Raw genomic sequence first — 144179 nt, 5'->3', positions numbered from 1 at the left:
GAACTTGCACATAGGCAGTTCATTATTTCCATCCTCATCCCCAGCCATTTCTTTATTTTATGTGTTCACTTATTTTATTTATTAATCAAATTTATATAGCTGCCTTTCTCTATAACCCTATAACAAATTCTGGGTTGTGCACAAAAATCAGACAAAAACAACAAATGTAAAAAGAAGAGTATAAAACATAAAGATTCATATGAATACATATCATAAAAATCAAAGATACAAATCATATGGCAAGAGAGGACAGAAATGGCCACCTCAACAATGTAGCCATCTAAGTAAGTCTCTGGTTGCCTGGGAACCCCAAGGTTTGATAACATAGACAAGTTTTGAGGGATTCTTGGAATATCAAAAGAAGTATCAAACAATATCTTTGCTGTTATACTGAGCTCTTCCACTTTCAAGCCCTATTCATAGTCACTCATGCCCTAATCATTGACTACTGCAATGCACTCTACATTGGACTGTCCCTGAAAAGTATCCAGAAGCTTCCATTGATTTAAAATTTGTCATCCCATGTGGTTTTGTGCAAGTCCTAAGAGGTCTATAAGGGGCGTGCATAAGAGCACAAACGTGCCTACCGTTCCTGTCCTATTGTTTCCTTTCATTATATCCAATTAATATAGTTATTACATACTTATGCTCATATATATGCTTACATATTATATAGTTATTTTCATGCTTATGCGTATATATACTGTTGTGACAAATAAATAAAATAAAATAAAGTCTAGATTTGCACACATGTCACCTCTCTTCCAGGAGTGTCATTGATTGTTGATTTGCTTCTGGGTCCAATTCAAGGTGCTAGTGTCACCTTTAAAGCCCAACATGAACCTGGGACCAGATTATTTGAAGAACCATACATTTCCAATTATGTCTCCCTGATCCACCAGAGCAGGAGGCAGGGATGTTAGGGGCCCCTTCTTCTAAGGAAGCCCATCTAGTGGGACCAAGAAGAAAGGCCTTCTCCATGGTAGCACCCTCTCTCTGGAACATCATTCCTGTAGAAGTAAGATTGGGGCTCAAACTTGACACTCTTTTAAAAGGTTCTGAAAAGATGGTTTTGCAGTGGGCCTGGGGCCTCAGGGAGACATTAAGCCCATCAAGTGTTGGTTTGGTTGGTTTGATTGTTTTGTCATGGGGCAGGGGTTTATTACATTTTGCATGAGGTTTTATTTCTGGAAGCCTCTCAAACTTCCCATAAGTGAGTTGGATGGCCATATAAATTTGCTTAATAAAAAAAAAAATAGTCAATTTGATTTATGTGTATTCCATCTGAAATATGCAGTGTTTTAGTTGATCAAAGAATATGTTGGCAATGAAGAAAGCATCACATTGGCAGAAAATGATAAGAAGGTTCTGTATTCTAGGCCATATGCATTTCAGCTACATTTTTCCTTATTATTTCCAATTTCCAATCCCCCAAGCACCAGCAACACATCTTGCTTGCATATTCTGTTCATTTTAGATTGACCATAAAACTCATCAACTTCCTCTCCCTTCTTTTATGTACGGAGCATAAAGTGCTCCAATAACAGTCACGTTAGAGTAAGTCTAATTGATACCATTGACTGTATTATGTTCAAGTACATTTTTTGCTATATCCTATCAAAGCAACATCTTTCCTTCTTTGGTTTGTTATAACCTGGTCAGTAAGACCTGTTGAGAAGGTGCTCAGTTCAAGTCCCCTTCACTGTGCTGATGCCTAAAATGTCAAGGTGTAGTTGATTCATTTCATCTTTCACTTTATTGACCTTTCCTGTATGTTCCCATATGCTTCTTATGTTTCAGGTTCCCAGTGTAATTTTATCTTTGCAACATCTTTTCCTGAATGGCAGTGTGAAGGAGTGAGGTTGGGGTTGTTGTCTGTGCTTTTTAAAAATCAGTTGCTGCCATGCAGAAACAATTCCCACACCTATTTCCCTCATACATTCAGCCATTACCAAAGATCTTTACTCATAGGCCTCCAAGATGGTGTTCCAACTCCCTGGCTAATTGAGCTTCACCCTGAACAGGTTGACGTCCAGAGGCAACCACACCCCACCCAGTCTTTTGAGTTTACAAGAGCAAACGGTAAGACAGAGTGGGAAGGGAAGGGAGGTGTGGCAGGAAAAGTGATGAGCAAATAGCCTAAAGACAGTCTCCAACTTAGGACCAACCGCGTAGGGGCTGTTCAAAGCTACAATGGATCCCCTCAAAAGGTTCTTATAACCAGTTCTGAACTTCTGATGGCTGCCTCGCCACATGGTCACATGACTGCATTTCAGATGCTCAGTAACCAGCCCACATTTATGGCTGCTTACAGCATTTCATGGTCATATGACCACAATTTACAACATTTTTGCCTTTACTTCCATTTTTGGCAAAAAAATGACCATTTCATGGTCACTGACCACAGTTTACAACGTTTTTGCCTTTACTTCTCATTTTTGGCAAAAATATCCTATAAAGAACAATGGATTCGCTTAACGACCACCACATCAAGATCATAAAACAGATTCATCACGAGTCACCTGCTTTACAACCATCAGGACTTATTTCCATCATGGACAGGCTTCATTACAATCATAAGTCGAAGACTACCTATAGAGATGAAAAACGGAGGTAATGTTCAAAGGTTGGCAGCTATTTCAATCATTCAAGTGCCAGGATCACATTCTGTTCTCCAGTATTCAAACTATTGTTTATGTTTTCCAAAATTCATCCCTGATGCTTTCATTATAATATACACTGGGGTGTGAAATGAAACTATCATCAGTTTGCAGATTTCATCTTTCATATACACCCACAACAACTTACAGTAGATTGTAACAATTAATAGCTGCTGACATTTAATCCTTTCAGAATTAAAGGATTACATATTTATTTCCCTGTGTGTATTTGTCAGATCTATTCCAAAAGATCACACCATTCTTATCTACTACAGTCTTCTTTCAATATCTACTACTTTCTTTCATTAATTACTTCACGGAACTTTCTATTTACTCATCTTGGGTTCCCAATCAGGTAATCTTTATGCCATAGATGCATCCATAAATATTGATTTCTGCTGGCCATTATGGCTTTAGTCGATCAAAGCTTTCACATAATGGTTTTCAGAAAGATAGAAGAGCAGTAGACTAGAATAACATCCTCAGACAAATCCAAGGAACATGTAGCAGTCACTGCTAATGGTAAGGACAGTATCTGTCATTTTTAGTAATGTTTGATCCAATATGTGAAAAGGACAACTAAAGCCCAGTTTTACTCAAGGACATTCATGCTATTATATATAAGATAATATTGCTAACCTAGAGACAACCTTGCAAGCCAGCATACTGTTGCCCACATCTCAACAATTTATACAAGCATGTATTATAATGACACACATTTGGGATCCCACCAACCACCTAATGTTATAAAGAATGGGCCACATGGATGCAACTGGATCAGTTCATTCTCAGTTCCATCTAGAATTAATGATGGATGACCAATTCAACCTACTGGAGTATATTACTGTAAATACATCTTAACTTTTTGATGTATATTAATTGGTACTGAAATTACCTGTTATGTGTATGTGTGTGCGCATGTTCATGACAACAATCACCTTAAAAATATAACATGATGTATGCTAGATCAGACCAAAGGTTCATTCTGTTTCCCACAATGGTCAATAAATTTATACTAAGGAAGCTAGCAATATCCCATTCTGGTGGTTGTTATCCCAAATTGGTACTGAGAAGCAATTACCTGACTGACACTGTCCTTACCATCAGTAGTGAGTGTTGGATATCACTTGGCATAACATGTAATAACTGAATCAGTTCTGGAAATGGGACAATGATGCAGGTATTAGAGGATAATATTAGGACTGATTTCTTTACCAAGGAGAAATCAGTGCTAAGAAAGACACAGGCTTAAGACCATGCATTTATATTTTCTGATCAAAAGTATAACCTGTGTAATTTGGAAGAGGTAGGTTTAAGCGACAGGGAGAAAACAGATCTACTTAACTCATTTTTTGCATCTGTCTTTACGCAAAAGGAAAAAACAATCCAACCTATCAAAAACAGCACCACAAAAAATAGATTAGGAACACAAGTTAAAATAGGGGGGGAAATGGTAAGTGAACACCTGTCTACCCTAGACAAGTTCAAATCACCAGGACCGGATGGATTGCACCCCAAGGTTCTGAAGAAACTGGCACACGAGATCTCAGAATCACTGAACTATATCTTTCAAAGATCTGGGAGCACAGGGGAACTGCCAGAGGACTGGAAAAGAGCTGATGTAGTTCCCATCTTCAAAAAAGGAAGAAAAAAAAACAGATCCAGGAAACTACAGACCTATCAGCCTGACCTCAATACCGGGGAAGATTCTGGAAAAGATAATCAAGCAATGAATCATTGAACACCTAGAAGCAAACAAAGTAATGACCAAAAGCCAACATGGGCTTGTCAAAAACAGATCATTCCAGACTAATCTCATTGCATTGTTTGACAAAATGACAAAATTAGTGGACCAGAGGAATGCTGTCGATATAATTTATTTGGACTTCAGTAAAGCATTTGATAAAGTAGACCATAACCTACTACTAGACAAAGAAGAAAAATGTTGGTTAGACAGCACCACCACCAGATGGATTCGTAACTGGCTGACCAACTACACTCAATGTGTAGTTCTCAATGGAACTACATCCACATGGAGAGAAGTATGCAGTGGAGTACCCCAAGGCTCTGTTTTAGGCCCAGTACTCTTCAACATCTTCATCAATGACTTGGACAAGGGGATAGATGGGAAACTCATCAAATTTGCAGATGACACCAAGCTGGCAGGAATGGCCAACACTCCAGAAGATAGGCTCAAGATACAGAAGGATCTTGACAGACTTGAACATTGGGCGCTATCTAAAAAAATGAAATTCAACAGTGAAAAAAGTAAGGTTCTACATTTAGGCAAAAAACAAAACAAAATGCACAGGTACCGTATATGTGGTACCTTGCTCAATAGTAGTACCTGTGAGAGGGATCTTGGAGTCCTAGTGGACAACCATTTAGATATGAGCCAGCAGTGTGCAGCAGCTGCCAAAAAAGCCAACACAGTTCTGGGCTGCATAAACAGAGGGATAGAATCAAGATCACGTGAAGTGTTAATACCACTTTATAATGCCTTGGTAAGGCCACACTTGGAATATTGCATTCAGTTTTGGTTGCCACGATGTAAAAAAGATATTGAGACTCCAGAAAGAGTGCAGAGAAGAGCAACAAAGATGATTAGAGGACTGGAGACTAAAACATATGAAGAATGGTTGCAGGAACTCGGTATGTCTAGTTTAATGAAAAGAAGGACTAGGGGAGACATGATAGCTGTGTTCCAATATCTCAGGGGTTGCCCCAAAGAAGAAGGAGTCAAGCTATTCTCCAAAGCACCTGAAGGCAGGACAAGAAGCAATGGGTGGAAACTAATCAAGGAGAGAAGCAACTTAGAACTAAGGAGACATTTCCTGACAGTTAGAACAATCAACAAGTAGAACAACTTGCCTCCAGAAGTTGTGAATGCTCCAACACTGGAAATTTTTAAGAAAATACTGGATAGCCATTTGTCTGAAATGGTATAGGGTTTCCTGCCTGGACAGGGGATTGGACTAGAAGACCTCCAAGGTCCCTTCCAACTCTGTTATTATGTTATGTTATTATGTTATGTTAATTGATATAGTTTTCCCCACCCACGCTTGATCATGACTTGCCTCTTTGGTGTATTGTAGAATTTAAGATCTGTAAATGGAAGCAAACCTTTGGGTTATGTTATTTGTTCTGGTGCTTCGGCTATATTATGAGCTAAGAGAATAGAGAGAGGCAGCAGGCAGGCAAAAATCACCTTTGACTTCCTATCAGCAGCAGCTGCCATTCCCAGGGGCTTTGTTGGAATAATTCCTGCTGGTGGAGGGGGTGTAAATAAGCATTTCTCAGAGCCTGCAGTAGCTAGACTGTCATTCCCCAAGTTTCATAGGGCCTTGATCTGCCAACAATCCTAAGGGAAGGATCCTTATGCGTTTTATTTGGATGTTGTTACAAACTTTATGTTACTCACAAGCCACCTTGGAAAGGATTGCATTGCAATAAATAAAAATAATGGTTCAATGGCTTTTTTTTTTAATCCTCTCTTTAAATAGATGGGGATAGAAAGACAGCCTTTCACTCACAAATCTGAGCTCGTCCCAGCATAGCAAAACTATCACTTATCACACTGCTATTACCCCTGCTAATAGCTACGCATCAAGGCCTCAACGTTTCACCACCATCCTCCTCCTTTCAATGTGTTCCTAATGAACAGCAAGGAAACAGTTCGACAAGGGCAGCCATAAAATTAGTGATGTGGTAAAGTTCATGGCTCTGCTCATAAATTTCATTTTCAAAGAGGCGAAGCGTGAGATGAGAGGCCATAAAAGTAGAGAGTCAAAGCTTGCATTTGATTGAGGTTTCATCTTTGTTCAGAAGCACAGGCTGATTCTGTCCACTGGGCAGTTGCCATGGGGATATAACAACAAAAGAGAGTGCAAATATGTGAGTCCCTACCTTGGCACAGTTAAGGGAGCAGGATGCTTGATCGTGTTCTATCCATCATAGCCATATGCGGGAGCCCAGGTTTTTGTTTTATTTATATGTTCATTCACATCAGTGATATAAAAATGGAAAAGTTCCTCTTCGAAGTGAACGCTGCCTTGGGCTGTTAGTTAAAAAGACAATCAATAAACACTAATAGTTCAAGTATCGTAGCTAACAATGCCTTGTTGAGGCAAGTTATAGGAAACTGAACTATTGAAACATAACTGAGTTCTTTCGTCCCAAGCCATCTGGCCTAGATATAATGTGGAATTTATGGGGCTGCCATGGGAATAGAGTACTATGCCTACTGAGACTGCTACTTGGCTTCAAGAAAGCAAAGATATTCACAGTTCATCTATTTAATCTATGTAAATTTTACTTTAAACCCACCTTTTAATGTAAAAATGATAATAGTGCCAGTGCTTCTTTACTTTTAGATAAATCTTAAATGAGGCAATAGAACTGGGGTTTAATCAATATGAAATGGTTACTATCTGTTCAGATTGGAAACTAAATGTCTGCATCCCTTGGACACCTCTAAATTCAGTTTTCCTCTTGTGCACAATGACATTTTCTAGACAAGTGAGCCTAGAAAAATTAAACTAAACCCAAAGTTAGTATCTTTGTTTGGTAAAGAATGGATTACAGAGATAGAAAGATATTTTCTGAAACAATTTTATTTTACCCAACTGCAGAATAAAGCTCTTCCTTTGTAAGAAAATGTAATTTTCCCCAAAAGAATTACATGCAACTCAAAAGCTTGTACTATTATTTTAACTTAACCTGTTTGTAAAACGTACATCCTATTCAGATTTTATTTTTTTTATATCATTTCCCTGCACAACGTAGGATTTGATTATAAAGAAAAACCCTTTCAAAATAATTCTGTTTGCCTCTTTAAACACATAGAAATAATGTTTTTGCTTGCCTATCTTAAGTGTTTATTCCAAAAACTGAGTTATGCCTGACTCACGTCAACTGATCTGCATCATTTGAAAAGACAGTATCTGGAAGCAAAGAAATACATAGGAGTATGAAAATGGTAGGAAAATTAAAAAGTTGCAAAATACTGTACAGTACATACTTACATATTCATATACAGATACAGGATCTGTAAAACTGGTATTATGTGCTCCCAATGATAACAACGAGAAATTATGTGGCCTAGTGCATTTTAGACTAATTATGGTGTCCAAGTAATTGCAATAGGCAGCCCCAAGTAGGGTGCATTACAATAGTCTAATCAGGTGTTGGTAAGGTAGGTTGTCCTGCCCTTCGTAGGGTCACAACAGATGTACTACGGTAACAAGGCCCCATAAATATAACTAGTATCTGCTGTTCCAGAAGGACTCCTAAATTTCAAACCTAATACTTTCACATCAAAAAACAATTCTGATAGAGACTGGTTTGATTCCAATTCACTCAATCCAATGATTTTCTTTTGCACTGATCACCTAGTTATAACAGGAATATTTGTTGGTTTACTTGTTACAGTTTCAATGAAACTAATAAAGGATCAGATTAAAATTGTGGCAGGAAAACAGTTTACTGACAAAATAAGAAATATACAACAAAAAAATATAAAGGAAACCCACAGATTGCAGTCTTCCATATTATTGGTTGGGAGAATTCATTTGAAGTGATCATTGGCTAATAAGCACTCTATCACCATTAATTTATGAATATTTATGAATATTCCATCAACCATTTAGAGCCATTAAGTGAATGGATAGTTTCAGAATAAATGAAAATGCTTGCAAGCAGCAAGGAAAGTTGATGAAAGGAAAATATTCAGCGGAAGAGTTTTCTTTACAGTACTAATGTTTGAGAGAGTAAATGGGGGTGTATGAAAGATACTGCAGAAACTATGAATATTATTAAAGTATTCCCTACAAAAATCACGCCTACATTTATAGATCCCTCACAATACTCTTCTAATCCCATGGCAGTGAAATATTAATAGACATAAATTTTCTTGAATTCAACAATGTATCTAACAGTGACCTCAACAAAATAAAAACCATATCACACAATATAATTCTAACAGAAAGAATTACATAGTTGGAAGGGACCTTGGTCATCGGGAGATAGGGCGGTATATAAATATGATTAAATAAATAAATAAATAAATCTACTCCAACCTCATGCTCAAGCAGGAGACCCTTTATCATTTCAGACAACTGGTTGTCCAATCTCTTCTTCAAAACCTCCAGTGTTGAAGCACCCACAAATTCTGGAGGTAAATTGTTCCACTGATTAATTGTTTTAATTGTCAGGAAATTTCTCCTTATTTCTAGGTTGGTTCTCTCCTTGATTAGTTTCTATCCATTGTTTCTTATTCTGTCTTCAAGAGGTTTGGAGAATAGGTTGACTTCCCGCTTCTTTGTGGCAGCCCCTTAGATTCATATTCATATATACTGTATACGTTATCAGAGTGACAGTAATGTTTGCAAAGTTCTTCTTTAATGTATTAATATACACATAGGAGAATGAGCCTTATGCTGAGCCAAATCCTTGATCTACCTGGCTTGCATTATCGACACAGAAATGTATAACTTGAAGTCCCAAAGCTGCAAGTAGCCCTTGAAAGTTTTCATTCAACAGCACAGCCTATCTAAAAGATACGTTAAATCATAATTTGTGACATTACTATTCCTAAATACATGGAAGGTAGTTACAATGATGTCATGTTATTAATTAACAGTAACAGAGTTGGAAGGGACCTTGGAGGTCATCTAGTCCAACCCCCTGCTGACACAGGAGACCTGTATTAGGGATTCAAACCGCCGAACTGCCGACCTTTCTGATCAACAAGCTCAGAGTCTTAGCTGCTGAGCCTAGTCAGGCTATGAATTAAATAAACTATATCCATTCAAATTTAAAGGAGTTGCCTTCCATCCCCAACTTTGCGCTGATCTATCTTCTTTGGGAAGTGGATCCTGAATGCCACTTCTTTGAACTTGAATAGAATTGCAATGATAAAGAGGGACGGACAGCAGTTCTCATGAATTTCAAGCCCGAAACATTTGCAGTCAGTCCTACCATGGACTGACCTTGAGATCTTCTGCATGCGGAGGATGTGCTGTACGACTGACCTGTGGCCCCTTCATAGTATGTGCAGGTTCTAGTGGTTCACTATATATTAGATATGCTTCATGCTCAATTCCCTGGGAAGCTTTTTAGAGTGAATTGTTTTACTATTTTGGCCTGTTTAATAGCAGCTGGTTTCTGCCTGTCATCTGTTATCTCATTAAAATACACAATATTTTCTTTTAGTGAATTCAGACCAAAACACAAGAGGGAAGAAAACAGTGGCTATTGCTGGATTTGATACCTATGTACTTGATCATATTTGCTCTCAAACTGTCTAATCAAACAGTCCAAACACCAGATCCATTTTGTTATTTCACTCTCTTAGAGGTGGCAATATTGGTGGTGGAATGTGTTTGTGTCTCTATTTTCCAGCTGATATAAATTATTTGGCTTGGCTGTGAGTATTCAGAAGGTTGCCAATAAAACCCTTTATTCAGCATCATAAGAAACAAAACATTACGAGGAGCAATGAATTAGTAACATGTGTGTGTGTGTGTGTGTGTGTGTGTGTGTGTGTGTGTGTGTTGTAAACTCTGGAATGAACATTATAACAAAAAATATCAATTAAGGTTCAGAAAAAAATGTTTAATGTATTTATTACATTTCTTCTTTTTTTTCATTAGGCCCATGCAATCATATACTGTATTTTTCAGACTATTAGACGCACCTAAATTTAGAAGAGGAAATCAACAACAAAAAAGTTTTTGACCTCCACAGGCCCCATTTTGGGGCCTTTTTTTGGGCCCACTTTCAAGGCTTTTTGGCCCATTTTCTAGGCTTGTTTCAGCCCATTTTTAAGGCTTTTTTCAGCCTGTTTTCTGGCTATTTTTGAGGCTTTTTTTCAAGTCATATTTTCTGAAAAATTGGCTGAAAAAAGCCTTGAAAATGGGCCAAAAAAAGCCCTGAAAACAGGCTGAAAAAAGCCCTGAAAAGGGTGTGTGTGGAGGTGGCCAGTGGGAGGTGGAGCTTTGGCAATATTTGGTCTATAAGATGCACAACATTTTCACCCCTTTTGAGAGACAAAAAAGTGCATCTTATAGTCCAAAAAATACAATATATTTTCCATTCAATAAGATCTGCATTTCAGAAACTGCATTTCAGAAATATTAATACTTTTCAGATATGTTAAAGTTCCTACTCTTTTTGTATCGTCATTTTGTGAATTCAGCACATAATGATTCAGTCCCAACACAAATTCCCTTCCAATGTAAATGCAGACGTAAATCTGCAGATGTAAAATGCTCTTGCCTCAAAAGACTAAGGAAAGAAAGGGATACTCCATCTCACATTTATTCTAAGTACAACTGATATACTTTGCAATTTTAAGAAATATTTGAGTTTACCTTCTTAAATCTGCTTGGCTCCATGAGGTGTGTCTGCACCATGAGGTAAACCCAAATTATGAATATAATTTTGCAACCTAGAAAACATCTCCGCCCCTCAAAAAAATCCTAATCCTAAAGTGACAGGATGAAAGCTAACTGTTGAAAAAGACTTAGATGTATGCTCATACATGTTGCTTTACAGTGAAATGTATGCTCCATATATAAAGCAAGATAGAAGAACAACTTTGTCTCATTCTGCATGGTTCAGCAGTTGTTATTCCACTGAAAACATTACATTACAAGGTATCCTGGTTTCTGATCCTGTATGTGAGCTTTAACTACTGAAAGTAGATATTTAATGCTATATTTATCAAGTCTATTTCGTTTGGGATATTTTTATTCTTAGTAAAAACTTATTATATTTATGAGCCTTCTTTGACAGATCAAATCAATAAGTCAGGAAAAAGAAAATGAGATTATGTAATTTTGAAAGGAGATTTATAGGCAAAAACAAAACCAAAGTTCATTCCTGTTTATCTACAAGCCTTTCCTATTGTTAGCTGTATTTCTACTAATCGGTTCTATTTCTAATAAGGATGATGAAACATCAATAGCCATTGACTAAACTTAAAAACCTGTGCATAACAATAAATGCAAATAATCAACACTATAACTGAGTAAAAACTATTTATTTGTAGTATGAAGACCATTATTGTTTTGTACCTTCAGTGTTCATGTATTTTGAATATTATATGATTAAGGTTAAAATATATATAACTGACACACCTCAGTAGGGATCAGTGGAGATAATACCATGCTTTTGCTAGTTTCACTGAGGTTGCTGTCCATGGTGCTAGTTCTGTTGCAGTTATCCACTCTTTCAGGTGTGACTTGAACTGCACATGGCACGCATTTATCTTTATAGTAAGGTATCGAAAATAGCTTCCAGTGGTGTTCAACAGTAATAAATGTGACCCAATATATTATGATGTTCAGTCTATGGCTTAGAATTGCCCCCCCCTCCCCAGTTCCTTCCAACTGAATTTTCCTTGCATTGGCACTGAGTCCTTTGTACTGTTGGAGCTTAGATTGTTCAGCAGGTATACATAAGGTGTGATAAAATATTTAAAAATCAAACTATGTCAATAGAGAAGCAGGGAATTTATATAGCATTCTCTTACATAGACATTCTCTCTGGTATATCATTTATTGGCAATCCAGTTCAACACAGCTTCCCATTTGGGAAGCACAATAAGCATATCCTGATGATCATAGATACCACAAAGGAAGAGTGTGTTGGTGGTTCCATCCTTCTTTATTTTTAAAGCACATGCCCACACACTCTTTATATATTGTATTGTAGCTGTCCTTTGGAGGAGTGATCAGAGTGATGAATGAGAAGCAGTTTGACAAATAGATTTTGAAAGGGCATTTCGATCAGGACTAGGCTGGTACACTCCCATGTCTTAAGAGCAGTGAAGACTTGCACAATGAAGGGCTTTTAAGAATGACAGGGCCAGTTTAGTAAATTCAGTGTATTATAGGCAGCTGGAGTGAAGCTAATATGATCAGTGTAGCTAAAACTAGAGCGTGAACATGCTGCTTGTTTCTGAACAAAGTGAGAGTAAAAGGGCCTGCTGAGTGAAATTACAATAATCGAGCCAAATGTTGTGGCCATGTGGATTTATGCCATTTTTACAAGGTCACCACAATATTCTGTAAATAAGGACAAAGCCCATGCAAAGATCAGACAAGCAAGTGAGTTGGTATGTTTTCCTTTATCTCAATGAGTTATATGGACAAAAGGGAAGAAAGTATTTCCAAAAGTCTCATGATACTGGTTTGTAAATTCGTCTCTCTAGCAACATTGCATTTATGCCAATCAAACCAAACACTCTATGGAGGTTTGTGTGTACATCTACGTGTACGGTTGGATCTCCAGATGTGTCTTTCCTAATTCCAAATGCATGACCAAATCTCAGGACAATAAAATCTATAACCAATAATATCTAGAGACTCAACATAAAAACTAGCTTAAAGTGATTAAGTGTGAAAAGGATATTTGCTTCTATAAGCATAATTATACCTGTATATCTTCTTTTACTTATCAATAGGGTTTAGTTGGAGGAAAATTATTCATATGGCACTAATTGTAGTTGTCATCTTTTGTACATATAATGAAATCAAAGACATACTATCAGTTCACTTCATTGGTATCTCTTCCTTTAAAATACATTGTGTTGATGGTATAAATTCATCCTGTGCAGAAAGTATGTTGAAAAGCTGCTATTATTAGTAGAAACACACAAGAAAATGTGGTGCTGTGATGGTTAAGCCATACAAAACATGTTATCTCTCTTTGCCTCACTTTTTCTACTCTAAAAATAACAATTGCTGGGAAAACTTCTGAGTGTGACTTCTGAGATGGTGTGCTACTCTGTTTAGCTTCCTTCCTTCTTCCTTACAGCTGACATTGAGCATTGGAAGAAATGGGCCACAAAAAATGACATGCCAAAGGGAAGCAAGTTTAAGTCAATATGATGTAGGAGTTAGGTTACTGAACTCAGCTAATGGACTGGCACTGAGAAAATCAGTCCCCATTTAATTAAGGAGTTCATAGATATCCTATCACTTAATCCAACATATCCCATAACACTGTTGCTTTGAGAATTAAATGGAAATTTTCCTGTATACTGCAATGAATTTCCCAAGCGAAAGTGTACATATATTTTATAATAAACAAAATGGTCAGGAAAGGAAAATGTAATGCCTACTTCGGGTTTGCTAAGTGGTAGTGTACTGTGATAAAGTAGTTATCCATAGGGGGCCAAAAGATAAAATCACTACAGAAAAGCTTACTGGTTTCACTAAAAGTACTACGACCACATTTTCTTCAACTGTAATTATTGAAAAGGCTCAATTTAAGGTATACTAAGGATATCTGACTTTCTGTCAAGCAGGGCACAACTGTGACATATATATATAAAACTGCTGGAATTTATATCAACTCACCAAATATATCATGTGATTCTGGTATATAGGAGTCTCTAGTTCCCATTGCCCTTTCATTCTCTAGCTATGTGATGGAAAGGTTGACAGACTATAGCTTTTATAAATTTTTGCCTGATATTGAGTTGTGCTCTTATTGGGTTTTTCCCCCCAACTTTTTCAACTATTTAATCTGATGAACTAAACTTAACATTTCCTTTACAAACTTTAATGAAATTACGTTACTGTCTTCCAACCGAGCCTAGTAAAGGGAACTGACTGACAAAGATAATGAAGTAAGACTTTTCTCACTAGAGTCTATATATTTATAGAGAATAAATCCTTTGGAAGCTAAGGAAAGATAACGGCACTGCTTTGTCAGATGGTTTCTTTTTCTGTTTATTTAAAGACAACTAATCTGGCCTAATCTATATGTAAAGTAGAAGAAACATAGAGCTAAACACTGGTTTTCTGGGTCCTGCATTTCATTGTTTTGTAATCCATTTGGATTTGAGATAAGAAGGCTATTTAGCATAGTTAATCATGTTTCATTGAGAGCATTATGTCAAAAAAATAACCGGATGTGGGTTAAAAATGCAGATAATTATCATTAATTGCAAAAGTTGATGATGCCATTTTTGAAAGGAATTGTAGGAAAGGAGACTTCAGACCTGAGAGATAATTTAGGACTTTTCTACACAGATAAATTGAATGTATATTGTAAAGAGGAATTGGGACAGAGCAAAATGAGATTATTTATGAGGAGACTGAACAAATTAGACATGAGAGAGAATATAGTAAATGATAAATGGATGGTAAGAAAAAGGTAAATTAGACCTACCTTTAATACTAGGATAAATGAATATTTAATATAGATAAAGTGTTAAAAAGAGTTGAAAGCAATCATTTGTGCATATTTAAAAAAAATTTATCCCATCTTTATTGTTTCTTATAAATAACTCAAGGAAGAGAACATACCAAATACACCTTCGTCCTCTTCTTTTCCCAGCAACAACATCCCTCTGAGATGAGTTGGACTGAGAGTCAATGATGTCCCAAATTCATCCAGCTGGCTTCCTTGCTTAAGGCAGGACTAGAACTCACTGTCTCCTGATTTCAAGCCTGGTGCTTTAACCACTACAGTATTTTTGCATCAAACCTGAGTTAAATTCTGTAACTGAAGCTGTTCATTTGCCTACTCCGGTAAGTTTCTTACCAAATTTTGTATAACCAAAGACATATTAAATCCTGCCATGACCGACATTTTGTTCTATATTTTTTGCACAAAACTAATGCTCAACATTTTGTAATAACCTTTTGTAGAAATCAATTGGGTTTAATTTTGTGACATTTGATTGACTGAGATTTAGACAAAAGTTATTTACATATGATTCTCCTTTGTTTTTTATTGAATAATATATGTATAGAGTAGAATAGAATTTTTTATTGGCCAAGTGTGATTGAACACACAAGGAATTTGTCTTGGTGCATATGCTCCCAGTGTACATAAAAGAAAAGATCATCAAGAATTCTAAGGTACAACACTTAATGATAGTCATAGGGTACAAATAAGCAATCAGGAACCAATCAATATAAATATAAATATATTGTATATTATAAATATACAAGTGTATTTGGATTTCTACCATGTAATATGTAATGAAATAGGCAGGTATACTCCTATTGAATGGAATGGAAAATACATGGAAAATACACTGTTGCAGACTGTTGGTCAGAAAAGAAATCATTTCAGAAAATTAGCCATGTATTCAGTGGTTACTACTAACTTAAATTGAGGTACTTTCAATATTAAAAAGATCACTCACATAATGGCAATCATCTCATCCTCTAATACGGTACCGGCATGGCATCTGTACAATATTTCCTTATGAAACAAAGTGAATTTTGGTTCTGAATAGTAGCTTTGATGTTGGAGGGGCAGTTAGTCTTTTTATAAATATAAAACTGAATTACCTTCTGATTGCTGTAAAGTATTTTGAAGTAATTTACAATCAAGTTTTAAAATCAGTAGCAAGACACTAGAATTGAAATAGCTGATATAAAGTTGTATATAGTTAATATATTTTTTTTAAAAATGAATAGTCTAGTGTTATTATTCTTATAGGAAAAATGAGGGTAAAATAGGTTTTCTGTGGGACTATAATTTTGAAACTCCTAACAGATTAAATTAAACTGAAAGTGTATAAGAAAGAATACTTGAAATAAAAGTTTGTAGCAGGAGATAGCTTTTTCCTATCAGTTCATAATTCAAACTTGGTACAGTCCTCTTAGTAAAGCTAATCATATTCAATTTTAAAAAGGACTGAAAATAGGCATTTGGCCCTTACCCTAATCTCTATGCATGAGATGCTGTTTTATAGAAGTCCTGGATATCTCAGAGTCTAAAGTTGTCTTTCATGCTTCCAGCTAAACTCCTGGAAGTTAGGAAGAACAGTGTGCAAGATTGAATATACAGTTCATTCTATACTCACTTTGCACCTTCTTCACATTCAAATGAATGTCTGACTAGTGACCATATCTCATCTCCTCGCTTTAAACCAATTGGTACATTTCACGAAATCCTTGGGATCCTGCAGCTAGGAGCAGAAGAGCATCAGATAGCCATTTAACTCCTTCTTATCATTTGCTCATCATTAACTATAACCTCATCCCCCCAACACACCCCTCAAAGTCTCAGACTAGGAAGGAAAGATTTAAGAAAGAATTAATTTATCTCTCTCTTTACACACACACCTAACCCATTTTTTTCCTCAAACTCAGTGCTTCCTAAGGCTGCTTTTCATTTGAAAAAATTGAGACTTGCAGCAGCATGTTACCTTTAATTTGGTCTTGATTCTGCTAGAACTGAATGGATTTTATTTTAAAACTTACCAATTTGATCCAGCTAACAATAACACTTCATTATAGTCTGAAGAAAAGAAGAAAAATTCAAATAGTTCAGTAGGCCTTCATGGTTGGTTTCCTGTGGCTATTGAATATCTGAAGGAAACCAATACCCTGGTAGGGCCTCTTCAGAATAACTTCTTTACAATATTGTTAGTTTATCTCTTCAGTTCTTTGCAAAAGGTTCCCAGTCACGTATTTCTGCATGCTGTGGATTTTGCATTTTTCTGGCTTTAAAATAGATCTCAATATCACAGACGAAACACAGTATTATTTATTTATTTATTTATGTGTTCATGGCGATATATACATATACATATATGTATGTATGTATGTATGTATGTATGTATGTATATGTATATGTATATGTATATGTGTGTGTATGTATGCAGGTTTTGGTATGTTCGGGTCTTTTCCTGTGTAAGATTGAAAGTATTTAGGCAACGTTTCGATGAGAACTCACTCATCATCTTCAGGCTGGAGTTTTTTGGCTTTGTTCTTACGTGAGTAAAGTGTGGATGTTAACCGCTGTTTCTCTATAAATACTGGTGGAGGGTGTTTTTTGAATTGCTGGCCTAGTTGCTGCAAGCTGATTGGTTGGCTGTGTTGCTAATTGGTTAATGGGGTTGATGTTTGTGTGGGAAGTAGCATTTTGGGCCTTGGTCTGGTTCTGAGTTCGAGGTCCTGTCATGTGTTGGTGTCAATTTTTGTAGCTGGGATTCGTTTCTTGACTAGAGGTAGTTTCCAGATGTTTGGTAAGCGGGAGGTATCGTCACGTTTATTCATGTTATGGGGGTGTTTCTCTGTTTCTATGGCTTCCATAATTATTCTCTTGTGGTACTGTTCAGTTTTGGAGATTAATTTGGTTCCTTCAAAATCAATGTCATGTCCTGTTGCTTTAAGGTGTTGGAAAAGAGAGGAAGTTTTTTCTTCTTTTCTGACTGCAATCTTGTGTTCATAATTTGGCCACATGGAAAGAAAGAACTGGATAACTTCCTCACACATCTCAACAGCCTTCACCCCAAAATACAAGTTACCATGGAAATAGAAGTGAACAACCAACTCCCTTTTCTAGACGTCCTAATCTACAAAAAACTACATGGCTCCCTAAGACACACAATATACCAGAAAAAAACACACACCAACCGCTACTTAAATGCACAATCACATCACCACCCTGCACAAATCAACTCCATAGCCAAGACCCTTATCTCCAGAACCAAACACCTAGCTGACAAAGACCACCTGGAAACTGAATTACACACACTTACAAATGTACTAATCTCGAACAGATTCCAAAGAAACACAATTACAAACCTAATCCAAAGAGACATTCAACCCAAAAACCAAGACACAGAACAAAACAATGGCATCGCCCTCCTCCCATACATCAAAGGCACTACAGATAAAATCAGCAAAATTCTCCACAAACACAACATCAAGACAGCCTTCTGCATAGACCAAAAAATAGCCAACATCTTAAGAAACCCCAAAGACAAGATCCAGCTAGAAAACCAAGGAGTCTATGAAATACCAAGCAAAATCTGCCGATCAACATACATTGGATAAACTAATAGGAGAATAAATGCACGCATAGCAGAACACAAGATTGCAGTCAGAAAAGAAGAAAAAACTTCATCTCTTTTCCAACACCTTAAAGCAACAAGACATGACATTGATTTTGAAGGAACCAAATTAATCTCCAGAACTGAACAGTACCACAAGAGAATAATTATGGAAGCCATAGAAATAGAGAAACACCCCTATAACATGAATAAACATGACGATACCTCCCGCTTACCAAACATCTGGAAACTAGCCCTAGTCAAGAAATGAATCCCAGCTACAAAAATTGACACCAACACACGACAGGACCTCGAACTCGGAACCAGACCAAGGCCCAAAATGCTACTTCCCACACAAACATCAACACATGACAAGAACTCGAACTCGGAACCAGACCAGAGCCCAAAATGCTACTCCCCACACAAACATCAACACATGACAGAACCTCAAACTCGGAACCAGACCAGGGCCCAAAATGCTACTTCCCACACAAACATCAACCCCATTAACCAATTAGCAACACAGCCAACCAATCAGCTTGCAGCAGCTAGGCCATCAATTCAAAAACACCCCCTCACACCAGTATTTATAGAGAAACAGCAGTTAACATCCACACTTTGCTCACATAAGAACAAAGCCAAAAAACTCCAGCCTGAAGATGATGAGTGAGTTCTCATCGAAACATTGCCTAAATACTTTCAATCTTACACAGGAAAAGACCCGAACATACCAAAATCTGCATACATATACCTGTGAAAACCTACGAAAACATATATATATATATATAATATATATATATATATATATATATATATATATATATATATATATATATATATATATATATATATATATATAATATATTTCAATATTGTGTGCATAGCAAACACAATTTAGCATGCAATATATCCAAGGGATTCTTGTTCCTTCCAAATAATTTGTGTTGATATATCAGTATTTGTACGGGTATTGTTTTTGTCCCTAGGGATCTTGCTTTCTTAATTTTTCAAATCCATTTTTCTTTTTAATCTGTCCCCCTAAAGCTATATTTATGACTCCAAACTACAATAAGACCAGTGGTTTTATATAAAACTTATTATTACAGTTATATCCCCCACTGAGCCAGAGTGACGCAGTGGTTAGAGTGCAGTACTGCAGGCTACTTCTGCTGACTGACTGCAACTTGGCAGTTCAAATCTCACCAGGCTCAAGGCTGTTGATCAGCCTTCCATCCTTCCAAGGTGGGTAAAATGAGGACCCAAATTGTTGGGGGCAAAATGCTGATTCTGTAAACCGCTTAGAGAGGGCTATAAATTCTAAGTGCAGTTGCTATTTTGTATTCTGTATACATCCCTTGCACTTGTATGACTTATGGTAGTGTACTGCTTCCTCCTCCTATTTGTCCCACAATGATCTTTTCAGTTTAGCTAAGCAAGAAAAACTGGCCCAAGGTCACCAGCCAGTTTTGTGCTTAAGAGAGTCTTAGAACTCATAGTGTCCCAATATCTCAATACTAAAAAGAAGAAAAGAAGAAAATTTTGCCACATTAAATATTTGCTTTAAAATAACAACATATAAAGTCACTTGCAAAAAATAAAGTCTTATTTTAAATGTTGAAATATATGAAAGTATACCCTAGGAATGGTTAAAATAAAAAAACAAACAAAAACAAGCCCACAAAGAACAAAAAACTAAAATAGCCATGTTGACATATCAATTAGGAAATCTTCCAAAATCCACACTAGGTAATGCTTTCTTTAGATCAATTTAAACTTTAATTTTTAATACCTGATTATAATTATTTTGTGCATGTTCAGTTGCCCTAAGAAAGATACTTCAGTCAGAGAAATCCCAAATGGTGAACAGTATTAAAATTTCAGTCACATAGAGTGACCAAAAACTGACAGTATAAAACCTCTGTCTTAGGCTGGGAAAAATAATCATTTTCTCCCACTCCAGGAGTTGAAGATGGATTGAAATAATAATCAGTACTCCTGGTGCGTACAAACATTGAATTTCTGTTTATAGCAAACAGGTTTTATAAGTTTGCTTATAAACATGACAAATATGTTAAGATAGTCAGGGACTAGATAATCTTAGTGATCCCTTTCAATGCTTTTGTCTTAGTATTCAAACATACTCTGTTCAAACATAATTAATCTTACAAGGATTTTATGTTATGTGAACATAGTAAATAAGTGCAACTAGGTTTAGGGTTTAGTGGGTTGTGCAAACCTAGCTTGCAAGTATACCAATCATTCAGGGAAAGGGGATTCTGTGCCATCCAAAAGTCTACTAAAGTGTGTGATTTTATAATAAAAATATGAAATATTTATGCAAATTATGTCAGTTTACACAATCAATATAAATTACCATTTTATACCAGTAAAAAGATGCCAATGTTAGTACATTATTGGGTGAGGATGATTTCTTTATTATTATTATTATTATTATTATTATTTAAATTTATATACCGCCCTATCTCCCAAAGGACTCAGGGCGGTTCACAGGCATATAAAACATCGATACACAAAATTAAAATAATCTTTAAAAAACTTATTCCAATGCCCTATCATTAAAAATAGAAATATAAATATTAAAATCAATTTAAAACCCCTATAAAATTTAAAATCTAAGCCAGTCCTGCACAGATGAATAAATGTGTCTTGAGCTCGCGACGGAAGGTACGAAGGTCCGGAAGTTGACGGAGTCCTGGGGAGCTGCCCAGAGGGCGGGGACCCCCACAGAGAAGGCCCTCCCCCGGGGCGTCGCCAGACGACACTGCCTAGCTGACGGCACCCTGAGGAGTCCCTCCCTGTGAGAGCGCACGGGTCGGTGAGAGGTATCTGGTCGCAGTAGGCGGTCCCAGATAACCCCGCCCTATGCCATGGAGCGCTTTAAAGGTGGTCACCAAAACCTTGAAGCGCACCCGGAAGGCCACAGGTAGCCAGTGCAGCCTGCGCAGGATGGGTGTTATGCGGGAGCCACGAGGGGCTCCATCTATCACCCGCGCAGCCGCATTCTGGACTAACTGTAGCCTCCGGATGCCCTTCAAGGGGAGCCCCATGTAGAGAGCGCAGTAATCCAGGCGAGACGTCACGAGGGCGTGAGTGACCGTGCATAGGGCCTCCCGTCCAGAAAGGCGCAACTGGCGCACCAGGCGAACCTGGTAGAACGCTCTCCTGGAGACGGCCGTCAAATGATCTTCTAGAGACAGCCGCTCATCCAGGAGGACGCTAAGTTGCGCACCTTCCATCGGGGCCAGTGACTCGCCACCGATGGTCAGCCGGATTTAGCTGACTGTACCGGGATGCCGCATCCACAGCCACTCCGTCTTGGAGGGATTGAGCTTGAGCCTGTTTCTCCCCATCCAGACCAGACGGCCTCCAGACACCGGGACAGCACTGATAGCCGTTGGGGTGGTCCGTGTAGAAAAGTACAGCTGGGTGTCATCCGCATACAGCTGGTACTTCACACCGAAACCACTGATGATCTCACCCAGCGGCTTCATGTAGATAAAGAACAGAAGGGCGAGAATCGACCCCGCGGCACCCCACAAGTGAGGCGCCCGGGCCGACCTCTGCCCCTGTCAACACCGACTGCGACCGGTCGGAGAGATAGGAGGAGAACCACCGATAAACGGTGCCTCCCACTCCCAATCCTCCAATCGGCGCAGCAGGATACCATGGTCGATGGTATCGAAAGCCGCTGAGAGGTCTAATAGGACCAGGGCAGAGGAACAACCTCATCCCTGGCCCTCCAGAGATCATCCACCAACGCGACCAAAGCCGCCTCCGTGCTGTAACCGGTCGGAAACCGGACTGAACGGGTCTAGATAGACAGTTTCATCCAGGTGCAAGGGAAACTGATATGCCACCATATTTCTACAACCTTCGCCGGGCGAAGGTTGGAGACCGGACGATAATTACCTAAAACAGCCGGGTCCAGGGAAGGCTTTGAGGAGGGCCTCACCACCGCCTCTTTCAAGGCGGCCGGAAAGACTCCTCCACCAAAGAAGCGCTCAGAATCGCCTGAGCCAGCCTCGTGTCACCTCCTGCGTGGCCAGCACCAACCAGGAGGGGCACGGGTCCAGTAAACATGTGGTGGCATTTAGCCTCCCAACAACCTGTCCATGTCCTCGGAGCGACAGGGTCAAACTCATCCCATACAATGTCACCAAGACCGCCTCAGCCGCCTCACCAGATTACCGCAATCTTGGTCCAAACCATCCCGGTTGAACGATTTTATCGTATAGATAACCGTTAAACTCCTCAGCACGTCCCTGCAACGGGTCATCCCGCTCCCCCTGATGTAGGAGGGAGCGGGTCACCCGAAACAGGGCGGCTGGGCGGGTATCTGCCGATGCAATGGGGGGGGGGGGGGAGGTACGCCTCGCTTCCCTCATTGCCACTAGGTAAGCCCTAGTATAGGACTTCACTAGTGTCCGATCAGCTTCTGAACGGCTAGACCTCCAGGAACTCTCTAGGCGTCTTCTCCGGCGCTTCATCCCTCTCAGCTCCTCGGAGAACCAAGGGGCTGGTTGGGACCTGCGCCGGGTCAGAGGCCGCATCTGGATTTCTGGATCCAGATTTTGTCTGTTAAACCCAAAATTGGCTAATTGAGGTCTATTAAACAAAGGTCATACTAAATAAGATAAAATATTAAGAAATGGATCCATATAGCCTTGTTTGGGCTAAAGGTACAGTACTGTGCAAAAGTGTTAGGCTGTTATGCAGAAGTGCTGTAAATTAAGAATGCTTTTATTAAGAAATAAAAGTGTTAATAGCTTATTTTTATCAATTAACAAAATGAAAAGTAAATGAACAGAAGAGAAATCCAAACCAAATCAATATTTGGTGTGATCACCCTTTGCCTTCAAAACAGCATCAATTCTCACTCATGCACACTTGCACAAAGTCAGGGATTTTGTAGGATTAGAGTCAGTGTATGATTAACTAATTATACCAAGCAGGTGCTAATGATAATCAATTACATATGTAGGTTGAAACAGAGTCATTAATTGAAATAGAAACAACTGTGTTGGAGCCTTAAAGAACGGCCAAAGTCTCCTGCTAAGATGAGGTTGTGAAAGACAGTTTCATGTCACATGTTATACTAGTGGTAGTCAATCTGGTCCCTACCGCCCACTAGTGGGCGTTCCAGCTTTCATGGTGGGCAGTAGGGGTTTTGTCTGATACTGAAGCACTTTCCTTTTTTAAAAACTTTTCATAGCATTATTTAAAAACATTTTCATTAGGTTTTCATAAAATTCGCCGTGACAATTTAAATTTCTGAAAATATACTATTTGTATCGCCCACACATAAGTTTAGTTCACATTACATAATTGAAACTAAATGGCACTATAGTGCGACTGCAAACCAAAGAGCCTCATCCCAGAATAGCTCACGCATCTCCCCCCACACCACCCAGCTGTAACAGACAAGCAGAGCTAGTAGCTGGCGCCCCCCCAAACCCAATCCACGATGTGCGAGAGGCATGCGCAGATGATACACAGCGCATTACTGTGGAACCGGTGGGTGGTTAGAAAATTTTACTACTAACAGAGATACAAAAGTGGGCGGTAGGTATAAAAAGGTTGACTACCCCTGGGTTATACTGTCTAACAGTGCCATCAGCACAGAATTGGACACAGGTTGGACACAGTTGGACACAGATACATTAATCTACTGTCTGGAGAAGTCTGGCCAGAAGTGATTTTCATGGAAGAATTGCAGTCAAAAAGCCATACCTCTAATGTGGAACAAGGCTAAGTGACTCAACTATGTATGAAAACAGGAACTGGGATGCAGAAAAAATGGCATTAGGTGCTCTGGAGCAATGAGTCAAAATTTGAAATATTTGTATCATAGGACAGTTTTTTTGTTGAAGGGCTGGAGAGTGGTACAATATTGAGTGTCTGCAGGCAACAGTGAAGCATGGTGGAGGTTCCTTGCAAATTTGGGGCTGCATTTCTACAAAAGGAGTTAGAGATTTTGTCAAGATCAGTGGTGTCCTCAATGCTGAGAAATACAGGCAGATATGTATCCATCTATCCATCAGGGAGGGATGTGATTGGCCCCAAATTTATTCTGCACCAGACAATGGCCCCAAACATATAGCCAATGTCATTAAGAACTAATGTCAGCATGAAGAAGAACAAGAAGTCCTTGAAGGGATGGTTTGCCCCCCACAGAGCCCTGATCTTAACATCATTGAGTCAGTTTGGGATTACATGAGGAGACAGAAGGATCTGAGGCAGCCTCCATTTACAGAAGATCTGTGGTTAGCTCTCCAAGATGTTTGGAACCACCTTGAAGGAATCTTGCTGAGTTCCTTCAAAAATTGTATGCAAGTGTACCTAGAAGAATTGGTGCTGTTTTGAAGGCAGAGTGATCCCAGATCAAATATTCGCTTTGATTTCTCTTCTGTTCATTTACTTTCCATTTTGTTAATTGATAAAAATAAACTATATACACTTCTATTTCTGAAAGCTTTCTTAATTTACAACATTTTTGCACAACTGCTTAACATTTTTGCACAGTACTGATTGTTCCAGACCTGAATAGCACTTGGAAATAATACAGAAAAAAGATTTGATCCACACAGAAGGGTAGACTTAACCTCGATGCAGCTGTTTTAAAGAATTATAGACCAGTGCTACATTTTTAGCTTTGTATATTATGACACTTTAAAAAAAAAAAATCAAATCGGAATAAATTACACAGCTCTATTCTCTTGCTCTTCTTAGTATTTCAGTTTTAAAATATAAGTAAATTCCCTTTTTTAAATATTAATGCCTTTACAAAATTCTTATATAAGATTTTTATTCATCAATTCACATTTCATAGGCAAAGGACATTGGAATGGAAGTGTTCTTCCCTACAGGGAAAAGGCATTTTAGGGAGATGGATCGGCCTAGGGCATTCAGGAGGATTCCCTCCTTCTCCCTGTTTCCATACTGCTGCATAATCAACAGAATTGTCAGGGAAACATTTTCAACACGGCTGGTGGGGATGCTGGTTTGGGGAGTTCAGATCAGACCTCACGGTGCACACAGCCCTTTGCTTTGCTGTTCAAATTGGGTCTGCAGTCCAAGAGGTCCTAAAATGTTAGTGCGGCTATGAAAAAAGGCCTTAATGGCATCAGCCGTGCTTCCAAAAAGTATTTGTAAGGTTGTAAGGGGCTCCACTCTATTCCTAATTCTATTTTTGTTTCTTTTCTGCTGAGTCAAAGAGAAGGGGAAAGAAAATAAGAGGAAGAAGGCATCTGAATGATTTAGACTCTAAAGGTGGGTTGTATATATTCCCAGAGTATATAAGTCACATTTTAAAAGAAATACATAATTTTCTCTTGGGTAACAAGAGGTAACATCTGTCTTGCCTGCAGATTCCTCAGCATGATTACCACTAGCAGGATAATAGACTGCCTGCTTTGCTGGCAAGATGAATCCCAACAGGCAAACCTGACATACATGCTGTAGAATTGCAGAATATTAACTACGTTCTGAGAAAAAGTGATAAGACACAGAGATTACAGCATTATAATTTTATCATTATTCTTACAATTCTTAGCTATCACTTGGTTGCAAGATTTCACATAGGACAGCTGAAACTAAAGGGCCTGCAATTTAATTAATTAATTATCTGATTTTTATGCTGTCTACGTCAACATCTCAAGTGTCTCTGGGCAGGGAATAGAATTAAAATAACACAAAACAATTAGAAACATTACAGAAATACCAAGTAGCCAAGAAACATCAAACCCAAATCACTAATGCAACCAAGAAGTAAATCCCTGCACACACACCCAGGCCCAGGCCCAGAACCATGTTTATTAGGGTTAGAGTACAGAATTATTCTGAATTCTACTCTCTGGGATATTCCTAGTTTCAAGCTTTACAAAATACTTTCCAATGATGTATTATATTGGCACCTTTGCTTAAATCTGAATTCTTCCCAGGGGGCCTTTGAAAATTGCTTTGTAATTTTTAATTTGCATTTGGTAAATTATGATTATTATGGATCTGTATCAATATTTTCCCTAGTATTTCATATTATATGAGGTGTGGGGGTTGAATTTATTATTGTGAACATTTTATTATAATGTATAGTTATCGTGGTAGGCTACCAGGACTTCAGAAAGTTTCATTGGAATACAAATTTAATAAATAAACAAATAAGAATTTGACCCAGATACCTTACTGTTGCCATGAAAATCTGTATTCCTTTTAGCATTCTGGTGAAGAAAATTCGAGCATTTCAGCTTGTTTTTCTTTTCTTTTCTTTTCTTTCTTTTTTCTTTTTCTTTTCTTTTCTTTTCTTTTTGAAGGCCTCTGGGTTTTTTCCCACATAAAAAGTTATGCCCTAGAAAATTATTGTGTATTGTCATAAAAGTTTCAGCCTTTCATTACTTTAATATTTGATCAGGACATGTTGTCATTGGTATGGTATGATGGATAAACCTGCTGGCAATATACAGTAAACATTACACAGAAATTTGATGTGATTTAGAATGAAGATACTCTTTTGATCTGTATTATAAAAAAGGAGGCTATGGAATATAGGGCTTGCCATATGCTACTGAACTGTAATTCCATCATCCTCTAACACTGATTAAGATGTTGCACTGTCTACTCCATCTTCAGACTCTTCAGAAGGACTGAAGATCAATTCAAATAATGTCATGCCATGAATATGGTCGATGGCTGTGCCAGCTAAGAATGATGAGAAATCTAACACAAATGTATGTAAGAAGATTAGAGATAGCAGCTGTAATATGCATTCAGTTATTAGGAAAATGAATTGCTTTCCTATTGTACCAAGTGACAATAGGATATAATCCCTTGTTTTTAAGTTTTCAGCAGCTTATTAATCAATTGGGCTTGCTACAATTGTTGATTAGCTATGGTGATGACAGAGGCTAGATTTTTTTTTCCTTTTGGAGAAAAAGGAATCCACTTCATTTTATAGTGACTAGCATTGGTGCCATTTTCCTTTGGAGACAATTATAAGCATAATTTCTTTCCATTTGTTTCCTGTTTTCAAACAGCATATCCAGTCTCATCTTAGCTACCACTTATCTCTTTAAGTAAGCAGATATTTCACCATCCTCCCTCTCCCCCCCCTCCTCCTCCATTCTCTCTGCACAATGCAACTGATGCAATGAAAGTTGCTCATGAAGCTTCCTATTGCTTGAGGAAGTGAGAGCTCCAAACAAAGTGTTGGGCAGACTGAGAATAATGTTGTTTGTTTGATTCTTTCGCATAATTTGTTTTGCTGGTAGTCACTCAGAGGAGCTGAGCTGATTACAAAGGGCTCTGAAGCTGCCTTGCTTTGAACATCAGTTATGTACTTGGCTCCTTTCCTCTCCACTCAAGAGGCAACACTGTTCTGATATTTACTGTATCTAAGCATTATGAACATCAGTTCATAAACCTGTGTTTATATATTTAATATATGTATAAGTTTCCATTCTTAAGTTGAAAAAAGTATCCTAGAAAAATACTTTTCTACTCTTCTCATCTTTCCGATTACCTTCTCTTATTGGTATATTATAATTTATCACTTGTTGTTTGTATCTTTTGATTTATGATCTATGGCTTACCAACTTGTTTTTGTATGTACACTGAGAGTTTATGCATTTGAGATAAATTCCATGTGTATCCAATCACACTTGGCAAAAAAGAATATTGCTCTTCCTATTCCTACAAAAGCTGAAATTCTGAGAAAGTCAGTTGAGCTCAAGAGACACAGAGACGATTGTTTTTTCAGCCTCCAATATGACCTCAGATAATCCACATTATATGACATCGTAATGCTGTGATGGTCATAAAGAGTTATTATTGGCTCCAGTTCAATTGTCAGAGGTTGTATATATTGTATTTCATTGCTACTTAACTCCAGCCTTTACCTTTTTTCTTTATAGCTCCATGGGTACCAAATAAATACGGAATTACATTTTATCCATCTCATAATGCATGAAAATTATGCCAACCTTTCACATCTTGATACTTTACGTAGATGTCAGATTATAACTCCTAACATTTCTCATCAGGACAGAAAGAATTAGGCTGATGGAGGCTGCCTAAATGTCATCATACAATGTATTAATCTTTACAGTGTCACAATATTCTTTCTTTTTAATATAATGCATTAAAATGAGGGAAATGGACAGTTTAGAAATATGAAATATAAATAAATACATAAACTGTCCAGTGACCTGCAGGAACATAAATAGAAGCAAAAGCAATTACAATCTCAAAACATATCTGAAAAGGAATTATTATTAAAAGTTAAGCTTTCCAAAACAATGAAGTACCCAACATATTTCGACTGGTGAGATGCTTTTTCAAAGTAACCCGTTTCAACATAATTTAATTTTCTGAAAGAGTAGAACCTTCATCAAGTCATTTGAAAGCAGGGATGTCAAACTCAATTTCATTGAGGACCACATCAAGGTTGTGTTTGACCTTGGGGGACCAGGGTGGGAGTGGCCAGGGGGCATGGCCAGCATGATGTCATTCATGTCGGGAGTGCCTGTAGTGACCTGAGTGCTCTGCCAGAGAAAAGAGGTTCCTGGGCCCCGTTTTCAGTCGTGACTGCCTCCTACAGCCCTCTGCCAGTGAAAACGGAGTTCCATTTTCGCTGGCAGAAGGCTGCAGGAGGCTGTCACAGCCAAAAAAGCCTGGAACAGCTGTGCGCAGCCCTCCCGAGCTCCGTTTTCACTGGCAGAGGCACGGCAGGCTAGTCCTTTGCTGTTTCCAAGGAGGCCCCGGGGGCCAGCTCTAAGCACCCTGGGGGGCCGCATTCAGCCCGTGGGCCTTGAGTTAGACACTCATGCTCTAAAGGATGTTCTTTCCAAGTATATATTGGATATTTCAGAAGGACTATATTTTGATAGGGATTCATTTACCAGAGCCATTCAAAGATTAAACCATTTTGTTTCTAATGCAATTACACAAGAGCTCTGATTACACTATGCTTGATTAAAACTGACACCACCTCCCAAGAGTTACAGTACTGATACAAGTTACACATTTTACTTCTAACTGGTCTTCAATTACAGTATCCCTATATATAGAGTAACTGTTATCTTCTTCTAACCTATATAAGCTGCTTTGTTTTTCAGGAAGCCTGTAGTGAGATCCAACATTTAGATTTACAATGTGCTTCTTTCTGCTACCCAGCCTAAGACAGTGAATACACTTCAAAGTCCCAGATTTTAGCAAATGCCTCTTTTGCTATGGTTCTAGTTTGGTCCTTGGAAGGTTTGTTTACAGATTGGCTTTCCCCAGTCTGGTGCCCTCTAGGCATGTTGGACCAGATCCTATAAAGATGGATAGATGAGAAGACTGTTCTAGAACACAATGTCAGGTGTGAAGTCTTTCTCTCAGTCCCATTAGGTTGGGGCCAGTGGTGGGATTCAAGTAATTTAACAACCGGTTCTCTGCCCTAATGATTTCTTTCAACAACCAGTTTGCCAAACTGCTCAGAAAGTTAACAACTGGTTCTCCCGAAGTGGTGCCAACTGGCTGAATCCCACCACTGGGTTGGGGCATTGAGAGCTTTATAGCTCATACCTTGAAGCACTAACTGGCAAACTGATTCTATTGGACATACCTACATTATTTGCCGTACAGGCCCAGGTATGTACTGCGTGCAGCTCCCTTCACATAAGTGAATGAGCTGAATGGATAAGTATATTATACTGAAAATAAAGTTCCCACCTCATGTCTTATCCCCAAGATTATTTCTTTCATTTAATTTAAACTCAAGCTCTAGAGATATGTAAAGCCTTATTTCCAGACAGTTGGTCTCTTACCAAGAGTTGTTACTTGTTCCCCAAAGTTTCGCATCTCAAATGCTGAATTGATACTATGGGGCAGGGGTCTCCAAGCTTGGTCCCTTTAAGACTTGTGGACTTCAACTCCCTGAGTTCCTCAGCCAGCAAAGCTGGGACTCTGGGAGTTGAAGTCCACAAGTTTTAAAGGGATCAAAGTTGGAGACCCCTGCTATGGGGCTCTATTTTCAAACAGGTAAATATGTCACAGGTTTCCCTGGTCTTTTCCATTCTTAAATGGTCACAAACTGGACAACTGTAATTAGTAACCATGCAAAATAACTATTCCTTCTAAGGGGCATATTTTTTCATGGCATATTTTTATCCTAATATTTTTCTGGTGCATTTCACTAATACTCTTATTATACCCATCCTGTGAAGAACATTCACCTAAGAGATTATAAAATTATTCAACCTTATTTGATAAGCTTCCCATTTGAATTAAGATGTGAAGGCAAGGAGGACTATTTTGGTGGAAACAGAGAAAGTTATAATGGGAGGTAGAGTTCTCAGGGAAGGAGAATTTGGTATCTTACACTTATCCCTCTCTTCTAGCCCACTGTGCTCATTCTCGGATCCAGGTCACTGGATTCTCATGGCAATTCCTGCTTAACATCAGGTCTGCCTGTAACAAATCTTCATCCATCCATGATCTTATCTTGGAAGGGAGGACAAACACGGTGTCCATCACTGAAACTGTATTAATGATGCTTATGGATGATTTCTGGCAAGACTCCAGAGAGTGGGACTGCTCTCCTGATCTTGTTTAATCTGTCAGCAGCTTCTGATAGTATTAATACTGGTAACTAACTAAACTGGAGTTTAACAGTAGAGGCCTTGTATTGCAATGGATCTCCAACTGCTGCTTTTTCTGGGTGATCTTTTAATTGGGGGAAATACATTGAGCCTGAAACCTTTGCCGTGTGGAGTCACACAGGATCAACACTTTCTCTACTCCTGGGCAAGTCTATCTAGTTAGATATAATCTGTTTTTGTTTTTATTTTGCTCTTTCTCAATGTACAGGTGGTTATCATTGTTTATTGTTATTATGTTGGAAGTTGTAATGCTATTACGTAAGTTGCCTGGAATTGCCCTTGATTGAGATGGCGTACAAGTTCATTAATTAAAGAAATACATCTGTAATAAATATTTGCAATTCTTTTACCTATTGAAGATCATTAGGACATTCAATTGTTACCTCATTCCTCTTTTATTTTTATAATTCATTTTCTCCTTTGGTGCCATATTGAAATTTGAAGAGCAAACCATATGTACTGTACATGTATTGTCATGCACAGAAACATTTGTGGTATTTTAATATTTTTAGCAATGAAAGGTATTTTGGGGACAGTTGCTAGTTTAAAACTTTCACTGACATAAGGCTAAATAACATAGGCATTGCAAAAAATTGATGTTATAGCAAAAGGCTGGCATGTACTGTATAGTACAATCATGAGAAAATTCCCTTATATACCTGTGCCCCAACAAATAATGCAAATACATAAGGTTTTGCTGCCTATTTCATCATGCCCCCTCCTCCCACCATGGCTGTAACTGTGTATTATTCTACTCCTTAGGTTTTAATATAGATATATTTTGTTTTGGGGTCAGCAAAATATGTTAATTCATATATTATAGAACAGGGGTGTCAAACACAATTTCATTGAGGGCCTCATCAGGGTTGTGTTTGACTTTGGGGGGGCCCAGGGTGGGCGTGGCCAGGGTGGGCATGGCCAGGTCAATGTCACTCCTGTCAGGGGTGCCTGTGGTGGCCCGAGTGCTCTGCCAGTGAAAATGGGCTCCCAAGCTCTGTTTTGGGCTGCCATGGGCTCCTGCAACCCTCTGCCAGTGAAAATGGAGCTTGGGAGGGCCACACGCCATTTTTGCTGGCAGAATCAGCACAGGTTGGTCCTTTGCTGTTTCCAGGGTGGCTCCTTGGGCCAGATCTAAGCACCCTGTGGGCCGGATCCAGCCCCCCGGGTCTTGAGTTTGACACCCTTGTATTCTTGTAAACTGCTTTGTTCTGATTTCACAGTGTTTAATAGAAGTATATCAAATTTCTTGCAAATATTTGTTTTTATATTAACAAACTCATTCCTTGGAAAAGAATTGTTTTGTTTAATTGTTCATGAAATAATACAGGGAGGTATAATAAAGGGGAAATGAAATAGAAATTGGTATCAAATGGAAGAGTTGGCAAGTTGGTAAGAACTCAGGTTCTTAGCTCATTGTTAGTGTAATTCAGTCATTTTCTACAAATATACAAAGACTCCGTCCATAATCAAGGTCTAATATTCTAGCAAAATAGTGCCTTCCATATGTACTGTATTTTATCTTAATTCATTCCCAGCCATGCAGGTTCAATAGGCATCATTGCAATGGAAAGATTCAGTGTACCATGACATATTAATTTTTTTTACAATTTGATATCCCTAAAGCTTCAGTTAATGAGTCTATGATTAGACTATTATAGTCTAGCAAATAATTTACAGTATTTTGTTTTCTGCCAGGAAAACTGCCGGGATGCCATCAGCAGGATCTCAGTTTGACTCATATTTTATATTCCACTTATTTTAATGGGACACTTGAGCTTGCAATTACATTTGGATCATGCCCATAGAATATCTATTTTTGTACATTACAGCTATTTAGTCCGGCAAACATTTAATGGCTTGAGGGATTATTATGCTTTATTTTCATTTAACAGTGAAAATTTTGTCTAGAAATTCTTATCTTTGTGGGTTTTATAACATTTCCTTCTCCCGCATGAAATTCCTAAGCTGTCAACCTACTTGTTACCTCGGCAGGCATCAAACATCTAATTCAGGGTGATCTCTTTTTTGGGCTGCCAATAATGCAAATTCGTCATATCGAATTCATTTTTTGCTATATATGTTGTTTTTAAATGAAGAGTGTAAAGCATTGCACATGTTAACAATGAAAATTTTCTGTCAAAGAATTACTTGCCAACTCCCACCTCTATAGGAAACTGCAGTACATTAGCACTGTTTTTTATCATGTCTTTCCAAACTATAGAAAGCTTCTTTTTCCCAAATGGAACCAACTCAGCAGTGGTTGTGTCATCTATAAAGCCTATCAAATAATAATGCAGTACATTACATGGTGTTTAAGATAATGAGACTGAGAGAGGTGTCCCCCCCCAGTTTCCTGTGCTGTTCTTGAAGATCTTCCCACATTAAAGTACAATCAGGGGAGCACTTACATCTTTTCCTCTTTTATGAGTCACTTTTAGTCATTCTCAAAGACTCAAATGAGTTCTGGTGAAACAAAAAATTGCTTTGTGTGTGGATAATTCAATTTCTTTGTTTCCTTTATAAACAATAACTCCATCTCATATTTTCTTCTGTATTCCTTTCACGTGATTCCATGTTTGCCTTGGGTTGTTTCAACATCACATCTTTCCATCTTTTCCACATCTTATTTCCAGGTATCTTCAAACTGAGAAAAGCTTATATTATTCCCATCTTTTTTTAAGGTCTTAAATGTTAAAATTGCAGCAAATAGATCTTATTGGCAGCAGCTTGAATTGGCTCTCCAATGAAGATCTTATTGCTCATATGGATGAAGACAGTTCCTCAAATAACTAGGTCCTAAATATTTAGATCTTTTTAGCTGAGCACCAAATTGTTTTCAAGAACCCATGGCACCACAATTCTTGGGTATACCCTGTAGTGCAGCTGAACTTCCAACAGGGCATCCCTGTTTCTGTCCTAATCCTTGAATATCATAGAAATCCAAAGAATCCTAACTGTCCACAAGAACAGAAGTAAAATACTGTATGCCTATGATCATCTGTAGTGCTTTTGGACAAGAAACACCATGCAAATGCTATTTGTTTCTCCTTTGGTATATTTCTTAGCTTTTTCACTTGCCAGCTACATCCTCTTTGAATGCAGCTGTTTGATTTGTGAAAGCCATCTATTGCTACTAACTCCAAGCACAAAGGCTGGATTGTCTGTTGTTGCAAGTCAAATTTCTATATGCTCTCACTTTGGGTAATTGCTGAATTTCTATTTCAGGTAATGTGTGTGACCCACGTGAAAGATGCCGCAGCCCATTAAGGAAAGCCAAACTAGCTATTTGGGACTAAAATGCTATCTAGGACAAATTGTTCTATTCTGGCAATGGGTCACCATGGACAGCAAATCAGTCCATACCCCCAGTGTTTTGGAATATGTATTTTGGCAGCTTATCACTGAGTTGCACTCTTGAAATAAGAATGCTTTTAAGCAAATTAGCAAATTGTATGGGAGAATAGCTTTTCTGATGGAAAATCTATTTTGTGGTGACTTACACCTTTGGGAAAGAGAATTTGACAAATATAATACTAGATAAGTTTTGCTATAACACACTTTCAAAATGAACAAACTTTACTGTTTTTATTTTTTGGGGGGGGGAATTCGTTATAAGATCTAATCATCAAAATTTGACCCCTTGCCTTGGTTAAAAGTTGGCTTTATCCAATGTTGGTTGTCATCTTTACATTCCATTAGCCAAAGTGTTTGAAAGATGTGCTTGTCAACAGACAAGAAGTGTAGAAACTGGGGTTTATCATGAGGCCACTAACACCACATGCATTCTAAATTTCAACAGCAACCATCCACTGTCACACAAAAAGAGTTGTATCAGAACACTATATAGCAGGGTAAGAACCCACTGTGGCACCCAGCAAGCCAAACACCTGTAGAGCAGGTACCTACATGAATAATTCAGGCAGAATGGGTACCCACAATCATTTGTTACAAGATGTCTGCGCAACACGGTGGGGAGAGAAATGGAGAAGCAAGGCACAAGACCAGGGGTGAAATGCTCCCAGTTCAGACCGGATTGTCCAATCCGGTAGTGATGGTAGTGGATAGTTCAGAGAACTGGTAGCAAAAATCCCTGCCCACCCCATGCCCAGCTGAGCTGCGTGATCATCAGAGGTTGTTTTTTTTACTTTTAAAAGCATTTTTTCTTCAGCCGAAAATATGCTTTTAAAAGTAAAAAAAAAGGCCTCTGATGATTGCGCGGCTCAGCTGGGATCGTCAGACCCTTTTAAAAGCATTTTTTCTACAACCTCTTCGGCCAAAGAGGTTGTAAAAAATGCTTTTAAAAGGCTCTGACAATCTCAGCTGAGTTGCCTGATCGTCAGAGGCTTTTTTTTCTTTTAAAGGCAAAAAAAATGCTTTTAAAAGAAAACAAAAGCCTCTGACAATCAGACAACTCAGCTGGGATCGTCAGAGCCTTTTAAAAGCATTTTTTACAACCTTTTCGGCCGAAGAGGTTTTAGAAAAAATGCTTTTAAAAGTAAAAAAAAAGTTGGTCACGCCCACCCAGTCACATTCCCCACCACCACCAAGCCACGCCCACTGAACCGGTAGTAACAAATTTTACATTTCACCACTGCACAAGACCAACTACATGACACACCCTGCCATACATCAAAAACATTTTGGAAGCAGTAACACACAGCTTCCAAGATCTGCAAGTGGGCATCGCCCAAAGGCTACCATGCATTATGCACTGTAAAGATCATTTGGAAGTTGGCTATATTTCCAACATAATCTACCACATCTCCAACATGATTTGCCCCTGTGACTATGTAGGATAGACGGGAAGAAAGCTAACCACCAGACAGCAGGAACAGGAGCAAGCAGTCAGATGAGGAGATCCAAACTCATTGGTAGCCTCACCTTGCAATAAACAAGGACACACATTCAATTTTGCAGTTGCTAATGTGGATGAGCAGGCACAAAAGCAGCCAGAGAGGTGATTGAAGCCTGGGAAACAGGCAACCTCGTCAATCAATCGGAGTGCTGATCTACTCCCAGTTTATCAGGTACTTGAGGGGGGGGAGCTTGGCAGCACAAGGCAACAACAGCCAAAGACTTAATAGCAAGCCATCAACACCTTAATCTACATCTAAAAGGCTACACACAACAGCCACCATATACAGTAAATACTGCACATATAACAGCACAGAGCACAACGAAATTCCCTGAGGATGGGCTCCAGCATAAGTCTGAAAGCTTGGAAGACAAACCCTCTGGTCCTGGTGGCTGACTGAGACTGGACCCTGTCTGAAAGATGTCTTACAAGCCTCTTGGTAATCAGAGCAAACTTCAGGCATAAGGGTGGGCTCAGCATTACATCTCAGGCCACATGCCAGTAGAAGCTCAGACAAATTGCTGTTTTCAGGTGTGCCTGACAGATCATTGTTCTCTGTGAGCAGGTACGGTTGCCATCTAGCTTCATTGCTCTGACTATTGCAAAGATGTATATTACACTGATACCTTTAGCTACCCAGTACTTAACCTCAGTTGTCAATTGTTCTCCTGAGATACTGCTGGCAATCAGAAAGGATTCTTGGCTTGCATTGGTCCACACTGCCCACAACTTCTACATTTGACCACAGTCTCTACAGACATTTAGCTATACAATTTGGGATGAACACCCTTTGAATGGTGTGGGAATAGGAATGGAGTTCCAGGGGGAAAAATGCAGGCTACAGGAACCAGGAGCACTGCTCAGGTGACCCTCAGGACACAGATAAACCTCCAAGTTCTTCAATGACCCTCTTGTTGTGATCCGTCAGCAGTCTACAGAGCTGTCGGCGGAATCGGACTGCGATGAGCCTGTTCCTAATGCCCGCAGGAGAAGAGCTGCCAGAAGGCAGGAGCAGCTCAAGCAGAGAGGTCACCTCGGGAGTAGGGCCAAGAGATGATTGGCCCTTCCCATAAGGTTTAAAAGGAGACCAGCACCGATGTCTCAGTTTGCCGGAAAGCAACGTTGCAGCTGCACTCTTTGCTCTGTTCTCTGCTCTGGACATTTATCAGAAAGGACCTTTTTCAGTTATCCAAACTGAACTCTGGTTTGTGATAACTGAAGAATGTTTGTTTGTTGGTGAAGGCTTTGCTTTGTATCGAGTTACCCGGTGCTGGGAATGAATTAATTCCCAGCTGTTTGAATAAAGTGTATTTTTACTAAGGACTGCGTTTGTTGCTACCTGCTCAGGTCTGGGTCACAACACCTCTAAAAGGATGCAAATTATAAGCTGTCTGCAAGGAATATAAATCCTTCTATTCCCCACTATCCTGTCAAAGTTGAAGAAGCTTCTTGGGTGATAAGTGAACAATCTTGAAAAGAAAAAACAAGGAAGTCCAGTTGCCTCCTGAAAAAGCACCTTTGGGATTTGAACACAGCTTTTTGGTCTTAGAGCCAGTTTAGAAAATGTTGGAAGACAATGGACTTGAATCAGGGGAAACTGCAGACAAAGATTGGAATTTTACTTAATAAAACTATCCAGGAGAACCTCTTAAGACTCTAGAAGCGCCTTCCTCCTCCCTTCATCCTAAATCTATCTGTTTGTCTATCTGTCTGTCCATTATCTAGCTAGCTAGCTAGCTATTTCTCCATTGCTTTGATCCACTTGAAATTAGTGGCCCAGAAAACGAAGAAATATAAAATACTGAATTAAAGTAGTATTGTATTACTTTTATTTTACAATTCAATCCAATCATTTCAAATGCTTCACATAAAACCCAGGAAAAACTATCCCATGCTCCTTATACAGAGGCCCTCCGGTTCAGCAAATGTAGGATTTGAACAAGTATTAGCAGTGATTGTGACCTCCCCATCATGCCATCTGGAAGAATGGAAAAGCATGTGTTTACCAGTAAATATCAGAAGAACATTGTTGGAGGCAGGAGGTGTGACTCAGTAAGTGCTACACATGGGTGCAAGTTAATATAACTAGCAGCTGCTGTCCACTGTACTATATGCTTTCACTCCCTATATAGTTTGCATCAAGGCAGGGCCCACACAGGTAATGCTGGAGATATAAATTTGCCTCCCCCCATTTCATATTTTCTTAGCAATAACCTTGTCAGGCTACAGCATAAGGCACCAAGAAAATCTGTAGTCACTGTGAAGTTCCCACAACGCTTCAAAACAATCCTTCAGGGATTAACATGACAGGTGGTTTCCCAACTTCAGGTGCCAGATAACTTCAGTGCCAGTGAATCTACAACTAGCCACCTTGTCAAAACTTCCACAGATCTGGTGCTTGCTCACTACTCCTTGCAAATAGTTTTAAATAAAGTTGGTGTTCCTTCAAATATGCACATGCACATATCTAATTGTCCTGCAGAGACTGGAGTAGTTCTAGACATTCATCTTACCCTGAAGTGCAAGAATTTATGAAGGAATGAATCAGAGGTGGTATTCAGCAGGTTCTACCAAGTTCTCAGGAACCGGTAGCGGAAATTTTGAGTAGTTCGGAGAACCAGTAAATAACACCTCTGACTGCACACCCCCATCTATTCTCTGCCTCCCAAGTCCCAGCTGATTGGGACAGAATGGGGATTTTGCAGTAACCTTCCCCTGGAGTGGGGTGGGAATGGAAATTTTACAGTATCCTTCCCCTGCCATGCCCAAGCCATATCCACCACACCACACCACGCCCACCAAGCCACGCCCACAGAATCAGTAATAAAAAAAATTGAATCCCACACTGGAATGAATGGATATCATACTACTTTGCTTGGTCAAAACTCTGGGGACTCTGGATTTTCCATACCAGGAGTAAATTGTTATAACCTGGTAGAACTAGGAGAAGACGCCTAGAGAGTTCCTGGAGGTCCAGCCGTTCAGAAGCTGATCGGACACTAGTGAAGTCCTATACTAGGGCTTACCTAGTGGCATTGAGGGAAGCGAGGCGTAGCTACGCCTCCTCCCTCATTGCATCGGCAGATAACCGCCCAGCCGCCCTGTTTCGGGTGACCCGCTCCCTCCTACACCAGGGGGAGCAGGATGACCCGTTGCAGGGACGTGCTGAGGAGTTTAACGGTTATCTATACGATAAAATCGTTCAGCTTCGGGATGGTTTGGACCAAGATTGCGGTGATACGGGTGAGACGGCTGAGGGTGGTCTTGGTGACATTTTATGGGATGAGTTTGACCCTGTCGCTCCGAGGACATGGACAGGTTGTTGGGAGGCTGAATGCCACCACGTGTTTACTGGACCCGTGCCTCCTGGTTGGTGCTGGCCACGCAGGAGGTGACACGAGGCTGGCTCCAGGCAATTACGAGCGCTTCCTTGGTGGAGGGTGTCTTTCCGGCCGCCTTGAAAGAGGCGGTGGTGAGGCCCCTCCTCAAGAAGCCTTCCTGACCCGCTGTTTTAGGTAATTATCGTCCGGTCTCCAACCTTCCCTTCGCGGCGAAGGTTGTAGAGAGTATGGTGGCATATCAGTTTCCCTTGCACCTGGATGAAACTGTCTATCTAGACCCGTTCCAGTCCGGTTTCCGGCCCGGTTACAGCACGGAGACGGCTTTGGTCGCGTTGGTGGATGATCTCTGGAGGGCCAGGGATAGGGGTTGTTCCTCTGCCCTGGTCCTATTAGACCTCTCAGCGGCTTTTGATACCATCGACCATGGTATCCTGCTGCGCTGGTTGGAGGGATTGGGAGTGGGAGGCACCGTTTATCGGTGGTTCTCCTCCTATCTCTCCGACCGGTCGCAGTCGGTGTTGACAGGGGGGCAGAGGTCGGCCCCGAGGCGCCTCACTTGTGGGGTGCCGCAGGGATCGATCCTCTCGCCCCTTCTGTTCAACATCTACATGAAGCCGCTGGGTGAGATCATCAGTGGGTTCGGTGTGAGGTACCAGCTGTATGCGGATGACACCCAGCTGTACTTTTCCACACCGGACCACCCCAACGGTTATCAAGTGCTGTCCCGGTGTCTGGAGGCCGACGGGTCTGGATGGGGAAAAACGGGCCCAACCCCAATCCTCCAAGACAGAGTGGCTGTGGATGCCGGCATCCCGGTACAGTCAGCTAAATCCGCGGCTGACCATCGGTGGCGAGTCATTGGCCCCGATGGAGAGGGTGCGCAACTTAGGCGTCCTCCTGGATGAACGGCTGTCTCTAGAAGATCATTTGACGGCCGTCTCCAGGAGAGCGTTCTACCAGGTTCGCCTGGTGCGCCAGTTGCGCCCCTTTCTGGACCGGGAGGCCCTATGCACGGTCACTCACGCTCTCGTGACGTCTCGCCTGGATTACTGCAACGCTCTCTACATGGGGCTTCCCTTGAAGGGCATCCGGAGGCTACAGTTAGTCCAGAATGCGGCTGCGCGGGTGATAGATGGAGCCCCTCGTGGCTCCCGTATAACACCCATCCTGCGCAGGCTGCACTGGCTACCTGTGGCCTTCCGGGTGCGCTTCAAGGTTTTGGTGACCACCTTTAAAGCGCTCCATGGCATAGGGCCGGGTTATCTACGGGACCGCCTACTGCGACCAGATACCTCTCACCGACCCGTGCTCAGGGTGCCGTCAGCTAGGCAGTGTCGTCTGGCACGCCCAGGAAGGGCCTTCTCTGTGGGGGCTCCCGCCCTCTGGAACGAACTCCCCCCAGGACTCCGTCAACTTCCGGATCTTCGAACCTTCCGTCGCGAGCTCAAGACACATTTATTCATCTGTGCAGGACTGGCTTAGATTTTTAAATTTAGAGGGGTTTTAAATTGATTTTAATATTTATATTTCTATTTTTAACAATTGGTATTATTAATTATTGGCATTAGAATAAGTTTTTTAATGATTATTTTAATTTGTATATTGATGTTTTTATATGCCTGTAAACCGCCCTGAGTCCTTTGGGAGATAGGGCAGTATATAAGTTTAAATAATAAATAAATAAATAAATAAATAAATAACCTGGCTTGATGACCAAGATAGAATTTCTTGCTTGCAACCTGCAAACAATAGGATATATGCAGAATTCAATCTAGAATTAGGAGAAATTTCCTGAAAGTTAGAACAATTAATCAGTGGAACAAGTTGCCTCCAGAGTTGTGGGTACTCCAACACTGGAGATTTTAAAGAAGAGAGTGGATTTTCTGCTTGAGCAGAGGATTGGACTAGAACACTTCTATCATTCAAAACGACCTTGATCATCTAATTGCTTGGTCTAAAAATTGGCAGCTCCAAATTTCATCCAGCAAATGCTCAGTCTTACATATAGGAAAAAAGAACCCAAACACTAAGTACATACTAGATGGACATTACCTTACTGACGACCCCCATCCCGTTAAAGACCTTGGAGTTTTCATGTCAAATGATCTAAGTGCCAAAGCCCACTGCAACTACATAGCAAAAAAGCTCTAAGAGTTGTAAACCTAATCTTGCGTAGCTTCTTTTCCAAAAACACCACACTACTAACCAGAGCATATAAAACATTTGCTAGACCAATTCTAGAATACAGCTCACCTGTTTGGAACCCTCACCACATCTCTGACATCAATACAATTGAACGTGTCCGGAAATATTTTACAAGAAGAGTTCTCCATTCCTCTGAAAACAACAAAATACCTTACCCAACCAGACTTGAAATCCTAGGCTTAGAAAGCTTGGAACTCCGTCGCCTCCAACAAGACCTAAGTTTAACTCACAGAATCATCTATTGTAATGTCCTTCCTGTTAAAGACTACTTCAGCTTTAATTGCAATAATACTAGAGCAACTAATAGATTTAAACTAAATGTCAACCGCTTTAATCTAGATTGCAGAAAATATGACTTCTGTAACAGAATCATCAGTGCTTGGAATACTTTACCTGACTCTGTGGTCTCTTCTCATAATCCCAAAAGCTTTAACCAAAAACTTTCTACTATTGACCTCACCCCATTCCTAAGAGGACCATAAGGGGCGTGCATAAGTGCACAAACGTGCCTACCGTTCCTGTCCTATTGTTTTTCTTTTCTTCTTCCTATATATATATATATGTTTATACCTCCTAATATTTACTCATATATGTGTTTATATGCTATATAATCTTTTTGTATGATACCTACATATATTGTTGTGACAAAATAAATAAATAAATAAATAAATAAATAAATAAATAAATAAATAAATAAATAAATAAATAAATAAATAAATAGATTTCCACAGCCCCTTCCAATTCTGATATTCTGTTAGAATCTTGATTGTCATGGCATCCTTTTTATCATGTCTAAATTACATGCCAGCAGCTCTACTATCTTGCTCTTGTGAAATTACAATTTTTCCAATTTCTAGGATGAGAAAGACAGTTGTCTTTGAGAACCTGCATTGAAAAGTAAAGTTCCTCTCCCTCCCTCTGTCATACTTAGCACAATGGAGCAGATATCCCTACGGTATTTACATGGATGAAATAAATCAGTCTCTCATTCTCATAAAACCAAAATCCAGCAAAATAATTATGATTTTTTTAAAAAAATTGTCACTTATAATAAAGCATAACTCCCATCTCTGCTTTAGCCTTTGCCCTAGTAGTGATCCTCTTGAAACAGCAAAAGTAATGGTTTGAGGAAAAATCTAGTTTTCTGAAATCATGCCTTATTTGAAATCACTTACTATATGAGGTTTACTTATGCATTGGTAATCTTGTCAGGTCTCAGGAATTAAACAGCATCAGGTCTGCTTCACATTCAGTTGAGACTGAATCTCTCGGGAAATCCAAGGACTGTAGGCTAGACCAGGAAATAAAACAACCCAGAAGAATGCAGAGGGAAACCATATCAGTGCTGCTGCCAAAAAACTTACATGGATCCATGAAGTTACTAGAAATAACCTGGTCAACAATATATTTATCTCCGTAAAATTATTTTAGCAGAATTTTTTTGGAAAAACATGAATTAATGCCTACCTATAACAATTAATACAATACCTACCTTCTGTCCCAGGAGGCAGAGGGTTATATGTTGCTACAAAGACAAAGCAAAATAAAAAACAAAAACCTGAAAATGCTCACTGAAAAGAAACCATATCCAAGTGATACCATATGTGAACCAGAACAGTCCCAGTTCAGACTCTGCAGTTTAATAAAATTAATCAGGAGTGACTAAAGAAGTGTTCTGCTTTAACACTTGAGAGCAACACTGAACTGCAGTAAACAGAGCCAGTGGTCTGATTCAGTATAACAAAAAGGAAATGAAACCTGTAAACCTATATCAGTCCTCCCCAACTTGATGATTGCATTTGCTTTAGACCTAAGTCCCCTAGCCAGCATGGAATCATGGCTGAATCTGGAAGGTGAACTGAAGAATAGTAGTACCATGCCAGTAATGTTGTCTAATGTTGTATACTGCATCTTCTCATCCTAGATTTATAATTACTGACATTTTTATTCAGGGTAGATTCCATGTATTATAATGAATTATAGAAGCCACAGTACTAAATATTCACCTGTGTGTGCATAGCTGTGCACCTCTGATTTGTTGATGACCATGTTCTTGGGAGTTGGGAGGCCCTGGAGGATCTCTCACTGTCAGAACAGAAAGTTTTCTTGATTATTTTAGACAAGATACTTCTGTTAGACCTGTGTATGACTCAATACTTATCAAGGTCTCACAGATCAGTGACTCTCTTCAATGTCTTGAGTTGCATTTACAAGATTTTAAGAGTCCCAATCCTGAAAAAAAACCTAATATACTTGAGGTGGACTAATATGTGATATAATACTTTAATTTAGTATTCTCTGGACGTATTTGGCTCTTTTCTACACACCAATCACTTGAAAGTAGTTTTGAGATAGTGTTGAGATAATAGAACAGTAAGTAGAACTGCCTCTTCAAACCTCTGATATTAACCCATAAAAAAATCTGACGTCGCAATGTGCTGATATATATCTAAAATCTTTGAGGCCAAGTATACAATAAATTCAGTGGATTATCTCTGAGCAGCTTTTCAGCTGGTTGATTGAAAAGTTTGGTCTGGGCTTTTTAAACAAGGAGAATGGACATCATTCTTCTCCACTTGCCATATTTCCAGTTTAAGTTGCTCCCCTCCCCTCCCCTCCCCATGATTCCAACCCCAAATTTAAAATTAAGGAAAAAGTATGTATTTTGGCCTAATAAGGAAAACAATGGAAGAATCAATGTAAGAGAACATTTGTATCTCAGGATAGAATTATAGGGTCATTACCCAGCTAGGTAACATCATCAGTGCCCTGATGATGTTACATAGTTGGGATAATGAAATGTCTCCAAGGAAGCAACCAAGCTCAGAGAGCACTAAGGATCCCACAATGCAAGGAATCATATAAAACATAGAAATGGCAAATAAAGCTTTAATCATCTTTCTCTCTCATTCTCTCTCCCTAACAGAAACATTTCACCTCTCATTGCAAAATTTGCAGAGTTTATTTTCTTTATAAAGGCTTATATGAAAAGTATAGTTAACTACTTAGGCATACATCTTAAAATTGTGATGCATAAAAACAGCATGACATAGCTGCTCGAAAATTATTTGGGAACCTTGAAGAATAGAACAGGTGAGAAGCAATATTAGATCCCAGGGATAAAAAATGAGAACACTAGATTGAAAATGTTCAGGCAATAGAAGTGATAAAGTCAGTGAATGCTTTAAGGCTGCCTTTCTCAATATGGCAGTCTCCAGAATGGACTTTCAATTCTCAGAACAGCTAAGAAGGATGGAGAGGAAGGGGAAGGGAAAGTTAGGGAAGGATGATATATAATGTAAAAGAAATAAATTAAATACCATCTGATGGCAGCTTAAAACATTAGTGCAATAAGCATTTGGGGAGGAGTATTTGTGAGTACATGGGAGTTTTCTTATTAATGTAGGTGTACATGACTGATTTTAATGATTTCAGAGAAACTGTCATAAATAAAGTGGACCAAGAACCTGCTGATATTTTTCTAGAAGAGCAGCTGAATAATAACAATAGTAACGGGACAAATTCCTTGTTACATCATGCATTGATAGCTTCATTGTGGACCTAGGCAAGGGCAACGGACAATTGCTATCATGTATCAATTATCTTTATAATCAAGGAGTTGCAGGAAGGTTTCAGGAGGGTTCTTACAAGGACTCTTGGCATATTCCCATTTCCCAGAAAAACCCTGCATTTCTGTCCAGAATACTCTTGTGTCCAACACAGCCAAAATGCAAAACCTCTTATCTTCTTAGTGAAGTGGATGTCCTTGTTAAATATTGTGCCAAAATGTATTACGCAATAGGTTAGATAATTGTAAATTGAACCAGATTTTCACCTAACAATACTTTCCAAAATAGTTTGTAAGTAGAATCCACATGAATAAGCTATTTAAATAGGAAATTTATTGCTACGGAAGGGATAAATTCTGTTCTTGGCCCTTCCAATTAATGAGGCAGACCGATTCCACACACTTCCTCCATAGGGAAAGACAGAGCAGAAAGAATTGTTAATATATTTTGAGGCTTGGTGATAAAGTTAAGGAATACAGGATGGAATAACATTTATGGTTGCCTTCAAAAATGCCCCAAGTTAAGATCTATACAAGTAAATCACTTTACTGTATCTGGTATCTTGTTGATGAATGTTGCCTTTGATTTCTTGATAAATCTCACCTTTTTGTCCTAGTATAGCCTAAGAGCAGAATTCCTTATTACTTGTTTTCTTTTAAATGTAAGCACAAAAGATTGGACCTTCTCTGTATAAGATATAACTGATCTTTCCCCAAACTGAATTTCCATATTCAGCAGAAACATCTGATATCAGATGCTGAAACTGAGCAAATATAAGGAGCCATCATAATCATACTTTGCTTTTATCATCAGCCTGTGCTCATCACAGATAAATTGCCTCTATACACAGAGTACAAAAGTAACCAATGGCCATTGATGACTCTATACTCTTTTGAAATTACTCAAGTCTTTTTGCAACTCAGTATCATCATAAGTTGTTTCACTGAGATCTAACTGACTGTTGGCAAAAAAAAAACACACAAAAAAAAACCACCAGCAAACCTAGATGATTCTAGGTTTGATCAAACAAGAGGTCCCTTTGACATTGCAATAAATCAGCTGCAGTATACATGCACATACAATTGTCCAATAACGCAGGAATAAAATTCTAATGGAACTAAAACAGAGAGTCTACAAAGGTATAAGGATGTAGAAGTTTATTTGCATTTATTTCACTTATATAGAATTTAGAGACATAGGTGAGTTATCCATCCCACCCCTAAAACTCCCTGTCTCCAGTTGTTGGTCTGCTCTGCATTTATCACAAAGGAGATAATTGTTTAAATGAATATTTGGCATACCCACAGCAGTCATAAAGGGATATGACTGACCTTCTGCAAGAATCCCACACTCTTCTCATCAGCCTCTTCCCTTGATCGACCAGACAAAGGGGTTGAGAGAAGGTGGATCCCACATTTTTTTAAAAAAAATCTTACTTTTTATCCATTCTTTATTCTTCAGACTGCCATTGATTAATTAATTAATCTTATTTATCTTATTTATTTATTTATTTATTTATTTATTTATTTATTTATTTATTTATTTATCTTCACACTGCCATCCATCATTTGTGTTGTAAATGTTGTACCTTGATGAACGTATCTTTTCTTTTATGTACACTGAGAACATATGCACCAAGACAAATTCCTGTGTGTCCAATCACACTTGGCCAATAAAAAATTCTATTCTATTCTATTCTATAGTAATAAGTTAGTTTATATGTTATAGTTAAAGATACTGAGAGAAGTTCAAGTTAACATTCAACAATTTTTTTTTAAAAAACACCAGTTTTGGTTACACTAGTTCAAATTGCTTCACCCACTTCCTTGAAAATATCCTCTGGCACCAAGTGGAATAGGTGAGAACACCTAGAGATTGCAACTTTGGTGGGACTGCACTGACATATCCTGCTCTGCATCGAGGGAAGAAGGGGGCATGTAAAAGGAGAGGTTGACCTGTACTGATATAAATACACTTGATATTCTTGGTAATCGCCGATGTGATTTATTTCAGGGCAAGAGACAACTGCTTGGTATAAAACTTGATTCGTTTTATGCAATAAATCGAGTCAACAAGCTGAATGAGATGTGCAGTTAGAAGGAAGCTTCATTAACGACCATGAATCTTACTTTGAAATTACAGTAAACATCCGTGGGGCTGGGTTGTTTAAAAACCTTTCCAAGATAGAAGGGGGGGGCGGATTGGGGGGAAAAGGAGGGGGCCAAAAGATGGAGCAAAATCTCTGGAACAGGTCTTATGCTTCCTGACTGCCGTTGACTGAAGCCGAGCTGGGAAGCCCTGAAAGAAAAGGGAGGCGACGCAGGACGGAAAAGCAAAAGCTCTGCCTTAAGTTAAAAAAGAGAAGAAGCGCGCCGGGAGCAGAAGCCCCGCGTTGGCAGCGCCCCACTGAGGCGGCGGGCGCGCCGAGTGGCGGGCGCTCTCGTCCGGAGGAGAAGCCAGGCTTTGCGGTAGCCGGAGGAGCCGTGAGGAGCAGCACATCTCCGCCCGTTGCTCTCTCAGGCACATCCCCAGCTCAGCTCTGACTCCGCCTGTCCGCCGCCGCCGCCGCTCTGCCTCTTGGGCTCCTGCGCTGCTTCCAGCCGCGGACGCTCGCCCGCTACCCGAATTTCTCCCGCCGCCGCCGCCGCCGCCCGAAGACCAACCGAGCGTGCCCACCCGAGGGTCATGCCTGCGCCCGGCTGCCTCCGCCCCGCCTGCCTCCAGCTTGGCGGGTGAGGCAGCCTCCTCCTCCTCCGCCCAGGTAAGGCTCCGGGAAGCGCCTTCCCTTTCCCCTCCTTTCCGCGAGCGGGCGGCTGTTTTGTGGGACTGAGCTTCCCGAGCAAGCCCAGAAAGTTTCCAGCTTCGTCCCTTCGTCTCTCATGTCTTCCCAAGAGCCGCGCGGCCGTGGTTGGAGGACTGACCGCGGGGTAGGGAAGTGGGGGCCCGAGGGGCAAATGCTGGGAGGGCGGCGAGAGAGTTTCTTGCTCAGTCCCGGACGGAAGTTCGGCGGGCGGCGAGGCGCTTTTCGCCTCACCCCCAGGAGCCTTGAACGCGCGGGAAAGGTGGCTTTCACTTCCCGCCAAGCCGAGGAACCTGAGGGGCGAGCCCGGGCTGCCGTTACCGTGCAAGGTTAGTGTGGGTTTGTCGTTCCGAAGCCGGAGCTACTGCCAGGCAAACCCGCTGGAAACGGCTTTCCCTAAAACGCTTTTTCCTGGGCAGTTGCGGGGGAGGCGAGTCCCCTGCCGTTTCCTTGCCCGCCGCGGACGCTGGCCGCGTCGCGCACCTGGTGGAAGGGCTGGAAAGGCCGCTTTGAAACGCCGCCGCTGCCGCCTTCGGGGACCCCGTGCACGACTCAGTAGGCGCTGGTTTCTAGCTGGAGACCAGCAGATGCCTGTCCCTTGGGAAGCAAGTCCGATATGTGTCCGTTTCAACCCCAACCCTAAACTGAGCCTAAAAGCTGAGCAAGGCGCTAGTCCCAGGTCTGGCACTAGTTACCTTTGCTGAGGAAAAACTCCATACATCCAGTTTTTGAAGAAAAACCTTGGATTGGAGGAGGGGGAGAGAGAGACCCTGTGGACTTCAGAAGGACATCGTAGTTCCTTGTGAGGTTAATTAGGGAGAGGATTATCCTCAACCATTCCTCTTGCTGTGTGCAAGAGGAAGGGATTTGAATCCAGAACTGGAAAGTTAGGGTCAAAGCATTGCCTCTGTTTAAACAAAATTCATTCTGTAGGTATGCTTGCTATTTAGCAGAAGCCCAGTTTCCCTCAAATCTGGGCACACCTCAGAAGGGTCAGTTCTGGTCCCGATATTCCCAGCTGTGGCTGTGCATTCTGGGCATTGCAGTCTTGACGCCTCTAAAGAACATCGGTTTGGGGAAGTCTTGTTTGCACCTGATGTACTGTACTTTAATTTATGCCATTATAATCTGACATTTTCTGGGTGTGCTGGGATTGAAATGATTAGAATTCCCTGCCAGAATTCCAATCTATGTTCAGGACACCAGATTATGAAGAGCTGGTCTAATCTACAGTTATCTAAATGATTAATGAGTCTCAAGATATCAAAATAGTTAGTGATAGGAAAAGCCTGGAGTCAAACACGTTGGATGAAGAAGCCACTTGAGAACAATTAAAAGTATGATAGGAAGACCTGAGAAGCCCAGCCTGCCAAACAGGAGCAAGAGTTTATTGGATTTAAGAATAGGCAGAACCCGCTTCTCTCCCCCAGCTTTGGGGTCTATTAACTATTGGACCTCAATGGCAGCATTTCAGAAATGATTTTAAAGCGTATAAATATGTGTTTCATAGTCCGCATCCCTCATTGCTTTTTACTCACATTGACTGCTAAATTGAATATAAAATTTAAAGCTTGGAAGAATAAACCTTTGGTCCCAGTGACCAATTTAGATTGGACCCTGAATATAAAATTAACACTGGCAAAACAAATATTCATTTTAAAAATAGATCTCTGCTGCTTTCTACCTGTCTTCAAGAACATCCAGCTCTACACACATAGAAGTGGAGACAAGGTCAGGGACACTTCTGTTGCCTGGCATAATATAGCCCCTGTGTTGCAAGAGTCTCATACCCCATTTTCCCTCTCCTTCAGCTCACCCTGTGAAGCCTGAGCCAAACAAACTCTACCATGTCCTACTCTTCGGAAGCCTATCTTGCTTCTGAGTATGAGATTGGATATCCCTCTAGGCTTGTTGCTGTGACATATTTCTAGCTGTTTCCTCCAGGCAGGTTAGTTTTGTCCCAGAGGTAGTTTTTGCCACTTTCCTCAGAGGCAGCAGCTCTTTCTGGAGACTAGCTTTCTCCTTCCTCGTTCTATCTCATTACAGAGTAGAATAGAATAGAATTTAGAATTTATGGCCAAGTGTGATTGGACACACAAGGAATTTGTTTTGGTGCATATGCTCTCAGTGTACATAAAAGAAAAAGAAAAAAATACCTTCATCAAGTACAACATTTACAACACAAATGATGGTCATAGGGTACAATTTAACCCTTAATGATAGCAACAAAAAGTTACAGTCATACAGTCATAAGTGGAAAGAGATTGGTGATGTAAACGATGAGAAAATTAATAGTAGTGTAGCAGGGCTAGAGATATGACTATCATCATATAAATTAGCATGGAGTCCTTTGGAGTGTATGGGGGGTGGGGATGCAGCAACTCAGGTGTAAAAAACCCTGGAAACCTTTCCTTCTCTGACTCTGGGAAAATTGGCTTTATAACAGGCACTTCTTGTGATGGCCCTCCTGCCTCCCAGACTGCTTTGTAGAATAAAATCCTTTCTTCCTTGCAAGAAAAGCTATGCTTTCATCTTTATGCCTAGGACTGATTTCTCATGCTGGTTTACCGGATTGTTGCATGCTGATTCATTAATTAATTGCAGCTTTAAAATGTGAAGTTCAAATCGAGCTTTGTTCAAACTGCTGTTTCAAAAAAAAGGGAGTTGCTTTTCATCACCTATGCAAGTCTCATTATCTTCACATTTCCAAGTCTATGTTTGTTATTTAACTAAGACATGCTTAGTAGAAACCTATTTTTTCCTTTTTCTATCAAGGATTAAAGTATACTAAATTGGCACCTAGTTTCATTTCAACAATTTGACTGGTTTGGGGAAAGACAATGAATTAAACACATACACACTTGTAAATCTTAAATTGATTGTTCTAACTTTGCTAAGAGATTCAAAAATGCAGTCATTCAAAGCTTCATATTTTCAAGATGGAAGGAAATTATACAATTCTATTGGAGGAGGACATACAGCTTTGCAATACACCTATAGCCAATCCCAGTTCAGGGTTGTAGGACACAAAAGTAACTAGGTGAGCTCTGTTAACAGAAAGTGTTAAAAGAAGGGTCAGGGGCTATGTAGAATCGATGTTAGAGAAGCAAGACAAGTAATAATTTGGTAAGAATGCATATAGGAAAGAAACTGTGGGTTGGATAATAGAAGATGCCTATCCTCAGGTTTTTAGGTGGTAAATATGGGATTAATATTCAAATTCAGAAAATGGTGGGTTTATATAAAAGGAATTATATAATCCCCTATAATCATATATAGGAAAAATGCTATAGTGATCTACATAGATTTGTGTAATGATACAATAGTAATTTTTCTCAGTACACAATTAAGGGATCTGCTGCATGCATTAATTGCCTTGTTTTTCTAGTTTAAATGGTGACAACGCTTCTGTAATTTTCATGTAAAACCATATATATCAGCTGTCTCCAATCTGGCAATCTCCAGATTGTAATGCTCAGAATAAGCCTGAAGTGTCAGGTTGGAGAAGGTTGGTGTATACATGAAAAATGAATGTAAAAAGAGAAACTACATGAGATACAATTTACATTCTGTGAAAAAGCCTAAAACAAACCCTTTAAAAACAAACATTTTTTGTTTCTAGTAACAGATAGATTGTAGAATGCAGAACTGAACAGGGACTGCTTAACCCCTTCTCCATCTTCCTTCACCCTCCCTCCATAATATTATCTCCATCTGCTCTTCCTAGAATAGTTCCAAAGGCAAATTTGAAAGGGCAAATGTATGGAATTCAGCTAGAGTGGAAGAAGATGGGGACAAATACTTATCATTAGCTTATCCCTAAAAATATTATCTACTTCCTTCTCCCTTTCTTTGCCATTTTTAGTTTGAAAAACTCTCATGTTCTTTTCCAGTCTTTTTCAAGCATATGCTTCTAATATTCCTTGCTTCTGAAGTATGTCTTTTGAGCATCTGCGAAATTATTTCCCCAGAGAGATGTTTTATGAGGACTTTTATAAGAGAAATATATGTTTGTCAGATATTCCTTTATTCCCTCAACTTTTTTTAGAAAGAGGTTTTCAGAGGTTGTCTCTGAAGATTACAGATCTGAGAGACATAGACATTTTGTTGAGTTAATGGACTAAGAACCATGAGTCAATCCAATATTTGTATTCCAAGATAACCTACATGCTCACGATAATATTTTTGCATGTCCTCATCTCAAGAGTCACTGTTTCCACTATCTGAATTCAGAAGAGAAAGGAAAAAAGCTAGAACAGATTAATCACAATAGAGGATCAGCGAGATCTATAGATCACAGAGCCTTGCTTGGAGATTTCTTACCTATGTTGTTCTTAAGTAGGGCTCTGTGGATTTCAAGGGAAAAAGGGTGCTTTGGAGCATGCAAGAGTGCTCCCATATTCTTGTTGGTGATTCTTTAAACTAGCTGCAGCAGGATTCCAAAAAGAGACATTTAATTGAAATAGTTGATGGCAGGGATTGCATAGGTGCTCTTGAGCACCTTTCTCCTTCAAACTCCAATTTTTCATAGTCCTAATCATTAAAACACCAAATATTCAAAATCTTGGGAAAAAGGAAGGGAATCAAAGCTCAAACGTGGAGAGTAGTTTGGCATTTAATGCGATCAGATTGAACAGTACTTTTCATTGAAGCCAGTGGAATTTATAACTATGACTACCCATGTTATTTCAGCATTTAAGCTGAAATATCATATGAAATATGATAATCATATTCTTCAACCATTGACCAATTGACAGAAAATAATGGGAAAAAAGTGGCTGACAAATGATGCAATGAGAAGAAAAAAAAGGAGACCAGATTTCAAATGAATATTATACATTTCCAAAGTGTCAAGCTTTAAGTGATTTTTGAGCTGGGTCAGCTGCACTGAGATATATACAAATATTTTCAAACATGTGCATGGAAAACGGGGCCAAAGCAAGGCAGTTGTATGGATTTGCCCTGTAATTCCCAGCAGGTGAACTATCCTCAGAGATCCTCTTTCCCAAGCAAACTGGCCAAAGTTGATTTAGTTCTTCAACCTGTCTCCCTACATATGCCAGCTATCAGCTGGAGAGATCCTACTAACAATAATGAACAGGTCATGATATTGCATGTACGGTGTTAAATAAACTAATCAGTCCAAAAAGGCATCCAAAGTGCAAATAGGTAAAGTGATGATGAATATTTAAAAATGCTGGCGAGTAACTCCCTAACCACTCAAGGGTTTTCTATGAAGAATATTTTTGTTCAAAAAGTTTATACTAAGAGTTGTTAATATTGTTTCAAATGGTAAATAAATATGTTGTTTTCAGTTTAATGTTCTGGTACAAAATTTAGTTTAATGGTGCCATTGTAACTGAAAAGATAGAAAAACCATAAACAAATACAATAATAAACTTCTAGTTCAGCAAAAATGTGAATGTATTCTCAAAGGCAAAAAATCTAGGAAAAAGTGTGTTTCTTTAATTGGTGAGCACTTTTAAAATGTTCATTCAGTAATCCATGATTGCAGAAAGATTGAAAAATCCTCTCTAGAATACTGTCAGATGTTCAGTGCCTGCATTTCAGTCTTTTCCCTGGGGTTCAAGATAAGAAAAAAAACAACAACACCAAATACTTCGCAAAACAGTTCTGTCTGTAGAATTTCACATTTACTTGTTACAGCTTCCAAACCTAGGGGTAAAGGTTGTATTTTGCATGCAAAAAGACTTAGAGGCAGTTGTTGACATTTCCTGTTACAAAGCAAGTAACAGATAAAGGAAAGAAGATCTCTTCCTAAATAGACATTTATTTTTTATTTTATTTATTTATTTTGTCACAACAGTATATATAAGCATAAGCATGAAAGTAACTATATAATATATAAGCATATATATATAAGCATAAGCATGCAATAACTATATTAATTGGGTATAATGAAAGAAAACAATAGGACAGGAACGGTAGGCACATTTGTGCTCTTATGCACGCCCCTTACGGACCTCTTAGGAATGGGCTGAGGTCAATAGTAGACAGTTTTTGGTTAAAGCTTTGGGGATTTTGAGAAGAGACCACAGAGTCAGGTAGTGTGTTCCAAGCATTCACAACTCTGTTACAGAAGTCATATTTTCTGCAATCAAGATTGAAGCGGTTAACATTAAGTTTAAATCTATTGTTTGCTCTTGTATTGTTGTGATTGATTTTAGAGTTCTATATAATAATTAAAACAAGATTCCTGTATCTAGTGCACTTGGGTTGTAGTATACAAAAAAGATCTATGTGTAGGTTTGTTGACTGGAAGAATAAATTATTTAATGAATTAGATATGTTATGGTATTTTATTTTCTTTGTACATCACTGAGGTTCTTGAGCGTCCTTTCTTTTCATTTATATTCCAGTTGGAACTGAACTCTGTAGCATTCTCAGTGGCACTTTCTTTAGTAGGTTTACGCAACTATGGATCCGTGAATTTCTCTACTCTCACTGAGATTTGCAAGTTATTCTGATTTAGTGTCATTTTTCAATCTCATTAGTTTCCCGTTCCAGTCTTCAGATTTCTACTGGAGTTGCTACATCAGACCAATCTAGACATCTTTCACACTTCTGTTCATATACTTTATCCGCATGTGCCTTTCTTATATTTACAGTTTGTCAGATTTCCAGTTTTTATCTCTGAGCCAAATATTCCTAAATAAATGTGTTTTCCAAGTAGGATTGTAGGCAGCAGTTTCAAATCCCTGAGCTTTTTTAACAATTATTATTTATTGATTTTCTTACACCTAAAGACTTCTTGGGTACTTCCTAGAAATAATCAAAATAAGCGAAAAGTCTCACTCCGATAGTTACCACAGAAGCAATAGAGCGGAGGAAAAAATAAACAGAAAAAAGCTGAGGAGGGGAAAGAAGAACAAACTTCTTCCTCATAACAAACCATTATGATCTGGGTCACAGCATGGTTCAGTATATAATTATACCTATGCGCACACACACACACACCCCTTCCAATATTTTAAGCCATTTTCCCCCCTGATATGCTACGATAAAACTACATTTGTCTCCTTGTCACCCAACTTTCACCATATGTCCAGGGGTGGTATTCACTTACTTTTCCTACTGGTTCACAAATGTGAGTGTGTGCATGAGCACACACTCACCACCCATCCACACATGCACCCGACCTTCCACATGTGTTTTGCTGGCATGCGCACCTTCTGTATGCACCCAGCCTCAAAAACATGCCTAAATAGGGTGCTATAGAGCTGGGCTAGGCGGGTGGGCAGGCCCACCTGCGATTTCCACTACCAGTTTGGGTGAACCAGTCTGGACCACCTGAATACCACGTCTGCATATGTCTCATGCACTTGCCATTATATGTTGGCATATATTTAAATTGGAAAGGGCATTTAGTTACCTCCCTTTTATACATTGGAGCTGTTTGCTAGCAACTACCTTTTCTAGAAGGAGACTTCTGAGAGTGGGGAGCTCTGCCATATTGAACATCAACTACCACTGTTTTTATTAGTGGTGTTGTTATGAGAGACCTATGTGGGGGTACTTACAACCCAGATTAGATGTTCTAACGATCAGCAAAAAGTCATGTGACTGCACTGCAAGCACTCGACAACTGGACTTTGCAATAGTGTGATCTTGTGACAGCGTTTTACATTGCTTTTGCCAAACAGTACCATTTGCTTCCAGTTTTCATGGAAGCAAAACCATACCCACAATGAAAATCTGGTTTGCTTAATGTTTGTTGTGATCACTTTACGACTTACCATTTACTTAATGACTGCCACAAAAAAGTTTGTAAAATCAGGTTGGTCACTTTATCACCATCATAAGTTATGACCATTATGGGCAAATTCCGTGACTGTTATAATTTGAGCACTAACTGTACAACATGAAACATGGGTTGTGTTGGGGTGTTTTTCTACACAAACTTTAGTGATGGATGTTGCTGTGATGGATGATGGTGTGATGGATGTTGCTGTGATGGATGATCAGGTAGCAACAATTAGCATTCAGTTGACCAGGATAAAGCTTTATTTGGTTAAAATCATGGGATTCCAATGGATTATACTGCATAAAAGCATTTTCCATAGTTGTAGGTCATGGCATAAGTGTACAGAAAATCTATTTGGTGATGTCAGTCTTTCCTATTATCTTCAGTCTAAGAAGTCTGATCATATTTGGTCATTGAATCAGAAACCATGGCATCGTCAAATTCAATATTTGCTGCTTTTGTTAAATACAGAATGTTTATACTAGATTTATATTCCGCAACATTAATAGATGAAATACTGAACATATCCCTGCAACTCCGTTTCTGGCACTATTTTAAAAACTAAGCAGATAGGCTTTCTTTCTTATATAAATATTTGTTCAGGGTAAAAACTTTACAAAACTACAAAATGAGCTCACCATAATGTGAAATGGGAGACTGTACACCATATATCATCAGTGTCATAAAATATGACTTTATAAACAAGATATGTTATTTAAAAGTTAAATCCATAGATTAAGTTCTAAAAATCTGGCGGAATGATATAACCATCCATAGATATAACCCATATTTCCAGTACTATTGTTATAAAAATAATGATTCAGCAGGACAGAAATCAGAAATAATGATGTTCCTTAATAATAAGGACTTTGGATATCTGTAGATGTAAATGGAAAGCTGAAAATATTGTGGCATTTCTTCACTAAAAGTTTAAAAATAAACAATAGGAGACTGTCACAGTTTTTTCTGTCATCTGTGCTTCATAAAATTTCTCATAGGATTTTCTGAGCAATTGTGTTTTGATTTATTAGACTGAACTGTATTCTCACCAGCACATCCTGAGGAAAAATACTGTTGAACATCTGTCATATTTTTAAAGGGAAATTCATTCATATGTGTCTTAATTATTTTATCAAAGAAATACCTTTGTAAATCAGTTCATGGTCTATAATTGTAAAAAATGCAAAATTAAGTCTTCATCTTGAAAGAGTGAGTTATAGTACATGAAGCTGAACTTCGTTAGACCTCTTTTTATTATAAGTGGATATTTGTAAAGTGTGAATGGAATTTTGAAATCATCAAAAATCAAAGTAGACCTTCCTGTAAGTCAGAGATACAGGCATGGTGACCAATCCACAAAAGATACCTTCCTACTGCCATTGGAGAAAGTCCACTACAAAGAAAAACTTTATTTCCAGTGAACAATAGTATGTTCTCTCACTTACTGTAAATTTCCCATTTTTGTACCTTATTGTGTATTCCTACTAATATCTAGCCTAACTTAACCAGCAAAATATTGTGGACATAATATACTTGGACTTTAGTTAAGGCATTTGACAAAGTAGACCACAACCTATTACTTGATAAGATAGAAAAACACCGGTTAGATAGCATTACCACCAGATGGATTCATAACTGGCTCACCAACTGGTCTAAATGTGTGGTCCTTGGTGGAACTACATCTACATGGAAGGAAGAATGCAGTGGGTGACCCCAAGATTCTGTCTTAGGCCCAGTACTCTTCAACTTCTTCATAAATGTTTAGATGAGGGAATAGAAGAGGAATTCATCAAATTTGCAGATGATACCAAGCTGGGGGAATAGCCAACATTTTAGAAGATAGGCTCAAGATCCAGAATGAACTTGAAAGACTTGAACATTAGGCCAAAAAAACGGGGTGAGAAAAGTAATATTTACTTTTAGGTAAGAAAACCCAAATGCACAGGTATAGAATAAGTGGTACCTGACTTAACAGCAGTAACTGTGAGAGGCATCTAGGAATCCTAGTGAACAACCATTTAAATGTAAGCCAGCAGTGTACTGCAGCTGCCAAAAAAGCCAATACAGTCCTAGACTGCATCAACAGAGGGATTGGCTCAAGATCACATGAAGTATGAATGGTTTGGTAAAACCACACTTGGAATACTGTATCTAATTTTGGTCACCAAGTACAAAAAAGATGTTGAAACACTGGAAAGAGTGCAAAGAAGAGCAATAAAGATGATTAGGGTCTAGAGCAGGGATGTCCAAACTTGGCCCCTTGAAAGAGTGGTGGACTTCAACTCCCAGAATTCTCCAATTAGCAACTTGCTTAAATTTATAGCTCATGCTGGCTGGGGAATTCTGGGAGTTGAAGTCCACCACTCTCCAAAGGGCCAAGTTTTGACACCCCTGGTCTAGAGGCTAAAACATATAAAGAACAGTTGCAGGAACTGGGTATGAAGAGAAGGACTAGGGGTGACAGTATAGCAGTTTTCCAATATCTAATGGGCTATCACAAAGAAGAGTGGGTCAACCTATTCTGCAAAGCACCTAAGGATAGGACAAGGAGTAATGGATGGAAATTTATCAAGGAGAGATCCAACCTAGAACTAAAGAGAAATTTCCTGACAATAACAACAATTAATCAATGGAACAGCTTGCTCTAAAACAGGGGTGTCCAAATTTGGTCCCTTTAAGACTTGTGGACTTCAACTCCCAGAGTCCCTCAGCCAGCTTTGAAGTCCACAAGTCTTAAAGGGACCAAGTTTGGACACCCCTGCTCTAAAAGTTCTTGGTGCTCCATCACTGGAGATTTTTAAGAAGAGACTGGACAACCATTTGTCTGAGATGGCATAGGATCTCCTGCTTGTGCAGGGCATTGGACTAGAAGACCTCCAAGGTCCATTCCAACTCTGTTATTCTGTTAAATATGTTATATACTCTTAAGTTCATTTCTGTGTCTTCTATTACAATATAACACTTTCTTATTCTACATTTTGCTGTACCCTTCTAACATCTGGGTTTTTTAGCCCTTTAATGTCCCCTAACGGCTTAACTATAACCTATCCCAATACTGTCCTAGGCCAGTTTAGTATTAAAAAGTGGCTCAGCCCCATTAAAACTACTGTACTGCATTTCTTTTTAACAATATTACTGAAATTCCTAAATTCTTGATAATTTCCTATTATATTGTTTCTTCTGTTCTTCCTTTTTTTCTGTAGTTAATTCATAGGGATGATTCTTGTTCTTTGTCTTACATTCATTTTATCCATAACACACTTCCACCCATCTTATTTCCATTTTAATTCTATACTCTGTATTTAGCCTTCTTAAGAACTCCATTCACTTTTTACCTCCATCTGGACAGATGCATCCAGCCCAGTCACTCTTCCTATACCTAAAATAGGTGAGTCATCCTGGTTTCCCCTGTGCCTGCTGCATCTCCCCCATTTCGACTTTGTTAATGGCTTCTGGGTATCTAGTGTGTTTGACTCTTCCAGCATCTTTTATGTTTTGTCCTTTTAATATGGGACTTAAAATAACCATCCTTCCTTTCTCAACCTTGTTGTCTCTTGGAATTTGCTAGTACTTGGGTGGCTCTCTTTGATGCTGCTACCTAAGTTGCCTACCAGCGCCTACCTTGCTTTCTACTGCACTCCACCTTCCCATTGGCACTCCATTCTTCCCTTTTGCCTACAAGACTTTTCAGATAGTATGGTAGTATGAAATGTTTCTTTCATATTTTTATGTACCTGAAAAGTCATCTAAGAAAAACAAGAAAGAGAGGGAGGGAGGGAGGGAGGGAGGGAGGGAGGAAGGAAGGAAGGAAGGAAGGAAGGAAGGAAGGAAGGAAGGAAGGAAGGAAGGAAGGAAGGAAGGAAGGAAGGAAGGCTGGCTATCGTGTATGGAGAGAAACTATACAAGAATATAGCCAAAGACAGCAAGAAATATTTTAAAGGGGTTATAAAAAATAAAGAGTAATTTGGATGGAAGTAAAATATTGTTTCAGAAGTAACAAAGAGGGCTATAGAAGGAGCCTTTAGCAGGGTGAATGAAAGTAAAAGGAAATTAAGTGGAGGAGAGGGGATCCAATAATTTTAGAGATTTATCATGCAATGATAATTTAAACTGTACAACTGAAACAAATGATAGAAACATTGGTGTCCAAGAAAAATGTGGTGAAAGGGGTGGCATATATATTTGAGAACGTTATCCAACTTAATATGCATGTGAAGACTGTGTTCTATGCAGAAAGGAAGGCAGCAAGAATGAATGCTGAAATTATAAATGGAGTAGTTTCTTAAGTATGTCTGGGAAGCCTTTGGCAGAATTCTGATCAAAACAAGGCAAAAAAAATTTGTGAAATGCGATGTGACTTTATGTGAAGCTGGAGTTGTGCAGCTCAGATTTTTGCTCTTCAGCACATCACTATATAAATGTGAGAAAAAAGGATTAGTGTATGCTTGTTGATTTATATAAAGTAAAAGGATTTTGGGTTATGAAATGTTCTGCAAAAGTATGGAGTTGAAGGTTAGGATGCTAAAAGTGATTTATGGTGGTAGCGAAGTATGTGTGGTAGTAAATAAATTACATACTAAATGAATCAACATTGCTCAGGGAATAAAAGAAGATGGTGTTCAGTTGGTTTATGCATTCACAAATGTTATCAGGATTGCTTATGTAACACATTAGAAGTGCATTGATGGAAAATATGAATACACATGTACTTTTACATCAGCTGTGCTGTTTGCTAAGAACATGAATGGCTGATAGCAAGTGTTGGATACAAGAAGTATAAGTATGATAATTACTGGTTTTTTTAAAAAAAAGAAGTCCTGTGGGGGGGGGGAAATGGAATGAATATTTGCAAGCTATATATTAATGCTGAAAAACCAGAAGTATATAGACAATATATGTGTATTTTGGTAGAATATTTAGTATCAAGGATGAGAAAGTGATTAGATTTTAGACATTCCAGTGTTGATAGAAATTGAATGGATAACAAATGGTTTGCTGCAAGGCGTGAAAGTTTGTTAAAAGAAGCAAAAAATGGTTTTGAATGCAAGCATGCTTCTATCTACTTTGATATGTGGAACTGAACATTGTGAAACAAAAGGAGTTTTCTTTTTCTTCCATTCAACCTTATATGATACTCAGAGACTGCCTGGACAAATCTCTGCTGTTTTTTTGGCAGCTTTTTTTTCCCCCAGAAGTGTTTTGCCATTGCCTCCTTCATAGGACAGAGAAAAAGTGACTGTCAAAGTCACCCATCTGACTTGGCACCGAAAATGGGAGTAGAAGTCACAGTTTCCCAATTTCTAGCCTGACGCCTTAACAGGTAGTCCCCAAGTTATAAACGTTCATTTAGTGACCGTTTGAAGTTACAACATCACTGAAAAAAGTGACTTATGACCATTTTTCACACTTATGACTGTTGCAGCATCCCTGTGGTCACATTATCAAAATTCAGATGCTTGGCAACTGGCTCATATTTATGATTGTTGCAGTGCCCCAGGGTCATGTGATCCCCTCTTGCAACCTTCTGACAAGCAAAGTCAATGGGGAAGCCAGATTCACTTAACAACCGGGGTACAAATTTATCAACTACAGTGATTCACTTAACAACTGTGGCAAGAAAAGTCATAAAGTGGAGCAAAACTCAGTTAACAAATGTTTTACTTAGCAACAGAAATTTTGGGCTCAATTGTGGTTTTAAGTCGAGAACTACCTCTATATCACCCTGGCTCTCTTGTGTAATAATGTTTACTGCAAAAGGGAATAGTTGGTGACCATGTATGTAGGTATGTGTGTTAATGTTATTTTAAGCCTATTTATGACCTACACTATAACTTAAATGTGATTCCTCAGTCAAAATGGCAGAAAACAATGCAGCCTATTTTCAGCAATGACAGCAGAGGTGGGTTTCAGCAGGTTCTGACCAGTTCTGGAGAACCAATAGTGGAAATTTTGAGGAGGTCGGAGAACCGGTAGTAAAAATTCTGACTGGCCCCGCCCCCATCTATTCTCTGCTTCCCAAATCCCAGCAGAGTGGGAGGAAATAGGGATTTCTGGAATCAAGACACAAGTACATTATTCTTCAGTACGTGTAGCAAGCAAGAGAATTTCTTCTTTTACTCTGAAAAAAATCTTTTATGTTCCAACCTTTGAATTTATAAAACATGTTTCAGAAATTCCAAGAGCTCCATGAATATATGCTGATTTCAAAATAGAATGTATGGTTTTACACTTGACAGCAGAATAAATCTAAAAATAAGTTGTTGCTGATATGTTCCTTAAATATACTGTATTATTATTGTTACTCAGCAGCAATGTATTCTGGGTATGCAAAGACAATTATAGCAATAATCCCTGTCATCTGAGGGATGAAATAAAGAACAATGGTATCAAAAATAGAGAATAATTTAGAAGGTAGATAAAAGGGAACCTAGTTATATAAAAGGGAAAATAGCATTCTACATGAGTAGAATGCATATATTTCTAGAAATAAATACATGCCACTAATTTGACTGTCATTTGCTCATTTAAAAAAAAAAAGGTTGATGTTAAGATGCATAAAAGATAAGGCAAGTAACAAGTTATTCAAATCAATTTATAATTAGTTTTATGACTAAACAATAATAGGAATAGTAAAAGCAATAAAACTATCTGCGATAAAGGTTCATTCTGGTCAGAGATGATAAAAAGTAGAATTTGGCAGCATTGACATCTGGACAATATCATGATCATGATGTAATTGTGCAAATGATGTATTAATCAACTTGGTGAAAAATGACACAAGTACATAATTCAAGTCATATGTGCAATGATATTGTGATACCTGCGACGTCATTTGGCCACCTCTCCCCTGCAGACATGGATGTTTGGTTGTTATTCCTTAGAAGAAAAAATATCTCTGCATAATCCCTTCCCAAATTTATTTTATTTTTCTTTAATGAAGAATGTTAGGACAATGGCCTGGTTGCACCACAGTCTTAAAAAGTAACAGAAAACCAAACATGAATTCAATATTTGTGCAGATTCTTGTCCTTTCCTCTTTTGGATTATGCCTTTTATATTATCACATCAATTGCTGGATTCTATGTTAAATGACACAAATTGGACCACAGCACATAAAGTAGGCACACTTCAAGAGCATGGAAACGATTCATTATATGCCAATCAAACCACTTCAGGGTTGGGTTCTCAAAGGGTGAAATCAATTGGACATAATTGTCTATTAATTGCAATAGAATCTATGTATACTATCTAATTCTGTTATGATTTGCCCAATATCTGCATAATTTTATCATCAACAACCTCACTCATCTGATGAAATGCATAAGAATTTACCTGATTCCGTTAATTAAGGCTGCTTGCCAGACACATATTAGATATATATGGGAATGTACTGTGAATGTATTCAATCTCTTAAATTACAAAATCTGAACTTGTGAAATATGATTTCCAGGGCCTTCTCATGAAGATATGGGAAGAGAGGTCCTGGGGAGAGAGATGTTGAATAATTCACACTTCTTTCAAGTCCAGCTGCTATAATGTTTGGTGACTCAGCTCAAGTTAAAGCTTTGCCTAATACTTCCCAGCTAGCTGTACATGCATGATTTCATCTTCACTTTTGTCCACAAAAAAAACAACACTCTTGCTTTCTGGCAGAATTCCACCTAAGCATCAACAGCTCTACTCACTCAGAGCAACTGCCTTTGGCTGTTTGGACAAAGTGGAACAGAGACAATAAACGAAAATGTTGATCCATGAAATAAGTGGTATAGCAATATGACCTGTGAGTTTTTATTGATTATATATGATAATATAAACATAAAATATTTATAAGTGATAATATAAAATAAGTAAGAAGAAACTCAGCTATGGAGACTTTTGAACCACTTGATTTAAAGGTGCTCCAATGAAATGTAAGTGGAGGAGTTCTGTAGGACAAGGAAACCCAGAACAATCTGCAAGTAGGCATGATGCTCTCCAAGGGATCAAATGTATGTCATGGACTTCAGAGATAAGTGGTGGCATGAATATCTGAGGGAGGTTTGCACACAATAACGAATAATGCATGCAATCAGCATACAGCTCACAAACACAAGCTGTTTCACATTTGCTAGGAGCAGCTGGCCAATCTTATTCCAACCCCAGCAACAAGCTTTTTATGAGGACAGTGCTCTTGGCAAAATAATGCAGTATTATTTCAACTCAAGTCAAAGGCACTTTGCCAGCTTGACAAATATGCGTATATGAATTTAACATATCCTGTGTATCTCTTTAGAAGAGTCACAAAGTTAGGATTAGAATGCTAAACTAGTAGTATGAAGCGGAACTGAAGTGGACTTCTGGATTGGTAAAGTGTGGTAGTAAGATGACAGAGCAAGAATGCTTATTTAGGAAAGTCTAGAACAGGGCCACATCAGGGTTGTGCTTGACCTTGGAGGACCGTGGGCGTGGGGGATGGGGGTGGCCATGGCAGGAGTGGCCATGGTGGATGTGACACGAGACCACACCTCCACATACATGGCTTTATTCACTTATAAAAATAGAGAGGCGTACATTTCTGTGATTTTGTTTTTTTAATACTTGATCAACATGATCATCTTATGAGAGAGAGACCCGATCAAGAAACTGACTCTATAGGAAGACTAGAACTATAAATTATTGACATAGGCTGTAGTAGCAGAATCCTGCAAGTCTGAAAGGTAAAATATTTTACCTTTCCTCCCTTTTATAGTCAAAGATGGCCTCCTGCAGCACTCCGGAGGGCCTGTTTTGGGCCTGGAAGACCACCTGCAGCACTCCAGAGGCCCCATTTTTGACCTGGAAGGCCTCTTGGAGTATTCTGGAGGCCTCGCTTTCGGCCTAAAAGGCCTCCTGCAGCACTCGGGTGGCCAAAACCTGTGGGGGGGGCGTGTGCGCAGCCCCCACACCCCATTTTTGCTAGCAGAGGCACCGTGGGCTGGTCCTTTGCTATTTCCAAGCTGGCCCCACAGGCCAAATCTAAGCACCCCGCTGGCCGGGATGTTTGACATCCCTGGTCTAGAACAATCACCATCAACCTTTTGGCATTAGGTACCGGTTCCATGGACCGGAGGCTTTTGTGGGCTGCCTGCATCCCATTGATGGGGCTTTGCTTGGTTGTGTGGTTTCTGGTGTCAGTCCATGGGCCAGAAATGGGAACCCCTGGTCTAGAATGTTTACTTTGAGAAATAAAGGGCCTTCCTATAGCAATATTTTTCAAGAGTCACAGAATTACAATATACAATAAGAATCACCGAATTTCTAGTTTCTGGAAAAGTGCTTATACACAGACAGGAAAATCAAAACCATATGGATTTAACAGGCACAGCTGGAAGTATAAGCACAAATCAAGGCATGGATATCCCAAATCCAAAACCTGAGTTAATTAATCCACAAGAAAATCAGCATAGTGTAGTGAATATAAGTTAGTGTTTCTCTATTTTTAATATGTGTGGGCTTCAATTCCCAAAAATCGCTAGCCACCTGGTATAAGGTGTTGGATGAGAACCAAGAGGTACACATTTGAAAGCCGCAGCCACAACCCAAACTTGATAACATAAGTTATGACTTATTACAAGCCTTGTATATAGACATGGTAATCTGTCAGTGCTTCAACTATGTGATTGATAAGTGTATACAAAGAAAAGCCATATTGATTGAATAAGGAAGATATATGCAGTTGACTTCAGTTAAGACCTGTTGTGCATCTAAATCTTAGTGACTGGAAGAAGAAAAAAGCAGGAAATGGTTGCAAATACTGAAAGTATAGCTCATAATTTTAAAAATGGTAGCCTCCTCTGTTGTGACTATTCAAATCAGTCCAAGGCACTTGGTGAAAACATTCATTTAAAAGTAAATGCATACTGAGTGTATAAGCAAAGTATTAGGGTCAGGATTTAGTTTGTTTACTCTTACCAACCATTTGTTACTGAACTCAGTTGATTTCAATTTCACATTTTAAAAATTATACACCTATAGTTATTTTGTTGGCTTTATCTTGCTTGTTTTGCTAATTAGGTTTATAAACCAAACAGACTAATGTTCTAAATTGTGTTCCAATTTATATCTATAGTATGACTGCTTTTGCCTTAGTATGGCTGCTTTTATGGAGGCAATAATGTCAGCTTATCAAACTGTTCTTTTATGTTAACTAGTATAAGAACCCACACTGGATCTCTTTTGAAAGCCACCCAGCAGATGTTCCTGTGCATATAAAAGATATTGTGGCCATCTATGCGCTTCAAGGTCCCTACAGGCATTCCAGAATGGGAGATTCATTAAGTACTTTGTATACCATCATACACAGTTGGTGGTCTGCCTTCCTGCCAGCTCAGCTGAGTTACTATTAGACTGGAATTCTGTCTTTCAACCTGGTTGCATGATTTCCTGCCTGAAATTCTAAAGTGAATGGATCTGCAGTATGCTGAATAACTCTTATTCTGGTGTTGGAAGAAATGTCCGTCTGGGTTCAGTTCCAAGTGGGGAAAAAGACACTGAAAACATGGAGACTGCTTGGAAGGATGATTTTAATGGTGGACAAGACCATATGGTTTGACATGAGAGGGAGAGGGAAAGAGAGAGAGATAAATTTATGCCCTCTCTTGGGCCCCACCTTGAGCTTCCTGTTCCTGTGAAAGAAATGTATTCTGATTGGTTGTCAGTCTCCCATGGGGCCATGCAGGGGTAACTTTGTAGATTGTCTTAAGTCCCAAGCTTGATTGAATCGTGCTGAGTGATGCAATCTCCCCAGGTACCATGTGGTGAGTTCTGTTGCTAGATGGGTAGAGGGCTAATCCTATCAAGTCCTGAGGGCCATGTCTTAATCCCATACTGGAGCTGAAGGGTGGGGGGCAGGGAGCTGCTTTGTCTTTAAAACATGTTTCTCCCTTTCCCATCTAGGGAAATATAATATTCTGTCTTTCCAACATTTCTTAAAATATTTCATTCTTTGGGGGGGGCTGCTAACTTTCTTCACTGGTTTAATATGGGTTTACAGTTTATCAGTTTTTATTCGGTAAATTTGCATCTGTTACTCTTTTATCTGCATCATATGGAAACTATTTACAGAGGCTGTACTCCTGTTGTGGGAATATGATACTTTCTAAGTGTTCAACATAGAGCATTTTGCAGTTGAAGAAGTTGTACTCTTTTTGCAAAGCAACTACCTGGAATTCACTAGTGAATGTGAGTGAGTGAGTGAGTGTGGTATGTGATTGCACAAGGATAATAGTTACCTGTGGGTTACCATCTTACGACCATCATTAGCAATAATACATGCAACTCTCATTAAAATTGAACAGTTGTATAACTTCCTTTTTTTAAATTTCTGGGTTCTCCTACTGTATACCAGTTTTATCAACTGCACGTAGAATTGTTTCTACATCTTCAGTTCATCTTTCATCTTTGACTTTTAAAACCCCCTAAAACTAAGAGCTTTCCTGTCAACAATTTTCTAGCTGCATAAACCTGGCAACCACAATTTTATCCCATTTCATTAAATAGCAGAATAGTAAGGCTTGTGAAAGGCAGGATAACTACCATGATCCCCCAGGAATGTCCAGACATTTTAACACATGAGCAGCAGCAACAGATGCCTCCTAAGTCAAGGTGCAGAGTACTCAGAGCCATCCAAGTTATTTGGTGCTCCTGGTGCTCCACTCTTGAACATAGAAATATAAGAATGATGAATTAGCTATCTTAGCAATTAAGAATTTGCTGTCTTTTGAAAATACGTAGAATCTGTTGCTTGAGACAACTGTCTCATTCTCCCTAATTTATTTATTTATTTATTTATTTTGTCACAACAGTATATATAAGCATAAGCATGAAAGTAACTATATAATATATAAGCATATATATATATAAGCATAAGCATGTAATAACTATATTAATTGGATATAATGAAAGAAAACAATAGGACAGGAACGGTAGGCACATTTGTGCTCTTATGCACACCCCTTACGGACCTCTTAGGAATGGGGTGAGGTCAATAGTAGACAGTTTTTGGTTAAAGCTTTGGGGATTTTGAGAAGAGACCACAGAGTCAGGTAGTGTGTTCCAAGCATTAACAACTCTGTTACAGAAGTCATATTTTCTGCAATCAAGATTGAAGCGGTTAACATTAAGTTTAAATCTATTGTTTGCTCTTGTATTGTTGTGATTGAAGCTGAAGTAGTCTTTAACAGGAAGGACATTGCAATAGATGATTCTATGAGTTAAACACAGGTCCTGTCGAAGGCAGCGGAGTTCTAAGTTTTCTAAACCCAAGATTTCAAGTCTGGTGGCATAAGGTATTTTGTTGTATTCAGAGGAGTGGAGAACTCTTCTTGTAAAATATTTCTGGACACGTTCAATTGTATTGATGTCTGAAATGTGGTATGGGTTCCAGACAGGCGAGCTGTATTCAAGAATTGGTCTAGCAAATGTTTTATAAGCTCTGGTAAGTAGTGTAGTGTTTCTGGAGAAGAAGCTACGTAAGATTAGGTTTACAACTCTTAAAGCCTTTTTTGCGATGTAGTTGCAGTGGGCTTTGGCACTTAGATCATTGGATATGAAAACTCCAAGGTCTTTGACAGGGTGGGGGTCATCTGTAAGGTAATGTCCATCGAGTTTGTATTTTGTATTTGGACTCTTTTTTCCAATGTGTAAGACAGAGCATTTGCTGGTTGAGATTTGGAGTTGCCAAGTTTTTGACCATTCTGACACAAAGTCAAGGTCTTTTTGAAGGGTAGCTGTATTGTTGGTAGTGTTAAATAGTTTAACATCATCAGTGAAAAGAACACAATTACTTTTAATATGGTCACATTGATCATTAATGTATAATATGAAGAATGTTGGTCCAAGAACACTGCCTTGGGGAACGCCGCTATTGACAGGAACAGGATTTGATAGGGCACTGCCTATTTTGACCACTTGTTGTCTGTTTGACAGGAACGCTGATATCCAATTGTGGAGGGGTCCGGAGATGTCGTAGGATTTTAGTTTTAGGAGAAGTTTGTCATGTACCACTGAGTCAAAAGCTTTACAGAAGTCTATGTAAATTGCATCTATTGTTTTGCCTTGATCAAGATTTGTAGTCCATATGTTTTTGCAGTGAAGAAGTTGTAAGTTACATGATAATTTTTTTTCTGAAACCAAATTGTTTATTAGAGAGTAGATTGTTTGTTTCTAGGTAGAGGATAATGGATTGGTTGTTGATAGATTCCATAACTTTACAGGTGACACAGCATAGAGAGATTGGTCTGTAATTTTCAATTAAGCTGGGGTCTCCTTTTTTGAAGACTGGGATGACCGTGGCTAGTGACCAAAGTTTGGGAAGGGAACTGGTTGTGAAGGCTTTTCCAAAGATTATGCTTAGGGGTTCTGCTATATTAGTGGAAAGCTTTTTTAAGAAGTATGCACATAGTCCATCAGGTCCTATAGATAGGGATGGTTTCAGTTTGCGAAGAGCTTTTTCAACATTTTCTTCAGCAAAATCTATATGTGTTAGGTCGTTGTTGGTGCGGTTGGGGAATGTCGGGTATGAGCCATTACTATTAACAAAGACTGAGCTGAAGAATGTGTTAAAGAGGTTTGCTTTAACTGTTTCATCATTATTTTCTTTGCCGTTAGATTCTTTTAGTGGTGGGATAGATCTCGAGTGTCTGTCTATGGCAAATTGATTACCTTTGTCTTCCAGGTAAAAGCCTAGTAATTAATACACTACTAATGTTAAATTGGAGTGGGCAAGCTATAATTTGTGGGGCCATGGAATGCCGTGAAGCTCTTTTTTAAAACTCTGAATCCCTTACCGACCAATAGTGAAATCCAGTCTCTGCTGGATTTCCTATTTTTATTTTTATATACTGCTAAATATAACACTGTCCCAAAGATGAAAATGGGTCCCAATGTCTACTATGCTCCCATTTGTGATATGTTTTCAAGTTTTCCATAATAATTCTTGGCATGGATCATATTTTAGGTTATCATTCATTTCATTCATTCATTCATTTATTTGATTTTTATACCGCCCTTCTCCCGAAGGACTCAGGGCGGTGTACAGGCAAATAAAAACAGACAAGACAATAATCTATAAAATGCAAAATTAAAAAACTTATTATAATTTGCCTAAAATTTTAAAATATATAGAAATTAAAACCCCGTTTAAAATTAATAATAAAACTATACAATCCATAAAATTTAAGCCAGCCCCGCGCGAATAAAAAGATGGCTAGAAATAAAATAGTTTTATTCTCTAGTATCCAGATTTGTATTTGAGGAATAGCATTGCCACTAATCACTAATGTGAAACACTAGAAACACCGAGAAATTTGCTGAGATTAATTTAAATCCTGATGAATGTTGAACTTGGTTTTCTTCTAAACAAACAGCTCAAAAAGATGGTTTTGAGATTTAAATGGGAGAGTCCACTGCACCACTTTAGGCCACAGGCAGAGAATGCATAAAAGGCTGTAGCACATTCCCAATGAATCAGATTGTGGATTGAAGGAGCATTCTGCCAGACTCCATATATTTCTTTTTCAAATGCTGTAAAAAGCTTTGGGACTATTGACCAGTAAAAGCTCCACATAATTATACTGATTATGCTGTACAACAATGGCACTATTCACTGTGAAATTGCATTGTTAGTAAGAAAGGTGGTTACTGAGAGGGTACTTACAAAGAGTTTTCCACAGACTAATGTCAATGTTTGGTTGAATCAGGCAGATCTGACTTCCAGATCTCCAAAACAAAATTATTCTTACTCAGAATTCCTTTAGAAATCAAACTAGAGGGTAATATAGAGCAACAGAGACCTCTAGTGAACAAATAGAAATTGAATTAATTATCTGTTCTATAATTCAGTGTGTCATTTGTGTCTGATTAAAGATTTGCTATTCATGAAAACATTTGACTATTTTTAAAGGTTGAGAGCCAATAATTCTATCTTATTCCATGATGAATGTTACTGTTACAATGCCTTTATACCAGTTTAAGACCTGTCCACACCTAAATTACTGTATAGGAGTGAATCAAGAGTGAGCAATTCAAAATAATAAAGAACTACTCTTCACACAACCAGGATATGAAGCACATCAATTTTAACTTCAGAAGGTGACTTCAAAAAGCAAATTCAGCACCTGTCTAACACTTTTTAAAGCAGCTGTTTCTTTTCCTAGGATTCTGGAGTTCATTGTTAACCTGTAGAATTCATTTTCAGAAGCTGCAAAATAGCAAACAACGTGGCTGATTTTAAGTTGGAATTATACAAATTCATTAGAGAGAAGGCTACTTAATTACTGCCAGCAATTATGGCTGTTCGTTATCTCCTAGGAAATAGGAAATAGACCTTTCTCCGTTATGGTGGAGACAGCAGTCAGAGTGGGTGGAGCTCCTCTGTTCAGATTGGATAACTGAGTCTGTTGAAGCTGAAAGTCCCGCTCCTTGCTGCTGGGAACCCCAGATTTTGACTCAGTTGTTCAGCCTGGACAGTTGCGTTGTGGATTTCTCCCTGCCTGACTTGCAGGATACATACTTGTGATCTCCCTGCCTGACTTGCAGGATACATACTTGTGAGTAACATTTTTCTTATTTTTTCTCCGCTGGCTGCAGAAGTGATTATTACTTCTGCTTCAATCCTGTTGAGCTGCAGGCGTTCCAGGATATCTTGGTGGGGTTTTAGCGCCCAAGCCAGCAGGGATTGGATGAGTGGAGTTATTCACTCCCAGTATCGTTGGGGCAGCTTCTAGCACTGCCGAGGGCTTGCTGGGCGGTATAGAAATTGTTTGGATTAGTTTGCCGCCCGGCTTTAATTATGATCGCTGAGGAGTTTGGTTTCCGCTCCCACAGGGTAGCCTGCAATTTACCCAGCCCTCCATCTCCTATTTCGCGCGATCTGATTTTTCCCGCCCAAAACAGTTTAAATGGATCGCTTATTGCAGCTGCGGAAGGAGACGCTTAGAGCTTAGTGCTCACTCCGCCCCTCCCCTATCCAAACTCCGGCGGCCATTTTGAGCACATTTGGAGTGAGTCTTCAGAAGATTAGTCCTGAAGTTTACATTAGGCGGAGTTAGGGGCTAATTTGGGCATGGAGCTTTGTGCTCTCATTATTTCAGCTGCAGTTCTCCTCCAGTTCGGACTTTAATAGTCAGTTTCTCCCTTTCTCTATTGGCGGCCGCCATTTTGAATTTTTTTTTTTAAAAAAGAGGAGAAGTGATTCTTTGGCCTTATTGAGGTCTAGAAACTTAATATTTCATCATGCCTAAGGCCTTGGCAAAATCCAACAAACACCAGGGGTCTCCATTGCCAGAGGAGCAAGGTCCATCAGGAGGGGTCTCTCCCAAGGCCCCTATTGCAAAGTGCAGCTGTGTTTCCAAGCAGAAAACCAAGGCCCCACCTACTTCAGGCCGCAGTAAGTCGTCTAAAGCATCTCTGAGGGATGAGCAGAGAAGAGATGAAGCAATACAGAGAATATGTAGTAGGGCAGTCTCTAATTTACCCTCTTCTTCAATGGCCAATCCAGAACCCAGTACTTCTGCTGGGTCTCTTATTCGAGAGGGTATTATTTCTACCTCTCCTGGTCAAGCTTCCTTACAATGTTGCCCAGTGGATATTCCTACAGACGCATTATGGGGGATCCTTCCTCCAGTCTCTCATACAGTTGATGCACCAGTTATTGAGTCTCCTGAGGAGTTTTCTCAGATAGTTCCTTCTACTGCAACCCACGTTGTTGGTCAGGGGGCAGAGCCTCTTTTGCCTGTTTCGCCACATATTCAGGCAATCATTGAACAGACGATTCAAAGGACCCTTTTATCGGGCATGCAGATATCTGAGAGGGCTTCCTTGTCCCATTCAAGGCTATCAGTGAGGGGGAGGATGCTGAGGAGGAGGAAATGCAGTCACAGCTGGGTACAGTCTCGCCTACCCACTCAGTAACTAGCCATCCCTCTCTTTTGGAGGGATTAGAAAGGAGATCCTGACCTGTCTGAAGATGAAGGGTTATTACCTGACCAGCCGGCATTTACTGGTCTTTTTCCTCCTAGTCTTTTTAAGTCCTTGCTTTTCAAGGCAAAGAATGTGGCTCAATTGAGTTCTTCCTCGGATCAACCTGTGGCATCATCCTCCAAGGGTGCATCTGACATTCTTTTTTCTGAACCTGACCGAGTTCCGAGTTCTATTCCAGCACCCCCACTTTTCATGGACGTAATGAAACGCCAGTGGACAGCCCCTGGTTCTTCTACGGTTCCTTCCTCAGCAGACAAAGCGTTTCTTCAATGTGGACCCCAAATTAGCTTCAGCTCTACAGACACCCACTGTAGATGGTCCAGTTGCAGCTCTGGCATCTTCCTCATCCATTCCGGGCCAGCCTGAAGAGAACCTTCGTCCAGAGGATAGACGGCGGAGCAAGTCCTGCAGAGAGCTCATCTAGGTGCAGCTTGGGCAATCCGGTCGGCTTCTTCAGCATCTTTCTTTAATAGGTCCACCTTGTTGTGGCTCAGACAATTACAGGATAAACTTCCAGCAGAGGATACTCGTATCCACCAGGACCTGAATAAGATAATTGCAGCTGTTCAATTTTCGGCGGATGCCACTTTACATGCCATACGTTTTGTTTCCAAATCCATGGCTTCAGCTTTGATGGCTCGACGCTTACTCTGGCTTAGACATTGGCAGGCGGATGCCCGCCACAAATGGAGGCTGGCATCGGCTCCCTTCGCAGGGGAGCTACTTTTTGGTGCTGCGTTGGACCCTCTATTGGTCGAGACTAAAGACAAAAGAAAGATATTACCTTCAGTCTATCGCAGAGGGGAAGCCAGATTTACTCCCTTTTCTCGTCAATCTTCCTTTCGAGGTTCTGAATGGGGGGCTGGTTCTTCCAAGTTCCAGGGGTCCTGGGCTCCTAGACAAAGAGGAGGTCATGATAGAGTTTCACGGGGTAGGCCCTTTCCTTCCAAGCGGCCCTTTCGTGGAGGAGGAAGTCATCCATTCCGGCGTCATCGATAGGTGCATTGCTAGTCCTCCCATAGGGGGCAGGTTAGCCCATTTTGCAGATCAATGGGAGTTCACTACTTCTGATAATTGGGTTAAGAATACAATTCGATACGGTTTGTCTCTGGAATTTGTTTCCTTTCCAAAAGATTTTTTCATTCGCTGTCCGGTATCTAGGAACAGGGATAAACGGGTCCATATGGCGGCAGCAGTTAAGCATTTAATGGAGATTAGGGCTATTCAACCAGTTCCCGTAAGGCAAAGGGGACATGGGTTTTATTCTCTTTTGTTCCTAGTTCCCAAATCTTCGGGGGGCTGGAGGCCCATTTTAGACCTCAAGAGACTAAATCGTTTTATTGTTTATCATAAGTTTAAAATGCACTCTCTTCGTTCGATTCTAGATGGCGTTCGGAAGGGCGACTTCCTCACTTCCATAGACCTCACTGAAGCTTATCTTCATATCCCTATTTTCCCGGATCATAGGAAGTTTCTCCGGTTTTGTTATAAGGGGGTTCACTATCAATATAGGGCACTGCCCTTTGGGTTGTCTTCTGCCCTGAGGGTTTTCACCAAGATCTTGGCTGCTATGGCAGCCCATCTTAGGTCCATACCTATTCGACTTTATTGTTATTTGGATGATATTTTAATTTTATCATCGTCAGAGACAATGGCCAGAAGGATTTACAGATTGTAGTTCAGACTCTTTCTTTACATGGCTTCTCTATTAATATAGAGAAAAGTCATTTGACCCCCTCAACCTGTTTACTTCACTTAGGAGCAAATATTGATTCCATATTAGGTAGAGTCTCTTTATCTCAGGAGAGACAGAGTAGTTTAAGATCTTTAGCTGGTTCTTTAATAAAGGAAAGCAGAGTTTCCTTGCTGTCATTATCCCAACTCCTGGGAAAGATGATTTCAACCATTTCCATCGTTCCATGGGCGAGATTTCATACTAGAGACCTCCAGTGGTTCCTGTTGCCATTCCAAAGAGCGGGCACAGGCAATTCCACTTCCAAAGTCCTACTGCCCAAGGAGGTTCGCAAGTCCTTCTTCTGGTGGTTGTCATCGGCGATTTCCAAGGGATCTCCTTTGCACGAGCCTCATCGTTTGGTGGTAACTACGGATGCCAGTCTTTTCGGTTGGAGTGCACACCTCAAATCGCTGCTGGCTCAATGGAGCTGGTCCATCACTGAACGCCGTTTTCCTATCAACCGGCTAGAGCTACGGGCTATTTATCTAGCTCTTTGTTTTTTCCAGAACCATCTATCAGGCAAGCATGTACTGGTGCTCACGGACAATATCACAGCCAAGGCTCATGTCAACCGACAAGGGGGCACCAGATCCAAGTCCTTGATGAAGGAAGCAAGGACCCTATTCCTGTGGGCAGAACGGAATCTTCTGTCCTTGACTGCAGAACACATCTCAGGGGTGTCCAATATTCAGGCAGACTGGCTCAGTCGTCAAGTCATCGACCAGGCGGAGTGGCGTCTGCATCCAGATCTGTTCAACGACCTCTCACGGCGATTTGGCACTCCAGTGGTGGACATGTTCGCAACACGGCAGAACACGCAGCTTCCTCGTTTCTTTGCCAGGTTTCCAGATCATCTAGCAGAGGGAGTCGATGCTCTTCGCAGTCCATGGCCAGAGGGGTTACTCTACGCGTTCCCGCCTCTCTCAATCATCCCGAGAGTGGTCCGTCGGATTCTGGAGGAACAGGCAGAGGTCATCTTAATCGCCCCTCACTGGCCTCGGAGGTCTTGGTTCGCAGATCTCAAGTCGCTGTCAGTGGCTCCCCCCTGGAGGATTCCTCCCAGCAGAGTGTCGTTATCTCAAGGGGCTCTGGTTCATCCAGATCCTCTATGGCTCCAGTTGACCGCCTGGCGCTTGAGCGGGGCGCCATGAGAAGAGACAATATGTCTGCCAGGCTTATCCGGACTATGTTAGCGTCCCGGAGGCCTTCCACTGAGCGCATTTACTCAGCCTCTTGGCGGGCTTTTTGTTCCTGGTGTCAAAGGCGGGGTTTCTCCTCCGGGTTTCCATTTTGCATATATTGGAATTTTTGCAGGAAGGGTTAGACAAGGGGTTAGCTCCCAACACACTTCGTAGACAGGTAGCAGCTATTTCCACGGTTTTATCCTGTGATCCACTGACTTCCTTGTCTCAACATCCTTCTATCAGGAGGTTTTCAAAGGGCCAAAATTTATGTCCTCCCGTGGTCCACAGATATCCCACTTGGGATCTTTCGCTGGTCCTAAATTCCCTAACAGGGCCTCCTTATGAGCCATTGAGGTCTACCTCTCTGAGGCTATTAACTTGTAAGGTTGCCTTTTTGGTGGCTATCACCTCTGCCAGAAGGATTTCAGAATTAGCTGCCCTCTCTGTCCGCAGTGATCTTTGTGTTTTCCATCCGGATCGAGTAGTGCTCCGTTTGGATCCTTCATTCATTCCTAAAGTAAATTCAGTTTTCCATCGCATGCAGGAACTTAATTTGCCTAATTTTTGCCCTCACCCAGTTCACGGGTTAGAGCGCCGTTGGCATACTTTAGATGTTCGAAGAGCTTTGAGAATTTACATTAAGAGAACAGCAGAGTTAAGGAGAACAGAGTCCTTGTTTGTGTCTTTCCTTCCTGTTTCTTTAGGGCGTAAGGTGACATCGTCCACTATAGGCAGATGGATTAGGCATACGATAGCTAAGGCTTACGAGATGAGATCCCTGCCTAGGCCCCCGCGTTTAACAGCGCATTCCACTCGCAGTGCAGCTACCTCAGCGGCCTGGTCTACTCAGGCATCCTTGCCAGAGATATGCAGGGCAGCCACCTGGTCGTCGCCCTCTCCGTTTATTAGACACTACAGAGTGGACAAGTATGCTTCGGCTGAAGCTGCCTTTGGCCGTAGGGTGCTGCAGCAGGTACTTGTATCTGAGGTTGAATCTGTCCAGACCGATCCCTCCCGTAGTTAGGGACACTAGGCTTTGGTATGTCCCACTCTGACTGCTGTCTCCACCATAACGGAGAAGGGGCGTTGGTACTTACCTGAGACGCACCTTCTAGTTCAGTGGAGACAGCAGTCAGCCCCTCCTATTTCGGTCTGGATCCTCTTTTGTTTGTTTGTTTTGGATAATAAAATTTGTTTCTCTATTTTCCACGACGCATTGAGTCTGGTTTTTCTCGCCTTCATCAAAATCTGGGGTTCCCAGCAGCAAGGGGCGGGACTTTCAGCTTCAACAGACTCAGTTATCCAATCTGAACAGAGGAGCTCCACCCACTCTGACTGCTGTCTCCACTGAACTAGAAGGTGCGTCTCAGGTAAGTACCAACGCCCCTTCACATCAGATCTGATCCATCTTTTGTATTCTTATAAAGTCTTCACTGCAAGACTTTCAAGTCCTGCTATGGTCCTAACTTCCATTGCAGGAAGAGAGAGAACTGAAGATTAATATGTTAATATACAGATTTTTTAAAAAAAATGCAAATAGATTGGCTGCAGAATTGAAGTAGAGCAAGATGAACAGTTTTATAACTAAACAGATGCAGTAACTTCAGAGAAACCCGGCAGCTACTGCTGCCACTTCATTGAAAGTCTTTAGAAAACAGATTAGAATGAAAATTCACCTCCAACTATGCCACATGGTTGGCTTCAAGATATTAAGCTGTGATTTTAAAGAGTAGTTTGTTAAAATATCACAAACAATTCACATATTGACTGATTATGTGCCATCAAGTCAGTGTCAACTCTTGGCAATAGATTTTCTCCATTACAATCTGTGCCCAAACTGTTTCTTCTGGTCTTCCAATGTTGCACCCATTTCCGTGAGTAAATGAGTCCATCCACATTGCCATTGGTCATCTTGTCTTTCCTTTCAACTTTCCTAACACTCCTCCTGAGAACTAGGTCTTTATATAATGTGTCCAAAGTATGATAATTTGAGACTAATCATTTTTTGCCTCAAGTGAAAATCCTAGGTTGATTTGTTCAATGATGTATTTGTTTGCTTTCATGGCTATCCATGGTGCTCTCTGGAATTTTCTTTAACATCAAAGTTCTAAAGCATCAGTGTTTTTTCTATCCTGGTTCTTCAAAGGTTGCAAAAAATCACAACATACCAATGATGTAGACAGGGTGTCAAACTTGCATTGTCACAACGTTTCATCCCTTTTTACTAAAATGGGGGTGGGGTGGGCAGCATCTGATGCATCCAGCCCATGGTCCACAAATTTGACACTCCTGATGTAGCCAGTAATACTATTGGAGAAGCGGTGAAGAAACTAGTTTTTACTCGGTCCTGGTTATTACTGCGTGCCACTGAATGGTTAAAAATCTCTGTGAATATGATAATGGGGCAGTGAAAAAAAGGTCTGTATATGCTTTGAAAATGATTCAGAAATCCTTTTGACTTTACACAGCAAAGCAAAGCTCTTCTTTACTATTCATTAAAGCAGTCTGATCTTTTTCAGGCTTCTGCATTCTGCTGTTCAGGAATTACATTGAGTGGACCATTTACAAAACGTGCAACTCTAATATACTGAACTCTGAGGGAAAAAAAGGTTATAAATACATGTTTTTTAACATCTGACACTTTTCTTTGTATTGAAGTTGAACATATTGGTCTAAAATTTAACATTCTGGCTTTATAGAGGCTGTCCTATGTCAACTTCTCCATGGCCTGTCTTGCAGCAGCACAAGTTTATTTATCCTTCATTTCACTGTAAAGAAATTGAATCTCAATTTTGCTTGACTGCAGCTGGGAAAAGAGGTCAGCAAGCAAGAAATACTATATAGTAACTACATCTTTTCTCATGGCTTCATAGTTTTGCAGGAATCGGCATAACTCCTCCCCATCCCCCAACTTTAATTGTTTTCAGCTAGGTCTAAGAAAGAGCCAAGCAAGATTGCCAAATATATATATTTAAAATGTAACTGGAGAATTTGTGACAGTAAAAGAAAACTTTTGACTGCTCTCCACTGAGATGCCCGCACTTTCAGGAACTTTATCTTTAGGCCTCATCAAGAATTCTGCACCTCATTTTAGTTTTTCACCATTAGCAGAGAAGTCTTGGCAGTAAGCATTTTGCCTCTGCCAAAAAACATTTTTATCAGTGAGAATAAAGATTTTATTCCCATCTGAATATTGGCCAATTTAACTAGTGTACCTCTAAACAACAACACATAATATCCCAATTCTCAAAGCAATTTAGTCTCTGTCAGATCCAGAAACCCATCATGGGGCAGTTGATTCTCTTGCTATTATTAGACATTCTTCCCCAGCTTTGTTGAATGAGTATCTTTACATAGGTGAATTAACCAAACTCCCCCATAGACTTCTCAACTCCCTAATCTTCCTGTTGGTTTAATCCTGCATTAGCAACACCTTTCATATTAACACTACATCTGATGCTCATTTCCTCCTCTCTCCTTGCACTGAAAATCCTTCTCTAACATGGTTCCTCTTGGTAATTGTTAATGTAGGTCAGGAAATTCTATTTTGTTCCCTGGCAACATATGAAGAACGGTTTTAGAGCACTGCAGATGGCCACTTAGTGCATTTGATTAAAAGCACACAGTCAAATATCTAAGGAATTTGTATCTCTATTCTTGAAGAAATTAGAATAGGCTTCATTTATATGTGGGAAAGGGAGGAGGAAAATGGCATTACTCATTCATTCATCATTCACTACTGCCTTACATTCCATAAAGCAGTCATACCATTTAGTAAAAGTCCTCTTGTAAGTTATTCAACCAGTGACCATCCAAAACAGCTACCTATGATTATATGGCAACCTTTGCTATGAAGCCCCCCCCCCAAAAAAAAAACTGGATGCAAAAAGATTGCATCAGTAATAATCAATGCTTTGAATTAGGCCCTGAAACTGCTTGCCAACCAATGGAGTCCTTGACTACATAGATGTCACTGTGCTGTACCAGCACCTGTAACTTCTCTGCCATCTTCAAGAGCTCTCCTAGGTAGAGAATATAGCAGTAATCAGAGCAAGAGGTATCGACTGTGAGAGTGAAAATAGTGAGAGGGGTAAACATATAAATTGTATAAACAAACAAATCAGTAAAATAGAGAAGCCAAATCCTGGGGTATCTCGCACTGGAATATCCAAGATCTTAATGTCTCCTTTGGAACCACCCACAAAGGAAAGAAGAGAGTCACTGCAACAACAGATTCCAACTCTGGTAGTAGTCTGAAACCATTCTATGGTCAATGGAATGTTAATGTTAATGGTCAATGTTAAACAAAAGAGAACCATCTAAAATGCGTAAGTTAATAAATTGCCCAATAGAATAGCTGTTTTTTTGTTTCTGTGGATTTACTTTGTACACACCATGGATGAAACTGCAAGTACACATGACATCTTCTAGGTCTGCCTATTTAATAATGATAAAAATGGTGTGGGGAGGATGATTCCTATGCCTATGATAACCAGAAAAAAGGGTAGTGTGAAGCAATTTTCCCCAGGACTATAAAAATTATTTTATCTATGTAGCATCAGAAAAGCAACAAACTGTGAGAAGTCTGATTATTAAAGCAGGATGAGCAAAAATTTAGCCCTCAAAGGAAGCACTTATTTCTACTGCTGGCGGGATCCCAATCATTTTGAGCATGGTTGCTGTGAAGAAAAATAGTGCATATAATTTCTCCTTACTTTCAGCAAATCTGTTGTGGATCGTTGGGTTTCTGCAGGTTGTCAAACAGTTGTGACTGTTGGCACCACACTATCACGACAAGAGTGCATTCCCAGCATAAAAGCACCCTGTGGCATTCTACAGCACATTCAGGAAAAAAAATCCTACATTTTTCCCTATCATTATGGTGAAAGGGAATTTGCTTTGTCTCTCAAAAGGGAAATAAGATTTTGAAGGAATTTTATCAATGGAATACAATAATGTGTTTACTTACTGTCAAGATGGTATGTGTGAAAATGTTCTCCTTTATTGATTTCTTGCCTTTTAAATAAATCAACTTCAGATTCCCGGGTTTCTCATAATCCTCACTTCCATCAATAAAGGAAACGTCAAAAGCATCCTTATAATACAGTAAGCTTAGTAAACAAACAGAAGCACTTATATATCACAGGAGAACAAACTAGTGGGAAATTGCAGGCCAAATTTCAGCAGGACAGTATATAGCCCCCTAGGCGACAAGTTACCCAACTATGGTATGATAGATTACAGAAACTCTATATAATAATGAATGTAAATATCATCATTATTTTAGCCGTTCTATCCATTGTAGGATGATGGCCTCTTTCATATGTTTCCAACCCATATGGACCCAAATGATCCCATATGGTCGTGAGGTGGGGAGGGCGTGTGCACATGCATGTGTAGGTGTGCGCACATACACATGCTACTATATATCATATATGTATATATTAATATACATAATATACATTTAATATAATTATAATTGGAATTCTTTCAGACAGAAGCAAAGATTTGCCTTGTCTTTCTGTATAGTACTTCCATAATTGCATCCATAACTCTGAAGTTCACATGTCATAGAGTGTTTAATTTGGTTGAAACAAGCTGCTTTTGCTTTTTCACTTTTTCCATCATGTTCCCAACATGAATGTTATATTCTTTTGAAATGTCAAGATTAGCTAATTTGCACTTAATTTTCCTTCTTGCCCAAAAGATCATGAGGCTAAGGAGTCTAACATCTGAGGTTTATACATAGTGTAAACAGTATGTGTAAGTGAAAAGCTGGATATTTACCTGGCAAGAACAGTATCCTATGATAGATTCTTAGCAAAAACTACTTGGTCCAATGTTTATTTATTATATTCTGTCATCATGAGTCAAATGTTAGACTGGAATATTACTCTCCTAAGTCTAAGCCACTCAGTCATTTGCTGAGATGGGCAGCTATACAAATCAAACAAATCAAATCAATCAAATCCACAAACAAACAAATGATGCAACATATACTGATGCATCTCCCTGTACCTTCTTAGATCTAGTATGAGCTTCAATGCAACATATTCAGTTTTAATAAATTGCTAATCATAAGGGACATTTTGGGATACATTGTAATATCTCCAGGTAATTGAAAAGTACACAATCTCATCTGAATGCAAGCCATGTTTGTATCATTCATCTTTAACACCAGCTTTTCCCTTGGTATGTACATTTAGCTTTTCTTGTGCTATGAACTAGTGCTGTAGATTCTAATGCTATGGATGAGAATACCAATGCCTTCTGCTGGCTTACAGAGATGGATTTAAAATGAGAATGGATCGTGGCTGCTTTCAGAAAATTTTATCTGCTTCAAAGCTGCTTCACTTTGAATTGATTTTGATTTTTTATATCTTGAAAGCCTGATGTTGAGTAATAAAACCCAATTTAAACAAAATACATTTTAGCACAAGAAATGTCCAATCTGCTTTGCAGATCCATGTGTGATATGCTCAGCATTATCTCTGCTTTACCATGTAGTCTCTCCCCAGAGGATTCCTCTTTCTAGCATAAATCAGATCTTTCTTAGGCCAGCAGGATTGCAACACATACCCCAAAAGAAGCTTTGTTCTTGGCAATCACATTTTGTCAAAGGAGTCAGCAGCTATCACAAATACAAGAAATGTGCCATTCCACATTCCTCTTTTTCTTTCTTTTCTCCTTCCCTCCATTAATATGTTTGTTTTGGGTGAGAAATTGAGGGATATGTTTAGAGAACTTGCTGATATTAATGCAGGAAGCACACCTAGGGCTAAATCAGAATATGGCTGACCACAGCACTAATGGGACGTGGACATCACAACTAATGGCTCTCCTAGGTATAGCTTGCAAACACTAATTAATGAGACCAGGTTGATGTAGCTGTGCTGCATAGTTTCTTTGCATATTGTATGAGTCCTGATGGGCCATGTTCTCATCTTTCATTTCTTCTTTGTTCATTGCATTTCATATTCTTAGTACCTGTATTTGATGATCATAAAACTTCCTGGAATTGGCAGGCATAGTTTCAGGCTCTATTTAAATAGTGAGCGTCTTTGTGAGGTCCTTAGTCTCCGAAGATTTGAAATGTGGTTATAAACTATTAAATAATGTTGGTTAATCTAGCTTTAATTCACCAAGAATTTGTAAATATAAAAGCTTTGTAAATATAAAAACTTCAGAGATGATTTCTGTGTTGCTATGCACTAAAAAGAGATTGTTACTTCTTGCATAAAATAGGAATAATGTGGAAATAATGCATAGAAATAATATGGATTTTGACTACTAAAGATTGTATTTGCAAAAATGGTTGACTTTGGTCTTTCTATATTTGCACTTTACTTCTTTATATCCCCACCAAACTACCTGTGCAACAATTTGACACTAATTCTTCAATAACTGACTCCTGCAGATATATCTAATGTGTTTTTCCTTTTGCAACTTACTCAAGAATACAGTTGGTATAATGACTCTTAACATATGTAAACTACATCCATCTTAACTATCCTCTCTTTCTCTCTGTCCCCCTAATATGTTAGCCTAGTAACATATTCTGCAGAAAACAAAAGCTTGAACCTATTTTTTTTTAAATGATTGGCCAGAAAGGTATTGCTGTGTGGATATCTGTTATGATCAAACTAAAACAAGAAGATTTTCCCCAGAAGTATGAAAGAGGCACCGTGGCAGCCTTTCTTTAACCCCAGATATACATTTCTCATTATTTCCGTTTGCCATGCTGGCTGGATTTGGCAAAATAGAAGTCCAAGATCCAAGAAAGAACTAGGCTGGGGAAGGATGCAGAACTTACACTGAGTTAAGCCATTGCACTCACCAATTATCATTACAGTGGTTAGCAGCAAATTTCCTAAAATTTCAAGCAGGATTTTTTTTCATGCCACTTTTGGAAATACCTGGGGCTGGAATTTGATGTTTCGTATTTAATGCATGCGCTATTAAATTGTGTAGCTCATCGTAAGTTTTAAATGACTATCATCTGATGGATGAGTGCATCTAAAACCCAAACTGAGCCCCCTGTAACCTAACTCAGAAATGTCATAAGTTGTTTTTGTCAACAACTTCACTTTCTAGAAAATGATATTTAATGACTTGCCATTTCTGACCTTTTCTCTTGATGGGCTCATATTGAAGACAAAACAAAGTAATAGTGGCAGTTTCTTGCATCTAGAGACATTCTTGCCCTAAAGAATTACCTAAAATAAGTATAACTGTCATCAGTGAAGAAAGACATTCTGTAGTGTTTTGTGTGCATCTGCCAGTGTTCTTTAGTTGATTAGGACTTCCTTTGCCAAGTTGACAGAGGTTTTGGAAGGATGGCACAGATTTGTTCGTCCTAGAGAATCTTCTGATCAATCTCTATATCTCTACTTTTCAGACTGGTTGCTCCAGTCAAAACAAGTCCAGAAATCCATCGAAGTGGTAGCTCTTCAAAGATGCAAGCATCCTTTAGAGTGGTGTTGGAACTCAGTGTCACCTCACACCACAAGAAGAGTAGTATATAAATTTGATAAATAAGTTTTAACTGAAGGTTGAAACATTTTTTCAATTTTCCAAGCCAGCCTGATTTATTGTTGTTGTTGTTGTTGTTGTTGTTGTTATACAAACACACAACATATAACATATAAATATTTCCTATTTCTAAACAGCATTTCTTAGTGGTCTTCTTTCGCTTTTATACCTTTCCCCCATATCACATTTGTTATTTTATTTTCTTTCTTATCCCCTTTTCTTTATTTACATTACATTATCTAATACTAATAGCTATAATTATAGCTATAATCCTGATCTTCTAAGGTCTTCTCACATTCAAATATTTCATCTGAAACAGCTGAGCTTTCTAATACCTGCTATCTGGTAAGGAAATATTCAATATGGCACATATTGTTAGTCAGATCAACTAAAGACATTTGCTTTCGGATCCTTTCAACCTTACACCTTCACATACTGTATTCAACTCAGTTCTATAACAGGAGGGAATAATTGCTAGAAAAATCTTTTTGGACTCCTGGAAGATGGCAACTTGCATACAATATTGCTGCAAAGAAACATAAGTAACTGTTTCCATAAATTCCCCAATAGCTGAACTTGACATAAAACTAATATTAAATTTAACTAATAATTGATGGAAAGGGGATGGATGTCCAGTCTTCTTCGCTTCTGTGCTACCTGTGCTATGGAAAGGGTGTTTCTCTCTTCCATACTTAAAGAGCTAGTAAACATGATAGGGCAGGGGTCTCCAAAGCTGGCTGAGGAACTCTGGGAGTTGAAGTCCACAAGTCTTAAAGGGACCAAGGTTGGAGATCCCTGTGATAGGGTGTTTCTTGTGCTTTTTAAAGGTATGCTGCTAAGAAACTAGTATCCTGGATGAGTTTCTATTAGACATGAAGTATGGAGTTGTTTACAAAAAATACTTTTAAACTAAGAAACTTTCTTTTTTAGTATTGTTTGCAGCTTGTTGATATTCAGGGGTGAGGAAGAAGAACCCTATATGCATTGGCACTGGCAGATTTGCTGCTTAGTATATTTAGAAGAAAACTTTGTTAAGAGGCTTCCTACCTTACTTTTCAAGTATACAAGAATGATTTCTCCAGCCGCACTCCAAGTTTTAGCTGCTTTGTGTCTAATCAAAACCTTCTAGTAATATTTTAATTTTCTTCAGTTACTGATATTATTTTTTGTGACAATATTCTTCCATCCAAAGGATTTCATTAATTTGTGCCTTAGCCTTTTTTCAAAACTATTAATGATGTCCTCCTGTAAAGCACCCACAGAATATTGAAACATGCTGTAGCCAGCAAAATTCTTCTGACAACTCCACAGAAGGCTCTTTATCAGTCCTTCAGGCAGCCATCAGTTCATGCAATAATTTCGCATCTATCTCAATTTAAGACAATGCTGGCAGGAAATTGTTATAAACCCAGCTGCCAAGGATTTGTTAAAATATACAATTGTTTGAACAAGAGGCATTCCTCTCCAACTTCTTTTGATTCATATCCTACAGATAAGCAATTTCGCTTAATAGCTGATCTAATGTTTTATTAAAATAAAATTTACATTTATATAAAAGTTATTGTCTAAGTCCTTCCCTGCCTTCTTTCTGAAATCTGTTTACAATGAGCTGACAGTTGGATATCTTTGGATATATGACAATATAGTAGTAAATTGTCATGAATTGTAATTCTGCTCCTGCTGAAGATAAGCACAAAGTTCTCATTATAGCAGCTCTTGCTATTTTAAATATATAAGCTATTTAACTGGCTATATCAAAAACCACTGTATCTAATTGGCTAATTTAGTAATTGACTAAAAGTTAGTGATGAGATTCTTCTTGAAAATCCCATTTGCCCATTACCAAAAATATTTTTTCCCATTCTTAAAATCACAAGTTGCCAAAGCAATTGTGGGCCATTCAACTAATCAGAATGTGTGCAAAATACTCAAAATCTTGCTCTAGTGTGCAACTAGCTATCTTTCTGTTGGCTCCCATTTGATTTTGCCTTTTCAAGTGGCCCTGTATGATCCTCAACTATTTTTTAAAAGAACATAATACTACAGCTATTGGTTTTCTCAGCCCTACTTAAATACATTGGCTTTGCCAATGAATTACAATTCTTAGAATGTTACAATAACATGCAATATGATATGCTGACATCATCAAGCTCAACTAAAGGGCATCCCAAATATGTGTTTCTTATCATTTATATGCACTGTCACTGCAAAGGGAACATTTGTTATAAATGTACCATGGCACAGATAGAAGTTGATTTCCTGTCAAGCAGCTTTTCATTCCCTTTTCTTTCTTGATTTCCACTCTTTCCTTGCAAGTTTCTGTCAAAACACTGAAGAACTCTCTAGTAGTCCATTAGCACTGAAAAACTCTTTAGCAGTCCTTTAGCATGCAAAATAGATCACGCCTACTGGAACCAATTGCAACTGAAAGGGCTGTAATTCATTGTGTGTCTCACTTGTTTATCATGCATAGAAGGTTTCTTCAGGGGATGCCAGACTCAGATCTGTGCCGAGACCATCTGCCATTCACTGTAACTCTGCAGGAAGTTATGATCCAGCATAAAGAATGCACTATGCATTTACATCAACTACTGTTCTCCATCTCAAGCTGCCAAAAAGAAAGGGCAATGTTCAACACATTCTAACCATCATGATAGCTTTGACCTTCTCATCTTTTCATATGATTCATAGTCTGATTTCACTACCTGCCATAATGAGGCTGGTGTAAGAACTCAAATAAAGTCCGTGTTCAGACAATATTCTGGCAGCTAGAAGAGAAGAACAAGCTCTCATGCCCAATTATGCTACCAAACACTGTCATTTTCTATCAAAACTAAGGTAGGTCCACACTTTGCTCCACTTTCTAATGACTATACTTTCCTTTTTTCTGTGTTCTCAAAGAATTATGCAACATACAGCCCAGATCTTTAGCCCTTTGATAATGGATTTCAGTATTGTACATTTCAGATCTGTTGTTCCCCTGAAGCATTTTCATGGCCTGTTTATCAGTTTCTGATACAATATTAAATAAGGTGCTGGCAAGAAATTGATATAGTTATGTAGGACCTGGACAGTCCTGGGATGACATTGGATGATCTAAAAAAATGCAAGAGAGGAGACAGAAGTAAACCATTTGTTTTAAATATAAGATTAAAGCAAAGAACTGGCGTGCCAGGAATTCATAATCTCCAAATGCAGTAACCTTTTTTTCCCCCAAACAAACCTTCAAGGCTCTACTTCTACTAAAAATTGTGCTTTCAAATCACACCACTAGTAGAAATGTTTATGCCAGAATCCTCAGCTATAGTTCTACCACCAGGCAGACTTTAGTAACTTCCAGCATTTTTTTCTTGGAACCTGTCAAATCAGGGGTGAAATGCTCCCAGTTTGGAACAGATTGGCCAATCCAGTAGCGATGGCGGTGGGTGGTTCGGAGAACCAGTAGCAAAATTCCCTCCCCCCCCCCGCCCATGCCTACCCAATGCCCGGTCACCAGCTTATTTATTTATTTATTTATTTATTTATTTATTTATTTATTTATTTATTTATTTATTTTTCTCCGAGGACTCAGGGCGGCTTTCCTGCTTGCCGCATAAAAAAACAGATCACGCACCACAGCTGATCACCCCCCGCCCCCCGCATGCTGTTCTACTTACCCCATGCCTTCTTTTGGCATGCACTGTGCATGCACATGCACCTTGCATTTGGTGCGTGGTGTGCACTGTGCATGTGCATGCAGCGCACATGTGCAGCCAGTGAACCAGTAGTAAACCGGTTCAGATTTCACCACTGTGTCAAATGCATTATGATATGTTGTCTCCAACTAAATCTTAGAAGCCAAAGGGGCTCTTCATTCTCTTGGGTTTGTAACAGACAATCAGATCCTTGTTTCAGCAAACCAGACTATAACATATAGGTCCAACTTGTTTAGCATTCGGCATATCGTAGTGCCATTTGGAAAACTCATATGCATGGAAGGGTAGGCAACCAGTATTTATTACATAATTGTTACACTCAGAAAAGATTAATAAGCATCCATATGAGTAGGAACTGGTAACCTGATTCTCCATAAAGTTCTCCAAACTGACTGCCGTTACCACAACTTCTGACAAGGAATTGCACAGTTTATGTGCTATATGAAAATAGATTTCTTTTTGTTGATCCAGTCTCCTTGTAATGAGTTTGTGAGCGACCTTGAATTCTAACACTGTGAGAGAAGGATGAAACCACTTCTCTCTATGTATTTATCTATGTTATGCTGATTTTATTGACTTTGTTATATTTCTCCTTGCCATCCTTAATGCTATACTAAACATTTCCAGTTGCCAATTGCCAAAGGTAGCTGTTCCAGGTCCCTAAATATTTTGGATGCCATTCTGATGCCTTTTATAACACTATAATATTCTTTTTAAGGTAGAAAGTATATTTTACATTAAGAGTTTTATCTGTAATCTCAGGGAAACCCAAAGTGTTTTCAACCAACACAGTTTTCACAGCCATCCTGAACAAAAGCAGAGTACCCACCAGTCTTACCTCTAGGTAGACGTTATGCCAGGGGAAAAGAAAGAATTATGCACAGAGAGGCATTGTATCTGGGCCACTCCTCTACAAATTTCACAAATGGGAGAGACCTTGAATATCATTCCCTGGGAGAAACAGGTTCAACAGTTCTACTTGGAGGCAGTTCTGGGAGTCAAGCCACATAAGCTTTAATAGTTAAAACCAGCTTTTCAACTGGACCTGGAAGCCCATTGGAACACAAGGCATTGGAACACAACTTCACTGTAACAATTGGCTACAATGTCCCATCTGCATCTCCAGCAGTAGCCACTCTAGGGGAACCTTCATGTCATAGATTTGGTCTTTCAGAGGGAATATCATTCCATTAGAGTCAAAATCAGAACTGATGGATTCCAGATTGTTCTATTTCAGTTTGTTCTATACAGGCCTCCACATCTTCCAGACATCAGGACAAGATTACAGTTTAGCCTAGAATAGAAATGCGCAACTAACTGTCATTAGCATATCAATGATACCTCATTTCAAATCAATGGATGACTTCTTCAAGTGGATTTCCATAGATGTTAAAAAGCAAGGATGGGAGAGCTTCACCCTCTTGCCATTGTACAGGTATTTAAGTCTGGCCTTGAGAAGAAGATAGGAATGGGGAAACAGTTGCTCAATCCAGGGAAAGGAGAAGGCATTAGAAAGAGACACAGAAAAGCTCTGCTTTGACTGTTGTCTTAAAAAGGGGCAGTGAAGGATTTCAACAGGCTTTCAAGATTCTGTTAATATACCCTACACCAATAAAGTAGCATTCCTGGAATTTCAGTGGAGCCTGTTTCTTGATTTGGCCTACCTTAAAGGGCTGGCACCCACAATGACTAATGCTTGTTCAAGAAGTCTTGGAAGAAATACAAAATAGTGCCCCTGCTTTCAATTGTCATAGGTCAGGGGTCCTCAAACTACGGCCTGCGGGCTAGATACGGCCCGCAAAGCCATTAATCCAGCCCATGTGGGACCACCATTTCTGGAGGCCAGGGAGGCCAAAAACGGGCCCATTTTTGGGCAGTAGAATAGTACTGGAGGCCGAAGAGGCCAAAAATAGTACTGGAGGCCGAAGAGGCCTCCACATGGAGGGAGAGAGGGAGGGAAACACACACACATACACATACATACACGCAAAACCAGAAGTCCCTCATACACACCCCAAGGCAGCCACATCTCTTCACTAATCAGCTTTCCACCCCCCCAGGAACATAACAAATTAAAGTTTAATTTGTGTATATTGTTTGGACTGCTAAATTGGCCATGCCCACCCAGTCACATGACCACCTACCACGCCCACCCAGCCAGTCCGGCCCCCCAACAGTCTGAGGGACTGTGACTTGGCCCCCTGTTTAAAAAGTTTGAGGACCCCTGTCATAGGTGATCCAGAATAATACTGTATCAAACACTGCCAAGAAATATTAAGTTGAATCTCCCCATGCCATTTATTTACCAAAGCAACCATTTCAGTCCCAAGTCTAGGTCTGAACTCAAAGAGAAACAGATAATCCACTTTAGCCAGGGTGCTCTCCAACTGACACCCCCAAACTTTACCCAAAAGAGGAAGCTGAAATGGAACAATAGTTGTCCAATTGCTGGATCTGAAGAAGGCTTCTTTAGGAATGACACACAGCAGCCTCCTTCAAGGCTGCTGGAAGCAACATATCTCCCAAAGAAGAGTTTAGGGGAGATGGATGACTTAGTAAATAAGTAAGCAAGCACTCCTGGATCATGCATTGCCCTAAGTCAGGGATCTGCAAACTTGGCTCTTTTAAGACTTTGGACTTCAATTCCCAGAATTCTTCAGCCAGTCTTAAAAGAGCGAAGTTTGCAGACCCCTGCCCTAAGTGACTGAACAAGGCAAGAGGGACATAGAACCAATTGATACATGATAGAATTCAAGCTGCTAAGCACCATCCACAAGCAAAAATGCTCCCAGGTTCAAGATGTTGCTCCAGTTATAAGTCTCTCTCTCTGGATCCTGCCTTGCTGAGTGAATCTATCCAGGTCCGTTAAATACCTGTATCAGACTATCTTAATCGTTCCATATCAGATGAAGTTACAGGTTGCAACAAACTCATCTGAACCGGAAGTAATCTGGCCATAGCAAAAAAAACCCAAACTGATGGCACATCCTCCAGATCACAAGCCAACTCCTCCAAGATAACATAAGATTCAGATATGGCTACCCACATGAATTAGGCCAGAAATTATCTGGGACAATCCCATGGTTGCCATTGAGGCCATGAATTCTTGATTCTTACCAAACCCCACCTTCATCAAGGAAATTGGCAATAAAATTGAGAAGCTCAGTAAGGAAACTTGCCAAGCAGCAGGGGAGAAATACATGAGCAAGATCTGTAACTTTTGCTATAATTAATTTCATCATTTGTCAAACAACACTCTGTTTAAGTTTTGGAGTTGTGGCTGCTAAAGAGCCCCAAACCCAGAAGGCAAATCTTGGACAAGGCCATACCTGGGTGATAAGCATTAGTACGTTTTGGTAATTCATGCCATGTCTGCTCATTTATGAACAATCGGCATGTAAACAAATGTGATCTTATTACAAATAGGCCTGGAACTAACCAATAGCACCCTAAACCCAAAGCCATTAAACTTTATACACACAGTCACACACGCACGCACAAGTCACATATATAATAAGCCACAACATACTTTTATGAGAAAACCCACTTTACAATCACATCTGAAAAGTGCCCATTTATTCCTCCCTTCTGTTTCTTTAATCAGATGCACTACAATCCCGTGGCACTTGAGATTTCTGCAAGGCTTTCTGCAAATTCCAAGCATATGACTATTTGATTATCCATGTCTACACTGACGTTCAAAAAAGCAAAAAGGTTAGTATGACATGATTTTCCTCTGTGAAAGCCATGTTGATTTCTTTTCATCATGACTTGTTCTTCTGTATTTTATTCTTTTTAGTAATACTTTTGAAGAGGACCAAATAAAGGAAGGTTGATGCTGATTTTAGACAGAGAGCTTCCTCAATTTTTCTCTAAAGGGCATTGCTCAGGTGCTAAGAGTCAAGTACAACCTAGAACCTATCTGACTGCAGTCCTTGGATTTCCACTAGTAAAAGACTTTAGTATAGATATAATCATTGCTGACTTCTTTAATTCATTTCTACAATTTATGAATCATTGGGCTTTTGTTTGTTTTCTTTCAGAACACATATTTATCTTAGTGACATCTGCCATTGAGTTTTTGAGGAAAATGGAAAGTGTGAGTGAACTTCAGAATCCACTGTTGGCCAAGAACAATGGACACCTTCATGGTAGCTGTACTTATCACCAGGATTACCATGGTCATCGTTGTCATGGCAAATTATATTCCTATATCTTCCAAAATTCAGGTAATGCAAGGACACACCAGTTGTTGGATGCCAGTTCTCTTCAACTAGCTGTTGAAGCGCTGTATGGTCCAAATTTCATTCTGGTGAAGGATGAAAGCAGTGTCAAAGTCAAAGACAACAAAGGTGACAACTGTGAGACAACCTTCATGGAAAACAAAGACCCATCCCCTGATGTTTCTGATGAGCAAGAAACACAGGGAAGATCTCTAATGGAAAATGATATCAAAATCCAGACAGTATCTTATGAAGTAGAAGAAGAGGAATTGCAGGAATATGAGGTAAATTTCTAAGGTTACATTCATAATGTACACTCGGAAACTTCTGAGTACACATTCTTAGGACTAATTTTTAAATAACAATTCTAAATGTTTAATATAAAAACAATAATAATAGACAAAATGGAGATTATATATAGCACAATAACTGTTTCTAAAGCACAATTAATTAAGAATAACATGACTAAGTTGAATTTTTAGTAGCTTAGGACCTTAGAATCTAAATGTGGAATGTATTTAAATATGAAAAATGGCTCTATTTTACCCATATTCAGGAAAAATAGTTTTCCAGTGAAATCCCAAGTCCCTGACTAATAAACTGAGCATTCAGCTTGAAAGGAAAAACAAAAATACCTTTTAATTCAAGAACTTTTAATGTTAGCATTTTGCCTCCAACTAAGAGGAATGAGAGGATATGGCTTACAGAAATTATAAAATCCATTTTTCCTCCCAGTATGAAACTACAGTATTAAGAAGGGGTGTGAGGGGGAATGCATGAAAATGCAGCTGGAAAGAAGGTCAGATGAAAGTAGGGAGGGAAGAACTGCAAAATACTTCATAAAAGAAAAACTAGGAGGCTGAAAATGCTACTGTACTTAAATGCCAAGGTAATAATAGATGTCCTAGAAATATTATAGCCAGGTAATGCAGAAGAAGCAGGTTTCAATGGGAAAAAGGAAAAATCAATAGGATGCCAACTGCTTTACATCAGGTGTGAAAGCTGACGGCAGTGAGTGCTGTTCTTACATTATTTCTGTATTGCTATTACCATGATCATCACTATTATTATTATCATTGTAATTTTTTGTGTTACTAGTTCACATAGTTATTTAATAACAAAAGATTGTGACACTAAGTATGAAATAATTAGAAAGCAAGGTCAGATGAAAGAAGTTGAACTTTTTGCTAACCCATATATTTGACACTAAGCTATAAAGCAATAAAAGACCTCTAATATAGTACAACTCAAGCTGTTAACATTATCTTCCTTTTTTTATTTTCCTAGAGGCCAGATTTCTGCTCAAATCATGGGAATTCATAAAGAATAGCCCATAAAAATTGAAATAAATTATTTGAAGACATACTGTATATTTAAATATCTTTGCTCCTGATATAACATTAAATTCTTTTTCCCCTTATTTACACACCATTATTAACACTGGAATAGTTTTGTATTCTGATTATTTGACACATTTTATGTTCCTTTTAGCCACTATTGTTATACAAGACTAGAAAAGGCAGCCTTTAGCTAGTTAGGTGAGTGATACTTAATGTTATAGGGAAGGGCAAAGGACATTGGTGGGTTGATGATGCACAGTTTTAGGGACTGGGCAAGAAAAAAAATCATCTCCTTACAAGTAAAAAAAGTGGGAAGTAGAGAAATCCATCTTGATCAGTTCGAGTGAAAGTAGAGCGGGAGGATGAGCTTCCAAAAAGATTCTTATTAATGAAAGGAATGAGAAGTGAGACATGAGAGTGATATGGTTGCTTCTGTGAGTGGGAAAAAGGCTAGTCTAAGTGTTTGGTTTTTTTTAAATGCCTGCTCAAGAGTATTAAACTTATGTGGTTGGATAAGTGAAAAATTGCAGGTTGGCAGACCAGATGGTTGAGCCAGAAGATGTTTTTCTTGGTCATGGAATGACAGAAGCAGGCAACTGTTGGTAGATTCAGCAGAAAAATGAGCCTGTGTGTTAACAAATAAAAGCCCATCATTTTTACACAGCACCTTCACTGCAGTTATTGCACTGGATGGTCTAGATTTGTGAAAACAATTTAAAGTCCCAGTTTGGTCAATAAAACCCTATAAGGCATCAGATACCTGCAGCACTGTCTGCTAACATTGGATTCTAACCAACAGGAAATTTGGGAAACAGCAAAAAATTGATATTTTTCTCTACCAGGATCACACTCTGAAGCAGCCCTCCTCTGAAAACTTCCTGCTGAGGTTTTATTGTTTTTACTTGTTTTATTCAGCCTATTACTTCATTGTATTTTGGTTTTAGAATAGAATAGAATAGAATAGAATAGAATAGAATAGAATAGAATAGAATAGAATAGAATAGAATAGAATAGAATAGAATAGAATAGAATTTTTATTGGCCAAGTGTGATTGGACACACAAGGAATTTGTCTTGGTGCATATGCTCGCAGTGTACATAAAAGAAAAGATACGTTCATCAAGGTACAACATTTACAACACAAATGATGGTCAATATATCAATATAAATCATAAGGATTGCCAGCAACAAGTTATAGTCGTACAGTCATAAGTGGAAAGAGATTGGTGATGGGAACTATGAGAAGATTAATAGTAGTGCAGATTCAGTAAATAGTTTGACAGTGTTGAGGGAATTATTTGTTTAGCAGAGTGATGGCCTTCGGGAAAAAACTGTTCTTGTGTCTAGTTGTTCTGGTGTGCAGTGCTCTATAGTGTCGTTTTGAGGGTAGGAGTTGAAACAGTTTATGTCCTGGATGTGAGTGAGGGATCTGTAAATATTTTCACGGCCCTCTTCTTGATTCGTGCAGTATACAGGTCCTCAATGGAAGGCAGGTTGGTAGCAATTATTTTTTCTGCAGTTCTAATTATCCTCTGAAGTCTGTGTCTTTCTTGTTGGGTTGCAGAACCGAACCAGACAGTTATAGAGGTGCAAATGACAGACTCAATAATTCCTCTGTAGAACTGAATCAGCAGCTCCTTGGGCAGTTTGAGCTTACTGAGTTGGCGCAGAAAGAACATTCTTTGTTGTCCTTTTTTGATGATGTTTTTGATGTTAGCTGTCCATTTTAGATCTTGCGATATGATAGAACCTAGAAATTTAAAGGTTTCTACTATTGATACTGTGTTGTCTAGTATTGTGAGAGATGGAAGTATGGAAGGGTTTCTCCTAAAGTCTACCACCATTTTTACGGTTTTGAGTGTGATCAGTTCCAGATTGTTTTGGTTGCACCACAAGGCTAGTCGTTCGACCTCTCGTCTATATGCGGATTCGTCGTTGTCTCGAATGAGACCAACCACTGTTGTGTCATCTGCGAACTTCAGTAGCTTAACAGATGGATCGTTGGAGATGCAGCTTTAATTGAAAAATTCCCCATCACTTCATTCCCCTCACTTCATATATCTTTTCCAAAGATCATCTTTCCCAAGGAGAGCAGGCTAATCTGCTGTGTAGCCTTTTAGAAAGAGAAGTAGCCAAATCACTATATGGCCTTCCCATACAGAAGCCACATCGTGCCATCCCAGACATAGGTGCCATTTTGGAAGCAGCCACTACAGGAGGGCAACAGACGAACTCTGTATAGGAAGACCATGGTAGATCAGCTGCCTCTCATTGGGAAAGGTGACCTTTGGAAAACTAGGTGGAGCAAGATGTGATGGGGGAAGCCCAATGGTATGGGACCCGACGGAATGGGAAGCTGTGCCAGGTGGTGGCGGAGATCCTGGAGGACCTGGGGAAGGCCATGTGTGAGCTTTGGAGATGCTGCAGTGCAGGCCTACACCACATGTCCCAGAGTCTCCCCCACCTACTAAGGCACCCTGTGCTCCACTTAACAACTCATGCAATCGCTTTACAACTGCAATGGGGAAAATCAGTATTAGGGTCATTAAGTGTGGCTATCATAACATAACATAACATAACATAACGTTGTCTCAAATGAGACCAATCACTGTGTCATAAATATAACATAACATAACATAACATAACATAACATAACATAACATAACATAACATAACATAACATAACATAACATAATATAACATAACATAACATAACATAACATAACATAACATAACATCAGAGTTGGAAGGGACCTTGGAGGCCTTCTAGTCCAACCCCCTGCCCAGGCAGGAAACCCTACACCATCTCAGTCAGATGGTTATCCAACATTTTCTTAAAAATTTCCAGTGTTGGAGCATTCACAACTTCTGAAGGCAAGTCGTTCCACTTATTAATTGTTCTAACTGTCAGGAAATTTCTCCTTAGTTCTAAGTTGCTTCTTTCTTTGATCAGTTTCCACCCATTGCTTCTTGTTCTACCCTCAGGTGCTTTGGTGAACAGTCTGACTCCCTCTTCTTTGTGGCAGCCCCTAAGATATTGGAACACAGCTATCATGTCTCCCCTAGTCCTTCTTTTTGTTAAACTAGACATACCCAGTTCCTGCAACCGTTCTTCATATGTTTTATCCTCCAGTCCCCTAATCATCTTTGTTGCTCTTCTCTGCACTCTTTCTAGATCATGTTGGCACCTCATTTAATAACTTCTACTACTTATGAGCACAATTCTGGACTCAATTTGGATTATAAATTGAGGATTACCTGTAATTGTTGAAAATCATTAGTCTACTATTGTCTGAATGAAATCCGATTAAAATCTATAAAATACAGTTAGACATTCAAACGAAGTAAGTTATGGACTGAAGCCAAGGAGAAATTTCTCAGTCAGCCTACTGATAGCATAACTGCTTCCCTAGCAAAGTCAGGTATTTTCATTTTTAAGAGGGACACCAGTGGTGAAGACTGTGCCAAATACCATATTTTAGATCTCTTTTCTCAGTGGATTATTCATAATAACGTCAGTTATGTGGCAGGTAAAGATCCTGGAACCTGGAGGTTGACTCCCTTCCTTGAGCTTGGGCTGGACTTACTGTCTTCTCTGTTGCAACTCCTGCCCTCTAGAATAGTAATATGACTCTCACCCTGAAGATGTTCCATAAAGCACTGAAAACTTGGCTATTTTCCCAGGCCTTAGGACAGGGTGGTAGGTGAGCTCCTGTAAGTTTTTGTGTGGCATGTTTTGGTTCTGTTTTATATGTTCTTTCTTGATGCATATCTTTTATTATTCTTATATATTCAAAAATGTGAGATCCCATCAGATGCATCAAATTCTTCCTAAGAACCTACAATATCACAATGTATCAGCACAGTACATATGTGGATCTAAGCAATGTCACCTTTTGCAATTGACTGATGGAAATATTATCAATGCTCAGGTTTTCTAAGTGCCATACACTTTGACCTGACACCCTGTGTGCTGACAACCACAGGGACCAACAGGGCCAGTTTATGCCACAATCTTTCAACTATTGATTTTCAGATCTTGATCTCTTTTATTACTATTATACCATCTGTCTAGAAGAGTCTGGCAAAGCTGCTTAATCCACCCAAATAAATAAAATATTGAGACAATACGATATTCCTAATTTGGGAAGTCTCTTGCCAGGTGAAAATTATTTGCCTACCAGGCATCAGGAGAAATGAAGTATGCTGTCAAGACAACAACATTAAACATGCATAGTGTTTGGATGCTTTGTGGAGCAAGCTTACAGTTTGCGATTGGTCATTGTTCTCAAATTAATTTACTTCCAGAGTGACTCTTCAAGTGACAGCGAGAGTGAAGATAACTTTCTGATGCTTCCTCCACGAGACCACCTAGGCTTAGCTATTTTCTCAATGCTCTGCTGTTTTTGGCCCCTGGGAATTGCCGCCTTCTGTTTTTCTCAAGGGGTAAGAATTCACATCTATTAATATATGCTTGTATGTAAACTAGTCTTTGTTTATTAAATGTCTTTATATATGAACCCTGCCAAGTCTCACTACTCATTATACCACAACTATTTCATAGTAGTAAATCTAATCTAAAATTGCTTGGGATTTTTCTAAGATGCAAAATGTTCTCTGTATAGACTTTTTTCTTTTTTAAAAAAAAGCATAGCTAGAGTCAATGAGTGACAGGGGGGAAAAAACTCACAATGTTGCTACTTATGCTGGCAAACAATATATACATGAAATAATTGCTCTAGTGTTATTTCCATCTGACTTGGCTCTGTAGAAAGCTCAGGTCTTCTTCTCATGACTAATGACTAATGACTTCTTCTCATGACTAATGGGTAATGTCTGTGTCTGAACAAGAAAGAAATATTAGAATTCTCAGTTTTGCAGTAGATATCTGCTTGGATCTAAGTTAATAAACAGGTGAGACTCAGGATTTATCATCTGTTCTTTAAGGAAAAAAAAAATCTACTGTGGGCTTTATATCCTGAAGATCATTGGCATCTGTATCTAACCTCTGAGAGATCAAAAATATTTAATGTAAATCATAACCCAAACTCCATTTTTCTTACTTGCTTCCTGATGTTAAGTTCGGGAAGTAACGAGGCTGGAGACCAGGGTAGTGACAACAGCTCTTTAATATAGGGTGAACCCAGCAACAGGCTGGGGGAAAAACCTCTCCTTTTATACAGTTCTGCTGGAGGCTTCGTCCAATCAGCAACGTGCTGATTTCCCGCTCAAATATTTAAAGGCACAACTGTTAATACATAACACTCCTCCCCTCCCAGAAAACACTTGGTCTTATTTACATATTTATTTACATGTTATTTTTCGACGTAGTCACGCAAATAACCTGGGCGTCTCCTAGTTCTTTCTGACCTGCGCGGTTCAGTTCTGGGTGGTGTTTTGAGCTGGTCGGAGGGGCTGTTTTCTCCTCCCAGCTCTTTCTCTGGGCCATCGGGCTCTGGATTATTGGCCGACTCTTTTTCTTGGCCATCCGGCTTTGGATTAATTTTGGGATTTTCCTTGCTGTTTCCCTCGGGGACCTGATGGCGTCGCTGGAACTCTGGGACCTCAGCTAAGTCTTGCGCCTCCCCCGGGTCATTGTCAGCTGTGGATTCAAAGTGGTATTGGTCATTTCCTGTCTCTGTTGGTTCGGTTTGGTCAGTTATTCGTTTCCTTAACTGGTCTATGTGGCGCCGCCACATTCGGTTGTCTGGTAGCTCTACCACATACGATTTTGGCCCTGTTACTCTTGTTACTTGTCCTGCGAGCCAACTAGGGCCGTCCCCATAGTTTCGGCCCACACCGGTCGCCTATGCTCATTTCCCTTGTTTTTTCTATCTCCCCCTTGTAACCCTCGGGTGTGTAATGGGGGTTCAAACGGTCAAGTGGGCACCGGAGTTTTCGTCCCATTAGCAATTCGGCTGGGCTTTTCCCAGTGGCTGTGCTTGGGGTTCTATGCTGGACGGCTAGGAAAAAGTCTATTTTTGTTTGCCAGTCACCTGGCTTGAGCCTGGACAATGCCTCCTTAGCGCTCCGGACGGAACGCTCTGCAAGGCCATTCGACGCAGGGTGGAAAGGTGCAGAGAGGGCATGTCGGATGCCTTCCTCTGCCAGGTACTCTTCAAACTGGGCTGCCGTGAATTGGGGCCCATTGTCGGACACCAGAGTGTCCGGCAACCCGTGAGTTGCGAATAGGTGGCGCAGGGTTGCGATTACTGTTTCAGCTGTGGTGGACTTCATAAGTATGATCTCTAACCATTTGGAAAATGCGTCCACCACCACTAGGAACGTTTGGCCGTGAAAGGGGCCAGCAAAGTCAATGTGGATTCTTGACCAAGGCCCTTGGGGCTTTTCCCATTCTCTGACTGGGGCTGTTGGAGGTAGCGGTCTGGACTCTTGGCAAGCTTGGCATTTCCTACCCTCTCAGCAATCTCTGCGTCCATGAGTGGCCACCATACATAGCTCCTAGCTAACCCTTCATCCTCACGATGCCTGGGTGACCCTCGTGGAGGAGGTCCAATACCTTGCCCTTAACTTAACAGGAATTATTACACGATCACCCCATAACAGGCACCCCTTGAGCCGAGAGCTCATCACGTTTCTTAACAAATTCTTTGAACCGTTCGCCCGGCGCAGCGGCCACCCTCTCTGTACCCAACCGAGTACAGTCCTTAACACAATGTCCCGGTATGATGCCGAGCCACTTCCTTTGATGTGACTGGGCCAGAGTCCAACGAGTCAATAAGGAGGATGGGTGTCCCGGAGTGGGGTCTTCGGTCGCCCCGGCAGTGGGCATCGGCTCAAAGCGCCTGCATGCCCCACTTCTTTTCCCGGTCGATGCTGCAGCTTGTATGAGTAAGCGGCTAAAAATATAGTCCATCGAGTCAAACGTGGCGACAGTGCCACAGGCGTTGGCCGCTCGCCAGCCAGTAATCCCAATAACGGTCTGTGGTCAGTCACGATTTCAAAATTCCGCCCAAAGACATACTCATGGAATTTTTTGACCCCTGATACAATGGCTAAAGCTTCTTTGTCTAATTGGCTGTAGTTCCTCTCTGGGGAGGACATCGTTCTAGAGTAGAACGCTATAGGGGCTTCTGTGCCGTTTGGAAGTCTATGGCTGAGTACAGCCCCCACCCCATAAGGGGCGCAAACCAGCACTAGGGGTAGTGAGTCGTGATATTGGATGAGCAGGCTATCACTTGAGAGCAGGTTCTTTACTGCTTCAAAAGCCCTATTTTCTGACTTTCCCCAAGACCAAACAGTATTTTTCCCTAAGAGCCTATGCAGCGGTTCCATAGCAGTTGCTTTGTTCTTTAAAAGACCGTAAAATTAACCAATCCAGGAATGCCTGCAGCTCTGCTTTGTTTTTGGGCGCTGGAGCCTTCCTAATTGCCTTAACCTTGCTCTCAGTAGGGTGAATTCCTTTCTTGTCTATCCGGTAGCCCAAGAAATCGACCGATTCGACCCCTATCTGACATTTATTTGTCTTGACTTTTAATCCGGCTGTCCGGAAAATGCTCAAGACCTTTCTTAACTCCCCAATTCCTCCATGTTTTCCCTGAAATTAGGACATCATCAAGTAGGGAACTACCCTGGGAGCCCTTGCAGTAGTCGTTCCATCAGGTTTTGGAACAGCCCTGGTGCCACACTGACCCCAAATTGCAATCGGGTGCACTTGAATGCCCCCTGTGCGTCTGTCGTTTGGGCTTGGCTGTGCGGGCGTCTACTGGCAGTTGTTGGTAGGCTTGGGCCAAGTCTAACTTTGCAAAGACTTGCCCTTGCCCCAAGAGTGCAATAAGTGTTGCACTACGGGAACCGGTGGCGCTTTTCTGTAAGGCTTTGTTAGCGTCGCCTTGTAGTCAGCGCAAATTCTAATTGACCCGTCCGGTTTATGGGGGTGACGATTGGCGTCTCCCACTTTGCGTGATCGACTGGCACCAAAATCCCTGATTTATGAGCTTGTCCAGCTCCTTATCAATTTTGGTTTTAGGGCAAAGGACTCTCCTCGCCTTAAGCCTAATGGGGGCTACCTGGGGTCTAAGTTGAAGGAAATAGGGGTCCCCTTGTACTTGCCCAGGCAGTCCTTGAAGACATCTTTGAACTCGTTAAAGAGAATGTCTTTCAAATTGCAGTCACTTCTGTAGATGCCAGTCACTCCCATGCCCAGGGCACGAAACCAGTCTAGTCCCAACAGACTGGGCAGAGTTCCTTCGACGATCGTGATGGGCAGGGTCTTTTTGTGAGGGCCGTACTCGACTCGGACGGAGGTGGTCCCTCGAACAGGGATGCGATTCCCCTGGTAGTCGTGCACTCGTAGCCGCTGTGCTTGCAGATGGCGCTTCGCGACGGACGGCAGCGACTTCGCCAGAGTGTCCCAGGACATGATGGTGATCGCTGATCCCGTGTCTACTTCAAGCCTGCACCGTACTCCCTCGATCTTGGGCTTTGTGAAAATCTTCTTTTCCACTTTGGTTGAGGCGCGGCCTATAATGACAGTCGTTTGGTTAGACTTCGCGCCTTTCTTGTTTGAACCAATCGCGGGCCGCCTTTCCGGTTCCGCGTTTTGATTGGTCGATTTGAATTTTCGGGAAGGTTGGGCGCTCTGCAAACCTGAGCTAAGTGTCCTTTCTTCCCACACCGCCGGCATGTTGCTCTTTAAACCTGCAGCGATGGCGCTGATGCTGCCCTCCGCAGCTACGCACTCACGGTCCTCAGTGTGCGTTTCTCGGTCCGGCAGACCCTTCTCATCCTCGCCTCACCTTCGGATTCGGACTGAATCTCCTCCTGGTGTACTGGCGTTGGCTTTGCGCCGCCTTGGATTGAAGAGGCTTTTGCAGGGTCTCTGCTGCTTTAGTAGACATTTCGTGTGCTCTGGCTTCGCCCAGAGCGTGGCTAGAGTCAGGTTGCTCCTGGCTAGCAGTCGTCGTCGTGGCGGATGTCCTTGACCCTCGGATGAGTTGCTCGAGTAGCACCTCGCCTAAGTCTCGGTATCCGCAGTCCTGGACGCTCTTCTTAAAGCGGCCATGTAGTCTCCGATGGACTCGCCTCCATCTGTCTACGTTCTCAATTCAAACCGCTGCGTATTTGGACGGCGTCGGTGCGAAATGGTTCTTCAGCAAAGTCTGCAGAGTCGGCCACGATACCGATTGTATCGGCGTTGGCTCTGCCAGGGCTTCCGCAATCTCGGTTTCCTCCGGGCCGCAATGGCTTTGGAAGGAAGCCCGCTATGCGTTATCAGATCCCCTGTAGCTCGTTGGCTTCTAGAAAGCTTTCGAAACGGGTCATATATGTTCCCCATTTCTCCTTGCCCGGGTTGTACGGTGCGGGCGGCGTGTTTGCCATTTCCGCGTTTCTGCCCTGAGTTTGCTGGGTTCGGAACTAGCGTGCTTCAGCTCGGTTCTGGTTCCCCTTAGCCTCGAAATCCCACCTTCGTCGCCAATGTTAAGTTCGGGAAGTAACGAGGCTGGAGACCAGGGTAGTGACAACAGCTCTTTAATATAGGGTGAACCCAGCAACAGGCTGGGGGAAAAACCTCTCCTTTTATACAGTTCTGCTGGAGGCTTCGTCCAATCAGCAACGTGCTGATTTCCCGCTCAAATATTTAAAGGCACAACTGTTAATACATAACACCTGATGTTGCATGCAAATATTTAAGAGGCAGGGTTTGTGTCATAATGTCCTGATGTGTATTTGTCATTTGCTTGCCTTGCCTCTTCATGAGCCTGATGCTCAGGAATATTACCTGCCTGAGTTACATGCAGGTATGCAGGTATAGTGGACAGGGAGGAACCAAAGGTGGCTAAACCTATTTTCCTCTTTTTCTCAAACACACACCTGCATGTATCTTTCTCACTTTCTTTTCTTCCCTGCCTGTCAAGAAAGAAGAATAGACCTCTGTTACCAGAAATTGAAACAGCTAGCAAACATTTTTTGAAATGAGTCTAGAACTGCATAAACTTACACTGAAGACTGCACATAGCCCTAAACCACAAGCTCTCCCATCCCCATTTTAATGTAATCTGGATCCTTTTAGGATAGACACGACATTGTATTAAAGGAATTCTGAATGATTGTGTTCAGGGTGTTCAAAACAAAGATAGATAAAAAACTGGATTTTTTAAAAACAAAATACCAAAAGACCTTTTTATCATAGGGCTTCTATAATAAAGGTGAGCATTATAATAATATACTGTTGGAACTAATATTCCTTTTCATATAATTACCTTGCTCATATCAAAGCACCATTCCTGAAAAATTATTTGGGACCAGAATTAAAATATCAGCTTCTTCCAGCCTTGCACAGTGATAACGTTCCATTGCAAGACTTTTATAAAGGAAACATCCATTTAAAATTGAAGGCAGGCAATGAAAAACTGCCCCCGTCATCATGTGATAAAAATTTGAGCCAGCCTGCATTTACATCCACAGCCCTTGCTGCCCCCCAGCTTCCTCATCTTTCCCTGACTACTGTCTTTCCCTGACTACTGTCTCCATGCAGCATGGAAGGTGCTGCAACTCTGGGGAGGGGGGGGGGCTTTCATGCCACAGATTTGTGGCTCTAGAGTCCTTGACACAGCCCCTTGCTTGACACAACTTCGCACAGTCCCCATCTGCCTGCCTGCCTGTTTGCAAGGCACCTGCAACTTTCAACTTTCTATTTGGTGATTGAAACCTAGCAAGAAGTTTCAAGGATGTCCTTGCTTAAGCACCCACAATCCTGACTTAACAAAGGCATTGGGGATTGCGGGCATTGCCATCACTAAGCCATGAATTCATGTGACATAGTGCTGTAGAATTGCATTGCTGAGCAAAAGTAATTCCTCTCCCAATTACCATTGTTAACCGAGGACTACTGTAACATTGTCCCACAATATATTATTTTATTCCATTTTATTTAATATCCAGTACTTAATGGGCCTGGTACCATTCACAGATTTACCTAGCAACTTCTTGTTTCATAGTTTTTTTAATAGGTTCCAAGACTGATTGTTAACAAGTGCACTTGTATCTTTTTAACCAGAGAGGTAAAATAGTTTGTCTGTTTCTATTTATCCACCACTATATTCATTGTTTTCAGTTTAAGAAATAATTTCCTTTCTGACGCTTATAAAATACTTGACTGATGTCAACAGAATATAACTTTTGTCTCCAAATTTGGGACACTGGGCTTGAAATTTAGAGAGCTTGTTTTGAGATCTTCAAACAATGGCCGCTAATGGTGTGGTCCTGACCTGCTGGTTTGCTGTTTACTTTTTTAAAAATGTAAAAATAAGAAGTGCTACTCTGTGAGCACCAAAGGAAGTGTCTATAAAACTTGTCAACACTGTTGGGTATCAACTGGAGAGACTCCAGGACTATAAAATTACCTTTCTGCTATATGATAATTTTGTAGACGAAAATAAAAGCAGTTTAAAACATTTGCGATATCTTCTTCCTAGCGTTTTCTTGTAAGTGCAGGATCTGGTTTTAGCAAATCAACCAAGTGCTGATCTCTCCCAAAGGTGCTTCTTCAGCAGGCAACTAGACTTCCTTGTTTTTCTTTGAAGATCTTTCACTTCTCATCCAAGAAGTTTCTTCAGCTCTGACTGGATGGTGGGGAATGGAAGGATTTATAAATATTTATATTTATATTCCTTGCAGATAGTTGGTCTTTTGCATCCTTTCTGAGGGTCATGAAGCATTTGGATGTTTATCTGTCCTCAGGGTCAGAGATTGCACTACTCAGGTGACCCTGAGGAAACAGATAAACATCTAAGTTTATCAATTGTGATAAACATCTAAGTTTATCAATTGTGTTGTAAATGTTGTACCTTGATGAACGTATCTTTTCTTTTATGTACACTGAGAGCATATGCACCAAGACAAATTCCTTGTGTGTCCAATCACACTTGGCCAATAAAATTCTATTCTATTCTAAGTGCTTCAATGAGCCTCAAAAAGGATGCAAATGACCAGCTACCGTGTTTCCCCGAAACGAAGACCTCTCCAGATAATAAGCCCAATCAGGCTTTTGAGCGCATGCACTAAAATAAACCCTTTCCAGAAAATAAGGCCTTTGAAGTGCCTGCGCAGCCGGTCCCCACCATTTCCTGTGAGGGAAAGAAAGAGGGGGGGACATGACCTACGCGCCCCACATGCACCTGCTATCTAGGCAGAATGGCTTCACGGAGGCCGCTCCCACAAAACCTAGCTACCACGCCCCTTCTCTTGGTGGTGACTGCAAAAAGAGCGGGACTTCCAGCAGCTGCGCAACACAGCCGCTTATCAGCAGTTCTCCCCTGCGGCCATGCACGCGCTTCCAGCCATGATTATCAGGACTCTGCACCCTGCTGTCAGCCCAGTCACGCCACTGCAACCGGATGTCCCATCACCGTTGCCTGCCGATGCTGCTCGCGGCCAGACCCTGCCAGGAGAACAGCCTACTGATGAGCAGCTGGCCAGCGCTGTCCTGACATGTCCCACCACTGCCTCCTTGTGCAATCCTGGAATATGCTGAAAACTTGGAATGGGGCATTTTTGCAAACGACTTGAAAATGGGAAGGGGGGTTGTTTTCTGCCTCTTATGCTGTTCACAGCCTGTGCTGACTTGGACTTGAGTGGTTGGTTGTGGGCACAAGATTGGCATTCTTTTTTCTGGATGCTTGGTTTTGCCTTATTCTGTTATAATTGTTGCATATTGAACAGACAAATTGGAGTAGGCCTACACATTTTAAAAATGTGCTTCTAGAACTGTCATTAAGAAACTGGCTGGGTTATGCTGCTTATATGAACATAACGTAGAAGTATTTTGGTGACTTTGGATCAATTTATTTCAAAAGAAATATTTGTAGAAGCAATAACATACCATTACTGAAGGAACATATAATTGTTGGACCAAGGAGGAATTGAACATTCCATATTATTTGGCAATGCAGCCAGCAAACAGCTCTCAGCACTCCTGGAAAACAGCCAAACTTTAATCTCTAATCCTCGAACAGGATGTGTGATATTGATTGACAGGTAGATTGCAAAATGTTTATTTATCTTGCAAAGATTTATAATTTATATATTAAAAAATGAGATGAGTGGAAAGAGAAAATCTTCACAGGAATCCTATGAGCTTAGTTATATTGATTGACTCAAGCTAATCCAATAAAGTTTATCACTGAGTGATGAATTGGACCTGGGTTTCTCTGGTCTACGCCAGAATCATAACTTCACATTAGTTTTCAATCTAAGACTATAATAGAATTAAATTGCTTTATTCATCTAATCCAGCCATAGACAGAACTAATTTTCAGCAGATAAGAAAGAGTCCTTTGCTGAAAAACAACTGATATTATTATCTATAACAAGTTATAGTGAATAAGACACAATATAGTAATCTAAGTATTTCTTTGTTTGTTTCCAGACAAGTAAAGCCATCTCCAAGGGGGACTTTCACCAGGCAAGCTCAGCTTCTCGACGAGCACTCTTCCTGGCTGCACTTTCTATTACCATTGGCACAGGGGTATATGTTGGAGTGATTGTAACACTGATTGCTTACCTCTCTAAAGGTGGGCATGTATAATAAAGACTGTTACATAAAATGCCCGTCATTCTTCCCACATGGATAAGCCTCCTGGATTAAGTGCTTTAAATGCTATACAGGACAACATGCTTACAGACTGAAAAGGAGCTTTCCACCCCCCTCACACATTCAAATAAATTGTACAGACTTTTTTTTTGAATGAACAATGACCTACTTTACATTATAGCCTGACAAGCTATTTTTAAAAAAACCCTTCGTGCAAAAATGAGTGCATGCTTGAACAGCCTGGATTTTGAGACTGCCAAGAACAAAAGAGGGAAATGGGATTTAAAAAAAAAAGTCTGCAGCGTGTTTCTCAGACCAATTTTCTTGTGAGCTAAATCTGCCATTTGTGAGGTTCAATTTCCTATTGGAATTAAGCCTTGGTCTTGTTCAGTGCACACGGTAAAGAGAAGAAAATGGAGGAATGTTCATTGAAAAACTTTCGTTAGGGTATTGGGGGTACACAGTGATATTTGTCAAGATGTTTCCATTTTGATCCAGAGATTCTAGCTACCAGATCAATTCATCTGTGAGTATCTATCACACAAAGCCAGTTTTCCCCAAAGCTCTCTTTCAGAGCCATTCCCATACAGCTTGCCTCTCCACCTAGAATTCTCTTCTATGTCAGATTTTCCCTACAGTGTCATCTCATTCATCTTTGAAGAATGATATTCAGCTGTCACTTCAGTTATAAGATAGCACCTGCTTTAAAGAAGACACAGAAAAAACTATGTAATTATAGTAATTCTAATTGAACAGCCTTGGGAAAATCTTCTGGGCCTTCTATTTTTTAATTATATTTTAGGATGCATATTACAGTATCAAATAGAATGAATTAATATTATTTCAGATTTTATTATGACATGAAAAACCCATCAAGAGATATTACAGCATGATTACTTTTTATCATATGTAACAGTTTTATTTTGTGTGACATCTGGAATCAAATTCTTATACAGGTCTTGCTTAACTACAATAACTGGGACCAGCAACTCCATCACTAAGCAATACAATAGTTAAGCACAATGTCACTTGACCATGCTGGCAGTTATGGCAGTTCTGGTTGCTGTTGTTAAGTGACTCCTGTGTGGTCATTAAGCATGACATCACATCATTACCCATTGTGACTTCCTGCCAGCTTCTTCGCTGGTCAAATGCTGGCACTGAATATCACAATTAGTGGTTACATGAACAGAGGAAACTCTGACCATTATATTTGCAAACCAGCCACCAAGCATCCAAATCAGGGGTCTCCAACCTTGGCAACTTTAAGCCTGGCGGACTTCAACTCCCAGAATTCCCCAGCCAGCTGGCTGGGGAATTCTGGGAGTTGAAGTCCGCCAGGCTTAAAGTTGCCAAGGTTGGAGACCCTTGATCCAAAACATGGTCATGTGACTGCTCGGACAGTTGCAACTACAAGGACCCAGTCAAAAGTCTTCCCATTTTCAGCACTATTATAATTTCAAACAGTTGCTAAATAAGTGATTGTTAAATAAGAAACACTTGTATTAAAATTTCCCACAGGTCAGATCAATTATTGGAATTAGTCCAGTTAAAAATGGTTCTAAAACCATCAGTAACATTTCTACATATAAAGGCACCCTGTAGTGTTTAATGTTGTACGGACACCTACATAATTAAATTGCATACAAATTTTTGCTGTTTAAGTTTTTCTAAGTCAGGGGTCTCCAACCTTGGTCACTTTTAGACTTGTGGACTTCAACTCCCAGAGTTCCCAGAGCAAAGCTGCCTAAGGGACTCTGGGAGTTGGTCCACAAGTCTTAAAGTGACCAAGGTTGGAGACCCCTGTTCTAAGTCCAAATATTTATTCCTATGGCTATTGCAAACACTAAGCCTAAATCAAATCAAATATGGGTAATGTTGCAGTGATCTCTTCACACCTAAGAACTCAGAGCAATCATCAAGTTTTGTTATTTCTCCAATTTGAGATTTTTAGGATTCTATTAGGTCCACCATATGGTAAGCATGCATACATTTGTTAGGGAGAAAATTCAGTAAGTATTGGAAGGCTCAGTGCATTGCATCCAGTTAAATATAATTTCATTTTTATTGTGGCTTAAATCTCCATTTTTAATCTTTCATTGGCCTTAGCCTTGGACTGAAAGAAAAGGATGCCATTGAAATAACTTGAAAGCTGATTTTTTTAAAAAAACAAAAAACTTGCCTGCTCACCGCTAGCAATTCCCCAGTAATACACAGTATTTTTCTGAGTGCCATAGAAGGTGCTAGCATTACTATATTAAAACCTATTCCCATACAATCCATGATGCTTCTGTAGCCTCGTGGTAAGAAGCTGAGTATGTCATAGTTAAATCATGGTCATCTATAGTAGGCAGAATGACTTTCTCTAAATCAACTTGCTCTTCACGTAGGATTTCTTTTAATAGAAGCCCACCTATGCTTTAATCTTCAGACCTCTTGAAAATATTATAGGCCTTTTCTATTCATGCAATCACTGGGTAGTAAAAGATGTGTACAGTGCATTTTTTTAAAAAAGAATGTGTTTTCTCCTTTTTTATTATTGATAATTCAACTATTAAATGTTTTAATGTGCTTAGAAGCTGCCCCAATTTCTTAAAGAGATGGATAGTGTAACAATTGTAATATAAAATTAAGTAAGTAATCGTCCATCATCAAAGCAGATAGTAAAAAACAAACTGGATTCTGAATTGAGAAACAATGTGCAAAAAGTAACATGTTCCTTTAACTGGTAATAATTAACTCAAGCTATATATTTTCCCCCAACCTATGTTGTTTCACTGTGAAGTACATTTCCTGGTATGTCCACAAAACCCAAGTGTTTAATTTTACTTATCCTTCTGAAACCAAGAACTCTCATTTTCCTGGGGGCAGAAAATTTAATTCTGCCTTTCACTGCTTGAGGGTGGTATTAATTACTGAAGTATAGAAGATAACTGTCGGCTTAAATTTGGGAAGCTTAGACATAAAGTATAAGAAATGTGCAAAATCACAAAGAAAATAGTTGCTTTTATTTCAGGGATATATGTTTGATTATATTTCCTCCCAACACAGTGCATGTATTTTGTTTGCTAACTCACTCAAAGGATGATAATTAAGAACACTGATGTTTTTCTTATGCTTCTAGTGAGTCTTTTAAACAATTCAGGGAAATGAACAAACTAATAAATAAACAAACTCTAAGCGCTAAGGGTTGCCAAAGATATTGAATTTTGAATAGTAGCTCAACACTTTCCCATCTATATGAAATTTGGAAGTGCTGGCATCAGCTAGAGAATAATTTAATGATGTCCTAAAGATAAAAAGACTCTAGACATTGCTAGGTCAGGAGAAAGATGTTCTGGGACTGGGGAGATAAAAATATAAAAATTGGGAATAACAAAAGTGAATGGTAAGAAAAGACAACTGGAAATAAAGTAATAGCCATAACAGTAGTAATCGATGAAACTTGTGGGAAATGTCGCCAATGATATAATGGTTAGCAGAAGATGATCCTTTAATTATCTTTAGTCTACAACAGGCTTGTCCAACCTGGTGTCCTTTAGTTTAAATGACAATTTGGGAAAGCTGGTTGTTGTCCAATATATCTGAGGGCTCCAGATTGGAGAATGCTGGTTTATAAACATGGCCCATGGGTCCATTCTTACACAGTAAAATACTCTGTGAATTAAGCCACAAATTGAAATATTCTAGAGAAATTTTCTAGTTATGCTTTTACCAAAAACTTGGAACATTGCCTTTCATTTTGTTCTCCTCCATGTCCGTCTTCAAGTTTCACTTTGGAGACTTTCATACATCTCACTCTTTTTCCCCAGTTTCTCTCACTTGCATCTGGAGGTACAGACTGGAATTCTTCTGTCACGGATCCTTCTGCACGCTGCAGTTTTTCTGTAAAAGGCTCAGCATGTTCTGTATAGTTGAGATATATGTTTTATTACCAAGTGGCATGTTAATGTCTGACATTTCTATTGTACTTGAGCCATAATGGAAAGAAGCACATAAGAAAAGAAACCTGTTCAAAAGAAACCTTTGAAGTGGCCCATTTTGTTTTATATCATTCAGGTTTATTTATTTAACATATGGCGATAGTACATTAGCCAGGACATTACAGTGCTAATACAGAGTAGTTGTTTGGCTGCCTAAGATTGCTAGTCTGTTCGGTTCACGCTCACGTGCTACCCAGAGTGCACCACAGGGGGTGAACTAACTCCACACTCAAAATGGCCTACAGTATTCATCCTGGGCTTATTCCTTCCATCGATGTTACCTCATGTTTGGGCTCACATTCGGGCAGGTCCAGCACCAGTTGGATTTGTACTTCCACATTATTGGAAGCACCATTATTTTCCCACCAAATTGGTACCTATTTATCTACTTGCATGTAGTATGCTTTCAAACTGCTAAGGTGGCAGAAGCTGAGGCAAGTGATGGGAACTCACCCCATCATGCAGTGCTAGGATTCAAACCACTGGAGCACAGACTTTCTCCAGCATCTGTAAGCTACAGAGCCACTGTGCTGTTTTATTCACGTTAATACAGAAAATGCAGAAAATAGTTTTAAAAAAATTAAATCTTTGGACACTGATGTAGAAAAGAGCACAGGATCACAATGAATCTGCTCACTGGTACAAAAGTAACCACAACATCTCCAGGCTGTTGTTCCCAGATCGTCTAGTGGGTTTCACCCTCCAAGATGTCTTTCTTTCCATGTCTCCAGGCTCCAAGTCAACTGCACTTACATTCTTCCACCTTGTTTTGTTTAATATATGATAGAATCTGAAATACATTGCAAAGTAAAGTAAATCTTAGATTTTCCAGACAATTTCTAAAGTCCCATCCACATAGCCTCCTTCCTTCCACCCCAAGACAATCCACTTTCAAGTTATTGAGGATATATCAATTGTGATTCCATTTGGTACCAGCTTGGTCCTGAGGCAAGCTGAAGCCAGATCAAGGTGATTTAGTAGGAAAGTGTTTTTTCCACAGAAAAACAAGAAAAAAATCTAGATCAGGGGTCTGCAAACTTGGCTCTTTTAAGACTTGTGGACTTCAACCCCCAGAGTTCCTCAGCCAGATTTGAGGAACTCTGGGAGTTGAAGTCCACAGGTCTTAAAAGAGCCAAGTTTGCAGACCCCTGTCCTAGATGAATGCTTTGTTTCATCTTAGGAGTTTTTCCTAAGGTTGGCATCCAGCCAAGGACCTCTGGCCATTTTTTAAACCAAATGTTACTCTTTTTAAGGTCACACCTACAGCCAACATTGGAGGACCAGATTTTTCTTTAGCTAAGATTTGTGTGACTAGTGTAGGACTTTAAGAACATGGTTTCCCCATCTAAGATTGGAAGAGAAGCTGGTAGCCTCCTGCAATGGTTCCTGCCAGGCAGACTGATTCACTTCTAAGCAGCATGTTTTGGCAATACTGGTTCTTCAAAGATAGGAGCAGCAAATAACTAGGATAAAGAGCACACAGGACCCCCTCCAAACCAGCAATGAGAATTTATAGTGGCCATATTAGGGAAAAGGGAAGGCAATGGGAGAGCTATTTAAGTAATTACTATTCAGAAAGTAATCCTGATTACTTTCTGTGCAGACAGCAAATTTCCCAGCCTCTTGCAAAAGTGTGGCAAAAAGACTATGGGGTTGGGGGAGGGGCGCAGGCAGAAAAGGACAATTTCCTCCCATCAGAAATAGATATAAACTATCAGTATTTGTGAACCTTTAATCAGTGGGGAAGAAGAGAAATGCCTAACCATTTTTTTAATGCATTTGTACAGTGCTGACTTTTGGATGCTCTAATCCAGGGGTCTCCAACCTTGTCAACTTTAAGCCTGGCGGACTTCAACTCCCAGCGTTGCTGGCTGGGGGATTCTGGGAGTTAAAGTCTGCCAGGCTTAATGTTGACAAGGTTGGAGACCCCTGCTCTAGTCTAATGACATGACAGCCTCTCGCACTAATCACAGGTTTAGCTGATTATACTGATATTCCTCATGATATATAAAGTAGCCGACTTGAACATATGGTGGTCAGAGATGTGACTGAAATCCATCTCCTACCCTACCATACATCCAATATGCCCTATTTACATATGAAAAGTACTGCAGTACTTTTTGCAAAGAATTAAAATCCAATCGCTTTTGCTTCCTGTAAGGCTAATTTTTTTGATTCAACCATAGCTTGCAAGCCTAGATTTGACTACGATGATGTTTAAAATATCCCGAATGAATCCTCTTGAAGATAAGTGGGTTTAATGAAACATCACTTCTGTTTTGAATAAATGGGCTCTTTTAAACAATATAATTTAGGAAATCCTTATTGGTACATTAATAGCTTTGGTTTCTTGCGATATCTTTGCTTGTCGGTTCCATATAATTCCATCTCCCTCACTAATCAATCTAAAACTAATGCAGTTTATAAAAGCATGTTTTGACAATGCTTGATAAATTGTTGAATGAATGCCTCTACAAAATTGAATTTGGCAGTCCAAAAGCATATTAACAAATAGTCTTGCTCTCTTTTTCATTTGCATATTTCAAAAACTGCATAAACTGTATAGATTATATTTCCCAAGACAGTTATATTGATTCACAATGCCAACCCCAAAATGCAGATTTTCAGTTGTAGTTCATTTCTAATTGCCCCACCCAACTAACCAACCCTTCATACTTGGTTTTATGTTAGCATTAGCATGCTGGTCTTAGTTACAAATAAATTTGTAACCTTTATGACTCCTCTATTTATTTCCTGGGAATCTCTTCAATATTACAGTTGAGCAGCTGATAATTAACCATGTAACACTTTGGATTCAAAGGGCCAATGAAAACTATATAAAATGATTAAGAGTGGGAAATGACAGTTGGGTAGGATAATGGGGGGAAAACAGACACAAATGTTTCCTAGTTTAAAGATTCAGTAGATGGTTTCTGGCAGACAAGCCCTGAGGCTGAAAATGAACCTGTCTGCCAAAAAAGATTTACCTGTAAAATTGTTCTGCATTTACCATTGAATTAAATATACAAATGGACAATTTTTCCAGGCAGAAATCCAGATTATTTGATAAAAACCAGCTGGATGTGTAAATCAGGATGGCAATCAAGTTTGAATAGAGCCAAAGTTAAAATTATTGGAATCTACAATATGGCACAAAAATCACATAACATTGGACATAAAGCACATTTTGCCACAGGTTATCTACTCTAGTTTAAATATTGTATAGGGCTTTCTGAGGATAGACTACACACAAAAAAAGTTCTCTTAGACCTTTTGGTTGATGGCTGAAGACCACAAAGTACTACGTGTCTATTAAAATGAATTAAATTACATTTTTCTTCACCAACTGTTTAATTTTGCTGCAAGGAAAGAAACTTGCCCTGAAAACCACTGACAGTTTCAGAAATTGTTTTCCATTAATAAGTTGAATTTCTGTTAATCCCAGAAGGAGAGAGCTGTGTAAAAGTATTCCCTTGGGGGGTGTTGCAAAAATGAGGATATTAGTTAGAAACAGTCTGGAGGGGAAAGTATGGAAATTGAAATCCATGGTATCAGCATGGAGGCTGCCTTGGAATAACTTATTATAGATTCTGCAATGTGTTCTGCATCCCCTGGAGCAAAGGAAAGCATGAAAAAGAATAATCAGGTGAAGTGACAACTGTAGGAGTTTGTTCAGACTCTTTTAAAACAGAACTCCAGCCTCAAGAACCATTGTTTTCTAACCTGAAGCCTCCCTGGCCCATTATAGTAAATCTGCAGGACTTTGTTCAATAAATAATCTTAATAAAATACACCAAATAATAAACATATATACACAACATGTTTCCATTCGCATTATTTCAGTAATTCTTCCAATTATTCTGCAGTAATATTGTTCCAAGAAAGAGGCTTTCCACGCTACTAAGGTACTCTCTGGCTACCCTTTTCAGAAAATTATACTGTTATAACATTTGCTGTACCCATACTGCCAATCCTTAATCCTGCCTTGAAAATCTTTATTCTGGCCTGCTACTTGATGATGATGTCCTGATTCAGGATATGCAGGGATGTTAAGTGATCAAACCATCTAGCTTTTCTGCCCCCTTTCTGTCAGCAACTGCTTGGAAACTATCCCTTAATTGCAATTCTGATGATCTGTCATCAGTCAAGGCTGGCTAAGGAGGAGAATGTGCCCAATAAAACAGGGGAGGGTTTTTTGTTTTTTTTTAATTTGCATTTATATCCCGCCCTTCTCCGAAGACTCAGGGCGGCTTACACTATGTTAAGCAATAGTCTTCATCCATTTGTATATTATATACAAAGTCAATTTATTGCCACCAACAATCTGGGTCCTCATTTTACCTACCTTATAAAGGATGGAAGGCTGAGTCAACCTTGGGCCTGGTGGGACTTGAACCTGCAGTAATTGCATGCAGCTGTTGTTAATAACAGACTGTCTTAGCAGTCTGAGCCACTCGAGGACCCTTGAGGTTCTCCTACTTTACTAGTGAAATTGTTTCCAATGGTTATAAGGACGAGCCCAGTCTCATTGCTCAAATTATGACCCTGTGTAGAACATTGTCCAAGAACCAGCAGTTGTGGGAAAGAGAGAGAGAATGTCTTAGCCAAAAATAGTTAACAGTCATCTGGTGGATCTCACCTCTAGAAATTAACCAAATGGCAAATAAAGCATATGAGATTGCACTTATGGAAAAATTTTCATGGTTTCCTCACTATTTATAAAGGAAAGCTGAAACAGCTCAGGAGAACTCTAAGGTATGTCATTATTAGTTGGGATAAGATGAAGCCAAAGTCATGAGTTTACTAGGAAACAATGATTGTGTGGATGAGTCGGTTTCTTGGATGTGCTGACTGGGATGCTTATCAGTGTTGTGAGCCAGTTTTTCAACTGTTATTTGTGTGATTTATTGCTTACTGTTGCTTACTTATTCTGTTTTTAATTGTTAGTCATTCCAAGTCATGTATTTAAGAAGGGCAGTCTTATAAATTCTATGTTCATTCATACAATACTAAATGGAAGTGGGGAAAGACTCCCAAGGGCACAAACACTAAATCAAGATTGGCATAAGATCTGTCTGAAGATTTCAATTATGCAGGTCAAGAATAAAATGAGAGACCTGATGACTAGAACTGCATCTAGTCCAATTTCCTGTTTGTCAAACAACCGGCTCCCAATGGTTGTGTCTGTCCAATGTCTTCAACTCATAATCTCATGGCTGAAGTGGAGGAGACAGGAGTTCCAAGACTAGAAGTCATTACGAAAACCTCTCTTGGACCCCCCCAGAACCACCAAATATCCTGCCCACTAACTCTGAAAAGTAGAAAGAAAAAGAAGGAAGTTTGAACTCTTCTTTGCTCTGCAGCAGGTAACTGATTATTATGTTAAGGCCTTTTTCCTGTCTGCCAAAAGAATTCTAATCTAGCTGGATCACTTCTGAAAAGTCAAGCCAAAAGCTGAATAAGGGGCTAAGCATTGATGGAAAAGCTGTGATTTACTGGCAAGTCCTGGTGTGAAGCCTGACACATGGTCTCTGAAGATGAAGGGTAAAGTTTCAGCATTTAGATCACAAGAATTCAAAGAGTATTCAACCCCTTTACTCTTTGAGCTAGCCCTCTCTGCTGCAATATTTCAAAGGATATAGGAAGACCATTATTCAAAAAATAAAACCTAAGCATAAGTAACACAAATCAAGAAACAGATTTGACCAACAACAGTATACATTACACAGTTTTTCCCAATACATGGCAATGAAGGGTTTTTATTATTTTTATTATTATTTTTATTATTATTATTATTATTATTGCTTTATTTTATGTTTATATACTTATCGATTATCCACAAAAGTTGTTTCAGATGGCAAAAACTGTAGAGATCCGGCTCAACGAACTGGCAGTAATTCTGCCAAGTCAGAATTTGAGATCCAATTTCATTTGTTTCAACCTAAGGAAGTGGACATTACAATTGAATCAGGTCACTCCACAAATGTAGATATGGCTTTGGCTCATTTTGGCTGATTAGATCTAGTAAAGAAAGACTATCAGAGTGGACAAAAGGTGTCCTGAATGCCTGCTGAAGATGCATGCCACTTTGACAGAACTGGTAGCTCCTATTTTACTTCTCTCTATTTAAATATAAATAAGGTTCCAAAGCACCTGAGGACAGGACAAGAAGTAATGGTTGCAAGCATATCAAACAGATCCAACCTTGCACTAAGGAGAAATTTCCTGTCACTAAGGACAATTAATCAGTGAAATGGCTTGCCTCCAGAAGTTGTGGATACTCCATCACTGGAGGTTTTTAAAAAGAAATTGGACAGCCATTTGTCTGGAATGGTATAGGATCTCCTACTTGAGCAAGGGGTTGGACTACTAGACCTCCAAGGTCCCTTCCAACTGTTATTCTGTATTCCCCAACCCATTATAATATTCCTTTTTGGACAATGTGATGTTCATTTACTTTTAAATTATAGCAAAAATAGAATGTCTAAATACATTTCAGTTTGCTTTCAGTATGGCCTTTGGAATCAAAGTCTTGATCATCTGACAGATTTTAGTGTGGGACAGAATTAGCAAGACTTTCTAAGATCCGCGGTGTGGCTCAGGCTGTAAGAAGCCTGTTATTAAACACAGCTGCCTGCAATTACTGCAGGCTCGAGTCCCACCAGGCCCAAGGTTGACTCAGCCTTCCATCCTTTATAAGGTAGGTAAAATGAAGACCCAGATTGTTGGGGGGGCAATAAGTTGACTTTGTATATAAATATACAAATAGGATGAGACTATTGCCTTACACAATGTAAGCCGCCCTGAGTCTTCGGAGAAGGGCGGGATATAAATGTAAAAAAAAAAAAAAGATCAATCAGTGTTAGAGGAAGAAAACCTACATATTTGAGGAACTGTCTGTCTCCAATTACTTCTGCTTATCCTATAAAAACTAACAGGGCTAGGAAACTCTGGGTCCCATCAATTAAATAAGGTCATCTGACTGGGCCCACAAGGCATACCTGTCCTGTGGAACATTCTGCCAGCATTTGAAGACCAACAACTTCTCCCAACCACTGGGACACATCGACATGTAAACATGCTCTCTATTGATACTATAATTGTGTTACCAATGCAATGTGCATTTTATTCCCTTACTGTTGTTTTGTAAGATGTTTCAACCCTGTTAGCAGTGATGGGATTCAGCCAGTTTGCACCACTTCGGGAGAACCGGCTGTTAACTTTCTGAACAGTTTGGCAAACTGGTTGTTGGAAAAAATCATTGGGGCAGGGAAACGGTTGTTAAATTACTTGAATCCCATAACTGCCTGTTAGCCATCCACAATTGCTCTGCAAGTAGCCAACCCTATACAATAAATGTCAGTCAGTCAGTCCCAGGGACATTCAATGGTTTTGGGAACTAAATTCTAAGGCAGCATGTTGGATTCAAAGGCAAATAGGTACTTCAGAGTATGCAGGAACACAAATGGCATTTGTTTTTCACACCTTAAATAAAAGTGTCTTTTCTCAGAATCTCAGCAGTCTGATCCCAGGAAAGGTTGTGGGGAACTTAAGAAGTTAGAGACAAGTGCTTTGTTTGTGCCATTCCCATTCCCATCCCTACCCCTCTCCCACTCCAAAGTGGTACACAGCCCCAGTAACTAAGATGGTTGACCAACTCTCTGGCATTATTTTTAGGGAACACTAATTCTAGGTCTTACACTTTGCAAATGTAACTTTATCCAGAAATTCTGATGGGATTTTGTTATCGCCCAACGATTCAGGCAAAGCAACTGACTTCCCATCATCTAAGCTGCTAATAGTTTGAAAAGAAGAGAAGCCCAATCAGTGCAGTCTCCCCAATAAAGCAATCAAAATATGCAAAACACAGCATTCAAAGCAGTGTCCTTTCTCCTTCTGTTAACATTTTATTTCATGTTATGTTCATTTGCTTAGTGACTTTCCATCCAAAATGAAGTGCCTTCTATTAGGGAATGAAGCTGCAAACCACTAATATATTATTTCTTCCTATCGAATAATTATGTCTTGGGAAGAAGTTATGGCAGGTGAATAGCTTGAGCAGGTAGGGAAATGCTGAGCTAAGACCAGAAGCTGGGGTGACGTAAGAGGTCCCGTTGTGGGAAAGCAGCTGGCCCCTTAGTTTTTTAGAACTTCAGAATCTCAAGTATCAGCAAATACAATTTGCAGCTAAATCAGAAGTAAATCAAGTTAGCTGCCAAACGGAGTGCATACAGATGCTGATCTTATCTGGGACTAACACAAAGTTCCAGTGTAGATGTTTCCTGCTCAGTGAAAGAAAACCTGAGGCATTAAAATAAAATGCATGCAACCATTTGAAAAAGGCTACTAAAAAAAACAACCGCCATTGAAATTTCAACTGTGGATTTTTGGGCCTTCAGCTGCAATGGAAATAAACATGCTTTTAACTTTGGAATCCTAAATAAGTAAAGAGTTTATTCCACTCAACAAATGCATCTGAAAGTAGTAGGCAAGAACGGTGGATGAACTTTCATATGCTGCTTTAGCCTCTGTGAGATGGAAATAAAATCCCACCACCATACATTCTTCCCACCAAAACAGGAGAATAGAATAGAATAGAATAGAATAGAATTCTTTAATGGCCAAGTGTGACTGGACACATAAGGTGCATATGCTCTCAGTGTAGATAAAAGAAAAGATACCTTCATCAAGAATCATAAAGTACAACACTTAATGATAGTCATAGGGTACAAATAAGCAATCAGCAAACAATATCAATATAAATCATAAGGATACAAGCAACAAAGTTATAGTCATACAGTCAAAAGTGGGAGGAAATGGGTGGTGGGAACAATGAGAAGATTAATAGTAGTGCAGACTTAGTAAATAGTTTGATAGTGTTGAGGGAATTATTTGTTTAGAAGAGTGATGGCGTTCAGGAAAAAACTGTTCTTATATCTAGTTGTTCTGGTGTGCAGTGCTCTATAGAGTCATTTTGAGGGTAGGAGTTGAAACAGTTTATGTCCAGAATGCGAGAAGTCTGTAAATATTTTCACGGCCCTCTTTTTGACTCGTGCAGTCCTCAATGGAAGGCAGGTTGGGAGTAATTGTTTTTTAAAAGGTTTTAAAAGGTTCAAAATCACAAATTAGATTGAGATCTAGACAAGAAGCAAAATGCAATGGGAAACACAAATGTAATCAGATGAATGTTCTTCAACTTATGACCAGTTGCTTAGCAACCATTTGAAGTTATCATGGACAGACTTGGGGGCTATTTATGACCTAGATTCAAAGTTCTGACAGTCCCCACCCCTGCAGTCATGTGACTGAACTTCAGTTGCTTGGCAACCAGGCCTCATTTACAGCTATTTGCAGCATCCTGTGATCACATGACTGCATTTTACAACAGTTTTGCCAAAGATTGGTATTTACTTCCAGTTTTCTGCGTGGCATAGCAAATCATTGGTTCACTTAACAATCACTGCAAAAAAGTGAAACAGGTTGAACATGTAACTGACTCATTTTACAATCATTGCAACTTTGGACCGTGATGGGGACAGTTTTCTATATAATGGGTTTTTGGAGAAGACTTGCAACTGCCTTCAGCAGCTGATTTTGTATAGTGCACTCTGAGAATAAACTTCACCTCTGAGAATAAACTTCACCTGATTGTCCCAAAGGTGCTTTTTTTCAAGAGGCAACTGGACTTTCTGGTTTTTCTTTGAAAACATTTCGCTTCTCATCCATTCTTCAGCTTCTTGAGAGCGAAACATCTTCAAAGAGAGCTGAAGAAGCTTCTTGGATGAAAAGCGAAACGTCTTCAAAGAAAAAAACAGAAAGTCTAGTTACCTCTTGAAAAAAAGCACCTATGGACAACCATGACCTGGATGACTGGGAATCTCCATAGACATTCACCTCTGATTTAAGCAACTGCCTGTATTCTTTATTCCTGGCTCAGAAATAAACCTGGCAAGATTTCTTTCTAACAATACAATGGTGGAAAAAAATCTTAAAGGCATAGGAAATCTAGCTAGCTGGAAAAAGTAATTATGGATACCAAAAACCACCACTGAGGAAGAAAACCAGGAGCCATCTCAGGACATGAGACATCACATCTCAAGAACCTGGTAAAATTTCTTTCCAACACTCCTTATATGTGATGCACACCAGTCTTCCTATATCACAAGGTACAGAGGAATTTAATTTCAGTTCTTGACTGAAATTCAAGCATGAGCTTGCTGCGAAACTGGGGAAGAGTCCACAAACATGCAGTGTTTTGCTCATCTTTAATGAATTTCTCTGCCGACTTTGCCACTCAAGGTAGCAAAATCAGGAATCGATGCCATCATAGAGAGCCTACCCCCCACCAGGGGTGAAATACAGCAGGTTCTGACAGGTTCTGGAGAACCAGTAGCAGAAATTTTGAGTAGTTCAAAGAACCAGCAAATACCACCTCTGGCTGGCCCCAGAGTTGGGTGGAAATAGAGATTTTGCAATATCCTTCCCCTGGGGTGGTCAGGGAATGAAGATTTTGCAATATCCTTCTCCTGCCAAGCCCACAAAGCCATGCCAACAAAGCCACACCATGCCCACAAAGCCACGCCCACAGAACCAGTAGTTTAAAAAATTAGATTTCACCACTCCCTCCCCCACAATATTAAATTGCAAGGGACAATAAAGATTGCAATGAAAATGTGCAGAGCGAGAGACATGGATCTTTAGTTAAAATAACTAACCATACTGTTCTTTTCTAAGGACAGCATCCACTGAATAATCCATTTTGTATTGTTTATATAGCACAATTACAGACATGCATGCTGCATTTGCAGTTATTTTTTAAACAGCAACAGAGTTGGAAGGGACCTTGGAGGTCAACTAGTCCAACCCCTTGCTCATGCAGGAGACCTATACTATTTCTGAGAAATGGCTGTCCAGTCTCTTCTTAAAAGCCTCCAGGGATGGGGCATCATCCACAACTTCTGAACAAGTTTTGGGATTTTATCATTTCAGTTCACATATAACCATTATGTTGATCTTACCAAAAATACTCAGTTCAAGGGGAAAAAACCCCAAAGAAATTAAGAACCTTAATTTTTGGTAAATTTTTATCTTACAAAATCTGAACATCTGCATATTTCTGTACAGGAAAAATTTCCTGTAATATTAATGAGCTTTAAAAAAAGAAGTTAAATACACACACACACACACACACACACGGGGTGGGGAGAGCACCAAATCTTCTGGTTGCCTTAAAACTAGACACCTTGCAAGTTTGCATTCAATTTATCTCTCACAAGAAATCAACCTTATCCCACTGAGTCAGTGCAATTAAAATTCATAGCTTTTGCTGATAAATGTTTTTTCACCTAACATATTGTATTTATATTAGAATATATTTTCAGAGAGATTGTGCTCTATTTTAATGATTCCAGGTTTTTTTAAAAATAGTCACAATAATGTTTCCAATATTTATGTACAGCGGTGTTGCAAAATAATTAAAAGGTTGTCATCTAAGAATAACAGTACACAGTAGTAGTTAATCTGGATAAGTGATACCTTAATATTTTTATGCTTATTTGTGCCAAATACCCTCCACAGAGAACCTACAGTTTGGAAATGTTCTCTCTGCTCCTAGTTGTTATTTTTTGACACTATAATTTTAAAGTAAAAACCAATTAGTTTTCGTTATGCTAATCACAATCTGCTAAACATGTATCTAAATGTCTTTATTTGAACCTGTTGCAGTGGTAAATTTGAAATTAAATTTTCCATAGAGGAAAAGGGTTGTGTTTCAGAATCCATTATTTTTGTCAGCATGCATTTATGCGATCAAAGGGAGATATTTGTTTTTTAAAGGTTTTTCATAAAGGAGGCCTCAGATTACCGATTGCTGGCTGACAAGAATAATAGATTCCAAATAACTTTGTAAATTTTGGGTGCTTTTACAATCTAATTTCATAATTTTTCAGGAAGTTGAAGTGTCTTTAGCTAAGACATCCTGAAATTGAAGTGATACCTGTAGTTTCCAAAGGAACATATTAATCCTTAAGGTGTCATCAACTATAAATATTTATGTCAAACACAGTACTGCTTTTGTTATATTTACAATGAGGAAATGTTCTACAGAGGAATTATTGAGTCTGTCATTTGCACCTCTATAACTGTCTGGTTCGGTTCTGCAACCCAACAAGAAAGATACAGACTTCAGAGGATAATTAGAACTGCAGAAAAAATAATTGCTACCAACCTGCCTTCCATTGAGGATCTGTATACTGCACGAATCAAGAAAAGGGCCATGAAAATATTTACAGATCCCTCACATCCTGTTTCAACTGCTACCCTCAAAACGACGCTATAGAGCACTGCACACCAGAACAACTAGACACAAGAACAGTTTTTCCCCGAAGGCCATCACTCTGCTAAACAAATAATTCCCTCAACACTGTAAAACTGTTTACTAAATCTGCACTACTATTAATCTTCTCATAGTTCCCATCACCAATCTCTTTTCACTTATGACTGTAACTTTCTTGCTGATTATAATCCTTATGATTTCTATTGATATATTGACCATCATTTGTGTTGTAAGTGTTGTACCTTGATGAAGGTATCTTTTCTTTTATGTACACTGAGAGCATATGCACCAAGACAAATTCCTTGTGTGTCCAATCACACTTGGCCATAAAAAATTCTATTCTATTCTATTCTATTCTTAAGGTGTCATCAACTATAAATATTTATGTCAAACACAGTATTGCTTTTGTTATATTTAGAACGAGGAAATGGCACTGGTTTTTCCAGGTACAGGATGTGAATGAACCTTCTGGAAAAGGATGAGACCAAAAACCTGTGGAATTTCCTTAATCTCTTGCATTCTGTATGTCCCATAGAACCATATAAATTAAGGATTGGAAGGGAAATGAAAATATATTGTCCAATACCCAGGGGTGAGATCCATCAGGTTCTGAAAGGTTCTGGAGAACCAGGAACAGAAATTTTGAACGATTCGGAGAACTGGCAAAAAACACCTCTGGCTGGCCGAGAATGGGTTGGGAATGGAGATTTTGCAATATCCTTCCCCAGGAGTGGGGAGGGAATGGGGATTTTGCAGTATCCTTCCCCTGCCACTACCACCAAGCCATGCACACAATACCGGTAGTAAAAAAAACTGGATTTCATCACTGACAACACCCTACCTAATGCAGAAAAACTTTACTATAGAACCCTTATATATACACGTAGGAATGGCCTTATATTGGATTTACAAAAGAGATTTGTTAATTTTTTATGGATTTTTTTGCTGATGCCAGGATTGAAAACCTATGGATTTGCTTGTAGATAAGGGGTGGGTATGGGAAAAAGAGGGATCTGTTTGTAATCTTATGGGGTGAAAAGCTATCAAACCTGTTTATACCAGGGGTGAAATGCTCCCGGATCGGACGGGATCGTGCGATCCAGTAGCGATGGTGGCTGCTGGTTCGGAGGACCGGTAGCAAAAATCCCTGGCCCTGCCCCCCTGCCTCTGCTGAGCCGCACCATCTGCAGAGGGTTTTTTTTTTTACTTTTGAAAGCCGGTTTTGCTTCAGCCGAAACAAGCCTTTAAAAGTAAAAAACAGCAGAACCTTACTTGTACTCTTACTTGTAGAAAACATGTTTTCTACAAGTAAGAGTAGAGATTGTAAGGCACTTACCTGATTACTGAGGAACGCATGGCCACAGCCCAAAAGCAGTTTCACTTTCAGCCAGACAGCATCAATCGCTCAGCTAATCTATTTCCTCGGTGATCAACTAGCTGGCTTTGGTAGCTGAGGAACTCTGGGATTTGAAGTCCACAATAAAATAAAATAAAATAAAATAAAATAAAATATTTGTGCAGCTTTCTGAGATTTGGTGTGTTTCTGTAGTGTTTCACTCTAACTACACAAACACACAAAATCTCAGAAAGCTGTATTGTGTGTGTGTGTGTGTGTTAGTTGTGTTTGTGTAAAGTGTGAAAGTTGGTTTTTGAGCTTTTTGTGGCTGTGTGAAGTGTGAAGTGCAGCTGCTTTTACATTGTGTGTGAGTCAGTTCTGTTGTGTTGTGTGTGTGTAAAGTGTGAAAGTTGGTTTTTGAGCTTTTTGTGACTATGTGAAGTGTGAAGTGCAGCTGCTTTTACATTGTGTGTGAGTCAGTTGTGTTGTGTGTGTGTAAAGTGTGAAAGTTAGTTTTTGGTACCTCTTATTGTTTTTTTATACTTTGTTTATTATTTTTATTATTTATTGTTATTGGCCACGCCCACCACACCATCTGACCACCAAGCCATGCCCACCAATTAAGCCACGCCCACAGAACCGGTAGGAAAAAAAATTAGATTTCACCCCTGGTTTATACTTATTGTGATGAATATTGGAAGTACCTTCTTTATGTATATTTTTCTTTATTTCACTCTTTTTTTGTGTTTCTTCTTTTTTACTTTCCTTTTTTGTACCTTTTACTCTGTTTTGACTTTCTTTTCTCTATGTTTAGTATGTGTTAGTTTTCTTTACTTAATTAAAATCTTTAACAAATATTATATATAATACTGTTTACAACTAAATAATATCTTAAAAGTCTGGCCACTTCTATTTGTGTCTACCCAAAGATATTTATGCAATCCTTTTTGGAGTCCTGTTCCTTCAATACAATGTACCCAGCAATATGGCAATTTATTTAAATTTATATTACCACCACCCACCACTGCAGGGAGACGGAACCAATGCGTTGGTTCCGTTCCAGGCGCCTGATGGACCCTGAGAGGTTCCTGATGGAGCTTGGGCCATTCTCTGAGGATCTGGCCCATGGCACGGCTGAAGAACTAGTTGTGGCCTGGGAACAGGCCGCAGCTGGAGCTTTGGACCGTGTCGTGCCTTTGCGGCCTCTGACCCAGCGCAGATCTCAACTGGCCCCTTGGTTCTCCGAGGGGTTGAGGGAGATGAAACGCCGGAGAAGACGCCTAGAGAGTACCTGGAGGTCCAGCCGTTCCGAAGCTGACCGGACACTAGTTAGGTCTTATTCTAAGACCTACCTAGTGGCATTGAGGCAGGCGAAGCATTCTTACGTTTCCACCCTCATTGTGTCAGCAGATAACCGCCCAGCCGCCCTGTTTCGGCTGACCCGCTCTCTCCTTCATCAGGAGTTGCGGGATGACCCTTTACAGGGACGTGCCAAGGAGTTTAGTGGTTATCTATATGATAAAACCGTTCAGCTCCGGGATGGTTTGGACTAAAATTGAGATGATCCAAGTGAGAGGGCGGAGTCGCGTCTTGTCAAGATTGTTTGGGATGAGTTTGACCCTGTGGCTCTCAAAGACGTGGACAGGTTGTTGGGTAGGCTGCATGCCACCACATGTTTACTGGACCCGTGCCCTTCCTGGTTGGTGCTGGCCACACAGGAGGTGACACGAGGCTGGCTCCGGGGAATTATTAATGCTTCCTTGTTGGAAGGGGTTTTCCATGCCGCCTTGAAAGAGGCGGTAGTGAGACCCCTCCTCAAGAAGCCTTCCCTGGAGCCAGCTATTTTGGGTAATTATCGTCCAGTCTCCAACCTTCGCTTCGTTGTGAAGGTTGTAGAGAGTGTGGTGGCATGGCAGCTACCCCAATACCTGGATGAAGCTGTCTATCTAGACCCGTTCCAGTCCGGCTTCCGACCCGGATATAGTACGGAGACAGCTTTGGTCGCGTTGCTTGATGATCTCTGGAGGGCCAGAGACAGGGGTTGGTCCTCTGCCCTGGTCCTATTAGATCTCTCAGCGGCTTTTGATACCATCAACCATTGTATCCTGCTGCACCGGTTGGAGGGTCTGGGAGTGGGAGGCACTGTTTACCGGTGGTTCTCCTCCTATCTCTCTGACCGGTCATAGACGGTGTTGACAGGGGGGCAGAGGTCAACCGCGAGTCACCTTACTTGTGGGGTGCCACAGGGGTCGATTCTCTCACCTCTCCTGTTCAACATCTATATGAAGCCGCTGGGTGAGATCATCAGTGGCTTTGGGGTGAGTTACCAACTGTACGCTGATGACACGCAGCTGTACTTCTCCACCCCAGGCCACCCCAACGAAGCTGTTGAAGTGCTGTCCCGGTGCTTGGAAGCTGTACGGGTCTGGATGGGGAGAAACAGACTAAAGCTCAATCCCTCCAAGATGGAGTGGCTGTGGATGCCGGCACCCCGATACAGTCAACTGCAGCCGCAGCTGACTGTTGGGGGCGAGTCATTGGCCCCAATGGAAAGGGTGCGCAACTTGGGTGTTCTCCTGGATGGACGGCTGTCGTTTGAAGATCATTTGATGACCGTCTCCAGGAGAGCTTTTCACCAGGTTTGCCTGGTTCGCCAGTTGCGCCCCTTCCTTGATCGGGATGCCTTATGCATGGTCACTCATGCTCTTGTTACCTCTCGCTTGGATTATTGCAATGCTCTCTACATGGGGCTCCCCTTGAAGTGCACTCGGAGGCTTCAGTTAGTTCAGAATGCAGCTGCGCGGGTGATAGAGGGAGCCGCACGCAGCTCCCATGTAACACCACTCCTGCGCAGGCTGCACTGGCTGCCTGTGGTCTTTCGGGTGCACTTTAAGGTTTTGGTTACTACCTTTAAAGTGCTCCATGGCTTAGGGCCTGGGTACTTACGGGACCGCCTACTGTTACCTCACGCCTCCCACCGACCCGTATGCACACACAGAGAGGGACTTCTCAGGGTGCCGTCCGCCAAGCAATGTCGGCTGGTGGCCCCCAGGGGAAGATCCTTCTCTGGTGGGGCTCCTACCCTCTGGAACGAACTTCCCCCTGGCTTGCGCCAATTGCCTGACCTTCGGACTTTTCACCGCGAGCTGAAAACATATTTATTTACTCGCGCGGGGATGGCTTAAATTTTAAATTTTTTAGATTCTAAATTTTTTAGATGAGTTTTAAGGGTTTTTAGATTTTAAATGTTTTTAAATTTCGGCCAATTATATAATAAGTTTTTTTATTTTGTTTTAATTGTACATTGTTATTGTTTTTTATTCTGGCTGTAAACCGCCCTGAGTCCTTCGGGAGAAGGGCGGTATAAAAATCTAAATAATAATAATAATAATAATAACAATAATAATAACAACAATAATAATAATAATAACAATAATAATAAAAATTATAATAGTCCTCATTCTTTCACAACTTGCAAAATCCTTAATTTAATCCTTAGTCTTTTATTCAAATAAAGTTAGTAATTTGTCTTAGTCACTCACTCAATATGGTATCTTTTCTTCAATTCATACTGAATTCATTTGCTATAGAAAGTAAATCCTTGGTAGAATTTTCATTTTTCTTATTGATATTCTTCTTAACCAGGACATGTTGTTGTTAATAATAATTCATATAGATAGCAAGATTTAATAAAACAAGAGACCCCCTCAGAAGGGTGGGGGGTCAAAAGGTCAAAAATGCCTCCCCAGTTACAAAATGTTCAAATAAATAGCAAAATTAAAAGAAACTACAAAACCAGGTAGAACATTCAAATATCTGATTAAATTTGAAAAGCTTATAAAATTGAAAACATCTCTTAGGCTTATTTGCTAGCCGTTACTGAAGTGTGATTCAGAAACTGAACAAGTCAAAGATATAATGATTAAATGAATGTAGAATCTACGCAGGACTACTGATATGCCACAAAGCGTATACCAATGGAAGATTAAATTTACTGCAAATATTGCACTCAGAGAAAATTGGTTCAAGACTGGGTTTTGTTTTGGTTTTTTGGTTGATATATTACACCAGTGTGGATTGTAAAAGCTAGATAATTCATATTAAAAATCTGCAAGAAATACAATAACCAAGTTGTTTTTCAGTATCTTTTTTTGCACTTGATAACATTTGTCATAAAGCTCAACACTTCTGGAATACATTTGTTTTGCTGGGTTTTGCCTATTGTTCCAGCTTGTCATGATTCTCCTGGGTCTTGATACTATTGATTATGTATTTGCTACATCCTATATCTTTGTATCATCTACACAGCTGATCATCACATTTTCTAGCCCCTTATCCAAGACATTTGGGGCAGTGTCTAAAGTAGAATGCTGTGCTCGGCCTTTGACTTTTCTGTCCAGACTGGTGCAGAGCCATTGGTGAACACCGATTGGATAAGATTGTTCAACCACCTTTTTATTAGTAGCAGAGTCCATGTACATTTTGTAATCCCCTCCACCCAAATTTCATGGGATATTCTGTCAAATACTTTGCTGAAATCAAAATACATTATAACCTCCATATTCCCATCATCAGCTAAACTATTTTTTCAAAGAGAAAACCAGGCTGATATGAGTTATTTTTATAAACCACTGCTAGTCTATGCTGAGCATTCTTTTTTTTTAAAAAAATGCCAATAAAGTAGAATATTTGTAGTTTAGGGTCGAAATGAAGGGTCCTTGGTGTTCTCTGAGCCTGGTTGTTTTCTAGCAGATGTTTCATTACATTGCTGATCATGTTATCTAGTTTGGATAATGAAATGTCTGTAAGAAAACAACCAAGCTCAGAGAGCACCAAGGACTCCTAAAATGTTCACCAATATATAATTATTATTATAACTATTATTCCCAGCCAGCATCCTGCTTGGAGATGAAGTGAGCTGTAAACCCACAGATCTGTAGGTTATCAGTTTGTCTATTAATTTCCAAAAATGTGTTGCTTTCTGTGTTCATTTTATAGCATCCTTGGGAAGTTTGCACTCTAAATGACAGCTTTTAAAAACAAATAATGCTGTCTTTCTCAAATGGAATACGAGAGTGGAATTTCTTTTAACAGTATAAGTTTGTTTTGTATACTGCTGTCCATTAGGATGCTGTGAAAGCACAAAGTTATCAAACAGACTGGCTCAGGTTGACTGACTCAGATCTAATATAAGGATTTAGCTGAACCAAGGCTGACAGCTTGGGCTTTTGCTCTTATTTTTTCCCCCTGTTATTATTCTTTTGGCACTTGCCCCAGATGACTTCATAAGACTCTACCAAGAAATCCCAGGTTTCATAAAAGTCAGGACACTAGTGCCTGCTGTATGGATGATTTCTGGACTGAATCTATTTTATTTACCAAGGAACATTGCTTTGAGGCAGCAGAAAGCCAGATGGTCACTGAAATGGCAGAACACTGCCCAGGCTTCCTCGGTGAACTATTATGAATGATAACTTAGGAATCCGATTCAGGGCATGGATCATGCCAGTGAGGTTTTTTGGTATTCTGCATTTTTCTAAATAGGCCAGAAGAGAGAGAGATAAATTATCCAATTCTGACGTATCGCTGATGCTAAATTTTTCATGCATCCCCTTTCCTCTTACTGCCCTTGAGTTGTTTTATCTTTTTTGATTTTCTAACTATCTCACAGTTATCATCTACTCAGGTTTTCTAGGACATGTCCTCATTTTCATTCCTGAAATTTCCAGCTGGCTGGATTGGATTCTATTATTCCCTAAATTAAAAGATGGAGGATTGCTTTGCATTTACAATGTGTGTGAACATCACACATCATCTTGTAGAAAACCACCATCTGCTTCCATTCATGTCATGTCATGTAATTTATGCTCATGCCCACCTATTCTTTCCAGAAACTTTAGAAACTGTTTTCTATTACTTTTCTTCTATTACATTTGTTTCTGTTTTGCTCTGTTTGCTTCTTTTCCCTCTGCAAGAAAAGCTTTTCCCAAACTTGAATTTTGTCCTCTTTGCAAGGGAAGTAAGCAGAGCTGGTTTCAGTAGGTTCTGACCAGTTCTGGAGAACCGGTAGTGGAAATTTTGAGTAGTTTGGAGAACCGGTAGTAAAAATTCTGACTGGCCCCACTCCCATCTATTCTCTGCCTTCCAAGTCCCAGCTGATCAGGAGGAAATGGGAATTTTGCAGTAACCTTCACCTGGAGTAGGATGAGAATGGAGATTTTACAGTATCTTTCCCCTGCCACGCCCAGCAAGGCACGCCCACCAAGCCATGCCATGCCACGCCCAGCAAGCCACACCCACAGACCTGGTAGTAAAAATTTTGAAACCCAGCACTGGAAGTAAGGCTTTAGAACAAGAAATAACATACACCCTTGCTCTTTATCCAATGGACACCAGAAAGTAAAAAGGAAACCATAGTTGTTTCTAGAGCCGCAGAAGCCTCCAGTCCAGTACACACCCATACACCTCTCTATTGATCACCCAGCTAGCCTAGTGCCTAAATCAGGACTAGAACTCATGGCTCCCAGTATCTAATCTGATGCCATGGTCTGATGCCTCACTAAATCTGATGGGCTCTCTACTCTAGGTATTGCTCTCAGTAATAGCAAAACATGCAATCCACAAGAAGATAGCAATGTAAAGTCAGTAAATCTAATGCAGAGGTCTCCAACCCCCAATCCGTGGACCGGCACCAGTCCACAGCATGCCAGACACCGGTCCGTGCAAACAGGCAATGCCCCATCAGCAGGCAGCACGTGAAACCACGCCCCCTCCAGTCTGCAGAAAAAATTGTCTCCATGGAACCGGTCCCTGATGCCGAAAAGTTTGGGGGCCAATGATCTAATGGATAAGTCTTTTAACTCCATTATGTACTTACTGTGTGTAGCAGGGGTCTCCAACCTTGGTCACTTTAAGACTTGTGGACTTCAACTCCCAGCAAAGCTGGCTGAGGAACTCTGGGAGTTGAAGTCCACAAGTCTTAAAGTGACCAAGGTTGGAGACCCCTGGTATGTAGGGTGAGATCAGTTCCAATATTTTTCAGATACCTTTTAATTCTGCCTTTTCCTATGACTATATGCTAGCTGTCTGACTATGGATGCAGGTAATGACATTGTATCTTTTATTTTTCCTTGTTCTATATGGACAGCCTGCATTAATGCATATAAATTGTATCTGTATGACATATTCATATATGAGTTCATAGATACTGATGTAGATATATTTCTGTCTCTGCAGTTTCTTCTTTTGGGAAAGAGGCAATATGGTGAATCTAGACTATCGGGTCTAGTGGCAGTTATGTCCCACAGTGATTCCAAATAGCATTTTGGTTATTATTTAGGTTATTATCTTACATTATCTTACATTATGTTGTTCCTAATCTTGATGCAAACAATTTTAAATAAATACATATTTTACTAAAGGATAGCGCAATATCCAAATGCCATGATATCTGTATAAATAACAAAGATTAGAACAGTCCAGAAAATAGTTTTCCCTGTGACTTCTATGGATGCAAAAGTTGTATTTTGAAAAAGCAGGAGGAAAAAGTGTATTGATACTTTTAATCTCTAGTCTTGGAAAAGACTTTTGAAGACTACCATGGAGAGCCCAAAAAATGAATGGATGATAGAATAAATCAATGCACAAGTCTCAGTCAAGGCATGAATAATCAGATTCAAATTATCATTCTTTGGACCCATTATGCAAAGATCCAATTCCCTCGAGAAGGCCACCATGCTAGGAAAAGTGGAAAGAAAGATGATGGGCAGAAGAAGGGTGCATAGTCTTTCAACAACAATGAAAGCATTAGTGAGGACAATTCATCAATCATGGTTCAAATTAATTTAGCATTCTAAATTAAGCACCCAAAATGTTAATCCCTGACACCTCTCTACTCCCCCACTCCCCAGTCAGTTCCAATCAGTTGTCCCAATAGATAGCCAAACTGATTGCTGTAGTATCTTTCAACTCACTGGAACTGTAACTGACCTAATTCCTAGCTAGAATAGCTTGCTAGATAGAAAATTTTCAAAAGTGTGCTGTTGCCATTTTTGGAGGTCAGTGAGCTGGAGAAAGCTGTTCTAGGCTTTACTTTAATCAGAGGAATTAGCATCTTCTCAAATTTCCATAGCTGCTTTGATGTATCAAATTGGACCATCATGAACCAAATTTCTGATAAGGTTCAAACATCATTCCACTCAGAGTTCCACTCAGTATAAATGCAACCCATTTCTGTGAACTCAAACACATCTTCAAGCAATGTACAAATCAAAATTTTATGTGAACTTTTCATGATTTGCAGCAAATGCAGTCTCATGCATCGATATTGAGACCCAAGGGGCAATGCAGAAGCATCCATGGGTTAATTTATGTCAATACAGCTAAAGAATCTAGCCAAAGCCACGAGTCAGGTCAGTATAAGATTTGTCCCTTTAAAATGAAGGTGGAGGCTATTGTTTTTGCATAGAAAGATAAATCTTTTATTCTCATCAGTGACCATTATCTCAGTCTCTTTTATTCTTCTTTAAAATGTGTTCTTAATAATTTTACACCCTTTTTATAACCATGCCAATATAACTTTTCATGGTTGATTTAAAGCTAAATATACTTCCTATAAGACACGGTCATATGCATTATCTGGGAAAGGATTACTGTTGCATTGGCATCCAGGTGCTGCTACCAATAATTACTGTGTTTCCCCAAAAATAAAACAGGGTCTTATTGTCTTTTGAACCCTGAAATAAGGGCTTGGTCTTATTATTGGGGATCATATTATTTCAGGGCGTGCAGGAGGCCCCAGGTGGCCTGCGCACTCACAGCCAGGAGTCCAGCAGAGAGAGGTTCCCTTTGCATGCTGCCCTCCTGCGGTGTGCGTGTGTAGAACGCAAGTGGCCCGAAGGTACAAAGCCGCGCGAGTGCCTGTCCCCACCCCCCACTCGTGCACCTCTCAGGCCTCACCATATCAATGTGGGCAAAGCCAGTGAGCACGAGGTCCTTGAGGAGCTGATAGCCAATGTCGTTGGCGCCTACCAGCAGCACCCGCGTGGAAGCTATGGCCTGAGCCAACTCTCCTTGCAGGGTCTGGCTCCAGCCGTCACCACAGAGTGGGAAGCACACTCCCAGAGTGGCCGTTGCCCTGGTTGGGGTTTGGAAGTCACAGAAGCAGAATTTGGAGGAGAGAAAAAAAGACTTCTGCTGCTTTCCTTACATGCAGCCAAAAGCAGAAGCAGCAGAAGTCTTTCTTTCTCTCCCCCAAACCCTGCCTCTGCTGCTTCCAAACCCCAGCCAGGGCAGCACCTGCTTTGGGAGTGTGCTTTCCACTCTATGGTGACAGTCACCAGAGGCCTCTCCTTCCCCCTTGCTCCTCTCCGCTCCAATCACCGGTCCAGTTTACTCTTTCCAGGCACCTGGCAGTGAGACGCCGGGCAGCCGCACCGAGGGCAGCCCCAACAGACCCAGCTCAGCCAGCCCAGCCATGGCCAACACTCTTCGCCCGCGATTGAGTTTGGCCACAGGGGGCCCCTGGGCGTCTGCAGGCGGTGGTGGCAGCAGCAACACCTGCAACGCCTCAGCCATCCCCGCAGAGACCTGTGCCCAGCTGCGAGATGCACCAGGTCTTTGCGACTTCCCGCCGCACATGGAAGCCTCTCTGCCGCAGGTGGCCACCCTGCCAAGGAAACCCCAGGATGGTGATGCTTGTGCTGGGGCTGCTCAGTAGTGCGGGCTTTATAGATGCAGCACCTGGGCATGGGGACGAGCGCAGGTGGGCTGCCACCATGGCATAGGAGCATTTGAAGTCAGTGCAGAGGAGGTGAAAGGGGCAGGGGGTGCAGGAGTTCACAGGGATGTGGCTGCCTTGGGAGGGTTGGGAGGTGAGGGACCTGTGTGCGCGTGTGTGTGTAAGAGAGGGGGGGCTTATTTGGGGGGGAGGTCGTATATTTAGGCCCACCCCAAAAGTCAGGCTTGGCCTTATTTTCGGGACATGACCTATTTTCGAGGAAACACGGTATAATGTGTATGTTTTTTTACCTGAAATTTTTTGAGTGCAAATACAGAGAGAAAATGTAATTTTATTAAAGACGAAATGCCAAAATCACATCCAGTATTTAGAGTGACAGATTGAGAAATATTAATAGTTAAGAACTGGTTCTTGACCTTTCTAGCATATGCCCTTGATTCAATCTCTCTGGGAATATTTTTGGATGTTGCGATGTACATAAACAGTGCTTTCCAATTAAGCAGTTCTTCTGCTAACATAGTGAAATTCCATCAGTGAAATGGGGCTGAGTGATTCCCATCCCTCCTTGCATCCTCAACATCTGTTCTAGAGATTTGGGGGATACTTTGGACATTGGGCAAGAAAGTGGAAAGTAGCATGGAAAAGAAAAGGAAAATAATTTCTGATTTCTGTTCGCATGACCGGAATTTCACCCATTCAGAGCATGAGAAAACAAACAGTTCTGACAATTTGAACTTTGTTTTAATCAGCAGCACACTATCTCCATTAAGTATCTAATCATGCTAAACTAGTAAAGCATAGACGAGAATATATGTAGCTCAGGCCAAGGACTCCACTATTAAAGAATCCTTTCAGCATACTGCAATCAGTAATTATCATTTGATTTGCACAAAATATACAAGAACCTATAACGATGGAAACTTGGGAGAAAATTTGGGTTAGAAATGTTAAATTTACACAAGCACAAAATTTAAGAGAAAATTTCTACAAAATGTTTTATAGATGGCATTTAGATCCTAAAAAATTAGCCTGTATGTATCCAAATTTGCAAGCTAAATGTTGGAGATGTGACTGTGATGACACTACTTATTACCATATATGGTGGACTTGTAAAAAAATCAAATCATTTTGGATAAGAATTTGGTGGGTCATGCAAAATATTTTGAAAAAGAAGATAAAGTTTACTCCACAATTGTTTTTATTTATCGGATTGTACGATAATAGAGAGTAAATTGATTTTAAATTTAATATCAGCAGCCAGACTATTGGTGGCGCAATATTGGAAGAAGGAACATTTGCCTATGATAGAAGAATGGATATTAAAAGTTGCAAACTTAGCAGAGATGGCAAAAATTTCAGCGTATTTGAAAGACTGTTCACAAGAAAGATACATAGTGGAATGGAGAAGATGGATTGACTACATTCAAAGTAAATACCAGACCAAGAAATATCAAATGGCTTTTGAATGAACAGACTGCAAGAATTATATTTACATTTCTATGTATATAAAAGGAGAGTTAAGGTCCTAGGGGAGGATGAGAGTTTACGGATAGTTAGCATATGTTTAGCTTATGATTGTTAGATGTTTGTTATACCCTGTATTTTGCTCTGGGAAGTCTGCTGGGGGGGGGAAGGGGGGAGGTTGGGGGGGGGAAGGAGGGGAGATATTTGTTAAAATTATGTAAAACTTTTTCAATTAAAAAAAAAGGAAAATAATGTCCAATAACAGATTTCTGTTTGCGTGACTGGAATTTCACCCATTCAGAGCATGAGAAAACAAACAGTTCTGACAATTGGAACTTTGTTTTAATCAGCAGTACACTATCTCCATTAAGTATCTAATCATGCTAAACTATTAAAGCATAGACGAGAATATATGTAGCTCAGGCCAAGGACTCCACTATTAAAGAATCCTTTCAGCATACTGCAATCAGTAATTATCATTTGATTTGCAGCACTTTCTTCCTACCCAGTGTGTAAGAATACATCTACAAAATTAGTTAAATCTTATACATTTCCACATGGTTTGCTGCATGATCAGTCTGAGAGTAATTGATTTCTTAACTGAAATTGTGTGGTAAAATATTCTTGACTTACAAGGTTATCTTCATTCCATTAATGGAAGGATTTGGCCTGCAGCATGCATAGGGAGAAAAAATCCAATCAGCATATTGCTTTTATTGTCTTTTATATCCAAATACTTGTTTGCATTTTTAAATAGGTGTGGATATGGGAAACTGAAAAATATAAGCTTAATAACAGAGCCTCTGAGCATTTTGGCAATGTCAGCATTCCTGCATGGAAAGAAACCTTGTCTCAGCAACAGTTTTAAGAATGAAACTTTATGCATCTTATTCTACTTGTAGAGATTCTCAGTCATCCAGGTCATGGTTGTCCCAAAAGTGCTTTTTCAGGACGCAACTGGACTTTCTTGTTTTTTTCTTTTGAAGATGTTTCACTTCTCATCCAAGAACCTTCTTCAGCTCTGACAGGATAGTGGAGAATGGAAGGACTACAGGAACCAGGAGCACTGCTGAAGTGTGACCCTACTCAGGTGACACTGAGGATACAGATAAACCTCCAAGTGCTTCAATGATCCCCTAAAAGAATGCAAATTACCAGCTGTCTGCAAGGAATATAAAACCTTCCATTCCGCACTATCCTGTCAGAGCTGAAGAAGCTTCTTGAATGAGAAGCAAAATGTCTTCAAAAAAAAACTAGGAAGTCGTTGCTTCCCGAAAAAGCACCTTTAGATCTTATTCTACCTGTTTTATCGTAATAGAGTTTAGACACTATGCTCTTTGATTCCTTGTTTCAAAACAGAAGGCGCAGCATTCAATCTTAATTTCAGAACTTGCATCGAAGAACAAAAATAGAGAGAAAAGTATGCCCTGATTACATAATCAATATTTTACTTTCAGAAACACCCAGACTGGAAATATCTCATTATCATACGATAAATTTTCTATAGTTGCAGAATAACATAATCTTTCAAAAAACAGAATGACCTGCCTTTCGTCCCCCCACCATCACCTTTATTCTCCAGCTCAGCTGGCAAGCAGGAAAAGAAGCTCAGCCTATGGCAGCACCATGTCCTCTGGAGAAAAAGGTACAGGATTTATACACAGAGAAGCCAATTACAGACATCATTCAAGTCTCAGCTGCTAGAAAATCAGGAGAATTTTAATCAGCCCTTTCCCAAAGGACTCAGCCAGGATCGTTCTGTGTAAAGGTTTTTAATAGCAATGCACAAAACAACCCTTAGCATTGGGCAAACTGATTGAAATTCTGCCATCTGCCATTTACAAGGAGCTCCAAATGGGGATCCCACAGACCTAAACTTTATTTATTTATTTATTTATTTTATTTATTTATTTGTCACAACAGTATATGTAAGCATAAGCATGAAATAACTATATGATATATAAGCATATATATAAGCATAAGTATAAAAAAAACTCTACGAATTGGATTGAAGATTTTAGTGCGTATCTGCACAATAAAATCGCTCAGCTTCGGGACGGGTTGGACCAAAATTGGGTAGATCCAGGTGAGACAGCAGAGCCTCGTCTTGTTGAGATTGTTTGGGAGGAGTTTGACCCTGTGACTCCTGAGGAGGTGGACTTGTTGCTGGGAAGGCTTAATGCCACTACATGTTCACTGGACCCGTGTCCCTCCTGGTTGGTACTGGCCACACAGGAGGTGACACGGGGCTGGCTCCAGGGGATTATTAATGCTTCTTTGATGGAGGGGACTGTCCCTTCCGCATTGAAAGAGGTGGTGGTGAGACCCCTCCTCAAGAAGCCTTCCCTGGACCCGGCCATTTTAGGTAATTATCGTCCTGTCTCCAACCTTCGCTTTGTGGCGAAGGTTGTAGAGAGTGTAGTGGCACGCCAGCTACCCCAGTTCCTGGATGAAACAGTCTATCTGGACCTGTTCTAGTCCGGCTTTCGGCCTGGATACAGCACCGAGACAGCTTTGGTCACGTTGGTGGATGATCTCTGGAGGGCCTGGGACAGGGGTTTTTCCTCTGCCCTGGTCCTGTTAGATCTCTCAGTGGCTTTTGATACCATCGACCATGGTATCTTGCTGCGCTGGCTGGAGAGTTTGGGAGTGGGAGGCACCGTTTTGTGGTGGTTCTCCTCCTACCTCTCTGACCGGTCGCAGACGGTGTTGGCAGGGGGGAGAGATCGACTATGAGGCGCCTCATATATGGGGTGCCACAGGGGTCGATTCTCTTGCCCCTCCTGTTCAACATCTATATGAAGCCGCTGGGTGAGATCTCAGTGGCTTTGGGGTGAGTTACCAACTGTACGCTGACGATACGCAGCTGTACTTTTCCACCCCAAGCCACCCCAACGAAGCTGTCGAAGTGCTGTCTCAGTGTCTGGAAGCCGTGCGGGTCTGGATGGGGAGAAACAGGCTCAAGCTCAACCCCTCCAAGACGGAGTGGCTGTGGATGCCGGCATCCCGGTACAGTCAGCTGCAACCGCGGCTGACTGTTGGGGGTGAGTCATTGGCCCCGATGGAGAGGGTACGCAACTTAGGTGCTCTCCTGGATGGGCGGTTGTCCTTTGAAGAACATCTGACGACCATCTCCAGGACAGCTTTTTATCAGGTGTGCCTGATTCGCCAGTTGCGCCCCTTTCTGGACCGGGATTCCTTATGCACAGTCACTCATGTTCTTTTTACCTCTCGCCTGGACTATTGCAATGCTCTCTACATAGGGCTCCCCTTGAAGAGCACCCGAAGGCTCCAGTTAGTCCAGAATGCAGCTGCGCGGGTGATAGAGGGAGCTGTTCGAAGCTCCCACATAACACCTATCCTGCGCAGGCTGTACTGGCTGCCTGTGGTCTTCCGGGTGCGCTTCAAGGTGTTGGCTACCACCTTTAAAGCGCTCCATGGCTTAGGACCGGGATACTTACGGGACCGCCTACTGCCACCATGTGCCTCCCACCGACCCGTGCGCTCTCACAGAGAGGGACTCCTTAGGGTGCCGTCAGCCAAACAGTGCCGGCTGACGGCCCCCAGGGGAAGGGCCTTCTCTGTGGGGGCTCCCACCCTATGGAACGAACTTCCCCCGGGACTTTGACAGCTTCCGGACCTCCGAACCTTTCGCCGCGAGCTGAAGACATATTTATTTTCTTGCGCAGGACTGGCCTAAAATTTTAAAATTTTAGCTGATTTTATGGGCTTTTAATTTTTATTAGTTTTTTACGGTTTTGAAAGGTATTTTAATAGTTGGGCCAAATTTAAATGAGTTTTTTAGCTATTGCTTTTAATTTGTATAGTACGTGTCTTGATCGTTGTTTTATTTGGCTGTTAACCGCCCTGAGTCCTTCGGGAGAAGGGCGGTATACAAATTAAAATATTATTATTTATTATTATTATTACAATCAAAGGGGACATTGGGACAGGAACGGTAGGCACGTTGGTGCTCTTATGCACGCCCCTTTCAGACCTCTTAGGAATGGGGTGAGGTTATAGTAGATAGTTTTTAGTTAAAGCTTTGGGGATTTTGGGAAGAGACCACAGAGTCAGGTAGTGTGTTCCAAGCATTAAAAACTCTGTTACTGAAGTCATATTTTCTGCAGTCAAGATTGGAGCGGTTCACATTAAGCTTAAATCTATTGTGTGCTCGTGTAATGTTGCAATTGAAGCTGAAGTAGTCTTCCACAGGAAGGACATTGTAACAGATTATTCTATGAGTTAAAATCAGGTTATATCGAAGTCGGCGGAGTTCTAAATTTTCTAAACCCAGGATTTCTAGTCTGGTGGTATAAGGTATTTTGTTGTGATCAGAGGAGTGGAGAACTCTTCTTGTAAAATATTTCTAGACACTCTCAATTGTATTGATGTCCGAAATGAGGTATGGGTTCCTGACAGGCAAGCTGTATTCAAGAATTGGTCTAGCAAATGTTTTATATGCTCTGATTAGTAGTGTAGTGTTTCTGGAGAAGAAGCTACGCAAGATTAAGTTTCCAACTCTTAAAGCCTTTTTTGCGATGTAGTTGCAGTGGGCTTTGGCACTTAGATCATTTGATATGAAAACTCCAAGGTCTTTAACTCCAAGGTCTGTTCTTTTTTTTAAAAAATGGTGTTTTGGCCCTGATAGTTACAACAGAAAGAGGCAGTACAATGAATCTATTTATTTATTTAGTGTGGTGACACAAAAGGAACACACCATAGCAAAATAAACCACACATACCTCTTTTCTATATCTGATATTTACAGCATTTGCTCCAAGCCAAAACTAAACACTATAAATTCCAGCTAAACACTATAAATTTTGAAAATCTCATCAAGAGGTTGGAGTTTTTGTTGTTGTTGTTGTTTTAATAATTAGAGGGGGAAATGGAATAGTTATGGTTCTTATACATTTAGACTTTTTTTCCATAGAAGGTATGAAATTTGTGTCTGAGAGAACCTGGTGCAGAGGTTGATGAAAGATGCTAGATGCAAGATGCAGATTTTCATTTCATTTTATTGAAGCACTCCAAAAAAAGAGGTCCTGGCCAAAATGCCAAGAACCCCGAACCATAGAATTAAGACAGCTTTATACATTTTCACTAAAGCGAAGGCTGGAAAAGGTGGCTTATATAGAAATATCATCCAATAAACATTTTAGTAATGATCTAACAATTATTCTATCAGCTTCTAGCTGTCCCTATTCCTAAACCTTGGCTAATGAAAGCTTCAGGAGTTATCTAATACACATTTTATTTGCTCCAAGCCATCTCTATTCCTAATATCTACCTGAGCTCTACAAGATGTCTAACTCTTTGTTACTTTTATCAGGTTTCTAACCACCCAGAATTGTTACAAGCTTTACAGGTGCATATTCCCTGTGAATAAGAATTCTTTGTTCTTGCCAGACAGACTCCACAATTACCGGCTTTCTGGTTTGCTTTAAAGTATATGCCATAACCTTGCTTTGTTTTAGCAGACAGCCCATCAGTATGTTACCCTATCTGAGATGCCACATTCTGGGTAACCTCTAAATAGAGGCAAAGAGATACAGAAGATAGTGGGTAACTGGGTTTTGGCAGTGCAGTATGACCAACTTAATGGAAGAGACTGCATCAGTTATGAATGAGTATATGTGCGGGCTGGGGACAGGGAACAAAAAAAAACCAAGATGGTGGCCATGATCACAGATTCAAAGCCCAGCCATCTTTGCATGTGTTCTACATGGAGTTGTTGTTGAAGACCAGTCCAAATTCAGTGGCAAGGGCAATGATGGGCATGCTAGAATATGTGGATACATCCCTCCTGCTTTGCATGCTATGCTGGTTGCCAGTTGGTTTTTGCTGTAGGTGCAATTAAAGGCACTGGTTATCACCTCTAAAGTGCTTTACATCACAGAACCTGATTACTTGAGCAACAATCTGTCTCTATATATTTCTGCCTGTTTAAGGAGGTCAGCTAGAGTGGGGTTTGTCAATTAAGCAGTGAGCCACCTTGCTGGACCTAGGAAATGTGCTTTCTTGAGGATAGGACTTGCCCTGTGATATGATATTGTTCTGTCCCCCTCATCTCAGTCCGAGCGATGACTTAATTAGCCAGCAACTATCAGCTCTGGCAGCAAACTAGCGAGCGTCTGCCAAGTGTCTCTGTTATCTCTCTTGATGCCGATGAGTCAACCAGGAAACCAGGAACAAACAGTACTTCAGCTCTAGTTCTCTCCCTCTAAGCAGTTGATTTGCTCGCCATGAAGTGGTATAGCAGCCCTTGCTGCTTTTATATCCTGTGGGGTGTGGTTCCATGACTCAGCACTTCCTAGGCCTGCCCCACCCCTGTGTCGTGTCCCACTCCTACTCCGACGAATGAGTCAAGGAAGTCCGTAACAAACTTGGCAACGAAGCCTCTGCAGCTTGCCAAGTTCTTTCGAGGTTTATCAGGGCAGGCAGGAGTCCAAGTTGTGACTTCAGCGATAGAGTCCGATATCAGCGAACTAGATAAGACTTTGCTTGACTCAAGGTTGGAATGCCAAAAGCAGGTCCTTTATATAGGCTGTGGGGTGTGGCTCCATGACTCAGCATTTATCCAGGCCTGCCCCACCCTTCCTTCTGCTGGCGTCGCCTCTCAGATCTCCGGAAGCAAAGGTCCATCCACTTTGAATTGTCTTCAGCTGGATCTGCTGACAGCGTCTGGGAAAGGGAGGGGTCAGAGGGAGTAGGCCCGGGTAATTCCACCACCTGGCTGGCTTCCTGCTCTGAAGGCTGAGCCAAAGGAACACACGCTGTATGAGTGAGGTTTATTGGGCTTCTCCTTTCACTCCTTGAATCCTCTCCGGGCATGAGGCCAGGGCCGGGGGCTGGAGTCATGACAGGCCTTTCATCTTCGTTATCAGACTCGGAGTCTGATAAAAGGCCCAGATGGAGACGGGAGGGGCCCGGCTGAGGAGAGGAGGGAGGATGAGTCACAAAACCCTGCTTCTGTTGTTCCCGCCTCTCCTGCTTATGAAACCTAGGGTCCAGCCAGGCCTAATTGCCATCAGCTGGGTCTGAAGGTGTGGCCTGGGGGGGGAAGAGTCAGGGGACGGAGGCCTTGTTATCTCCTCCACCTGGCCTGCCTCTGGCTCCTGGAGCTGAGCCAGGGAAGCCGGTGCTCCAGAGGTAAGTCCTGATGGCCCTTCCCCCTCACTTTCTGAGTCACTTTCTGGCAGGGGGCCTGGCTCGGGGGACACAGACACAACAGATATCTCCCAGGAAATCCATACTATAATCATCCTTTTGATTTTCAGAAAATTGTTAAACAACTGGTGTCAACTCGCAAAGCTTTCCTGACCTGCTCCCGAGCTGTCATAGGCAGGGGGATGGGAAATCGCTCCTTGCAGCTGCATCAAGGAATTCACACCTCAGTCAAAACAAAATACATCCCAGCCGGCTAAAGTCAAGGCCATCTCCATGGAAACCCACAACAGCCGGAGGGAGGGACTTCTATGACCCGCAAAATAATATTGCTTCATTGGGGAATGTGACTGGTGACACACCTTGGGGGGGGGAGGGCAATAGGGTCAGAGGCAATGCACAAACTGGGTGAAGTCAAAACTAGCTTCACTTAGGTCATGCCAACATGGTACTCCTAATAAACAACTGGATTTTTCTTGCACAATGGCTTGAGGCTCCTGATTTTATTAGGGCATTGGTCAAAACCCTGACAACTGGTTGCCCTCCCAGGTTAGGATGGTGTTTCAGCTCCTTTGGTTTTTTTAATCAGTCTACCTGTCAGTTTTAGTCTATTTATGCTTGCTGAGTTTGGTTGTTAGAAATTATGTATATAGCCCTACAGAACAAACAAAGGGCACAGTCCACATGGGTCTTTCCGCTTAACTGTGACCAGGAAGAGGAAACTTTATATACAGAGAAAAACAGAGTATACCACAAAATGTGCCTAGTAACTTATAAATACTGCCACCTACTGGTTGGCTGTAATTGTTGCACAAAATACATGAAAACATGTATTCCAACAGGTTGTTTTCTTGCAGACAGCACATTACCGAACAAGATAACATCATCAGCCTATTCATTTTCTTTGATGAGTTGTTTTTTTAATTGTTCTTAATTTGTAAAGCCACTCTGAGTTGGAGATAGACAGCCTGGAAATCAAATCAAATCAAATCAAATAATAAATATATCATACACATACAACATACATATGAAAATCAGATAAGCTTTTTTTGCATGCCCTTCTTAACTTTTTTGACCCTAGGGGACACCCCACCTAGAGCAATGGATACATGCATTGCCTTTCTTACTGTTTTTCTGAAACCCACTAATTCAACCTGTTAAGTTCGGGAAGTAACGAGGCTGGAGACCAGGGTAGTGACAACAGCTCTTTAATATAGGGTGAACCCAGCAA

General features: G+C 40.1%; 1 protein-coding gene across 4 annotated transcripts; it reads left to right on the top strand.

Annotated features, from left to right (window-relative positions):
- Positions 1-47510: 47510 nt before the first annotated feature.
- SYNDIG1L (synapse differentiation inducing 1 like) lies at positions 47511-108175 on the top strand. Of its 4 annotated transcripts, none has more exons than XM_058162345.1 (5): positions 47511-47858; positions 91411-91520; positions 91850-92313; positions 97677-97814; positions 106759-108175. In XM_058162345.1, exons 3-5 carry the CDS (start codon positions 91897-91899, stop codon positions 106915-106917), a joined length of 714 nt encoding a protein of 237 aa, XP_058018328.1. In that variant the 5' UTR covers positions 47511-47858; positions 91411-91520; positions 91850-91896; the 3' UTR covers positions 106918-108175. The 4 variants fall into 4 exon arrangements, with proteins under 4 accessions (XP_058018328.1, XP_058018329.1, XP_058018330.1 ...); XM_058162346.1 differs by lacking the exon at positions 47511-47858 and adding an exon at positions 47913-48024; XM_058162347.1 differs by lacking the exon at positions 47511-47858 and adding an exon at positions 48112-48226.
- Positions 108176-144179: the final 36004 nt, after the last annotated feature.

Source organism: Ahaetulla prasina, chromosome 1, assembly GCF_028640845.1.
Source record: "Ahaetulla prasina isolate Xishuangbanna chromosome 1, ASM2864084v1, whole genome shotgun sequence".
Taxonomy (NCBI): Eukaryota; Metazoa; Chordata; class Lepidosauria; order Squamata; family Colubridae; genus Ahaetulla; species Ahaetulla prasina.
This window is presented reverse-complemented; position numbering and strand designations above follow the sequence as displayed.

Coding starts and splice junctions, on each gene's coding strand:
- SYNDIG1L (XM_058162345.1), top strand. CDS start 91,897: ATGGAAAGTGTGAGTGAACTTCAGAATCCACTGTTGGCCAAGAACAAT. Junction 92,314..97,676: donor AGGAATTGCAGGAATATGAG/GTAAATTTCTAA, acceptor ATTTACTTCCAG/AGTGACTCTTCAAGTGACAG. Junction 97,815..106,758: donor CCTTCTGTTTTTCTCAAGGG/GTAAGAATTCAC, acceptor GTTTGTTTCCAG/ACAAGTAAAGCCATCTCCAA.